This window comes from Chionomys nivalis, chromosome 1, assembly GCF_950005125.1.
Source record: "Chionomys nivalis chromosome 1, mChiNiv1.1, whole genome shotgun sequence".
NCBI lineage: Eukaryota > Metazoa > Chordata > Mammalia > Rodentia > Cricetidae > Chionomys > Chionomys nivalis.
This window is the reverse complement of record NC_080086.1, coordinates 66,887,672-66,989,969: the sequence shown is the minus strand read 5'-3', so window position 1 is coordinate 66,989,969 and position 102,298 is coordinate 66,887,672. Positions and strand designations below refer to the sequence as shown.

The window sequence follows — 102,298 nt, the reverse complement described above, 5'->3', positions numbered from 1 at the left end:
TCCTTCCCCTTATCAGCCTATGCCTTTCAGGTGGTGCCTCTCCGTGACCCTGGAATAACTGGCCAGCCAGGCGGGTTACAAACCCTAGACAGAGTAACCCGTCGAGGCGGCCACAGTGGCGCCCGAACCAGTGACTCGGAGCACGGTTAACTTTCCGGACGACGACGCGCAGTCCCGGGACAACAAGAAATAGAAGATTCTGCAGCTGTAGAACTCGGACAGATCTGCAGGATGAGGTAGGCGCAGGTTCGCTGTCGTCCCATAAGACATAGGCCAGTCGCTCTCAAGGAAAGAGAAATTCATAAAGGAATTTCAGCAATCACTCAGGGTAAGAGGAGTAAGAGTAAAAAAAAAGAGATTTAGTTGTATTTTTTTGTTTTATAGATGAAATATGCCCCTGGTTAGTTTTAACAGGCCCAGAAATACACCCTATTCTCCGCGTCTTCCTTAGTTTCCAAAAAGGACTCCGCAGCCACTGCCCTATGCTCTGACGGCTCCGGCTCCTGATAGCATGCCTTTGATTCAGGAATTGTTCAATACAAAGCCGCCCTTAAGGCCCAAATAGGAGGTCTCAAACAAGTTCTTACATTGCAGCATGAACTCTCAGACCTTTCCTCTCAGATTCGGGACTTACAATTCACTATGGAAAAAGGCAGGATTTTAGACAAACGGGCAAACGGAGCTAGACAAGCAAAAGACACCCTAGGGCTAGAGAGCCTGTGTCTTAGCCTCCTGCCATGTGGAGCTGAGGCAGCCAGACAGGTTGGCTGTAAGGAGGTCTGGACTCAGAAAGTTACAGCTTCAGGACAATAAAAGGAGATAAATGTGCTTCTTTTCCATTCTAAAATTTTGCTTCTTGGTCAAAAATCTTTAGTTTGTAGGCATATAAATTTATATCTAAGGTAGATTAATTTCAGTACTGTGGTTCTGTAGAAAAGTTTTAAAATCAAAGACTGTGATACATTCAGAGGATTTTTAAAATTGTTTAGGATATCTTGAATTTTTATTTCTTTCTTATAAAGTTGAGGATTGTCCTTTCGAGTTCTGTGAAAAGTTTTGCTATAATTTTAATGTACATTTGCATTAATTTTGTATGTGAGTTTTGTGAGGAATGTTGCTATAATTTTTAATGAACATTTACACTGAATCTGTAGACTGCTTTCAGTGAAATTGTCATTTTTGCTATGTTTTCTTCTACTTTCCCCAAAAAAGAAAATAGGAGATCTTTATTTTCTAATGTCTTAAATTTTTTCTTAAAAGAGTTAAAGTTTTTATCATACAAGTTTTTTCATTTGTACGCCCACTCTTGGGTGGGAGTCGTATTGTCTCAGCTTGTGTTCCTTTCCTGCTGCCAGGTGTTACTTGAGGGTAGACTGCTGAGACTCAGGCCTCTCACTAAATTTATCGAGGGCCAGAGTTATACTCTAACAAGTGATAATGGTTAAAAATAAAAAAATATTTTCGCCTTCACAAGCAGAGGTAATAAGACCCAAAAACTTCTGTCCTGCTTGCTTGGAGTTACTCCAAGATATTTTGTGGTATTCATGGATATTTAAAAGGATGATGTCTCTTTTATCCTAGGTGTAAAAGAGATACACTTGGGTTATTTTCAGATTCTGGCTATGATAAAGTAGTTCTGCTGTATGCATAGCTGAGCACATGTTTTTATGGTCAAAAAACTTTTATATTTAGGCCCAACAGGGGTATTGATAAGTTTTAAGGTAAATATTTGCCTAATTTTGAAAAATGGCCGTAATGAGGGACTCCCAATGCTGGGGAGACTCTCACTCAGGTCTCGGGAGGGCACAGCCCCCCCAGTGACTTGCAGGAGACTGTCCTTGCTGCAATCGCACGAGGCTTTGGTTAAGGAGATGGTATGGGGGCCCGATACACTGGGGATGAAGCTCATGACCCACGTGGGGGAAGAGTTTGGCCTCTAGTGACCTGTAGAGGAAATTTTTAGAAAAAAGACCACAGCCCTGTGGTCCAGGAGGGTCATAAAAATTCCAAAAATCCAGTGATGGTCGCAGGGGGACAGCTCCCTGCCTCTCGGGACCACTCCCAGGTTCCTAGAGCAGTGTGATGACAATCACAGGAGAAAAACTCCCTGTTTCGGGATTGTTATCAGGGTTTTGTCTTCAGCTGGTTCTTAGGGCAGGGTCGCTGAACAGGCTAGCCCTAGATTTTTGATTCTTCTCTTCCTACTGGAGAAGTCTGGATTTATCCAGGTCTTTCAATACTGTGTATGATCCGAAAGTGACTGCCAGTTTACACCTCCAATGCCAGTATGCACTTCCAGCAATGAAGTTTTTTCTTTACCCACATTTTTTTAAGCATAAATTGTTAATAATAATTTTTAATCTTGGTCATTTTTACAAGGATAAAATAAAATCTCAAGAGTTTTAATTTACACTTCTCTGATGGCTAAAGGATATTATGTTTAAACATTTTTTTAAACTGTCTCTCAGTTTGTCTGTTGAGAGTTTTCAGTTTAGGTTTGTAACAAATGTTTTTATTGGATTAAATTTTTTAATAACTAATTTTCTGAGTTCTTCATATATTTTTAAAATGGGTTTATGATAAGTAAGAATCTTTTCCCACTCTGTAGTCTTGTTATACAAAAGTTTCTCAATTCAGGAGATAGAATTTATGGTTTCTCCAAATGTTTGTGCCACTGAGGCTGTGTTTAAGATGTGGCAAAGTGTACTTCAAAAATTTTTTCTCTGTGAGGTTCAACAAAATATTTATATGCTGAGGCCTTTGGCTCATTTGAACTTAAGTTTTATACATGGAGATGGATATGGATTTATTTTTATTCTTCTACATGGTGGTGTCTAATGAGGCCAACATCATTAGTTAAAATGCTTCTTTTTCCATTTTCCTATCTGCGGGACAGACTTGAAACTTAAGAGAATAGCTTATAAGCTTTTTATTAGATATTCAATGGTTAAAGCTCTAGTTATAATATTCTTATAGGAGACCTTGAGCCGCTAGGTAAAATTCTTACAAAAAAGTTTCCAATAGAGAGCTTAGAAAGCTGCCAAGCAGGTACTCAAACAGGTAAAATATAAACCAACAGGTACAGTATATTAATTATAATACAGCTATGGCAAGTGTGTATATTAAATGTAAAACTTGTTCTACAACAGTTTTATAAAAAAATGCTGTTTGTGACTAAACCTTCTCAATTTTGCCAGTTAAGATATTAAATTCTTAATTTAGAACAGTAGCCTGTCTGATACAAAAGGGCAGGATAAAATCTGGGAGATGGTTTAACAGAATATTGACTATGATCAATGATTCTTATACTAAACAATAGATTCATTGATAATTTTAAGATTGATTCCTGGACAATTGCCTTTGCTCAATTCAAAGGCCAAAACAAAAATCTTTTCCCAGATGATCATTGCTACGATTCACACACCTGTATTTTGCTAATGTTATAGCTAAAAATCCCTTAAAGGATTTTATGCTAAATTTTACAAATGGCTCTTCCAAGGAAGAACTGCACATATGGCTAATAATTAATAAAAAGAAAATATGGAGCGTACCAAGGCTCCTTGAAAGCAACTTATAACGGTTGCACACAGCAACTTATAACAGTTGCACACAGATCCTGATGAAAACGGATCTAGCAAGATGACACCAAGCTAACCTTTACTAAGGCAAGGTAAAAAGGCCCTTGCAATGCATTATAAAAAAACCCGACCTATATATATTTGGGGTCGAGGAGATGTTTATGCTTTTTTCACAGAAAGAAAATATAAAAGCTAAACCTGATGTCGTGGCTGCAGACACCCCACAGAGGACTTCCCGGAGGAGATTGGAGAGGAATGCTTGGTCCGGTCGGTCTTCTCTGCCCCCAAGGAGGAGTGCCTGATAACAGAACCTGCTACGCCACTCTGCAGGACATCATGCTGCCTTTAGAGAGTCCAGGGAGACGGCTGAGATAATTGCCAGGATGTGCTTCAGATAGCTGACTACAGCTCACCTCACCCAGGAAGCCCACCTGCCCTGAAGCACAAACGTTGAGCTGCTTCTGCAGTCTGCATTCTGTTTGCTTTGGAGCCGAGGTGTAGTCTAAACATCTGACTGTTTTAAACTTTGGGACACAGAACTCATTTTAATTAAAATACTAACCCCTCTTTACTTAAGAAGGGGGAAGATTGGGGTTTTGACTGTTGCTCAGAGACTGGAGCTGGTGGTATTTGATAACAACAATGTCTGTCATTGTATGTATGTAATCTTACTGGAATTGACCTAATGATATTTGTAACTGCTTATAGATGTTGGGAAAAGTTTGACACACATTGTAAAATGTTTGGGTTTAATGCATATGTTAAAAATTTTAGATTTTGATCCCTTTACACTGCCCTAATTTTTGGCAGGCAGCACTCGTAATCTTATTGTGGAGTAGGCATTTAGGAAGGAGGATATACCTTAGGCCAGACTAAAGGTGAATACTGGGTTTGGAAAACGCCCTTTCTTCTTGTCTGGAAGATGGAGCTATTGGTGCCAAAAGTATATCATTATATCTTTTATTTGAGGAGCTCCTCGTAGACTTTTCATTAATGATAGATACAGGGGCCCAATGACGGGAGTTAGTGTGGACCCTCGCCTGAACAGCACACCATACAGAGGTTGTAAAAACCGGCTCAACATGGCATGGTGCCAGGCACGAGGATCGCCCTCCACATGGCCTAAGACAGGGTGCCCTGTGGTCAAAGACCTGCTTACTTTAGGTCTTGCTAGATACCTTTTATTTGAGGACCTCCAAGGAACTAATGCTACTTATAAGGCACCCCTCTGTTCCCAGGAGAGGTAAATTGCTCCACCATCCGGGAGGAGGGTCCCTTCCTTGTCCCAGTCCCTTCTCACTTAGATCTGACACCAGGGTTAGACTCTGACCTGGTGCCCTCCACTTGATAGATGCCTGCTTTTATAAAAGGAAGGGGGATATGTCAGGAGCCGTGTCCCCCCAAAATTTACAGGAAGCACCGCCGTGAGGAGTTTTTACAGAGGGCTTCACTTTCCAATTGTATTGAGAATAGTTTTATTGACCAAGCCTATCCCACACCCAAATTAACTGTTAATAGAGAGCCTCTGTTAAGGGAACCTGCCTCACATTCCAAACTATCTAGACAACTAGGTGGGGTCACCTTGTGACTTCCCGACCAAGGAATCATGACCTGACCCATCGTAACCTCTTGGTTTACGTAACGGGCGTGGACCACGTGGCAAGACCCCATGCCCCAGCCCCCAAGCTCCCCATTCAGGGGCTATATAAGCTGTAACCATGACTCTAATAAACGGAGGCTTCGACAAATCTGCCTAGCCTCCTTCCCCTTATCAGCCTATGCCTTTCAGGTGGTGCCTCTCCGTGACCCTGGAATAACTGGCCAGCCAGGCGGGTTACAAACCCTAGACAGAGTAACCCGTCGAGGCGGCTACATTCTGTCCTCTGAGCTCCATGTATGTGCTGTGGCATGCACATGTATAACAAATGTAATAAAGATTTTTTTGTTTGTTTGTTTTTTGAGACAAGGTTTCTCTGTAGCTTGTCCTGGAACTTGCTCTTGTAGACCAGGCTGGCCTTGAACTCACAGAGATTTGCCTGCCTCTGCCTCCTAAGTGCCAGAATTAAAGGCATGCACCACCACCACCACCCGGCAATAAGGATTATTTTTAAATTAAAGGTCCCTCATTACCCTAAATTTGTCCAGCTCTGCAGCTGATCCCAGCTTCTCTTTTCTGGCCCTTCCACGCCCTATTCTCTAGCCATGAGGAACTTTTTCAGCACCTTGAATTTAACTTCTTTGTCCTTGTCTCTGATTTTTTTCCACACTGTATCTTTTGCCTCCCACGCTCTCCCCTTCAAACTTTCTCCTCTCCTTGGGTCACTTTTACCAACCTCTGGTCTCAGTTCAAGTATCAGCCCCTTAGGGAACCATCCCTGAGTATCCTGACTGGACAACCAGGACCTGCCTCCCAGGATCTCAAGCCAGGCTGTTCTGCCGCTGTCGTGGGCATCACAATTTTCCAGAGTAAGTCAATGAACTGGCTGAAAAGTTAAGTATTCAAGAAGTATTTAGATGATGGATCAATGAATGAAGGAGAGAAAATTGGAAGATAGTGATGAAATCAAGATATGATGCTCAATTCTACCAACTCCACTTAAGGTGCCAAGAAAGCTGGGTACGGTGGCACACATCTTTAATCGGGAAGCAGAGGCAGATGGATCTCTGTTGAGTTTAAGGGCAGCTTGGTCTACATTGTTAGTTTCAGGCTAGCTAGGAATAAATACATAATGAGACCTTGTCTCAGCAACAACAAACAGTCAGAAAACAGAACACAGGGCTATCCACTGTTTCTTTCTTCTTTTAAAAGTGTGTGTGTGTGTTATCTGTGTGTACGTATATGCAGTGTCCACCAAGCTAAAAGAGGTAAACTGACATTCTGGAGCTGGAGCTAAAGAGGGTTGTGAGCTGCCTACTGTGGGTACTGGGAACTGAACTCCTCACCTCGGCAAGTGCTCTCGGCAGCTAAGCCATCTTTCCAGCCCCAGAAAACCTTTTTTTAGCCAGCTCGATTGTTTCTCACATTGCCTCTTGTTTTTTTTCCTTGCTGTATCAAGTCCTTGGGCTTCAACTAGTACTTTTGTTCATTCTAACTTATTTTTTTATTTCCATTTTGTTTTGCTTTTGTGGTTGTTGTTTTGAGATAATATCTCATGTAGCCAAGGTTAACCTGGAATTCCCAATGTAGCCAAGGCTGGCCTAGAACTAATTTTCCTACCTCAACCTCCTATGTGCTGAAATTATGGGTATGGGCCACTGTCTTAAGGTTTCTATTGCTGTGAAGAGATACTATGAGCATGGCAACTCTGATAAAGGAACACATTGCATTGGGGTGGCTTACAGTTTCAGAGGTTTAGTCCATTACCATTGTGGCAGGACATGGAGGCGTGCAGGCAGACATGGCGCTGGAGAAGAAACTCAGGGTTCTACATCTTGATCTACAGGGAGCAGAAGGAGATTGTGTAGCTTGAGCATATATGAGACCTCAAAGCCCGCCCCCCACAGTGACACACTTCCTCCAACAAGGCCACACCTCCTAATAGTGCCACTCCCTATGGGCCAAGCATTCCAACACATGAGTCTGTGGGGGCCATACCTCTTCAAACCACCAGAGCCACCTCACCTGGTACGTGTGGTGCAGGCGATCAAACCCAGAACTGTGTGCGTGTCAGGAAGCACTCTGCGAATGTTGCTGCACTATGTCCCCAGCTGGGTTTTGTTTTGTACACAGGTCTCACTATGTAGTCCTGGATAGAAGTCTTGAGTGTTGACTACATTCCAGACTTGTGACACCATGCCTAGCCTTTATTGTGAGTGCAGGTAAGCAGAACAAGCCCCATTTCATTGGTAAGGAAGCACAGGAGAGCTTAGCCACATGTTCAAGGTCACAGGACAAATGAGTGGCAGAGTGGGGTTAACTCACTTCCCCTGACTCCCAGCTTGATGCCTTCCCTCCTCCACTGCAGAACATGAATCCCTAAGAAAGGGAGGGGTCACTGGCTTAGCTTTTGTGGGAACTGGTGTTTGAAGTCGTCTTGGGAGTTCTTTCTTCTCCTGAGCTACCCTGTTCCAGAAACCCACTGTATAGCATTGAGCAAGCAAGCAGCTCTGTTCTCAGCTCCTGCTCGCTGCTGCCTGGGAGGTGACCACAGGCCCTCTTCTTGTGCCTTGACTGAACAGAAGTTCCTGCTGGTGCGCGGCATGACTATGTGGAACCCACTGGTTGCCAAGCCAAATGTAGCTCCAGATTATTCTAGGAAACAAATAAGTTGTTTTGCTCTGGATTGCGGGAATTTCTAATTGGGGATTTTTTATTTTGGGCAGTGTTCCTTGGAGCTGGCAGACAGATGGAGGAGGTGACTTGCTCCAGGGACATGTTAAGCAAAGGGAACTACTGATCTGCCCTGGAGTGTGAGAGGATGCCAAGAACTGTGGTGGCCCAACTCCTGCCTTCAGTGGCTGAGGCCGAGGCCTCTTGGAGGCCTTCCTGGTTCACAGTGGAATCCTCTTCTAGAATGGCCCTGAAAACCAGCGCAAGAATTAGCAATGCTATCAGCCATGTACTACCGTGCCCAACAGGCAGAGTACCACCTTAGGAAGCAGGGTAGGTCTTTCCTGAGACTCCCTGCCTAAGATTCAGAAAGCCTTCATTTACCTCAGCAGCACACAAATCTGCTAATGGCCAAGTTTTCAGTCACCGGTGAGAGTAACAAGGAAGACCTGAGAGCATTCTAGAAACTCTCAACCTCTGGTTCCTGACTCAGCCATGCCCCCAGACTCCCTCACAAGTTGATTGGTTATTTGTTCAAGGTCATGGAATAAGCAAATGGCAAACATGGCTGAACCCACTGTCCCTGATTCCTAGATATAAGGTCTCTGCACCATCCCTGGGTCTCTATGGTCCCTAAATTTAAGTACTCCCTTGACTGATAAACTCCTTTCCCCCTCTAAGGCATTCAGATTGGATTTCTGCTCCTTAAAACTAGAAGCCCAGCTTGGTGGTGGACAGGAATCAGGGATGCAGACAGAATGCCCAGACTCCAGATTCATGGAGTCTACTGTGGACTGGTCACCCGGTATTTTAGAGTCACGGTACAATGACCAATCTATTTCAAACAGGAAAATGAGTAAAAGCTGGGGATGGTGGTAGGGGTGGTCCTGCCAGCAAAGAGCTCGTCCTGCAAACATGAGGCTCGCGGAGTCCACATGGAAACGCTGGACTTGGTGGCATGCAGTTGTCTGTGCTGGGGAGGCAGGTGGAAGGACACCAAGTTCAAGGTCATCTACAACCACATACTAAGGTCATACATACAACTACAGTCCTCAAAAATTTAAAAAGAAAAAAAGATGAAGGAGGGGAGAAGGTGAAAAGATAAAAAGATGAGAGGAAGTGGGAGAACACCAGAAAAGAAGAAACTCTTGGGCGTAGGGTGTAGCAGGCTTGACTGGAACATCTCCGCTCAGTTCTAGAACCCCAGACTTGCCAGCCTGCTCCAGCGGCCTCCTCTTTGCCTGTTCAACCCATGAACTGAAAATCAGCATCCTTAACACTCTCAGCTAATAAATGCAGGGCTGGAAAGATGACTTAGTGGGTAAAAGTGCCTGCCACCAAAAAAAGTGACAGTCAGTGCTCAATTCCAGAGAGCCCAGATTCCAGTCCCAGCATCCGCATGGCAGCTCACGCCATCTGCAAGTTCAGTTCCAGGGAACCTGACACCCCTCTTCTATGTGAGACCCTTGGGAGCCCACAGCCTCCCCAACTGTCCCAGTTTGATTTCTTTGCTGGGATAAAATATCCTGACAGAGACGACTTAGGGAGAACAGGCTTACTTCTGCTCAGAGCACGAGATTACAGTCCATCACCTCAGGAAAGTCACGGCACACACACGGCTGTACACAGATATCCATGCAGGCAACACACACACATAAAGTAAAAATCAATACATCTTTTTTTTTTCTTTGAAAATAAAATAATCTAGTGTGGTGGCCCACATCTTTAATTCCAGACAATGAAGCTAGATCAGACAGAAAAGTCAGATGCTTCCCTGGGTTTATTGTCACCGCACTCACAAAACTGAAGTTCAGAGAGGGAGGGAGTGGGGAAGGGTGGTGACCCAGGCCTTTAGTCCCAGCCCTCAGAAGGCAGAGGCAGGCAGTTCTCTGTAAATTTGAGGCCAGCCTGGTTTACAAAGCGAGTGCCAGGACAGTCATGGCTATGTAGAGAGACCCTGTCTCTAAATAACCAAAACATACAAGAAATCCATTGTTGGCTTCAAAGGAGGACCAAGTTTAGATACATTGGGATAGTAGGAGACTGACTCCAGCTTTCAGGGTTGGAGAGGAGACACATTAGGTCACCCCCAGCCCACGCTACCCGCCTCAGATCTATCTATGATTCATCTTAGCCATGCCTCTTCTGTGATTATCCACCCCTCAACTCTGTCCACTGTTTACTCTGGGGGGGGGGCAGGAGATGCTGTGTGAGTTTTCTTAGAGACAAAGAAACCAGGTAGAGGGCTGCACCAATGGACCAAATAATGGTTCTTTCCAAGTCCAGTTTGGGTTTAATTACAAAAATATGGGAAAGCCAAAGGCGGCTAAACCATTAGGAAGTCTCAACCCAGTCAACTGTTCACCTTTTATATAATCTTTGGGAAAGGAGAAGCCTCCTAAGAGCCTTAGTATTATAGTCAGCTTTGACTTTCATCTTGATGCAGCCTTGAATTCCGTGGGAAAAGTCTCAATGAGTCTTCATTAGCTAAGCTGACCTTTGGGTGACTCTTGATTACACTAACTGAAATGGGAAAGCCCAGCACCATTCCCTAGGCAGGCGGGTCTTAGTCTGTGTAAGAGTAGAGAGAATCAGCTAAGCACTGGAGGAGGCAGGGGCACCTTAATTTTCTCTCTGCTTTTGACTATAGATATGACTCGCTGCTTCAAGTTCCTACTGTCTATGACTTCTCTGCTATGATGGACTGTAACCTAGAAATTTGAGCTAATCCTTTCCCATAAAACTTGGTTTTGTCAGGGTATTTTATCACAGAAACTGAAACGGAAGCAGGACACGTGAGGAGGCTCTGGTCCCTTGAGGTCCCATGTGGGCAGCCACTGACGTTATACTTCGACACGGCCACAACAGGAGCCAACCTGGAGGAAAGGGCTGCAGGAGAGGAGGGTGCAGAGTGGAAGGCAGGAGAAAGGCTTACCTCCCTCACAGTGGGAGACTAGATTCTAGGAAGCCATCTTGTTTTCCTTCTCTCCAAATCCCCCATCAGCCAAAATAGACCAAAAGTAAAGAGACTGTTCCCCCATATTCCAGTCTAGACCTTAGCCAAGCCTATAGCAGAGCCTCACCTTCAGCAACCACCATGCCTGCATAAGGATGCTTCCACTCGTGCCTGGGTAATGGGAAAAGACACCCCAAGTCCCTGTGCAAGGATGCCCATCCTTACTGATGTTTACAATTGCAACTGGGATTCCTTGGTCAGCTAGCCACTGGCTCCCCCATGCCTCTGCCTGACCTAGAAACAGAAGTCTTTTTGGTGTTGTTGTGTTGCTGTTGTTGGTTTTTCAAGACAGGGTTTCTCTGTAGCTTTGGAGCCTGTCCTGGAACTAGCTCTTATAAGCCAGGCTGGCCTCAAACTCACAGAGATCCACCTGCCTTTGCCTCCCGAGTGCTGGGATTAAAGGCATGCACCACTACTGCCTGGCTGGAAGTCATTTTTTGCAAGGAAGGCTTGGCAGTATTTATGTGAAGTGTTTCTGTCTTTGACCTAGACATCTAGTTACCATTTATTACCCTTTATAAGCCTGGGGAAGCTAACAGCTCCATGTCTTGGTTCCCTCACCCGGAGAATAGAGGTAGTAATAGTACCCTGAACTTGGAGAAGTTAATGATGTTGTTGTGTGTGAGACTCTCGATGCCCAGTAGTATCCATAGTGAATGGTATGTAAACACCAGCTAGCATACTAATGTGTCAATATTCCACCACTACACCAAATATAAACAAAAGGCCAGAAGTGGCTGGATTCCTTTTCATCAGTTTTGAGTCAGGGTCTCACTATGGAGCTCAAGATGGCCTTGGACTTATAATCCTCCCATCTTAGCCTCCTGTGTACTAGGACACATAGATAGAGATTGTGCTTTTGTTTCCTGGCCACTCAGACCCTAATAATCACACAGAAACTTTATTAATTACAACACTATTTGGCCAACAGCTTAGGTATATTCCAAGCTAGCTCTTACATCTTAAATTAACCCATTTATACTAATCTATGTATCACCATGAGGCTATGGCCTACCAGTAAGGCTTGGGCATCTTTCTCTTTCCGCAGCTACATGGCATCTTTTTGACCCTGCCTACTCTCTCTCTCTCTCTCTCTCTCTCTCTCTCTCTCTCTCCCTCTCTCTCTCTCTCTCTCTGTGTGTGTGTGTGTGTGTGTGTGTGTGTGTATATATATATATATATATACACACACACACACATACATGTTCAGATTTCCTACCTAGCTTTACTCTGCTAAGCCACTGGTCAAAATAGCTTTATTCATCAACCAATAAAAGCAACATTCCACAGAAAGACATCCCACATCATAGACATGTCCACTATACCTGGCTCCTGTTTTGAGGTTTTTTCTTAGATTTTATTTTTCATTATGTGTGTGTCTCTGCATGTGTGTTTATGCACATGTGAGTGCAGATGTCTGAGGAATCCTGAAAACGACCTCAGATCCCCTGGAGTTGGAGTTACAGGTGGTTGTGAGCGGTCCAGTGTGGATGCTGGAAACCAAATTTGGGTCCTATACAGGAGCAAATTTGCTATTAACCATGGAGGCATCTCTAAAGCCTTTTGTTTTAGTGTCTTGTGTTTGTTTGTTTGTTTTGGAGATAGGGTTTTGTTGTATAGCCTTGGTTGTTCTGGAATTCAGCCTGTAGACCAGCTGGCCTCAAACCCAGATCCACCTGCCTCTGCCTCCCAGGTGCTGGGATGCATAGATCCACCTGCCTCTGCCTCCCAGGTGCTGGGATGCATAGATCCACCTGCCTCTGCCTCCCAGGTGCTGGGATGCGTACACTACCTGTTTGACCATGTTTTTGTGTTTCTTAAAAAGTTGTTTTTAGATTTATTTTACTTTATGTATATGGATGTTTTGCCTTTGTGCATATATGTGCACCGTATGAGTGTCTGCTGGGTCCCCTGGAACTGGAGTTGGATGGTTGTGAGTCACCACGTGGGTGCTAGGAATCGAACCCTGCACCTCTGCAAGAGCAAAAAATTCTCTTAAGCACTGAACCACTTCTCTTTTTGGAGGGGGTTCAAGATAGGGTTTCTCTGTTTAATAGCCCTGGCTGTCCTGGAACTGGTTCTTATAGACCACGCTGGCCTTGAACTCACAGAGATCTGCCTGCCTCTGCCTCTGAAGTGCTGGGATTAAAGGTGTGAGCCACCTGGCACTAAGCCACTTCTTTAGCCCCAATTTTGTTTTGTTTGGCACAGAGTCTCACTATGTTGTCTTGAACTCTTTATGACACAGTGACTATGTAGCCCAGGCTGGCCATGAACTCTTGGTTCTACTCCTCCACCTCCCAAGTACTGGGACTAATTCAAAACATAAACCACTGTGCCCAATGATTCTTTCCTTTTTTTCTCATTAGTTACCATACAAAATACCCAGATTATTTTAGTAATCAGTAAACTTGAGTTTCAAACATACAGATGGTGCTGAGAATGTCACTTGGTTGTTAAGAGCACTTGCCAGCATGCACAAAGCCCTGGGTTTGATCTCCAGCGCTGTATAAACCAGGCAAGGAGGCGTACAGCTGTAATTCCAACTCTTTGGAGACCAGGGTAGGAAAATTAGTACTTCAAGGTTATCTTCTGCTACACAGCAAAGTCAAAGCTAGTCTGGGATGTGTGAGACAATCTCAAACAACAACACAAAACCAGTATGTATGCATGATGAAAAAGCATGTGTCCAACATAGCATGGGGATCTGGATTTCAGCCCCATCGTGAGATGGAGAAGAAAGAGGAGGAGGAAATGGAGGAGGAAGAAGAAGAAAATAAAAATGACTATTTTGCAGGGATGAGGGGTCAGAGGTCCCTTGCTCCATCTACAGACACCTGCCACAGTGGTCATGGAAATCTGGAGAGCTCTGCATGAGATGATGAAGTTAAGTACGCTGTGGACAATTGCTTCGTCCCTGATGCAGCCTTGTTGGCCTTCTGCCTCGTCAATCTGGTAGCCCCACCCTGCTTCGGTCTCTGTTTTAAAGTAAATCCTTCAGGAAGAGGAAAAGGGAAGGGGCAGGCAAGGAGGGAAGAAGAGAAGAAAGAATGGAAGAGGGGAGAAGCAGAATGAAAAGAGGAGCAAAAAAGGGATGCAGCATCCCTGCATCCTCATAGCCCCAGGAAGTGGGGCAGGGAACTGTTCTTCAGCTGACAGGAGTCGCCATGGCGACGGAGCACTGGTCTCTTCATGATTAATACTCCCAGGCAGCTGTCTTCTTGGAGTCTTTTAAAATCCACACAGTATTATTTGAACACAATGATATTTAGAGCAGAAAGATCAAGGTGGGGTGTGGGGGAAGAGAGCGGTCCTGTTCCCAGAGCTGTGGCAGGGGCTGGGTTCCCTCCCTCCCCAGAGGAGGTAGAAAGTAGGCTGCCTTCCCTGCCATCCCCTCCTGGCTCAGCTTGCTCTCTGGATGCAGAGCTTCTCCTGCCAGGTGCTGCAGCAGCATCACCATCTGAAGGGCCCTTGCAGCACCTGCCATCAGGCGGTGTTCAGTGAACACTTAGTGAATGAAATCGTTCATTCATCCATCCATCCACCCATTCATTCATTCATTCAGCGTCGTCTTGTTCCTTGTTTATCTAAAACTAAATTCCACTTCACCTGTTCTCATGGGAATATGAAACCTTTTCCTCTCCTCAAGGACACACACACACACACACACCTTACCACCACCACCACCAGCAGCAGCTTCTACAATAGGCATCTGTGTTCCCTAACTTGTAAAGCTAGAGGAAGACCTTCCACCCACAGATGCCTTTGTGTCAATCAGTCCGTAAAGTAATGTTTTCCTAAGTAATCTTGTGGAGTGGTCTAACCTGGGTTCACCGCTCAGAATTTGCCCTGGGCCAGCTCTTACAACTTCTCCAGTGTTTCCTCATTGAGAATGGGAGTGTGCAGATCTTTACTCCAAGAAGATAAGAAAATGATACAGTGTTTAGGAAGCCTGGGTGGGCATTATTTCCCTTCTGAACTTGCATGTTTTTCTATCTGAAGTGTAATTGACCAGAACTCAGAGAGCCCAGCTCCCTTATCTTCTATGCCTCCCCAAGACCTTTATTCCCTCTGGACCCAGACTCTTTATAAGCTGCTAAAAGTTGGGAGAGAAGGTTAAGGAGATGGCACAATTGGTAAAGTTCTTATCCCACAAGCATGAGAACACAATTTGACTTCTAGAACACAATTTAAAAAAAGAAGCAAGTCAGGTATGGTGACATATGCCTGTAATCCTAGTTCTGGGTAGACAGGTCCTCGGAGTTTCAACCTGTCAAGTCAGCTTGTCTTGCAGAATCTATGCGCTCCGGGATCAGAGACACTGCCTCAAAATAAGTGGGGAGCTAAGTTTCTATTGCTGTGATAAGCAGCAGGACCAAAAGAAACTTGGCAGGAATGGGTTTAGTTCGGCTTACAGTCATAGTCCACTATAAAGGGAAGTCGGGCAGGACCTCACTGCAGGAACCTAGAGGCAGAAACTGAAGTAGGGCCCGAGGAGGACCACTGCTGCCTGGATAGCTTCCCCATGGCTCGCTCAGCCGGCTTTCTTACACAACACAGCCCACAGTGAACTGGGCATACCCACATCAATCATTAACCAAGAAAATGCCCCCAAAGGAACACCTACAGGCCAATCTGGTGGGGGCATTGAGTTGAGGTTCCCTTTCCACAGACGACTCTACCTTGTGTCAAGTTGACAGAGAATTAGCCAGCACGAGAGTGGTTTAAAAAGACACCTGAGGGCTGGAGAGATGGCCCAGGGGTTAAGAACAATGGCTGCTCTTCTAGGGGACCCAGGTTCAATTCCCAGTACCCATATAGCAGCTCACAACTATCTGTAACTCCAGTTCCAGGGGACCTGACACCCTCACCCAGATATTCATGCAGGGCAAAAACATCGTTGCACACGAAATAAATAAGTCTTTTAAAAAAGAAGATACTTGACACTGTGGCCACCAAATGTACTAGCATGTATGTGCATGCACATGTGAACATGTACCACACACATGCGTGCACAAAGTTGGAGGAAAAAGGAGTCGAACTAGAAGGGGAATAGTCAGATGTCTCCCATTTACTCCTCGCTTGTCCACAGGGAATGGAATACAAATAGGTGCTCATTACCTTCCAGGAGCAGCAATTTTGAGTGTGTGGCTGAAGGTGTCTCCTGTGTAAGCACACGGAGGTGGGGATGTGCCAGCTCCGACTCAGACGTCTACTGTCTACTGTCTACTCTCCTAATCTTTCTCCTGCTCTCCAGCCCTGCCCCAGGTCTGGCCTCTAGCAAGAGCAAATTAAGGTGACTTGGATGTTTGTCCCAGCACAGTCCTAGCCCAACAGCCCTTGGCAGAAAGTAGCAGTGGCCTGGCACCTCACCACAGGACTAAGGGAATTATCCATGACTAAGAGGGAGGAGGGATACTGTGGCAGAGGAAGAACAGCAGAAGGGATAGGCAACCTGGGGCTGGCCAATCTGGCATGACGGGCCACCTGGGGAACCCTGGACATCTGCCCAGCCAAGCTTCTCTCTTCCCCTCCCCTTAGGCCACAAGATGCCAGAGTGTATGCGAGACACGTGTGCCCTTCCTGTCTGGTGAGGGCTCCCCTGGACTAGGTGATGCATTTGGATTGGAGTCAAGATCTGGGTTCGAAATAGAACAGAACAAAATGTGTGTGTATGTGCGTGCGCTTCTTATAGATGTGTTTCTTTTTTAGACAAGGTTTTATGCAGTTCAAGTCTGGCCTTGAACATCTAACCTCCTACCTCTACCTCCCTCCAGGGTGCTGGGATTACAACTGTGAACTACCACACCTAGTTTATGCAGGTATGTGTATGCTAAATCAGCATTCTACAACTGAGCTGTATCATCACCCCCATTTCTGTGTTGTCTATATGCACATCATGTATACTGATAACACAGAATTGGAACTATTACCATCATGGAGACAGGCATGACTATAAAGAGTCCTCTTCACCTGGCATGGATGCATGGACGCAGGGCAGGGCATTCTGCCGATGTGGCGTGGAGTTTACTCTGCGACCGCTTGGGGTGGAGAAATGAGTAGCTAAGGATGAAAGCAGGCCTCTCCAGTAAAAGCTGAAATCTACCATCTGAGCCCAAAGAAGCGCTCAGGGGACCAGCACTGAGTGCAGGGAGCTTTGCAATGCTGAGTTTGCACAGTAGGTAAAGTAAGGGACACAGTCTCCTGCAAAGGAGTAAGGGAAGGGAGACACACTGCCTGCTTCTCTGTAGCTTACACCCTGCAAGGAATTTGTTTCCAGTTTTAGGAGAGTGGAAGTGAAATGGGGACTTCAGACCTGCTCCCCCTGCCCCCCAGTGCCCGAAGTCCCAGAAATTGAAGGTCCTTATTTTTTAATCTTTATACTAAACTTAATCATTTAATCAATTTATTCCAGGCTGGAGAGGCAGCTCAGTAGTTAAGAGTACTTACTGCTCTTGCAGAGGACCCGAGTACTGTCTCCAGCACTCACTTCAGGTGACTCGCAACCACCAGGAGGATCCAGCAATTCTGGACTCCATGGGTGAAGGGACCCGCACACAGTGGGGTGCTCCCTCCCAGACCCTGGATTAGGTACAAACCACATACAAACACGTGTTTTCTTTTACAAAAGAAAGTGGCTGATTTCTGACCCAGGCAGAAAACAGCAGCAAATGGTCTTGTGTGATTTTTAAGAGGTAAAAAGAGGCTGGGTGTTGGTGGCCAAGTTTTTAATCCCAGCACTTGGCAGACACAGACAGGCAGATCTCAGTGAGTTCGAGGCCAGTGTGGTCTACAAAGCAATTTCTAGGCCAGCCAGGATTATTACACAGAGAAATCCTGTCTTGAAGACAAAACAAAACAAACAAACAAACAAACAAACAGAAAAAAAAAGGTGAAAGTAGGAGGTCTGTGTTAGAATGGGCTGCCATTTGGTGATTTTTTTTTTTTTTTTTTTTTTTTTTTTTTTTTTTTTGGTTTTTCGAGACAGGGTTTCTCTGTGGCTTTGGAGCCTGTCCTGGAACTAGCTCTGTAGACCAGGCTGGTCTCTAACTCACAGAGATCCGCCTGCCTCTACCTCCCGAGTGCTGGGATTAAAGGCGTGCCCACCATCGCCCGGCTGGTGGTATGTTTTGATTGGGCATGTTAATTAGGGCAGCCAAAAGGGATGGACTTCAATACTTTGATACCTTAGGAATGAGACCGGCATAAGAAAGTGTCCAAATAAGGATAGAGACCTTGGTGACCAGCTTTAGGGGTGCAATCTATGGGAGGAGGAGGAGGAAGGAGGGAGGGCAAGGCCTGCCAGAGTCATGCTTGCCATGCTAGGGCCTGCTAGAGCCCTTCAGTGGGCACCAGCACTCATATGCACATACCCATACACAGTGACACACATACTTAAAATAATAAAATATAACATATGCTATTCTAAGATGGGCATAGTGGCGTGCACCTTTAACCCAGGCACTCAAGAGACAGAAGAAGCAGAGTTCTGCGAATGTGTACCTAGTCTGGTCTACAGAGTGAGTTCCAGGACAGCAAGAAACACAGAGACCTGATCTCAAATAAATAAATAAATGTTATTCCACATACTGCTTTTTGTTTGTTTGGTTTTGGTTTTTTGAGACAGAGTTTCTCTGTGCAACAGTTCTGGAACTTATTCTGTAGACCAGGTTGGCTTCGAAGTCACTGAGATCCACCTGCCTCTGCCTCCAAGTGCTGGGATTAAAGGTGTGCCAGCACTGCCCGGCTCTGTATAAAGTCTAATCCATTTATTTTATTGGTTTCAGAAAAGAGTTGAGTGAGCTAAGATAAAACAGAGAACGAGATAGTAAGGAGAAGCGGAAACTATAGTAGGAGACAAGGAGGGGTCCTGGCTGGGGTGGATTCTTGGTGCATCTTCAGTTGGAAGACGAGCCTCCTTAAAGCTGAGGAACACAGACGCCTCCAGATGGGGATTCTCTGTGTCGCTGGAAACAACTCTTCACTTTTAATTAAAAGGTTTTGATTAGAGGCGAGGTTTGATACAGTCCTGCCCGGTCTTGAACATTTGATCTTTCCGCCTCTACCTCCTAGGTGCTAGGATTTCAGACATGCACTAAGGGCACCTAGAAAGGCTGAAAAGCTGCCTACAGAAGCACCGTGTCCCCTGCAGGTGACAAGCAGGAACTGCCACCTCTTTGGAGAACAATCTCTTGAAACATGAATGTCTTGTAGCTTACTTAGGTAGGAATTGATAAGAGTTTATCCTGGACATGTTCATATTTATATAGGTAAGGACAATGATGCCAACAACATTAGTAGAAAAGTTGGAAGGCACCCAGGTGTGCATGAATAGGAACTAACCAGTAGTTAATTCATGTTCTTCCTATACAATGGAGAACTAACTACTCGGCATTAGATAACACCAAACCAGGTCTTTGTCTTGAGACATGATGCAATCTGTTAGTTTAAGTGAAAAAAATTGCAAAACAGTTTAAATGTTTGCATAAGTGAAAACATTTTGCCAAAAACTACTCAAGAAACTTCAACATGGCTGCCACAAGAAATAGAAATAAAAGTGAGATAAGAGAAGCCTTTAACTTTTAGTTAAGTATGTACTCTTAGCCCAGCATGGCAATACACAGTAATTTAGGACTCAGAAGGCTTAGAGGCAGAGGCAGGTGGACCTCTGTAAGTTCGAGGCCACCCTGGTCTACACAGTGAGCTCTAGGTTATCTAGAGCTGCATAGTGAAACCTTGTCTCAAAAATAACACAGGAATACTCTTGTGTGCTGTTCCCACCCACTACCATTATCAAATTTTGCATTATGGCAATTTTTATATAAATAAGCTATTTTCAAAGCACAACATTAGAAGTTTAAACAGGAGCAAACACACACACACACACACACACACACACACTCGTCAATAAAGGCAATCTTTCAGGGTGTGCCTGTCTCAGACCCCCAATGCAGTCCTGTCTGGCTTTTTCTGTGGGCGCTAGGGTTTCAAACTCAGATCCTCACACTTGCAGCTCAAGTGCTCTTACCCATTTCAGGGTTACTGAGTGTATCCGGGGAATCATATTATCTGACTCGATTTCTCTCCTTAGCCAAGCTCACAGGTGAAGGAATTGGCGTTAGGCGGGAAGCAAACGTTGTAAGTAGGAAAGGGTGGATCCGAACCCGTAATTCTACAGACGGACAGGCAACGCGCATTCCGGGCTTTCACACCGCGCCGAGCCCCTGCGGGGCGCACCCGTGCCCAGCGCGCACGAGGCTCCACGCTCAGGGGACTCGCGCGCGCGCACGCAGCGGCGCGGCCCCGGCAGCGACGTCACAAGCCGAGCTTTCCTTTTCGGGAGTCCCCGGCATACATCCTGTGTCCATGTTTGGTCATTTACGTCACGGCGCCAGGGCCGGGGCCTCCCGAAATGGCAGTGGCCCGGGGAGTCGGAAGCCCGGAGCCAGCACCGCCTCGCCTATATAAGTGGGGGGACTGTGGGCTGGGGGAGCCCGGGTGCGCTTTGGAGAGAACAGGAGCCGCTGCCCGAGGCCGGTACGGGCGAGCCAGGGCGTCGCGGTTCCCCAACTCGCGTCCCTGAACCAAGTCAAGAGTCGGGAGCTCGGAGCTAGGGCGCCGGGCTTCCCCGCCAGCCGCGCGCGCCCCAGCCCAGCGAGGCCTCGAGCGCCCCGCCGCCACCGCGCCATGCTCCACCTGAGCGACTTCTCCGGCTCCGACGCGCACCTCGCCAAGGCCACCGAAGGCTGCGTCCACGCCAGCCCCGAGGTGCCCCGGCTGCCCGCCCGGGACGCTCCCTCGTCCGCCACCTATCCTGCAGGTAAGGAGAGGGACTAGGGGCGCGCAGACTGCGACCGCGGCGAGGGGTGGTGGAAGAGGCGCGGGGGGTGGGGAGGTGTCCCAAAGCGCGCGGTACCGTTCCCACCCCCCAACAAGGCCGCAGGCTCCCGTGCGGGAGCCCGTGAATGTTTGCGTCCCGGGGCGTCCGTGGGGGTACCCCCCGCTGCGGCTCGGAAGTGCACGAGGCGCTCGGCTGATTGCTTGCGCTCCGGAGGGTCGGGTGGAATTGGTCGCAGCTGCAGGATCGGGGGGCACGCCCTTTGAGATGAGCGGGGGGGCTGATGCGTGGTCCCTCCCTTGGCAGGCGACTTCTTGAGCTGGGCTCTGAGCGGCTGCGGCGCCGGGGGGGACTTAGCCGACTCCTGCTTCCTGGAAGGCCCCGCACCCACGCCCCCTCCGGGCCTCAGCTACAGCGGCAGCTTCTTTATCCAGGCGGTCCCCGAACATCCGCACGACCCGGAGGCCCTCTTCAACCTCATGTCGGGCATCTTGGGCCTGGCACCCTTTCCCAGCCCCGAGGCGGCCGCGTCTCGGTCCCCGCTGGATGCCCCGTTCCCCGCGGGCCCCGATGCCTTGTTGCCGGACCTTTACTCCCCGGACCTGAGTTCAGCCGCCTTCCCGGAGGCGTTTTGGGAGGCCGCGCCCTCGGCGGGAGCCCCCTCACAGTGCCTGTTCGAGCCCCAGCTCTCCCCGCCCGACGTCAAGCCGGGGCTGCGGGCACCTCCCGCTTCGCCGGCGCTGGACGCTGCTGCCTCGGCCTTCAAAGGGCCGTATGCCCCCTGGGAGCTGCTGTCTGCGGGGGCCCCGGGGAATGGTGGGTCACAGGGAAGCTTCCAGGTCACTCCCGAGGCCCGTTTCCCCGCGGTAGGGACCAAAGTTGAGGACCTGCTGTCCATCAGCTGCCCCGCCGAGCTGCCGGGCCAGGCCACCAGACTCTTCCCGGCAGGGGCTTACGACGCTTTCTCGCTGGCCCCGGGTGACTTAGGGGAGGGGACCGAGGGCCTCCCGGAGTTGCTGACCCCTCCTGGCGGGGTGGGAGGGAGCGGTGGCGAAGGCGGTGAGTTCCTGGCCACCTCGCAGGCGCAGCTGTCCCCGCTGGGCCTGCGCAGCGCCGCCACGGTGGACTTCCCCAAACCCCTGGTGGCCGACCTCCCGGGGGGCAGCAGCGGAGTGGCCCCGTCGGTGTCGCCCGCCGCCGCCGCCTTTCCCGCGGCCAAGGGCCGGCGCAAGGGACGGCGGGGTGGCAAGTGCAGCGCGCGCTGCTTCTGCCCGCGGCCGCACGTCAAGGCCTTCGCCTGCCCGGTGGAGAGCTGCGTGCGGAGCTTCGCCCGCTCCGACGAGCTCAATCGTCACCTGCGCATCCACACGGGTCACAAGCCCTTCCAGTGCCGCATCTGCCTGCGCAACTTCAGCCGCAGCGACCACCTCACCACGCACGTGCGCACCCACACCGGCGAGAAGCCCTTCGCCTGCGACGTGTGTGGTCGCCGCTTCGCGCGCAGCGACGAGAAGAAACGGCACAGCAAGGTGCATCTGAAGCAGAAGGCGCGCGCCGAGGAGAGGCTCAAGGGTCTGGGCTTCTACTCGCTGGGCCTCTCCTTCGCCGCGCTCTGAGCTAGAGCTGGTCCTGTAGGTTGGGGACGCCGCCGCTCGGCGCACGCGGCAAGGTCTGCCCGGTTCCTCGCTCCCGCTACCCTTCCTGCCTCTTCCACGCACGTCCGGGGCCACCCGCAGTCCAGCTCCAGATCCCCCGAAGTGCCCGCCGCACACGCCCTTTCAGCACGGGCTCCATGGACAGCGCCTGCTGTCCTAGAGCCGCCTTCCTCCTAACCAGCGGCTCTTGTGACGTCCTCTTCGGCCACCCACAGAGCAGACACTCCCTTTGGGACTGAAGAGGTTTTTTTGTAACTGGTATATGCCCCATGCCCTCCTCTTTATCCTTCCCCAGAGACAAAGCTGGGGAAATGTCGAGCCGGTCTCTCGAGAACTTTGTATAGCGATGTCCAGCAAGCCTTTGGATGTGACGTTTTTGCTTTGGGGTTATTTCGTTTTTGTTGTCGTTCATTTTTGTAAAGCAGACGCTACTCTCAAGCACTTGACAAAACTGTTTATTTTTGCAATTAAAATTATTGTGCTAAAAGCTTACTGAATCTGCCTTGTAAACTCCTAGCCCTTCCTAATTTCCCTTCCAGGACAGTACATGCCAGGAGACAGGAAATACACCCATTGGTGAGATGCAGGCCTCTGACACGTTACTCCTACAGGATACTGACATACGTCAGGCAGTTCATAAATGTATAGAGAATGAATTGATGTTTTTATTTACAACTGATTTAGAGGTTAGTTATGTTTCTGGAACCAAACGTAAAAGGCGTAGGTAGTAAACATGATTGGTATGATTTTTCTCTGAGCCTCAGTTTCTAGTACAATTTCAAAACAGAATTCAGTCGATATAAGTTGCTTGCTGCAAGTATTCAAGTAGAAACAACAAGGGTCAGGTATATCTAACTCCAGCCTCAGTGGCTTGTTTCCCAGCCCAGGAGAGAGAACCATTTGGAAAAGGCTTTCAAACAGGTAACAAGAAAGCTTCGGCACTAGAGGGCGCCCTGGGCAGCAGAGGCTGCCAAATTAGAGTGGGGTTTATGAATGCTCAGTGTTTGCTATCACAGATACATCTGCTCAAGAGTCATACGCTGTGGTCCGGGTTCACCTAGGCCACGCCTGAGTCTGGTGAGGGCGGAGCCAGAGGCTCCTGGTCCCTTTAGTGGCTCTGCAACCGAAGGACCCTGTCCAGGAGACAGTAGTCCATTTACTGAACAGCCAGACTCCTACCACAATCACAGGCCTTTCAGAACTCTACTTCCAAATGAACCCTTCATGGTTTTTGGGTACAGGCAGGAGGGTAGTGAGAAAAGCATGATCCTGTAATAGGGAAGATGAGTCACCCCTTCATTCTCTGATCGTCCTCCTCAAAGCTTTCTCAATGTTGGGCAGTATAAAAAGCCTACCGTGTGCCACACTGTACCTCTCTATGCTAAGGCAAGGAGAGCGCCTATATCTGATGACTTTGTTCCTTTCTGCTTCAAGCTAAGCTGCTCTGTGTGTGTGTGTGTGTGTGTGTGTGTGTGTGTGTGTGTGTAGTGTTTAGAGGTCAACTTTATCATTCCTCAGGAGCCACCTACTTAGTGCTTTTTGGTTGTCTCTCTGTATGCGTGTATAAGTCTGTGCACGTGTGTTTGCACGTGCACACCTATGCGAAGGCCAAGGGAGGATGTCAAGTGCCCTCTATCACACTACACCATGTTTTTTAGCTTTACTTACTTTGGGTGCATAAATGTGTTGCCTGATGTGCACCACATTGTGACTCTGATGTCAGAAAACAGTATCAGATCCCTGGGAACTGGAGTTCCAGATGGTTATGAGCCACTCTATGGGTTGTAGGAACTAAACCCTCTGTCCTCTCTAAGAGTAACACATTTCTTAACCACCAGACCATCTCCTCAGCCTCCTTCTGCTGTTTGGGGGATTTTTTGGTTTTGGTTTTTGATTTTGTGTTTGGTTTGGTTTGTTTTTGAGATGGTCTCGCACCTAACCTTGGTTTGGTTTGGTTTTTGAGATGGTCTCGCACTAACCTTGGTTTGGTTTGGTTTTGAGATGGTCTCGCACTAACCTTGGTTTGGTTTTTGAGATGGTCTCGCACTAACCTAACTTACCTACAGTTTCGTCAAGGCTCACCAGCCAGTACATCTCCTCGATGCACCTGTCTCCGCCCACCCTGGGTCACAGCACCTACAAGCAGTCATGCTGTACTGGTTACCAAATCACAGACCCTCAGCCGGGTGGTGGTGGCGCACGCCTTTAATCCCAGCACTCGGGAGGCAGAGGCAGGCGGATCTCTGTGAGTTCGAGGCCAACCTGGTCTACAAGAGCTAGTTCCAGGACAGCCAGGTCTACACAGAGAAATCCTGTCTCAAAAAAACAAAAAGAAAAACAACAACAACAAAAAAAATCAGACCCATCAGACCCGCTTGCAAGCGCAGCCAAAGAGCTTACTTCCTGATCCGTATCCCCAGCCATCTAGGCTTTTGTTTTGCAAGACAGGGTTTCTTTGTGTAATTCTAGCTGTCCTGGAACTCACATTGTAGACCAGGCTGGCCTTGAACTCCAGGATCTAACAGCCTCGGCCTCCTAAGTGCTGGAATTAAAGGTGTGCACCACCACCCTGGGCCACAGCCATCTATCTTGCTTAGCTTTTATTTTGCTGAAGAAACATAGCTTTACTGAGGAAAAATAAGAAAAAAAAATAACTCCCCAGAGTGGGAAGTGGATTTGGACATGAGGTCTCTGTCACTGGTCTAGGCTGATGGAACTGCCAGCGAAGCCCAGGGATCCTCCTATTTCTGACTCCCCAGAACAGGCATTATAACCTGCCCAAGATTTTTTTTTTAACATGGATTCTGTGGCTGGAATGTAAGTCCTCATGCTTGCAAGGCAAGCGCCTGACCAACCGAGTGCTCTCTCAGCCCCCAGCTGCTCTTGAACCAGGAAGGCCCGCAGCCAGATGAGGGGTTTGGGACTCTGGCTTCTTCTCTCAGATATGCTTGCCTTCTGCTGTCACACACCTGCGACAGTTTCCTCTGAGATTAAGGGGAGTTCCGTAAGCAGAGAGGTACACAACAACAACAGAGCTTTAAGAACTCCCTAAAACTGACCGGACTCACTAAGCCCCTCCCTCAAAGGCTAAGCAGAGCCCAGCTGCAAAGAAAACTCAGATGAGCTGAGCTGCCAAGAAGCCTGAGAGGAGACTGCAAAGAGGACTCTGAGACTAGACAAGGTGCCTGGAAATTTCAGAACCCAGGGGAGCTGCCTGGAAGAGGTTTAGAACAGCTGGGGCAGGGGACACTCACCCACCCGCTGCCTGTGGGCTGTGTGGTGTGCCCCACATTTCCCAGCTTGTAAGAGCTGTGCCACCCATGCTAGGGTGGGCCGTGGTGCAGCGGCTGTCTTTGAGTCATTTCTGTCCCTATAAGTAAAACTGTGCCAGTAGAACTCGGTCACCAAGTTGACTTTGGTGGTATACATATTTTGCACTGCCACAGGTTCTCTATCTGGGGTGAGTAGATGAGTGTGTTTCATCTCCCCAGGAAATGTTTGTTACCCAGTGCAATCCCGACAGCTGACAGAGACAAAATGATCTAGTTGGAGATGTCTAGCCTTTTCCCTCCCCAGGTATTAAGTGTCCTCTCAAGACTGATAGCTTCTGTCAAATAAACTAATTGTGACAAATAATTTGATACTGCCTCTTCCAAGAGAACTGGCATTTTAGGGGAATGGTCTGCAGAGGGCAATCTTTAACCCTTTGGAGCTCCAGTGATGGATTGCCAGACACTGAGAGATGAGTCGTGGATTCAGGAGACCTGAGATAAAAGGGGAACCTCAGTGTCTTACTAGTTAATTGACTACACCTTCATTCACAGGCATGAACCCCAGATTTTTATCTAGATGCAAAGTAGGGCAAGGAAGAGCATAAAGGCCTATATTTTAAGCAGCACCAAACCACACCACCTGAACGAGAAATGGACATACAGACAGGCCATCAGCAAGATGGTAGTGTTGGTCTCTGAACAAGAACATTTGTTTGCTTCTGCTGGGTCCATCACTGTGGTCAGCTCTGTCCCTTCCCAGATTGTCCTTAATGTTAAGCTTAGCATGATAAGAAAAGGGAACTCAGGCTGGAGAGATGGGTCAGCAGTTAAGAGCACTGACTGCTCTTTCAGAGGACCCGAGTTCAATTCCCAGGACCCACATGGCAGCTCACAACTGTCTGTAACTCCAGTTCCACGGTATCCAACACCCTCATACAGACATACATGTAGCCAAACACCAGTGCACATAAAATTTAAAGGGGTGGGGGAACTCCAGAGCAGTGACTTTGTAGTGACCCTGGTGCTGGTCCTGGGACTTTAAGCCAGGAAGTCCTCTTAAGTCCCCCTTTAGTGGAGATTCCACTAGGACTTTGAAGGAAGAGAATGTTAGGCCAGAGATGGAGAAAATTAAAATCAATTAGAAAATCCAAACCTAGAGCCCCAAACATATCAAGGGCTGTCAATTCATTTTCATTTGGCTTATCTTTTATTGTTTTGGATTTTTTTTTACTACTTTAAATTTTATTTTATCATTATTTACTTAGTTTAGTTTTTTATAATTTATTTTTATTTTTGTGCATTGGTGCTTTTCCTGCATGCATGTTGCTGTGAGAGTGTCAGATACCCTGGAACTGGAACAGAACTGTAAAAACAGTTGTAACCTGTCATGTGGGTCCTGGGAATTGAACCTGTGTCCTCTGCAAGAGCAACCAGTGCTCTTAACCACTGAACCATCTTCCCAGCCCCTTGTTTGTTTGAGACAAGAGCTCTCTGGCCCTGGTTGTCCTGGAACTCGACATGTGTAGACCAGACTGGCTTTTAACTTACAGAGATCCTCCTGCTTCTGCCTCCAGAGTCCTGGGATTAAAGGCATGTGCCACCATACCCCCACATCTTTAATTGTTTTTATTGTTTGTATGGTTTGTTTTGCCTTCAAATATTCCTGTGTACCACATGAACGCAGTTCCCAGAAAGGCCAGAACAGGGAGCCAGCTCCCCTGGAACTGGAGCTCAGGGTGGTTTTAAGTTGCCTGATGTGGTTGCCTGGAGCCAAACTCTGGTCATCTGCAAGAACAGTATACGCTTAACCACTGAGCCCTCTCTCCAGTTTCTGGTTTGGATTTTTCTTGTCATTAGTTTTTGGGGTTTTTGTTTGTTTATTGAGACAGACACTGACTGAGTCTGGCCTTGAATTTATGGTGATTCTCCTGTATCAGACTCTAGGGCTGGGATCCAGGTACAAGCCACCACACTTGGCAGAAAGATATCTTTTAATAAATGTGCTTACTGGGCGGGGGGGAGGGGGGGGCGGAGAGAAACAGATAAACAAATCCTCTCATGTACTCCTCAAAGTGAGGGCATTTCCTCAGACTCAGTTCTTTTTCTTTTTACCCCGACTTGGAATTGAACTTAGGCCCCCAGGCATGCTGGCCAAATCTACTGCTGGCCGTCCGTCCAGACCTAGTTCTTAGCTCTTCTTTCTCACGCTTCTTGTGTTTGGAGAGCACATTCACTTCCAGATTTCACTGACCCTACTAAATTCCTTCTAAGTTGGCCATTTGAATGGTGATTTGTGACCTTCTCCATTTGAGTGTCCCACCATCATCCCAAATATAATCTACATAAAATCAACTCATCTTTCCATAGTCTCAATGCTTGTTAATAATGACAAACCTTTGTTGGGTTCTCTAGACTCAGCTAAGTAGTTACAGTTCCCTGTCAGTCACCATTGCTCTCCCCGTATCCATGTCCAGACTGTTGCTTATACCCAGTGGATCTTATTGGCCTTCTTTTTATTTTATTTGTTTGTTTATGTTTTGTTTTTTCGAGACAGGGTTTCTCTGTAGCTTTGGAGCCTTTCCTGGAACTCGCTCTGTAGACCAGGCTGGCTTCTAACTCACAAAGATCCTTCTGCCTCTGTCTCCCCAAGTGCTGGGATTAAAGGTGTGTGCCACCACCGCCTGGCAACTGGCAACATTCTTTTTTTTTTTTTTTTTGAAATATTTACTTACTTTGTTTTATGTGTGCGCCTGCGTGTATGTCTGCGCACCATGTGTATGCAGCAGCCTGAGGATGTCAAAAGAGCACCACTGCTCTGGAACTCCACTGGCCTGGACAACGGCACTGTGTGGCAGAGGTTGAAGGTGTGCTTCCCTGACCGGGAACTCTCGGGGTGTGAGCCCCAGTGGTGACCAGTCTTTGGTTTGTTGTTCTTTTCAGACAGGGTCTCATGTAGCTCACTGTGTAGCCTCTGTGTCCCCCATGCTGACATTGCAGACATCCCACACTGCACCCACTGAGTCTTTTGACATATTTTTTTTTACTTGGAGTTCCTGTTCCAAGCAGATAAAGTAGTTATAATTTCTCAGAGGCAGCTTCTCCTTCTCCAAAAGATCTACAGGCAGTAGGTTCCCTTCCTAGGTCTTCTAGGGGTTCGTGCTTTTGTGTTGACATTTTCCTCTCTCAATTTCATTCCCTTTATAAAAGTTTGCATTTACCTGTCTACCTCTATCTGTGGAGCTAACCCAAGGCCTCTTGCGTGCTATGCAAGCACTCTCCCACTGAGCTACATCTTCAGGCCCAGAAATAAGAATTTTGATGAGACATGATCTAGAAGAACTAGATGAAGCGACCTAGAACATTTGTTCTGTCCCTTCCTTTCATCCCGACCAACTTGTTCCCTGTTTGAAATAAGATCAGTATAACGAGTTTGAACTACCTAACTGTTCCTGTTGTTTCCCTGAGTGATGCTATCTCCTTCCATTCCCATTCCCTAGCACTAGTGGTAGAAACTCCTTAAAAGATCATTCGTGAATAGTGCCAAACTGACAAAGACATCTAACCTTGTACCAAAATACATAGATGGCTGAGGGCAGGGAGTGCTACTAGCCACACAAGCCTGATGACCTGAGTTTATTGCCCCAAACCCACTTAAAAGCCAGACACAAATCTGTAATCCTAGCACTTCTCCCATAAGATAGGAGTTGGAGACAAGAAAATCATAGGAGAATTGCCTGGAAGTTCACGGGCAGCTAGCACGGAGTCTGCAAGGCAGAGAAGTAGAGCAAGAGAGACCCCGCCTTAACAAAATGGGGGGAGAAAAATTACTCCAGAGCTGGAGAGATGGCTCAGAGGTTAAGAGCACTAGGTGCTCTTCCAGAGGTCCTGAGTTCAATTCCAGCAACCACATAGTGGCTCACAGCCATTTATAATGAGATTTGGTACTCTCTTCTGACAGGCATACATGGAGGCAGAATGCTGTATACATAATAAATAAATCTTAAAAAGAAAAAAAGGAAAAATTACTCCAGAAAGTTGCCCTCTAACCTCCACATAAAAGCCATGACGCACATGAGCCCACACTCACATACATGTATACACACTAATATTTTAAAATCACATACACTTGGGGCATGGTGACATGCTTTTAATCTTAGCGTTCAGAAGGCGAAGGCAGAGGCAAAGTGGATCTCTGTGAGTCTGAGGCCAGCCTGTTCTACCATGGTGAGTCCAGGACAGCCAGAGCTGTGGCTGCCCAGAGAGAGACCTTATCTCAGAAACCAAACTACATACATGAAGACTAGAGTGATGACTCAGTAGTTAACAGCACTTGTTACTATTGGAGTAGAACCCGCGTGGCAGCTCGTAATCACCTGTAACTCCAGCTCCAGGAGAGCTCGTGCTCTCTTCCGGCCACTGAGCACACCTACACACATGTGCTCACACAAACATACATGTAACCAAAAAACCATAAACACTGTGAGGGTAGAACCTTTTGTATCCGAATTCATCATCCTCCCTTATCTCTTTATCCTCTCCTTTTGCAATCTAATACCCAAATAATCCCACCTCTGACCTCGCTCTAGGGTGGAAACCTTGTTTGATCCACACATGCAACCCCCGTCTCACCAAGTCGACCTAGTTCACTTGAAGACTGATCCACTGTTCTGACCATTTCACAGAAGAAGAGGAGGTAAGAAGATAGCCAGAGACCATGACACTAGGAAAGGTGGGAGGCAGGGAAAGGTCCTGACACAATGGTGGCATCCTGAGTGTAGGGCTATACCCCTGACAGTTGGGACTGCCTGCTTCTGAATTCACGATTCCCTGCCTTAGCCTTGGGAGCCCTAGATGTGTTTGTCACTGAGCCCTCTCTCTTTTGCTTTCTCTGGCCCACATGGAGTGGGATTCACATTTTTAGAACAGTGGTTCCCATAACAACCAAGCAGGAACTGTTGTCTGTGAAAAATAGCATGGTCACACATGCGCACATGCATATATGTGTGCACGTGTGGGAACACATGTGTGTACTTACGTGCATAAGGACAGCACACCCACTTTCACATACACATATGTACATTCACATGCATATACAGCCATGTACTCACAAATACATACATGCATCTATATATACCTGCATAGCCACAGGTGTATCCCTCCATATGCATACAAATCCACGTGTATACATACACAAAACACATACAAGCATGCAGCATGCTGTCAATTGTTTTTTATATATAAAAAGCAGAGTAAGGGCACTATCAACAACAAAGATGGTACCAGGATGGTACGGAGATACTTTTGGCTAGCCACAAAGACAGGTGAAAGAGTCAAGTCTGCATTTGGAGGGGAGCAGGTTCGGGAGCTGCACTGTAGCAAAGAGACGGCATGAGGATGCTGTGGCTTGATCAGAGGATGGATTGGGTATTGTGCATTCAAATTCTGGCCCTGCCAGTCATTGAACTCTTAACTTTAGCTCCTCCCTCTGCAGAAGTGGGTGCCTTTCATCATTTCTGTGGCAGAAATCCTGAGACGAGCAACTTAAGTCAGGAAAAGATGGCTTTGACTCACCATTGATGGACACAGTCCAGCATGTCCAGGAAAGCATGGCTGTGGGAGTATCTGGGCACATTGCAGCCCCAGTGGGGAAGCAGACAACAGTGCCTTACTCACGCCCTCCTTTTTATTCAGTTTGGGACCTCAGGACATGAGACGGTGCTGCTCCCAAGGGAAGGTCTTCTCAATTAAATCTCTCTCTAAACTCCCTTTCACACAGACCCACAGGTGATTAAACACAGTCAGGTTGACAGAATATGAACCATCACAGTGGGGGTAAATAGTTTCTGGGGCTGGAGAGATGGCTCAGTGCTTAGGAGCACTGGCTGCTCTTGTGGAGGACTGGGGTTCAATTCCCAGCACCCACATGACTGCTCACAACTGTCTGTAACTCTAGTTCCAGGATACCTGACACCCTCATACAGACGTGTCTGCAGGCAAAACACCAATGTGCATAAATAAGAAAAAAAAAATGAATACTTTCTGCTAGGTTACTCTATTGGAAAGTGAATGATGTGTAGTAAAATGATTAGCATGATTGTGATGTCTGCTTCTTGATTGACAGGAATTTATTTGATTTCCCTTATCAGTCTAAGAAGACTTCCTGAAGGTGGAATGACATCAGAGCTTCAGGAAGGAAAAAAGAGGGTGCTTCACCTGTTTGGCCGCTGAACAATTCTTGTTGGATTTATCCTTCCCCCAAACCACCTGACAGGTCTACAGACCCCTCTCCCATACTCCGTGTCTGGGGCCTCTGCCCTCAGAGGAGTGGGATGGGGGTCAGTGGGCGTCACTGAAGCCTCCTATGTACTAGAAAGTCCTGGAGCTATGCTGGCTTTTTGCTCTGCTGCAGGGCCTGGTGCAGCCTGTCTGAAGCACCGTGTGTGGTAGGAGTATCATCTCCCTTTTCCTCATCCTAAACTCAGTTCATCCCTGGCTTGTTCTGGAACCCCAAGCGTTTTGTTGTTGTTGTTATTGTTGTATTTGTTTATTCCTTTCCCAGCTCAACGTCAGCCCTGAGGACTTCCTCTAGCATAGGATTTTTTATGGCATGGAGTGTGCAGACCTACCTCAGCAGCTAGGTAGGCCTGAAGCCAAGGGTGAGGGGCCATCTAGATGCTTCAGGTTCGGAATCTTGGGGCGTATTGTATGCAAGTGGTAGGTTTGTCTGGAGCAAGCCAATGCATATTCCTTGCTTCTTTCCATTTGTAGGTCTAGAAGAGGATGGGGTGACACCTAAAAGTGCAACATTAGATCTGGGAACACCACACAGTGTGGCTCAGCTGCAGCCTGATCTACCCAAAGACCACACCACTGACCTGAAGTCACAGAGTGCACGGCCCGTACTTGGCACATGCCCGTACTTGGGCTCACAGCCCAAGAGGCCGCTAAAGAACTGTGGTGTATGTCGTGGCGCGTGCCAACCTTTTTTTAGTCCTCAGAACCACCCATCCAAGATGTGCTCCCACTGAGAGCAGGCCAAGCCCTCTAGGGTGGGCTAGGGTGGATAGGCCCTGATTAAAGGTGGGCAGCAGAGGCCACAGCTGGAAGCTCCGAGGCACAGGATGCCTGGGTGGTGGTCCCTGGAGTGGGGAAGGCTGCACTCCCCACATCCCGGCGGCACCCATCCCCCACCCAAGCCACCAGCTTCTGCGGAAAACGTGGGGTCCAGGCGCAGCCGCTCCTGGCTGCATCTGCCGCTCCCCGCTTGCTGGAGAGCCCGCCCCGGAGGAGGGGCCGGCTCCGCCCCACCTCCCCGCCGCCTCCCTCCCTGTCTCCTGGCTGCGCCCGGCCGAGCGCCCCCTCCTCTCTTGCCCTCCTCCCTGCGTACCCCGCCCGTGATTGCAACGCAAACCCCTCCCAGCTGCGCGGGTCTAGGGGACTCGGCCGCCCCCGCCCCAACTGGGAGGCGGCGGCGGCCACCGTAGGCTGCAGTGGGGACCGAGATCCGAGGCCCGGTGGCGGCCCTGCGTCTGGACCCGGCACGCGGGGTCTGTGCCTCTGCGCCCCCAGCCCAGGGCCGCGGTGCTTTGCCTTGCCGAGGGCTAGAGGAGGTAAGGGCAAGTCTGGGGCGCGCTGCGGGACTGCTCTTGGAGAGGCTAGGCAGGGAAAACCACAGCCGCTGCACCCTCCTCCCCTGCCTTCTTTCCTGCTGCCCTCCTGAGGCCGCGAGGCCGCCAGAACAGGGAGGGATTCTGGGCAGGCCAGGCTCTGGGTAGCCAAGGGGTTAATTTAAGGAATTAAAATCAGAACGGGTTTGAGACCAGGCTTCCCCTCCCCCTCCCGCCTGTCGCTGCCCTAGCCTTGTTGGGGGGCGGGGGCGGGCTCCAGAAAAAAACCCACTGGGACTCTGGACTTTGGAGAGGGAGAAGGGGGAGTGCCCTGAAACCCCAATTCTTTCCACCTGCTGGTGATGGAATGGGGGAGGGTCTTGGTCCCGAGGCCTGGCTGGGCACCTGTACGGTTGTCGGTGCGTGCCAGTGTGCACGTGTGATCGTCTGGAGGTGTTCATATGTGTGCACGCATGTTTCAGCCTCCCCACACCCCAGTGTCTGTGCGGGTGACTGTGCCTACAGTATCTCTGGAGGTGTGGGCTCCACTCCATCGCCTTGCATGTTGTGTGATCCTGTGCCTGTGTGCACTGCCTACAGCCTGCCTGGAGAACTGTGAGGCCTGTCCCCTCCCTGTGGTTGAGCCTGCGGTGAGGGGCTCATATGGTTTTCCGGGTGTGGGATCTAGGTGCTGGAACCTGTGTGTGTGACCTTGGGAGGCGTGTGCCTGTTTGCAGGACCACGAGAGGTGATGCTCAGAACAGAAAGGCAGTGTGGGGGGTGACCAGGAAGCAGAAGACCGACTGTGTTGACTGTTGTGGGTCCTTACCAGGCTGGGGAACTGTTCTGCAGGCACCTGGTTTGGGGTTATAGCTGCAGAGCCCAGGCTCAGGCTTCTTGGAGGGTTGGAGGGAGTTAGACAGGCAGGGCATTCCTTTATTCTCCACCTACTGGGGCATAATGAGGGCTATAATGTGGACACTTCCAGCTGCCTCTTCATCCTCAGAGCCTCCACCTGCTGGCAGAGGCCTTCTGAAAACACCTAGTTTAGAGCTCTTTAGGCTTCTAAGCCCATCTAGCAGCACCCAAACCGTCCTCCCTCGTTTGACTTCCAGCTTCTCTGCCTCTTTTCTTGTGTGTGGGCTTTACCTGGAAAAGAGGAGGGAAGTGCTCTTGGGCCAAGTGGGAGGAAGAGAATATGCCATGGGTAGGTCAGGCAGGAAGTTGGGGGCCAGATGGGGAAACCACACCAAACTATGCTAGCTTTTCGATTTTGCCTGCTTTGAATGTAACTGTTGGGATAGGGGACAGAGAGCTGTGGCAGGGACACATCTGTCCTGCACTCTGTGTGCCTAGCTGTTAGGGAGGGAGGATTGGTAAAGAGTAGTGAGGGTCGTCAGACGTAGTAGTGCTCTTGCTTCTGTGTCCCTAGATCTTCCTTCCTCTGTGTGAATTCAACAAATAGTCAACAAATACTCACCGAGTGCCACTGTGGGCCCATCTTCCCTCAAACATCCCACTCTCAGCCAGAAGGAACGCAGCACAAAATATGAGTCAGTCAGGAAGTGTTGTGTTCAAGTCCTTGTTTGTCAGTGTTTTAGTTACTCACTGCTGTGTAACAAACACCCCCAGAATTTAGAAACTTTGAATAGCAATTATTTATTTGTTTATTTCAGTGCTGAGAATTGAACTTGGGACTTTGCACATACTACACAGATGATCTACCATTGGGCTTAAAGTTGCAATCTGCCTGTCTCCCAATTAGGTGGGGTTCCAGGCATGTCAACACTAGCCATGCCACTATTTCCCATGGTCAGTGACTCGCCTGTGGCTGTGGTTATGGGATCTGAGGATCTCACCTGAAATCACATACACAGTCCCTCAAGGTGTCCTCTTATCTGACTTCTGCTTGCACGGAGCTTGCTGATGTCCATCTGGCCATGCCGTGAGTCAGTGTGGGAGAGGACCACATAAGGGTGACACTAGAGGCCTTGAGTCATCAGCATCAATTTGTTAGATGTCTTTATGGCCATGGGCAAGCGATTTAACCAATCTGAGCCTTAGCTTCCTCATTCCAGCATTGAAGCATTCCACCTCCTTGGTAGCATTGTTATGAGCATGATGATGTACCAGAAATAATTAGTGGATAGACATAGGTTCACTATGTTATTAAAACTACAGGGACCTGTGGGCCTTGGGCTTGACTCTGACATTTTGCACTGGGCACATGACATAAAGTCGGTGATCGCAAAACCTCAGAGCTCAACTAGAGCAAACCATGGAGATAAGAAGACATAGTGAGTTCTGAGCTCCTAGTAAGGGACTAGGGAGCCATCATGCTTTACAAGTTCATTCTTGAGTTTATTTAACCAGTTTGCCTAGTTACATGATGGTAAGTGTTGGTAATTGCTCTGGTTGGGCACTGGTGAGGTGGCTCAGCAGTTGAGAGCTCTTGTTACTCTTGCAGAGGACCTTGGTTCTGTTCCCAGCACCCATATGATGACTCACAACTGTTTGAAACTCCAGTCCCAAGAGATTCAGTGTCCTCTTCTAAGCAGAAATGCACTTACATGCATGCAAAGCACACCTCGAACAAAAATCTCCTCTAAAAATTCACTTTAGAAAATCACTCTGGCTACATGAAATTTATCTGATTTGGTGATTCCTCTAATAGTGAACTAGTGTACACTCTGTGGAGATGGCCATTTGTAGTGTTTCTGCTGTAGTGTATAAGTAATGAGGGATCAGTGTACGTGTGGGTCATTGATCCCCATCTGTGGGAGCTACTGTCTTCTCCTGAGAGTCTATAATGAGGAAGGACTTGTGTGTGATGGGATTGAGGTGGAGGAGGGTGTCAGGGAAAGGCTTTATGGAAAAGGTGGCATTTGAGCTGGGTCTACAAAAGTCATCTCGAGCCTAGACTTCAGGATGTGACAGTCCCCTGTGCTTTCCCGTGGAGCAGAGCCCTCATGGGGCTCACTGAGAGTTTGTATGGAACAAGAGCAGAGACAAAAGCTGGCGCTGGCAAAGCTGAGAGCTGGTCAGATGGCGCCACCCGTAAAGTCAGGAGTGGCAGGTGTACTTCGCCTCTGAGCAGCTGGGCTGGGGATCTATCTGTTGAATGCTTGCCTAGCATGCACCAAGCCTTGAGAATATTGCTAGTACTATCCCAGCATGCAGGAGATGGGAGCAGGAAGATCAGAAGTTCAAGATCATCCTCAGCTACACAGCAAGTTTGAGACAAGTCTGGGCTACCTAAGAACCTATCTCAAAGGAGGAGGAGGACAAGGTCATTCATTCTTCAGAGATTATTTATTTGGATGGTTCTTTGTGTGTATGTTTGTTTGTGAGATATATATACATATATATATGTTTATGTGTACATGTTAGATGTTGTCTTCCTTTTTTTTTTTTTTTGCAAACAAGGTCTCTTACTGAACCTAGAGCTCATTAGCTTGGCCAGGCTGGAAGGCCACTGATTAACAGCGATCCTTTTGTCTTTGCCTTTCCAGGTCTGATATTGTAGTTGCACACTGCCACACTGAGCTTTTTGTACGAAGATCTGAATTCAGGTCTTTGAGCTTCTGCAGCAAGCACTTCTTTCTCCACAGCCCCTATTTTACATTGTAAGTGACAGAAATGGTTGAGTTGATGGTTGACGAAGTCTTCAGAAGTCATGAGGATTGTCAGATGAGTGAGTTAGAGCCCACACAGATGAGGTCAGAGGTCTGCAGCGGTGCCCATAGGAAAAGGAAGTAACCATTCAGTAGGTGCTGTGGTACAGGGTGGAGCGTGAACAGAGCCCAGAGGTGAGTCGCTGTCCAGGGTGCTGAGGAGATGCGGCGGCCGTAGGTTGAGAATTGTAAGAAGGGCGGGTTTTGGGGTATGTACGTTGGTTTTGTGAGTTTAGTGTTAGCCACTTTAAGCTTTTGGCTGCCAACACCGAAATGGAACCCAATTCATTCTCTATTGATTTCTTCTAAATTTACTTTGAGTTTAAAAAAAAAAAAAAAGGAGGGGAGGGGAGGAGGAAGTAAGGGTTCTTTAGCTTGGTTTCAGGCCCAAGGCCTTATTTGTATCTGACTTGTGGAAGTAGGTTATGTTTAAGGTGTTGATTCTCTCCGATCTTAAAAGATGCTCCTGGATTCTCCCACACTTCTCCTTCCCAGCACAGAGAGCTCGTGTCCACTCAGTGCCCTGCATAGTCACACCTCAGGCCACAGCAGCCAGGCTCATTAGAGCAGCCACCTTAGCAGCCCCCAGTGGGCCCTCGCCAGCTCCAGTCCTATGTGAGCTTGCCCCCGCTCCTTCCAGATTACAACTGCACCTTTCCAAGTTCCTGCCTGAGTTCCTGTTTTTGCTGTTTGTTCTTGAGAATTCCTTGGCTCTTCTCTCTCCTCTCCATGTCCTTATTTTCTTTGTCTATACTGCCACCCTGGGCTTGCTTTTCTAGTATTATTTTTTAAAATGTGTAAGCTTGGGACTGGCTAAATGGTTAAGAGTGCTTGCTGCTGGCAGAGCGCAGCCATCCGTAGCTACAGTTCCGGGGATCTTGTGCTTTCTTCGGGCCTGCAAGGACACTGCATACACACGGTGCACTGACATATATTCAGGCAAAACACTCATACACATAAAATACAAATAAGTAAGCTAACTTTTTCTTCTTGTTTTTTTTTTTTTTTTTTTTTTTTTTTTTTTTTTTTTTTTTTTTTTTTTTTTTCCAAGACATGGTTTTTCTGTGTACCCCTGGCTATCCTGGAACTTGCACTGTAGACCATCTTGGCTTTAAACTTAAGAGATTCACTTATCTCTGCCTTCCAAGTGCTGGAATTAAAGGCGTTCATCACCAATGCCCGGTTTAAGCCAGTTTTTAAAAAATACTTAATTTAAATAAAATGTTGAGGCATGTTTTAATGTAGCTTCAGCTGGCTTCAAACCTGCTATGTAGCTGTCAATGACTTTAAACTCATGATTCTCCTGCCTCTGCCTTGAAATTGCTATAGTTACAGGCACTGGCACTATGTCTACCCAGTAATGTATTTTTTTTTAAAAAAATTGCACTCATTTGTGTGTGGGTGCATGCTGATGGATGTTCATACGGACAACTTGTGGAAGGCCATTTTCTCTTTCCTGGTAACTAGAGTTACCAGGACTGGAGCAGGTGCCTTTACCCACTCACCCTTACTATCTCCAATAATGTATTTTTGGCAGCATAAACTGCAAAGTAGGTACAAATGGCTTTATGTTTGCTTTGCATTACTATTATTATCATTAAGTATATGCATGTTTTGCCTGCACATATGTCTGTATGTATGCACTACATGTGTCTGTGGAGGCCAAAAGCAAGCTTCAGATCCCTTGGACCTGAAGTTACAGATGGTTGTGAGCCTCCATGTGGGTGCTGGGACTCAAACTCGGGTCTTCTGGAAGAGCAGCAAATGCTCCTAACTACCGAGTCATTTCTTCCTCCTCCACCCCCATTGTTGTTTGCTTGGCTTTTGTTTTATTTTGAGACAGGATCTCACTCTATAGCCCTGGCTAGCCTAGACCTTGCTTTGTACATCAGACTCTCCTTCTCTCTCCCAACTTGAAGACCTGTGCCCCCATTTTAATTCTGTAGATGTGGGGTTTACATTCGCTCTCAGGTCAGAAGAGCCCATCAGAGCCCTGGAATCATCGTTCGATGTGGCTATGAGCTCCTGGAAGTGGGCACTGGGGACTGAACTCAGGTCCTCTGCAAGAGCAGTGTGTGCTCTTAACCACATCTCCCATACTGTTTTGATCCTATCACCTTCTACCCAAGTTTGCCTCAGGAGATCACCAGCTACTTGGAGGAAAGGACCGAATCTTGTTCATCTGTGTAACCTGCATATGCCTAGCACAACACCCGTGTAGTGCTTGGCACTGAACTCAGTAAGTGTATACAGAATGAATCCATATTTAACTACAGCTTAGGTAAGAAGTTCAGACTTTGATTGATTAGGGGAAAAGAGGTTTTTTTTTTTAATTTTTTATTTATTTACATTTTATGTATGAGTGCCCTGCATGTACACCTGCAGGCCAGAAGAGGGCATCAGATCCTATTACAGATGGTTGTGAGTCACCATGTGGTTGCAGGGAATTGAACCCAAGTCCTCTGGAAGAACAGTCAGGGGGGCTGGAGAGATGGCTCAGTGGTTAAGAGCATTGCCTGCTCTTCCAAAGGTCCTGAGTTCAATTCCCAGCAACCACATGGTGGCTCACAACCATCTGTAATGAGGTCTGGTGCCCTCTTCTGGCCTGCAGGCATATACACAGACAGAATATTGTACTCATAATAAATAAATAAATAAATAAATATTTAAAAAAAAAAAAAAAGAACAGTCAGTGCTCCTAACCCTTGAGCCATCTCTCTAGCCCCAGGGGGTTTTATTATAAGTGGCAAATTTAATGTTATTTATTTTAAATTACATTATTTGTGTGTGTGTGTGTGTGTGTGTGCGTGTATGCGTGTACTACGGCCCTAGAAGAGAGGTCAGAGAATGACTTAGAGGAGTCAGTTCTCTCCTTCCATATGTGGAGTCAAACTCAGGTGATCAGGCTTGGTGACAGGAACCTTTATCTGCTGTGCCATCTCACCAGCCCCCAGTTTTATTTTAAACAATAAAAATATCATAACACTTCCTGTAACTATGGAGAGGGGAGACGAATGGGCTTTTGGCATAACTGCATCCAGGTTCTCAGGCAAGTGGGGATGACTCTCCAGCTCCTGGCTCTGGTTCCTCAGGCATTTTCTTGTTTTCCCTCTGTGCACGGACTTTCTTCTCTGTGTGGTCAGTCAGTCTGAGCCATCAACTTCCTTTTCTCATCCATAGTTCAGGGGAGATTGCAGTCTCTTAGAGTGCTTCATTCTTGCACGATCCCTAAAGGAAAGGGGGGACCCCCCCAATCTCTCAGTGACAAACTTCAGTGGCTCAGTTTGAGGAATGCACGTACTCATTCCTGGTCAGTTGTGGTAACAAAGGATGTGGGACTAGAGCATGTCTCTACGTACAAGGAACGGAGTAGAGGAGCACATGGGGGACGAAGGGCAGCTCACCAAAGAGAAGCTGAGATGTTGCCATAACCACAGTGAGCAGCAGGGGCCATAGAGTGAGACCATCTATGGTTTCCGCAGGACCAACAGGTGAGATTGTTCGGAGGCACGGCTCAGATGAGCCTGAAAGCTTAAGCATAATAAATAAATAATAAATGAGTAAAATCCATCCAGTGAGTTCAGTCTGTAGAACCCTAGCCAAAGAAAACCTTAAGCTGGGCTAGCAAAGAGAGGCGCCCTGAGATCGGTGCTTGGATGAGAGCAGCAGTCTGGCGAAAGGCAAGGAGGCAGAGCCAGGCAGAACTGGGGTCGGGTCTCAGGGCTGCAGCAGTTGTGTCTGAACTAGAACACAGAAGAGAATCTGACAGTTGTCCTCCAGTGCTCAGAATCTGAGTAGACAATAAAACTTGTGTTTGTCATTTTTTTTCTTCTCATCCCATACTACCTTCCATCACTTTGTTTTCCCTTTCGTGTGTGCATATGTGTGTGCATATAGATATTTGTGTGTGTGGCACTCACAGACGCCTGAGTACGCCCACACGTGATGGTCCAAGGTTAGTTGATAAGAGCCCTCCCCTATCACACTCTTCCACCTTAGACCCTGAGGCAGAGTTTCTCAAACAAACCTGGAGCTCTCTGATGTCTTGCAATCCAGCTTTCTCTGGGGGTCCCGTGTGTCTGCCTTCTGATGCTGGAATTACAAGCAGGCAGCCATGCCCACCAGGCATTTCTGTGCGTTTCTAGTTCTGAACTCTGGGCTTCATTCTGGCCCGGCTAGCGTTTAACTGCTGAGCTTTCTTTCCAACCCTGTCACCTTCTTGCTTGCATTCAGGGAAAGCTTCACACTCATGCGTAGGTGTCCAAGACTAGACAAGAATATTCTCAATAACAATAGTCATTCTCGGGGCAGTAGGTGGAGGGCAGCTCCCGAGGTATGTGCTGGGGTAAGGAGCTATTGGAATATCAGTACCCCTCTTTTCATCCACCGTAGTGCTCACCCACAGGCCTGCCATCCCCAGGTTTCTCCCTTTCCTTGATTTCTTGGAGCCTGGATAGTAGGGTGCTATGAAGGCAAAAAAAAAAAAAAATGTTTTTCAAGAGTGGGAAGGGACAGGGAGAGTCAGAAGCGCACCTAGGAGTCAGCTGCCCTCAGCTGGGCAGGCAGGTATACAAGTCAGAACCGGCTGCTCCCCACCAGCTGGGTATGTGAACTTGGAATCTCCAGGCCCACTGTTGCCTGACAAAACTTTTCTTGGGGAGAGGCTACACACCCCTGATAGGGAGTCAACAACAGATCAAACTATGGATACCACCAAAGTCCAACTTGGTGAATGAATGGGACTTATTGGCGTTACTTACAGAAATACGGATGAAGGATCACTTACAGGAGCACAAATGACTCCAAGAGAGCTGCATTACCAAAGCCCACCCTAGCATGGGTGACAGCTCACAAAGCTGGGGACCTGGAGCTCACGCACAGCCTGCAGCAGCCCAACAGGTTGGAGAGGGTCCTTTCCAAGTGACTCAATCCATCTACACTTCTTCCGGGCAGCTGGTGGGGTCTCAGGTCTTTTAACTCCCTAGTCTGAGTGTGACTCAGCAGTTTCTGTTGTTTATTCTTGGGAGGGCGGAGCCTAATGAATCTGGTCAGTTTCAGAACTTACTAGAGCTATTTTGAGCTGTTTACCTTCTTGTTTAAAGCCTCACCCCCACGCCACAGGATAGAATGTTTCAATTTCAGAGGAACCTGCTCCACAATGGCCAGCTTCATCTGTCTTGCCTATTTGAGTTTATTCCTCTCTCTCTCTCTCTCTCTCTCTCTCTCTCTCTCTCTCTCTCTCTCTCTCTCTCTCTCTGCTGGGATTTAGACGTGTTACTATACCCTGTTTAAGGTCTTCTCTTTCTCCTTGAGTCCGTCTGAAGTTTACTATTTTCCTAGAAAAGCCCTCAGCTCATTCACATTTTCAAGATTTAGAGCCAAGAGTTGTACCTTGTAGTGTTTTCATAATTGGAAAAGAATTATCTGCATGCAAGTCACACCCCTCTTCTCATAGTGTTCTTGTTCTCTCTCTGTCTCTCTCTGTCTCTGTGTTTTCTAGAACGCCATTTTTTAATTACTTCTGTTGACTAGTCTTTAGATTTTAGTGTACCTAAAGGAAGGACAGTGATGGTGGCACAATTAATTGTATTTAATGGCCTTAGATTAATTGTGTGATGCTGGGAATTGAATCCAGGCCTTATGTGAGACATGTACTTTACCGACTGAGCTATTCGCCAACATTAATTACCAAATATTTGTTTAAAATGAAAGAAGGCGGTTAGCGGTTAAGTTGGGTATGACGTAGAAGTCCTGTTGTCTTAGCACCTTAGAGATGGAGGCGAGGACGTCAGGAATTGAAGGCCAGTCTTGGCTACATAAAACCCTATCTTAAAAGAGAAAAGGGGGTACAGAGATGACCCATCAATTGAGAATGTTCACTGACCTTCCAGAGGAGCAGAGTTTGGTTCCTAGCACTCATGTTGGGCAGCTCATAATCACCTTTAATTCCAGCTTCAAAGAATCTGGTTTCCCAGGCACCTGGACTCTCATGCTTATTCCTACACACAGACACAAACATAAGATAAAATAAATCTTTTTTTTTTTTAAGGAAACAGAAGAAAAAAATCCTCTTGATGGATCTAAGTGTGGGGAAAAAATCTAAATGTGGATCTAAACGTGAAAGAGGGACACATTCAGCCTGGTGCATCTGCACAGTTCCTGGTTTTTGTCAGATGTGGTAGCAGGGTTAGCTGATTAAAACCCTTATTTAAGCTGGGTGATGGTAGTCCACTCTTTTAACCCCAGCACTGGAGAGGCAGAGGCAGGCGGATCTCCGATTTTGAGACTAGCTTGATCTACAGAGTGAGATCCAGGATAGCCAGGTCTACACAGAGAAACTCAGAAAAAATTTAAATAAAACCCCTATTTAAAATATATTCTGGGGGCTACCACGATGGTTTAGTGATTAAGAGCACTTACTGTTCTTCCAAAGGCCCTAGGTTTCATTGTCAGTACCCACAGAGTGGGCCACATCTGTGTCCAGTTCTGGGAGAATCACCCTCTTCTGGCCTTTGTAGGCACCAGGGACATAGGTAGTGCAGAACCATAAATGCAGACAAAACACTCATACACATAAAATAATTTTTTATTTAAAATTTTCTCATTTTACATATCAACCACAGTCATGAAATAAAAATTTTAAAAATTTAAATAGTCTACAAAAAATAAAGTCTGGAGTATTAAAAGAACACATGCATAATTGGTTATAGCCCTTGGCGGGAACAGACTCCCTAAGCATAACAACAAGAGCAGAAATCATTCAAATTTTACTGAGGTGTACTTTCAACATATCAATAAAAAACAAAGTAAAAGCCAATCAACATACTTGAGAAAAATATTCGCAGTACAAGAGATCAATACTATAAAAAAGCCTTTGCAAATCAATAAAGAAATATGAATGTTCAATGTAAAAATGAGCAAAATTGGTCTGGGCATGACAGGCAGTACCTGTAGTCTCAGCGCTTCTCACACTGAAGCAAGAGAACTATGGCTAGTGCGAGGCCAGCCTGGTCTACACAGCAAGTTCCAGGACAGCCAGATGCTGTTACACAGAGAAACCCTGTCTCAGAAACAAACAAACAACCCTAGATCATCAAGATTGTCAGTAGGCAACAGCATGCGCTGCTAGCCCTACATTCTGAGTTTAGTCTCCATAACCCACATGGAAGGTAAGAACCATCTCCTACAAGTTGTTCCTCTGACCTCCATGTATTTATGGCAGAGATGCACCCCTTCCAGCATATACACACACAATAGATAAAAGTAAATATAGTTTAATCCCCCAATAGCACAGTATATAGTCATATCACTAAAGACACGCAGATGATTGAAAAAAAGCAAGGAAGTGTCCAAACCCTGCAATCCAAGAAACTCAGGTGAAGAAACCAGGTCAGTTTTTACTTTCAAATTGCAAGAGCACATAGAGGCCAGACAGGACCTGAATTTGGCTGTGGCGGTCAAGGCAGGCAGTTGTGGAGTTGTGGAGAGAAGTCATCTGCTGTAAGACAGGTCTGAAGCTAGTGTGGAGGCAAATGCCTGTAACTCCAGCACTCCAGACAGTGATGCCAGAGGAGCCCAGGTAGCGGGCCAGCTTAGCCTGGGCTAGCGTGAGAGACCATCAAGGAAAGGAAAGGGAGGGCCATGTCCTTGCAGAGGATGACAGAGAGCTGTGAGACTAGGCTAGCCCAGCAGCACAGGTGTGAGCAGGCCTTGGCCTGGAAGAGCACATAGCATGGGAGGATGTTGGGGCAGAAAGCATCCTAAGGAGAGAAGCCAAGATGCCCAGTGTTGTAACTGGGAGAAGCGGGGCAACATTAAAGGAGACCTGGCTGCTAGGAGCCATAGTTAAGAATCTGTGATTGACACTAAGAGCAGTGGTTCTCAGCCTTCCTAATGCTGGACCCTTTAATAGATCGTTCCTCCTGTTGTGGTTACCCCACACACACACCATAAAATTATTTCATTGCTACTTCGTAAGTGTAATTTTGCTACTGTTATAAATTGTAATGTAAATATTTGTGTTTTCTGATGGTTTTAGGCAACCCTCGTGAAAGGGTCATTTGATCTCCAAGGGGTCTCGACCCACAGGCTGGAAACCACTGATTTTGTGTCATTGCTAGAGATTGGCAACAGGTTCAAATGAGTCCATTGAAAAACAAGACCAAAAACATCGTAGTGGGAGAGGCGAGCCGCTTCCTGCCACCGGCTAGCTTTACCCGGAAATAATTACACGGAAACTGTATTCTTTTAAACACTGCCTGGCCCATTAGTTCCAGCCTCTTATTGGCTAGCTCTTACATATTGATCTAACCCAGTTCTAATAGTCTTTGTAGCACCACTAGCTGGCTTACCAGGGAAGATCTTAACCTGCGTCTGTCTGGAGTGGGGGAATCATGGCAACTGCCTGACTCGGCTTCTTTCTCCCAGCATTCTGTTCTGTCTACTCCGCCCACCTAAGGGTTGGCCTATCAAATGGGCCAAGGCAGTTTCTTTATTAATTAACCAATGAAAGCAACAGATTAGAAAGAAATCACTCCCACATCAAACACACAAGCTGGAGAGATGGCTGGGTGGGTGCAAGCCCTTTGCAGGTAAACCTGAGAATCTGAGTCAGTGCAGGGTGCCATTGTACTCGTCGGTAATCCCAGCCTTCTTACCACAAAGTGGGAGGTGGAGACGGCGAACTGTCCAGGAGACCAGCTAGCCTGACTTACACAGCCACAAAAAACAAGGAGTAAACCTGCCTTAAAATAAGGTAGAAGGCGGGGAGACGGCTCATGGTTAAAGTGCTTGCTACACAAATGTCAGGACTGACGTTTGGATCCCCCACATAAACGCTGGGTAGCCATGACTGTCTGCCTGTAATTCCAACCTCAGAAGGCAGAGCAGGCTGGCCAGCGAGACTAGGCATGTCCGTGAGTTCTGGGTTGGTCTGAGAACCCCTGCCTCAATGAATATGGTGGGAGATGGATGAAGGATGTTCTCATCATTAGCTTGGGGCCCCCATGTGCATGCAAAATAGAAAAGAAACTGGAAAGGCAAAGACCCACTCCTGAAAGTTGTCCTCTGCCCTGCGCACACATAGGCGCCTACAGTTACACACATGATCTGGCACCCAGGAGCCTGCAGTCACAGACACCATGCTGTCAGCAAGATCTGTGTACTGAGCAAAGGCTTTGGGCACATGTGGATGTCACTGTTCAAGTGACATCACAAGTCCTTCTGCCCCATAGAAAAGACTCTAAGGCCACCATAAGCCCCAGGTTCCTGTCCTGCCAACGGCACACAGGTCCTGAGGTGCCTGTGTTAACCAGAAGTGGGAAACGTGCTATTTCTATCCAGATAGCCAGGCCTCTTCTAAGAGAGTAAAACCACATGTGCCTCCCTGGAGCCAAGGGCTGAGGTCAGCTCCACCAACGCAGAGTTGGAGGGAAACAGTTCTCTAAGAGAAAATCGGGAGTCTAACCAAGAACTAGAGCAGAGGGGCAGAACAGTATAGCGGTTTATTAAACACACACGGCTTTCTGCTTAACTGCTGAATAATTTAGACCGTTTTCCCTGCTCGTCCCAAAGCAGTCATCCATCACAGACTTACGCGGTAGCTGTCCTGTCTCCAGAAGAAGCAAGCCCACATCCTCATCCCGAAACACATCCAGCCGCACACAGTATTGTGCTGTGTCTGATGAAGTTGTAATCTACTCCTCAGGGTCTTGGCATCCAGAATAGGATGGGGAAGAAAACCGGATAGCTGAAAGAACAAAGTCACTACCCAGCTGGAGAGGGGAAGGGAGGGAAAACACCTATCCACAGCCCACACTGTGGACAAGGATTTTCTGACCTCCCCAGCCAGTCTGCATCCTTAGTGCTCTGAGGCTATTTGTGAGCCAAGAACTGAAGCATGCTTGGGCACGGAGAGGGCACAGTCTTAGGGGTCCATCGTGTTTTCCAGGCTTTTCTAGTAATACACTGACCTTGATCCTCAGGAGGGCTCTCTATCAACTCCCCTTCTTTATCCCCAGTACTCAAGGCCAGAGACCTCACTGGAAGTTGTAATTCTAGAATGGATTCCCTGATGGTGGTGGGGAGGGGGAATGAGAGTTGTCTCTTAGCAACAGGCTGCACTGTTCCTCCCATCACAGGAGCCCAGGCTTGGAAGGAGGGCTCTAGCCAAGGCCTCTGCCAATGGGCAATGCAGGCCCCTAGCTCCTTGGCCCCTTCCTATTCAAGCTGCAGCCCCTACACACTCCAAAGATGGCTTATAATGGATGTTTCCATGGAGAGGACACAGGAGGGCCCAGGAGTCAAGAGCAGGCAGGCCCCAGGCCGCCCTCCCTCTGAGTTTCCCCGCTTCCCTCTTTGCTTGAGTTCACTGTAGTTTAAAACAGAGAACTGGCTCTTCATTATCTCTCAGCCATATTAGATTACTGGCCTCAAGCAGAAGGCCCTCTCCAGACAAGCTTTTTTCTCCTTCGGCTGTGAGCTCTGCCAAACCATAGTGGGTCTTGTTTGACTTTACTGAAAAGGCCCCAGGAAAGACCACAGCACCTAACAGTGTCCTAACAGTTGTCTGCTAATGTAACAGTTTTTGTAGGAACATGGCCTTACCTCCAGGGGCTGTGGATAATAGTTTAATCAGTGGATTTGCTGTTGGGACAGAGTTAGCCAACTTTTTGTTTCTTTGTATTTTGAGGCAAGGTCTTACTATGTATGTAGTGTTGGCTGGTCTGGAGCTCACTAGGTAGACCAGTTAGCCTCCAACTCAACAGAGATCTGTCTGCCTCTGCTCCTGAGTGCTGGAATTGAAGGTGTGCATCCACCAACTTTTGGCTGGGGAGTAAGGGAAGTGGTGCTGTTTTACACTCCCCTAGCTTGATTTCTTTCCTTGTTGCTATGACGAAACAACTGACGGCAGAGAGAGAACTGAAGTTCAAGGTGCTGTCCATCATGGTGGGGGAGTCAGGGAAGCAGGAGCCTGAAGCAGCTCTGCATTGCAGGATCAGGAAGCAGAGGGCATCGAGGGCAAGCTGCTGCTCAGTTCCTTTTCTGGGTATTCACCCGATCCCACAGAGAATGGTGCCAGCCATAGTGGGCAGTTCTTCTCACCCCAACAGCTGAAATCAAAACTCCCCAGAGGCCCATTTCCCAGATGATTCTGGATTCTGTGAAGGAGACAATACTAACCACCAGAGGGCCAGGGAGATGACTCAGTGGGGAAGGTGCTTAGCAGGTAAAGATATCACCACTCAGCCTGACAACCTAAGTTTGATTTTGGATCCCAGATGGTGGACAGAAAGAACTGACTCCCACAGGTTAACTTCTGGCCTCCAGATGTGTGCCACGGCACGATCATCCACCGTACACAAAATAAACGGATTAAACATAAAGGGGAAAAAGCCACTTAACTACCACAGGGTCTATTACCTGAAAAAGGAAATCATCTTTATCTCTTAATTTCCCAGAGTTCCTCTCCCCACCCCCGGGGTACAAAGAATGCAGATCCAGTAAAAGTGTGTAAAAGAGGAGTTGACCATATGCCCCAGTCCACAAAGGAGACTGAGGAAGTGGGAAAGGAAGGCAGACGCCCCAAGATCAAAGCAGCATGCTGATAGGAGGAGGCTAGGCACTGGGTGGCCATGGGCTGTATATCTATGAGGAAATGGCAGAAGGCAAGCAGAACTCCCTGGAGCCCATTAGGAAGGAGAGGTAGAGCTGAGAGCAGCCTCAAGGTGTGAGTCAGTGGGAACAGAGGGAGGCCATAAAGAGGCTGGAATCAATTAAGAACAGAAAGGCACAGAACCCTGAGGAAAATCCACCCTGGACAGTATAGCGGCAGCCTATGAAGATGGACCGGTTAAGCATCAGATGGCTGAGAAAGTGGGTGAAGTTCTGGATGACAACTGCATTGTCCTCAGAAGGTGCACGACGTCCGAATTCAGAGTCAGTTATAATAGGGAAGGCGGTGAGATACGTGAAGTCCCAGGAGGGGAAGCCACAGGTGGGAGGATAGGACAAGAGTTGAGAAGGATTCTGGGTATAAGAATGGGTGGGCTCCTTGCCGGGAAGGGTGTGAGAGGAAAGAAAGTAGGGCCCTTGCAGGGAAGAGCAGAACACTCAGTGGAGGAGGCAGTGCCTGGAATGGCGGGGATGGGAACTGTGCCTTCTACAGCATCATAGGTAGGTGAGCATCCTGGTCCCTACAACTGAGTTCTAGTGACTCTGCCTGCATGATGGATGTGGTCTTCAGAAGACGAAGATCAAACATCTGTTTGAGGATCTTCTAGGATGTCACATACATGAACTGGGGTACGTGGGACACCCCAAGGTTCATATACACGTCTTGATGATTGTATCCACGCAGGCATGTACAAACCCAACCCCCACAGAACACCCTCTACAGCACACAAGGTTCCTCCCCTCCCCTTCCCAATTCACTAGAGACATAAGCCTTTATTCTGACTTGCGTTGCTATCAGTTTTGTCTGTTCTTGCCTTCCAACTCTGGAATCTTGCAGTATGTTCTTTTTGGCTTCCTTCCCATAATACTAAACATATTCATCTGTTGTTATGGATACTGCTTCCTTTCTTACTACAGAGCAGCAGTCCATTATGAATATACAATCAATCCATTCTACTATTCTCTTGTTTGGGATCTTCTTAATTCTGCGACAATCCTCATTTGACAAATCACTTGCCTTGGCCTGCTGAGTGCAGGGATTACAGACATTATGTTACCAAACCTGAATCCCCGTCTGCTGTTGAAGAATGCTTGGGCACTTTTTTGTAGGTTGGGAATCATTGTAATTAAAATTATTTCTTGAAAGCCAGGCGGTGGTGGCACACGCCTCTAATCCCAGCACTCGGGAGGCAGAGACAGGCGGATCTCTATGAGTTCGAGACCAGCCTGGTCTACAAGAGCTAGTTCCAGGACAGGCTTCAAAGCTATAGAAAAAGCCTGTCTGGGGAAATTTTTAATTAATTAATTAATTTATTTTTGAGACAGAGTTTCTCTGTTGTCCTGACTGCCTCCCGAGTGGTGGGATTAAAGGCCTGTGTCACCACTGCCTGGCTCCTTTAATAATTTTTAAAAAAATAATCCCTTCAAGCCAGGTACAGTGGCTCATGCCTGTATTCCCAGCACTTGGAGAGGCTAAGAAAAGCGAATTCCTGTACCTCTCTATGTAGATGAGGATAATCCTGAAGGTCTCCTTCCCTCCCAAGTGCTGGGATTAGAAGCAACTGCTCCATTGACAAGCATTTTTTTTTAATCAAACATTTTTTAAAAATTTTAAAAAATGGTTTATTTTGTGTGTATGAGTGTTTTGCCTGCATGTGCATCATGTACTTGCCTGCTGCCAGGGAAACCAGAAGAAGGCAACAGATCCCCTGGAACTGGAATTACAATGGCTAGGAACTCTGGGAACCAAACCCAGGTACTCTACAAAAGCAGCAAGTGCTCTTAACTGCGAAGCCATCTCTCTCGTCTTCCAAAACAGTCTTAATTTAAAATAATAATAATAATAAAAATCTAGGCCTAGTAATCTCAGCACTTGGAAGGCAAGAGCTCAGCCTGGGCTATACCTGGAGTGCCATATAGTCCCTTCACTTGGGGGAGGTTACACTCTCATGCCTAGGTCCCAGAGCCCTCCACCCTAGCTATATCCATGGAACCAGGGTACAGGATTGCTGAACCTGGGAGTGGCGGGTGGGAGCGCGGCTAGCAGGCTGCTGAGCCTCACTTTTTCTCTTCTAGCCTCCCCAGGCCCTGGCTGTTGGTGACCAGAGCCGTCCTGATCCCGCAGGCCGGGCCGGGCCCATCCGCGGCCCCCCATGAGCGCGCCCGGCTGACCGGTGAGGCGGCCGCGGTGGAGCCGGCGCGCCCCGAGGGCGGCGGGGCCATGGCCTCGCTGGACCTACCGTACAGATGCCCGCGATGCGGGGAGCATAAGCGCTTCCGGAGCCTGTCGTCGCTGCGCGCGCACCTGGAATACAGCCACACCTACGAGACGCTCTACATTCTCTCCAAGACGAACAGTATCTGCGACGGCGCGGCCGCTGCAGCAGCAGCTGCTGCAGCAGCCTCCGGTTTCCCGCTGGCACCAGAGCCCGCTGCCCTGCTAGCGGTGCCCGGAGCCCGGCGCGAGGTCTTCGAGAGCACGTCCTTCCAGGGCAAGGAGCAGGCGGCAGGATCTGCGCCCGCGGGGCCGCACCTGCTGCACCATCACCACCACCACGCGCCGCTGGCTCACTTCCCCAGCGACCTGGTGCCCGCCAGCCTTCCCTGCGAGGAGCTGGCCGAGCCGGGGCTAGTGCCTGCCGCGCGCTATGCGCTACGCGAGATCGAAATCCCACTCGGTGAGCTGTTCGCGCGTAAGTCCGTGGCATCCTCGGCCTGTTCGACGCCGCCACCCGGGCCCGGCCCTGGTCCTTGTTCCGGGCCCGCCTCTGCATCGCCGGCGTCGCCTTCGCCTGCCGATGTAGCCTACGAGGAGGGCTTGGCACGCCTCAAGATCCGCGCGCTGGAGAAGCTGGAGGTGGACCGGAGATTGGAGCGGCTCAGCGAGGAGGTGGAGCAGAAGATCGCGGGCCAGGTGGGCCGGCTACAGGCCGAGCTGGAGCGCAAGGCCGCGGAGTTGGAGACTGCGCGACAGGAGAGTGCTCGGCTGGGACGCGAAAAGGAGGAACTGGAGGAGCGTGCCTCTGAGCTCTCGCGCCAGGTGGACGTGAGTGTGGAGCTGCTGGCCTCGCTTAAGCAGGACCTGGTGCATAAGGAACAGGAGCTGAGCCGCAAGCAGCAGTGAGTAGACTCTGGGGGTCCTGTGGGAAGGTGGATGTTACGTATTCCCGCACGTGTCTGGGGTGTCTCCATGGAGTCAAGCTTTGGAACATAAGTTCTGAGTCTGTAATGGTGGGTTCTGTGCCGGTGGGCTTGAGTGTGTTATGGTGATGATTTGGGACCCTAGAGTATGTGTGTTTCTTCACCTCCGATAGTCAGCCCAGGCAGCTCTTGCATTTTGGTACCAGAACTTAGTCTACTCTAAGAAGTGGTCTAGCTCTCCATGTCATTTTGTACATCGTCAAAGCATACAGACAGAGTTGCATCGCTCCCAGGTATCCTAAACCTGCTTCCTCTTAACCTTCCACCTCCTTGCTGTTGGCTTCTTGAAGGCCTTTGTTGTATTTCTGGTTCTCTCTTGAACCTTCACGCTGGGGTCAGGTTGCCACCTCCACGACTGTCATTGTGTCATTAGTAAGCTTCGTGTTCACAGTCCTGGATCCAGCTACACCGTATCTGGCATAGACTCTGGCTATGTAGCCTTTGAACTCATGATCCTCCTGCCTCAGCCTCAAGCATTCTGGTGTTATTGCATTGCGCCACATTTAGCTTTCCTCTACTCAGCCGTCTTTAGGGGCCACCTCTTTGCTTCTTTGCTCTGCAAATGGAGCCTTACAAACTCCGTGGAGTCAGATGTGGTGTTTGTCCTCATTGCCATGTAAGTTCTGTGCGGGCAGGGATTTCCTTTTTTGTTCAATAGTGTTTCCCCAGTATCTTGAACAGTGCCCAACACCTTGATTAACTGTTTAACGAATGCATGAATGTGGGTAACTGTGAGGGTGCTGTGTGTTTATGTACCCCTCAGATGCTGGGGCAAACTATAGGAATGTGTTGTGTTTCTCTCTGTGTTGATGTGACTCCATGCATTTTAATACTTCTGAGAGTACGTGCGTGTGTTCGATTGGGTAGGTAGGCTTGAGTCTCCATGCTTCTTAATGTATCTCAGAGTGTGCTGTGAGAGCGGAAATGATTGCGTACATAGGAACATGCCGGGGGCTATGTATTGGGCTGAGTGAGGACATGTGTTCACAGCTATGAGGCTCTCAGTTTGTGCCTGGATTTGTGTATTGAGACCACAGGGAACTGAGGATCTCTGCTTTTGCCTATGGTACTCTTCATGTGCCTGGAGTTGACTGTACAGGATGAGCCCTGCCCGTGGCTCTGTCTTCGGAGACCTGCTGTATTTAGTTACTTTCCTTGTTGCTGTGACAGAAGACCTGATGTAGATTAAAGGCCTGCCAGTTTGTTCCCTGGGTCCCGTAAGGAAGGAGGGAACCGACTCCTTCATGTCGTCCTCAGCCCCTGCACGTCTGTTGGAGCAGTTTTGGTTAAATTTTTGTTTTAGACTTACAGTATTTTTTATGTGTATGAGTATTGTGCTTGAATATGTGGCCTCTAGTGCCTACAGAAGTCGGAATAGGGTGTCGGATCCCCTGAAAATGGAGTGGTTGTGAGCCAGTAGATGGGTGCTGGGGACCAAACTCAGGTCTTGTGTGAGACTTAACAAGTGGCTGAGTGATCTCTCCTGCCACATGTATAAAATTACATTAAAAAAAAAAAAAGCAACTTGAAGGAAAGCAGGGCTTACTTCAGCTTGCCATTTGGGGAGACAGTCGTGGCAGGAAGGGTGTGGTACCCAAGTGCGGGGCAGCTGGACAAAGATTATTTATAGCCAGGAAACAGCGATGGAAGCTGCCGCCCAGCTTGCTTTCTGCTTTGTATTCAGTCTGGGACCCGGCCCATGGAAAGGTGGATCTTCGCACCTCAGTTAACCCAGTCTAGATGCGTCCTCACAGATGTGCCCAGAGGTTTGTCTCCTGGGTGATTCCAGATCCTGTCAAGTTGATGTCAGTATTAACAGGGGTATCCAGTTCGGTGTGTTCTGAGTGTGTGGAGACGTGTGTCTGTCTGTTTGTGTTGTGTGTGTGTGTGTGCCATTGTGTGGACCTGAGTGCTGGGCATTGTCCACGGGACCACGAGCAGGCAGACACTCTAGGCCACTGCCTGACTTTCCTCCGATGAGAGGTTTGAGGGCAGTCAAGCCAGGGGCCTGCTGGGTAAGAGACTGCTCCCGGCCCAGGGAGGTGGTGCAGATTGACCAGTTCCTGAAGGAGACAGCAGCTCGGGAGGCCAGTGCCAAGCTGCGGCTGCAGCAGTTCATTGAGGAGCTCCTGGAGCGCGCAGACAGGGCTGAGCGCCAGCTGCAAGTCATCAGCAGCAGCTGTGGCAGCACACCCAGTGCCAGCCTGGGCCGAGGAGGTGGGGGCAGCGCCTCAGGGCCTGGGGCGAGAGGCCCAGGCAGAACGGTGAGTGTGCACATGCCCTGCCTCTCACCTGCTCGTGTGGTCCCCACAGCCTTCCCCCACACCACCCCAACTTGCCTCCTTTGCCTGTCCCCCCAGGAGCCACCCCAGGCCTGAAGTGGGAGGGCGGTCCACCCTGACAGGGCGGGAGTGCCGGCTCTGAGGCCGCGGCAAGGCTGCTTCTATAGCCTCAGCCTTCAGAAGCCCCTCTCTGTACTTCTCTGTGAATGAGAGCCTAGGAGCCACAAGCTGGGCCCTAGGAGGCTGGGTGGGTGCATTGGGAGGGATTTGGGAGCCTGCCTGTCTGGACTGTCTGTCTGTCCATTCGTCCATCTTTCCCAACTTTATTCTTCTCTCTCCTCTCCTTCTTTTCTTCTCCATCTTCCTCTTTCTCCTGCTATCGCCTTCTTCTCTGGCCTCCTCTGCCCATCCTTCCTCTCCCTTCCACTCTGGGGGCTACAGCGAGAACACCATGCAGGCCCAGCTGTGCCAAGCACATACGCCGTATCTCGGCATGGCTCCTCTCCCAGCACAGGGTAAGCCTCGGGCTTGGCCCACCCCACACAGCCTCCCCTCACCCTGGAAGGTCTGCTGGCCCATCAGAGGCTCACCTCCTTCTGTGTCCACTCCCCTGGTGTCACCAGTCTGCCTTTCCATGCTCAGGGGACTTTTGGAAAGCAAAACAGTGGGCTCCCCTTGGCTGGTGGTGAGGAAAACGTTGGGAGTCGGGGAAGTCTTGTATCCCTCAGCCTTCACTGTGCACTCCCTACCCACCCCAGGGCCTCCAGCCGTGTGCCAGCTGCATCCCAGAGCTCAGGCTGCTATGACAGTGACAGTCTGGAGCTGCCCCGGACAGAGGAAGGGCCCTCGGAGGACAGTGGCCCTGGGGGCTTGGGTTCACGGGCCCAGGCTACCAACGGTGGTTCAGAGCGGTCCCAGCCCCCTCGTAGTTCAGGCCTGCGACGACAGGCCATCCAGAACTGGCAGCGTCGACCGCGCCGTCACAGCACCGAGGGGGAGGAGGGTGACGTCTCAGATGTGGGCTCCCGAACCACTGAGTCAGAGGCTGAGGGCCCCTCTGATGTTCCACGCCCTGGACCATCTCTGGCTGGGCCCTTGAACAGCTGCCGGCTCTCAGGTAAGACTGGGAAAGTGGGTAGAGAATCCAGCCTTCCAGGGTGCTGGGTTGTCTCAGGGGATACAGGATGGAAATGGTGACCCTTGGCTCTATACCTCCCTTACTCTTGTCTGCCTATAAAGTACTCTTCAAGCTTGGAGCGGGCCTGCAATGACCCAAGGATGCTCACTCAATGGGGTCTGTGTACACAGTGGGTTCCATCACAGGTAGAGGAGAAGAGCTGCTTATTTTAGGCTCTGAAGTGCCTGCCGCAGCAAGGGTTTGGGAAGTAGCCCTGTATTTGTGTGGAAGGCTTAGAGGGTTAGAGTCAGGGTGACCCTCCAAAGGAAAGTTTAGGGCTGGGGAGGTAGTTCAGTTAGGACAGTGCTTATCTAGACTCCATGGAGCCCTGGCTTTGATACCTAGCATCTCATACTGGATGTGGCGGTCCACATCCCCATCCTAGTCCGACAGCAGGTGCAGGATAATCAGGAGTGCCAGGTCCTCCTGGGCTACCTCGTGAGTTCAAGGCTAGGCTGAAATGCATGAGACCGTGTCTGAAAAGGGTTTTAGTGTGTGGCAAAGCAACAGATAACCCTTTTCCAATGAATAAAATTTGGGGGTACTGTAGCGAAGGGAAAAGCAGAGGCCCTGCTCTCCTCCCTAGGAGCTGGTCCCCAATGTGGGTCTCACACTCACTTCTCCTGCCAGCTCATGCACTGCCCCAGCTCCCCACCCCCAGCTCTGTACTGGCCTTTTACTCTCCTGTCTCCTTCGGCCCTGGTGTTCTGCAGCCCGCCCTGAGGGAGGCAGCGGACGGGGCAGGCGAGTGGAGAGAGGTAGCCCCTCACGCTCCAATGAGGTCATCAGTCCAGAAATCCTCAAGATGCGTGCTGCCCTCTTCTGTATCTTCACCTACCTGGATACCCGTACCCTGCTGCATGCTGCAGAGGTCTGCCGGGACTGGCGCTTCGTGGCTCGCCATCCTGCCGTCTGGACGAGGGTGCTGCTTGAGAATGCCCGAGTCTGTTCCAAGGTGCCTGCCCCTGCCCTCCAGCAGTAAAAGCCTAGTCCTTGAACCCTTCACTGCCCTGGTTGCCCCAAACGCTCTCATGGTGCCTCCTACTCAGGGCTAACCCACCACCTGGTAGTCAGGTCTATGTTCATATCGCTTGATCTTCCCCAGTTCCTGGCGATGTTGGCTCAGTGGTGCACCCAGGCCCACTCATTAACGTTACAGAACCTGAAGCCCCGACAGCGGGGAAAGAAGGAAAGCAAGGAGGAATATGCCCGCAGCACCCGGTGAGGCCTGCAGTGGGGGGTGGGGAGTGGGTGAGTGAGTGCTCCTGAGCTTTAAGGGGAGATGCTTCCCAGATGAGGAAGTGACCTCCAGCAGTGCCTTAACCTGTTTGCTCATCCTCAGGGGCTGTCTTGAAGCGGGGCTGGAGTCCCTGCTGAAGGCGGCCGGTGGGAATCTGCTGATCCTGCGCATCTCCCACTGTCCCAACATCCTCACCGACCGGTCACTCTGGCTGGCCAGCTGCTACTGCCGGGCTCTGCAGGCTGTCACCTACAGGTGGGTCTTCCCTTCCCGCAGCGCGGCTCACACCTTCTGGGCCTTGGTCCCGAGCTACCACGTGGTCCTGCCTCTTGGTGGGAACAGAGGCCGCTAAGATGGGTCACCAGCGCTTTGGCTTTTTCCCAGGAGTGCCACAGACCCCGTGGGCCATGAGGTGATCTGGGCCCTGGGTGCAGGCTGCAGAGAGATTGTCTCCCTCCAGGTGGCGCCACTTCATCCCTGGTAAGCCCCGGCAAGAGTGTGGTTTGAGAGGGGACAGCAGGGAACCCAGTCTGGGACCAAGAACTGAACAAGTCAGCTGTTGGGGACAGATTACACACAGTTGGTCAATGTGCTCATCATAAGGAGCAGGGCCATAATATGGGAGCTGGAGCCTCTCTCTGGCTTGCTGCCGGTGCCACTTCAGTATTTTTGTTAGATATTTGGGGTGGGAATTGGGTATCTGCATGGAGGTCAGGGGACAACTTAAAGGAGTCTTTCCTTCCACATGTGAGTCTCATATGTGGTAAACACCTTTAACCTCTGAGCCATCCTGGCAGCCCCACGTTGCCACTCAGACCTTAGTCTTGCAGCTTAGATTATGAGAGCCATGACTAGCTCACTGATGTCCTGTCCACGGAGACTGTAGAGTTCATGGTATATGTGCAGTCAACACTAGCCTGATGTAGGCTAAGCAGGTCGGGGAAGTCAGTAAATACGACATAGAGAAAGCTGGCTGTGGTGTCACACACCTGCCATCGGAGCTGCTCCAGAGCTGAGTCTGAGAAGCTGAGACCTGTGTGAGCGATGTAGCAGGATCCCATCTCAAAGCAAGAACAAATCGGTTGGTGGTGGTGACCCCAGGATATGTGTGAATCATCCCTTGTTCTACTCTGGACGTCCTCAGATTCCCAGGCTTCTCTGCCCTGCTCCTTACCCTCCCAGTGATCTCCCTCTATGCCAGCTCCTCCCAGGCTCTCTAGTGTGCTTTCTCTTATACCCTGGTGGAGTCTGTCATTGTGGTCCCCTACTTGGCCCCCACTGCCCCTTACCTTGACTGTAATATCCATTTCTACTTCAGGCTCCTGTACTAAACTTAGTTACCAGGGCAGAATCTACAAATGCCCATTTCTGTGTCCCTGCTACCACGAGCATATCAGATGACAGATAATATTGCCTGAATGGATGTTGAGGGATGAAGTTTGGTGTGAGTAGGGCAGGCAAGCCAGCAATGATGGAAAAGCAGGCTGGGAAACATTATGAAGGCGTTACTAAAAGATGCAGATTGATGCATCTTATCTAGAAAGTACTAAGAAGCTATTGGGGAGATTGTCAGTTCTAAGAAGGGTGTCTTGAGCCAGATATGGTGGTACACAGTCATCCCAGCTCTTGGGAAGTAGAAACAAGAGGATCAGGAGTTCAAGGTCATCCTCAGCTGCATCGTGAGTTTGAAATCACTCTAAACAAATGAACAACAACAACAAAAAAGGGTACCAGAAGTTAGGTGTGGTCTGCCACCTCAGCCCTTGGGAGGCTGAGGCAGGATTGCTACAAGTTCAAGGCTAGGTGGCAGGGGCAGATTAAAGTCAGAATACTAAATGTTGTATGTCATGGACTGTCTGTGCTTTGAGGGTGGGAGCTGTCTTCATTGTCACCCTGAACTCTAGGGCCTGGCTCAGTTCTCTCGGCTGTAAGAGACACTTGATTGCTGCCTGATGAGTATCTGGCACCAGGTTCAGGGTGCATGGAGACCGGGGTGGGACTCTGGTCTATGGCTCTTTCTGGGTGACTCCAGAATCCGAAGCTGTCAGGTGTGGTAAGAGGGGAAGGGGCAGAGTCAGAGATGAGCTGACTTCTGACTTGAACAGCTGGACTGTTAGCAAGGTACTTGCCTGAGCATGGATAGGGACCTCCGGGGATGATCACCTTTGGGACTGCAAAGCCTCCCTGACTGACCACTCTTCACTCTGTTCTTCAGCCAACAGCCCACTCGGTTCAGCAACCGTTGCCTGCAGATGATTGGACGTTGTTGGCCCCACCTCCGGGCCCTGGGTGTAGGTGGTGCCGGCTGTGGTGTACAGGGCCTGGCATCACTCGGTGAGTCTTTCCTTGGGGTTGGAGTAGGTAGGTAAGAAGCAGGCAAGGGTGAAATCCCACCAGAGTTAGGGGCTGCAGCCTGGGGGATGGTGAGGGACTGAGTACTGGGCAGGAGGTGGGCCAGAGAGTTTGTCACCAGGTTTCTCTTCTTCCTCTCCTAGCAAGAAACTGCATGCGGCTACAGGTCCTAGAACTGGACCACGTGTCAGAGATTACCCAGGAGGTGGCGGCTGAGGTGTGCCGGGAAGGCCTGAAGGGACTGGAGATGCTGGTGCTCACAGCCACCCCTGTTACCCCTAAGGCCTTGCTACATTTTAACAGTGAGCAATGGGAGTTTGGGGGTAGAGAGCAGGGTGTGGCTACAGCCTATCCTCGGACACTCCTTGAACATTTTGTAACATTGAGTGAACTTTTCCTGGAGACAAACAGTTGCCTGTTCCTCCCGGAGAGGGCACCTATGATGTACCAGAGTCCAACTTAGTGAACGTGGAGTTTATGACTTATTTACAGAGCATGGGTGAGGGTTACTTACAGAGTGCAGTTATTCCAAAGTAACGATACCACTTAAAAGTCTTAGCACAGAGACGGCTCCCTCATAGCTGCATAGGTGGAGCTCGCTCAGAGTCTAATGCTTCCAAGTGCAGCTGGGGCAAAATTGCACACATCTGGCAGAAACGGGGAGGAGGGAACGGCTGATAGCCCAGGTGAGGGTCTGTCTGGGGACTCTCCAATTCTTCTATGAGGGAAAACCAACAAGACCGGTCTTGAGGGTCCTCCGATGAAATGGTAAGGGCTGCTCCAGCCTCTTCTACAAGCAGGCAGTGTGTTTCCTGTTGCTCCAGCCAGCACGTGCTGGTGCTGAGGCAGACGGAGCAGCGTTCTCCCTGGCTCGTTCAGCATCCAAGGCAGGGATGGAACTCCAGGCCCAGCAGCGTTTAATGTCAACTGTTTAGCTACACAGGATAGCAGTTGTTTCATGCTGGCCCACAGTGGCACCGTGAGTTGTGTGTGTGGTGCCAGTAATTCCTGTGTGAGCCTCCCACCAGGGCAGAGGCAGAGAGCAGACAAGCAAAGAGCACCAAGGGTCTCTGTGCTGCTCTCCAGCGTGTTACTTTGCTTTGTGAATTCTGCAGTCTCATTTTTTGACCTTCTAGATGGTAAAGGACACAGTATGTTTAAGTCCTCAGGGACATTTCTTGGGGTAAGGACTTCAACCTGACTCCTCTGCTGTCCACATCATCCCATCTACTCGGTCATTCCTCTGTCTTCACTGTGAACCACCTCTCAGGACCACTGGCCTCTGGGAGGTCTCCATGCAGACTGATGGTTTCTTGTTTTCCCCCCCACCAGTACTGGGATTAAACCTAGTGCTTTAAATGCTGTACTGCAAAGAGGTGTGCCCCCCCCTCGACTTATGAGACAAGGTCTGTCTACAATGTCTTGGCTGGACTGGAACTCACTATGTAGATCAGGCTGGCCTTGAACTCATAGATATCTGCCTACCTTGTATCCCACTGCTGGGATTGAAGGCAAGCACCACTATGCCTGGACTTTTTTTCATTTTTATTTTGAGACAGTTTCAGTAAGATGTCCAGGCTGGCCTTGAACTTAATGGTCCCCTTGTCTCAGCTTCTTGAGTAGCTGGGCCACCATACCTGTTTCTTTGACCACATCACCGCCTGAGCCCTCCTGTTTACCTTCCTTCAGCCTCAGCCTCATCCACCAGAACTCACTACTCAGTCCCCCAGATCGTGCTTTCTAGGTCCCTTCTAGCCCCTGACCTTGTGCCACCTCTCCCTGATAGCATGGCCAATAATTGTTGAAGCCCTTGCTTCAGGAAGGCCTGATTGCCTCCACCCACCCACCCCCAGTCTCAGTTGAACAGCTGTCATTTGCAAGTGCCCTCTGCCAAAATTGCTAGCGCACTGAAGAACTTGTGCTCACACACGTGTCCCAAATGTCCTCCTGCCTTAAGATATCATCAGCTGCAGCCAGCACAGGTCTGATGCTCGTGCTCTTGTGGCAGCTGGTGTATGTTTCTCAGGGGCTCTGATTTCATTCATGAGAGGAAACTTGCAGCCCACTGCCCTTGCTGAGCACTATCCCGTTTGCCTTCACCCAGGCATCTGCCGGAACCTCAAATCCATTGTGGTGCAGATTGGGATTGCTGATTACTTCAAAGAGCCCAGCAGCCCCGAGGCCCAGAAGCTGTTTGAGGATATGGTAACAAAACTCCAGGTGAGAGGTGGGCTCTGAGGCCACAAAAGACCCCTTGGCTGGGGCTGGTGAAGGTGGCAGTGCTTTACCTGCCCAGCACCAAGGAAGAGCTAACCTAGGGCTCTATTTATAGGCTCTACGAAGGAGGCCTGGCTTCTCGAAGATTCTGCATGTCAAGGTGGAAGGTGGCTGCTAACCCGGGTGAGGGGCTGCAGGGCCCCTGCCAGCCCCACACCAAGGCACTCTTTGGACCTCTGGAGGGGCCCTGGCTTGGACTAGACCTTGGAAGGTCTAGAGTCACACCAGGTTCCAGACAGCGGTTGAGTACCCCATCCAATTCAAACAGCAAAGTGACAGGTGACCCAGCACCGCCTCCCCAGGGAAGGGCTTGGACAGAAGCTGCCCCGAGACTCCCATGACATCCCCAGCTGGAGCAGCCTTCTGGCACAGCCAGCAGGAGCTGGCATAGCAGCACCTGGTTGTCACCACCACTCAGAGGATCTGCAGTATCCACCCAGCAGCTCCTCAGCTGCTCAGGCAGGTCTCCTTCCTGAGGCCAGCTCCTCATCAGGAGCCTCTTGTCAGGCCACAGGCCAGAAGGAGCTTAAGGCAGCTCAGACATGGCTAAGAAGACACTTGGTCACTCCCTTCAGACAGCAGGCCCAGGTCCACATTCTCCAGTGATAACCCAGGCAAGCCTAGGAACCCAGGTTAGAGGAAAGTTGGGGCAGGGCCATAGGGATGAGTTTGAAAGGATAAAAAAAATGTCTACAACTCCCCAGGATGAGGCCCACATCTCCCTGGCAGGTAAAGGACTGGCCAGCTGGAGGAGACTACTGTAAGACAGAGTTCTCACTAACACACCCAGAACTAAGTTTAAAGCAGTCCCTATACCTGCCCCTCCCTGCTGAGGGACCACAGAGGGAGGAAGGGGGCTTGGGAGGAAGGGGGCTTGGGCCCCCTGCTGGGTTGGGGCTTGGGGGGAGGGGGGAAGGAGGCCTGATTTATATAACAGCTTACTTCAGGCCAGGAGTGAGGCACTGGTGCCAAGGCAGAGGAAAGAATTTCCACAGTCCATCTTCCTGAGTCTTTACAGTCCTGGGCCGAGACTACAGAGTACTTGGGGCAGGGTGTCCCAACCCTTGCACTATACCCAGAAGTCTTGGAGCATCCCCAAGCGAGTTCCTCCTCTCACAGTGGCTGAGGCTTGAGTCTTGGCAACCCTCATTAGGGCAGATCTTTCAAGTAACAGATGCCTGACCTCTTGTCCAAATCTTGGGGTTTTCTTTGCTCCTATACAAGGTTGGATCCTCTGGTCAGCTTTCTACAGCTGTGCCCCAGATCATGAACCCTGCCGTGGGTTGCCGCCTACCAAGTCCCTTCCATTGCTGTACACCCTCCTGCTCAGTGCTCCCAAATCTCACAGCTCTGCCTGTTTGTTATCACTGAGCTGTGGCTTGTTCTGTCGCTGTTCTTTGAAGACTGGAATGCCAAGGCTGTCATGCTGGATACTCAAGCCTAGTCCTCCTGCATGAAACCTTGGCTGTGTGGTATCTACACCCCTACCTCACAGCTGCCTCCCAACCCGTCCCCAGGAGTCACAGGCAACAGCACAACTTTCCTCGCCTCCATTGGCTCAGAAGGGAGGGGGAGGTGCCCTTGGGGCCTAGCTGCCTTTCGTAGGTCAGTTGTTTGCCAGCTGAATCCATATAGTCCCTGCTCCCTGTGACTCCAAGACCAGAGGTGCTGCTCTTCTGTCTCCTGGATAAAGCACAAAGCGATGTGGTAGTCGGCCAAGTCTGCCCCCAGGGGCTTCCATTCCTCAACCCCAGGATTAGGACATCTCCCTGAACAGGGGAGGCACTAGAGTGCCTGGTGTTGAGGGAAATAGGTCAGGGTGCAGTCATCAGGGTAGGAAGCAAGGTCAAGAGGATAGTTCCAGGCTCTACTACATCCACACCACATCCTGATCCACTGAGAGGGAAACATATGCCTTTTGTTGGTACAATTCTGCCCTCTGAAAAGCTGTTTCCAAGAAACCCCAAGAGGCCTCACCTGTGTTCTTGCTCTGAGCAAAGGTGGGCGAGTGAAAATTGTATACCTTCCAACCTAAGTGACAGGTCGCTGTCCTGGCTGAGTCTTGGGCATCAGTCTTCAGGCATGCCTTGAGAGCCAGCAGCTCTGCCCCCCACTTGTGGTTCCTTTGCTTTCTCCCCAGGGACCAACCCTGCTTCTGGATGCTGTGCTTATTTCCATCTTTAGCAGTCCAGAGCTGGGGATGGGCATCTGGCTTCCTGAGAAGCACCTTAGCCCATCTTCAGGCGCTTAAAGAGCCCTTTGTGTCCTATACTTAATAAGGTACAAAAACCATGTGAGGAAGCACAGGTCCATGGAGAGGGCTCCTCGGTGGCAGTCACCTGGCTTTTCTTCCACTCCTAAACCTGCCACACAGCCTGGCCCTAGCACCTGTGAGTGTAGCATGTTTGGCCTGAGTACTTCATGCTTATGCAGACTGCTTCTCCCCCACAGTATGGCAAAACTATAAAAATGTATGCACTCCTGCCCAGAACTCCTGCTTTCCACCCATCAAGAGAAAGCACCCTGAAATCAGGTTTTTTTTTAACCCTATGACAACAGAGGCCGAGCTGGTCTCTCAGGAGTTGCCTCAACTCTTAACAGGTCTCCTTCCCAAGACCTGCTGCTCCAAGGTTTGGATCCATCCTTTGCCTTTCCTGTCCCCAAGCCCTTATGTAGAAAGCTTCAGAACACAGGCAGTGAGCTGTCAACCCCAGTTTCTGTAAGGCGCTATGTTGAAGGAAAACTTCCCAGAGTGACAATTGGTGCCAAAGACATAGTTTCTGGTGAACTTGGAAGAAGTGTGACTGAGTGGGATATGGCCCAGTGCCCAGAGGAGTTAACCACTGATGAGGTCTACCCCCAGCCTGTCAGCCCAATGAACTGGCAGTCTTTCTGTCCTCGGTGGCCATACTTTGTCATCCAGCCTTGGCTCAGGCCAGCATCTCTGTATATATTACTGTGTAGTGTGTATATTTACTCCTGGACAAGGGAGCTCAGCTGTAGTCCTTGCCCAGGGACCAGGCTGAAGGTTGGGTGAAGAGCAGAATATTAATTAGGCTTTCCTCAACTTTTTGGGACCTTAGTCTAAGACTGCCCGACAATCAAGCAGGCACCCCACCATGAGGCCAACTCTGGGCCTCTGCCCTTACCACAGTCCTGGGGGGAAGGAGGCTTGGTCTGAACCCCCAGTCTCTACTCATCCTGTTGGGGGTCTCAGAGGGCACTAGTGGAACAACTGACTCCAAGGCCCTGCCTTCCCTGCACAGCCAGGCTGCACCCTGCCCCGGCACAGTAGGCAGAGGGGAGAACAGCAGCTTTTGAATTTACTGGTTTCTAAAGTGGTGCCTGTACCTCCAGCCCCCAGGGGGCCTTCCCTGGCCCCACCTTTCTGCCCCACCCAGGCATTGCCATCCCAGCACTTTGCTCCATGTCACCCAGATGCCCTTTGCCGAATGTATTGAGCATATGTATTTAAAAGGACTCATGGGCATCAGAGAATTTATGGTTCTGTATCCAATAAAAGATGAAACTGAAAAAAATTGTTTGGTCCACGGAAATATGTGGCATGCAGCTGTATTTTTTGTCAGACACCAAACCCCTACCCTTTGCTTCCAAGAATTTCACGTAGCCCAGCCTGGCCTCGACAGCCTTGAGCCTCTGTTCTTCCTATCTCCAGTTTTCTGGTACTAGGGAATACGTGTGTACATCGTGTCCAGTTTGTGTGATCCTGGTGATTGAACCCATGTTTCTAATGGTAGGCAAGGACCCAATCAACAAACATCCTCAGGCCTCATTCCAGCTTTTTCTGCAGTTTAGGTCACTAAGGCAGGAAGAAGTCTGTTAGCCCAGTCAATGGGGCAAATGAAGAATTTAGGCACCGTCCTTAAGGCTGCAGACAGTGCTGGAGAAAGGTCTGTGACTGCTCAAGCCTGCTTTGGTGTCCAAATACATCAAGCCTCCAAGGTAAACCTAAATAGGCAGAACATAAGCAGTAGGGACTGTCCACCCACAGCAGCTTAGTCTTACTTCAGGAGGCTCTGGCAATGATTTAGATGTACGAGAGACCAAATTGCCACCACGGCCTGGCCTTAATTGCCCCATTTTAGAAAATGGGCTTTTCATGATTTAATTAATAGCACCTAACCTGTTTAAATTTAAACACACACAATCAGGTGCCTAGCTTAAACTGCATACTGTACAAATAATCCTTGAGAGCTAGCTGTCCCAACCTGATCACAGGACGGATGTCACACTCCAGAGTGCACATCTGCCCAAAAATCCTATTCTGCTTTAAGACCATCTAACCATGAGTTCAAAGCTCAAATTTACTTCCCAGTTTTAGAAGCAAGAACTTCAATTACTCAACACAACCCAGCTCTAATAGCCACTAATTAGAGCTCTAGCTTGGGGCAGCTACCAGAACAGAGGCACTGGTAGACCCTGCCAGGCTTCTATGCCAAACAGTTAACTACCCCTCATTACAAGAAAGGGATGGTGGCACAAGCCAGTCATTCCAGCAGACAAAGCAGATGAAGGCCAGCTTAGGCAACTTAGTAAAACCTTAACAGTTCAAAGACTGATCAACGCAAAGTGAAATAGGACTGGAAACATAGCTCAGTAGTAAGTAATAGGACTGGGAACATAGCTCAGAGGCAAGTGCTTGTTTAGCAAACCTCATGAGGCCCTGGGTTCAATCCACCCTGACATTCTTCCCAGAGCCCTCACTTAAAATATTGTAAGAGGAAGCATGCCTAAGCTCAGAGAACATAGTCCACCTGCTGTGATGGAAGCAATGCTGCGTGTGTGCAGTGCATGAGCTAGGACTAAAGATGGCAACAGGAGAAAAGGAAGCCACCATACATCTTAGCTACTACTCAGAAGCACAACTACACTGAGACTTCAGCAGGCCAGAAGAATTATTTACTTCTACTTCAGCCAAGTATACACACAGCTCATTTTGAGAGGCAAGAGGATGTTTATGAAAAAAACTGACCAAATAATCTTAAGTTTTATTTAAATAACCTCCAGTGAGAACACAGCAGACTAGTCAACCATTTCCTCACCACGAATTCACCTCCCAGGGAGGTGTGCAAACCGCCTCTCAATGGAGGCGTCCTTGGCCTCGACCCCGGCCAGCCGGTGGGGGAGCATCCACAGTGGAGCGGGGGTTCTTGATAGTCTCATCCACGGATACAATCAGGCATGCAGCTTCAGAAGCTGCTGTCAGGGCGTTGATGCGCACCATGGCCGGCTCCCACACAAAGGCCTGGAAGTTGTCGGCGATGTCCTCATTGTTGACGTCTACCCCATACCACATGCCCCCCTGAAAGAGAGGGGAAGCACTTTGGAACTACTGTTACTTGTTCCTGCACACCTTCCGAAGGACTCAGCTGTCAGGAATTTTGAATTGGTGGCACTTTCCCGAAAGTAATGGCACTATTCCCCACCTGCTTCCAACTCTGGGCATGCTGGTCACAAGTACCCAAGCCCTCCCAGGAAGCTGCACTGTGCCAGGAGGGAGCTGTCCACTGTACCTGGCAGTGATTGCATTCCCAGAGAGCACATACCTAAGAGGCTACCCTCAACCATCCAATCCCTGGACTCCAAAGAGAGCAGAGAATCAATCACCTGTGCATGCCGAGCCCGCAGCTTGTTAAGGATGTTCGTGGCATCAAAGCCAGCATTGTCACATAGCTGTCGTGGAATTATTTCCAGGGCCTTGGCATATGCCCCAATTAACAGCTGCTGTTTCCCTGGAATGGTCCTTGAGTAATCCCGCAGATATTTGGAGAGCTCCATCTCAATGGCTCCACCACCAGCCACCACAGAGTCATTCTGCAGAAACCAAATAGCTTACAATGCAGTAGCCCAGCTCCAGGCTTCAAGTTGGGACACACAGCAAATCCTCCAGCCCAGGAAGTGGCCAAAAAATGAATACTGGCTTATATCCCCATTCCCAAACCCCAGGTGCCTTGACACAGTCAGCATCCAGCACATCCCAGTTTCAACTTTAGGGACTGAAAGGTCACTGCCAAGGTCAACCATAGTTTGGGCATGGCAACTTCAAGAGGACAGCTGAATAGATCAGCCCCACTTAACTAAATCATGGCCGATGCTAAGCAGTGGTGGCACATGCCTTAATTCCAGCATTCAGGAGGCAGAGGTGGACGGGTCTCTGTGAGTTTGATGTCAACCTGGTATATAGTGCAAGTTCCTGGACAGCCAGGACCACAAAGAATTCTGTCTTGAAAAACAACCAAAACAACCCCTCTCCCACCAACACAAACAAAAATAACCAAAAGCCAGCATGGCTTATATGTGAGGCTGAAGTTATTGCTCTATGATTCGTGGGACAAATGAAAACTTAGCCTCTCTTGTGGTTTGCAGGAGGAAATCAAAGCCCAAGATCTTATCAGCCCCAGTGTTACGGGCAAGAGGCGTCATCCAGTACCTTGATGGCCCTCCTCACGATCATGATAGCATCATGCAGGGACCGTTCTGTCTCTTCCATAAACTGCTCAGCGCCACCACGGAGGATGATGGTACATGTCTTGGCCTTAGGGCAGCCAGTGAAGAAATTATACCTATGTCCAGGATGCAATGGTGCACACATGAATTGCTGTCACCTTGCTATCTGATCTCCATGCCAAGTCCTCCAGAAGAGAGCAGTTGACTCAGGCTGTCAATCCTAACCTTGAAGGTATTTTTTGAGGCAGGACTGGAGTAGAAGCACCAACGCTTGTGGAATCAGATCTAGAATCTGACTATAACTACTTCCCTTCTCTAACACTACACCTGAGTTCTTTACCCACCCCTCCACCCAACAGCACCTTGAAAAAGGAACAGTACAGGTCATACCCCACCCCCAGAAAGAACTTGACAAAAAAAAAAAAAAAAAAGGGATGGGCAGACCCAAGCAGTTCTTGGGAGCTGAGCCCATAGGCTCACCTCTCGCCTCCAATTTGGGTCTCTTCAAACACCTGGCAGTGGCCCAGCACATCTGGCACCAAAGCATTCACACTGGTCTGGATTGAGCCTCCACAGGCCTGAGGAGCAAGAAAAATCCATGAGGGTAATTGGCCTCCTGTCACCATTCAACAAGTCTCTTCCCATGCTGAATCTGCCACAGAACCTTAGAGTTCACCATTAATTACCCTGACCTCTAGATGATCCCTACTCTCTTTCAAAGAGATGAAATCAAAACAGAGCCAGACACACAAAGGCAAAAGGGTCTATCTAGTGCAAAGAGACAGAGACCTGATGTCTAGTACTCTGGGTTCAACAACTCTACCCAGGAGCAGTTCTTTGGACGACAGCCTGCACCAAGAGGGAAAGTCCTGGCTGGAAGCAGTACCCACTGAGCCTGACCTGCTGAGCACAGTGCTGCTGCTATGTGGCACCTACTTCCCAACTGTCTTGGTCAGTGAATTCAAAGCAGTTTCTATTACTGGGTATACAGACACTGGGATGGATCATTTCTTGACAGCTAACACAGGGACAACCTGACAGTCTCGTACATCAGGGACAGCGGAAATAGTTCAGGGCCATGAAGGATAAGCAGTAGCCCATGAAGTTTTGCTTACCATCATTGTTCTCTTCAGATCCTCCTCAGGCACGCGGCCAGCACAGAACATGTCCCTATCAGCAAAGTACTGGGTGGCCACATCCCCAATGGGGAGTTTGGACAAGATGACTTTGGCTCCAGACTGATGGATCTTCTCTAACTTGTCATAGAGAATATTCCACTCAGCATCAACAATTGCCTGGTAATCCTAGAGACCACAAAAAAGATGAGGGTGTTTGGGGATGAAAGTGCATATGACAGTCTAAGGCTAACCTAACTCTCTCCCCCACAGAAAACATGCTGACCTGTCTGGGAATTAAGAGCGGACAACAGTTTAAACACATTAGGACCATTAAAAGAACCACTTAGAACACTTTCAAACAGAAACATAGGAGGGGGCTTTGCATAGGGATTTCCCAGTAAGACCTCCCCTACCAAAGAGGCCATTTTGTGCTGGAAAACACTGCTACCTAAAGGCAGCCTTGGGAACCACAATGGTAGGAACACACAGTTATGAAACTCAGTCTATAAGGAAAGGAGACCTGTCTAATCAAGGAGAATCACAGGCAAGCTTGTCATCCCAGCTACTCAGGATTGAGGTAGGAAGATTACAAATTCAAGGCCAGCCTGAGAGACTTAACAAGACTTGTCCAAAATAAAAATTTAAAAAACGTCAGGCAAATCTGGTGTAGTGGTACATACCTTCAATCCCAGTACTAGTGAGGGAGAGGCAGGCAATTACTGCGAGGCCAGCCTAAGTTCACATAGTGAACTACAGAGTGAGACCCTGTCCTCTTCAAAAAAAAAAAGGGGGGGGGGGGCTGGGGGTGGTGTCTACAAGACAGCCAGGGCCACACAGAGGAGCACTATCTTAGAAACAAAAGTTAAAGCCGGGCAGCGATGGTAGTGCACGCCTTTAATCCCAGCACTCAGGGAGGCAGAGGCAGGTGGATCTCTGTAAGTTTGAGGCCAGCCTGGTCTACAGAGTGAGTTCCAGGACAGCCAAGGAAACATAGAAGAACCCTGCTTTAAAAAACCACCACCACAAAAAAAAAAAAAAAAAAAAAAAAAAAAAGAAACAAAAGTTAAAAGGGGGCCAGGATTGAGGATGAGGCTCAGCAGCAGTGTCCTACTTAGTGCATGTGAGCCTTACTCTGAAGAAGAGTATAAACCAAAAAGTTTAGACAAGCTGGAGGGCCCATCTCTAAGAGGCAAAGCACAGCTGCTCAATAAGTTTTCAAATTATCTGAGGTGGAAGTCAAGGAAAACAAAGTGAGAAAATTAGTGGCCCATGTATGCAGACATGGACACAGAGGGAAGATAAGTGCCCACAGTCACCTGAGAAACAGAGCTGACCCTTACAACACAGAGAAAGGAGTCCCTCATCCAGAAAGTTGCTTGCCTCCTCACCCCTGCTGGGGAGCCTACCTCCACCGTGTGGACTCTGATTTCAGCATTATCTTTCTCTGCTTTCAACTCGAGCTCAACATTTAAGAGGGCAATCTTGGGGTTCTTATACTTTTTGGGCTGCATTTCAAACCCAGCATAAGAGAAAGTCTTCTTGAACGCAACACCAGCCACCAGCTGAGACTCCTGGTTAAAGACAGACAGTTCAATGGTTTCGTCAGTCAGAATTCCAATCAATCCATGAACCCAGAAGAGTGAACTCCACTTTCTATTGCTGGTCATCATCATAAAATCTGGGACAAACCCATCTTTCTTTAAGTGACACAACATATTTTAGTTGCCCCTTTAAGGTGAGGTATCATTCAATTGCTACAACAGTTCTAAATACAAAACCACGCTACAGAACACCAGTATGCATCAGACGCAACCAATGGCATTAGTATAGTGTGCATGTGCACAAAGTGTGCATAGAATTCTAGGCTACACTATGAGAACTAACAACAGCGGCTGCATAAGGGGCAAAGGTGGTTATGGGACAATTAACTTTAAGTCCCTTTTATGGTTTGAACTATATGTCACCTACTCAAGAGAAATTAATACAAGGAAGTTTGACAGTACACCCTTTGAAGAGTGGATTCATTACATCATTTTTACTTCCTGTCTGGTTTTCCCGCCTATATTTCCTGCCTGGCCAATCAGCGTTTATTTATATCATAATTGACAGAATACAGACAATTCTTCCGCACCACCGAATACCTCAGGATTTATCTTTGGAGAATTTACAAGTAATTTATCTGAACCAATCCTTCTATACACCTGAAACTAACAAAGAAACAGGATTCTGAATTAGCACAGGTTCACTTTCCCATCCAGATGGCAAGCAAACAGATCCAAAGACCAGAGACAGCATGAGAGAGTGGTCACATCAGCCTTCCTGCCTTGTCTGCATTCTCTCTTCACCTATACTGTGAACTCTGCTCCCACATGAAGCTGTCTGCTGTCTAGGGAGGCCACAACAGGCTCACCTCTAGGGCTCCACCCTGTACTTTCTTGATGCCAATCATTTTAAGCTGCAGCAACTCATCAAGCATCATCACAGCATCAACCACCATCTTGGCGAAGAAGAACTTCTGCTGAGCGATCAGCTTGGAGCTCAGGGCTGTCATTGCACACTTCTCCAGCATCTTCCTCTGCTCTCTGAAGCATAGGGCAGAATGGGCATTGAGCTTCTTACTGACTCGACTACAGTGTGGGAATGGTACATTCCACATAACACTCTATACACATTAACCATCAGACAGCGCAGCAGAAAACTCCTATTTGACAAAAGCAGTATCAACCTATCACCCCATTACTTTCCCTTTAACCCAAAATTCACCACCCACCCCCTCCACCTTTCACCTTCTCTATCTTTAAGGGTGGATTATCAGCAAAAGACAGCAGATGCAATCACCCCCACCCCACCCACCCCAGTGTCAGCTCTTTCATGTTGCATGGCCAAGGGTCTGACAAGAACCAAACAGCTTGCCCAGAGAGACTGCAACATGCTCACACATCCAGTTTGGTCACAAGGCATCAAAGCTCTGACAAAGTCCACTGGAAACTTACACTTTATCCTGCTTCTTCACAGTCACTGCAATCTCTTTGATTTTGTTAACAGCCTGCCAAAAACACAAGGTGAGTGAGTCTCATGCTAAACACAGAAAACGGTGAAGTGGATTCAACAGCACCAAGATCTTAAGCACATCTCCTGTGCCTTTATCTGCCTAGGAAAATTTAAAGCTCTGCCATCTTGAAAACTCTCGATAGAAAAATAGGGCAGGTACAGTGTTGAAGAATCACCAAGCACCTCCAGGGCTTGGCTCTGGGACTGCCAATTAACATGAGGACAATGAACCTGAAACAGACAGCCTGCTAGGTCAGGCCAAACCTCTGGCTCACAAGTGGGCAACTTCCAGCATAAGAGAAAGTATATATATATATACACACACACACACACAAGTCATAAATAATACATAAGCCAGTTTTTTAAACCAGTAAATCCCCTCCAAAGTATTCCTTACATATGACCTAATTTCAGGGTCAACACTGGCAACACAGCAAAGGAGAAAGTAAGACCTACAGGATTAAGTGATATCACAAGTCACTTCAAGCTATCATGAGTTATTCATAAAAAACAAAATTGTACCTTGTTTCAAAAAACAAAAACCAACAACAAAAAAGCATGCATGAAAACTGTCATGAGCCAGGTGCAGTGGAATACGCTTACAATCTTTCATGCAGATAGAGGTGAGAGAATCAAGCATATTCAAGCACTGTTTAGGCTACGTGAGAGGGAGGGAGGGAGGGAGAGAGAGAGAGGGAGAAAATTGGTTGTCCAGTGCCAAATGATCAGTCCTGAAAACATACAAATGACATTTTATATTATATGCACCCAACAGGTTATATTTAGGAACATATTAACACACACACACACACACACACATACATATATGCAATAACAAGAGGCCATGAATTTGAAGGAGAGTAGGGACTATATGAGAGGCTTGAAAGGGGAAAATGTAAGTAAAATATCTCAAAATTTTGAAAAAAGTAAAAGAAAAAATAAAAAGATTGTATTTAATAGACACATTAAGATGTCCCTATTTTGTGTACTCTTTGAATAATTAAAAAGAGTTCTCACTTATAAAGAGCCTATGCCTACAAAATAGTCTACCAGGCTGACATCTTACTGAAGGGTAGAACAGAGAAATGGCTGGAAATGCCCACGCAGGTCTACTCTGTGTCGTTCCTTCACACCCAGGAAAGGCACTATCCTCACTGACATAAGTATGAACGTGCCCAGGTGATACAGCTCATACCAACTGGGTGGCCGTGCGGAAAGCTCGGATGATGATCTGCGGGTGCAAACCTTCCTCCACGTAGGGCTTCACCTGCTTCAGGAACTCGGCGGCCAGCAGGGTCACTGAGGTGGTGCCATCACCAACCTAGAAGAGGATGGCAAGAATACATGTTTTCTGCTATTCGGGGAACGAAGCTCTGAAAATCGTTTTTATGCAACCTACACTTTAAATGGTGTCAAACTTTTTCCAGAAACCTATATATTTTGCAACAAAAATAGAAAAGAGTGTCCAGGGAATCAGTCTTTCTCAGATGGCTTTGAAATACAAAGTTAACTCCCCAGACAGCATCGTTCTCCAAAGGGTCCAGACAGTTCACTATCAGGACACAAACTTGAATACAACTCAGCAGAGACTTCACTGTCTTAGAGCTGCCACTGCTGAGATGAAATGCCATGACCAGGCGGCGGTGGTGGCGCACGCCTTTAACCCCAGCACTCGGGAGGCAGAGGCAGGCGGATCTCCGTGAGTTCGAGACCAGCCTGGTCTACAAGAGCTAGTTCCAGGACAGGAGCCAAAAGCTACAGAGAAACCCTGTCTCAAAAAAAAAAAAAAAAAAAAAAAAAAAAATCCAAAGAAACTCCATGACCAAAGAAACCTGGGGAGAAGAGTCTATTTGGATTACGTTTCTACTTGACAGTTGATCATCAAAGGAAGTTTGGATGGGTGCAGACCTGGAGGCAGGAGCTAAAGCAAAAGCCACAGAGTCACGAAGGAGTGATAATGGTTTGTTCCTCGTGGCAAGCTCAGCCTGCTTTCTTATAGAACCCAGGACTACCTGCTCAAGGGAAGTATCACCCACATAGGTTGGGCTCGCCCACATCAATCACTAATTAAGAAAGTGCCTTACAGGCCTGCTTATAGCCTGATCTTACTGAGGCTCCCCCCTTCTCCAGTGACTCTAGCTTGTATCAAGTGACATAAGACTAGTCAGTGGCCGGGCGGTGGTGGCGCACGCCTTTAATCCCAGCACTCAGGAGGCAGAGGCAGGCGGATCTCTGTGAGTTCGAGGCCAGCCTGGTCTACAAGAGCTAGTTCCAGGACAGGAACCAAAAGCTACGGAAAAACCCTGTCTCGAAAATCCAAAAAAAAAAAAACCTAGCCAGTGCACTTTTTATTATGTACAAAGTTAGTAAGAGATGCAGTTTCACGCTCGTATGACAAATAACCACAGTACCAAGGAGTGATAAACATTCCTTAAAAAGTTTTTTAATTTTAAATAGCTAAGTGGAGAAAGTACACACCTTTAATCCTAACACCTGGGAGGCACTGGCAGACAGATCTTTATGAATTTGAGGCCAGGCTGCTCTACAGAGATAGTTCTAGCACAGGAAGGAATACAGAGAAACTCTGCCTTAAAAAAATAAAAAAAATAATAAAAATTTTAATTATGTGTATGAGCATTTGAGCACGAGTACAGGTGCCCACAAAAAAACCAGGTGTCATATTCTCTGGAGCTAGATCAGGTAGCTGTAAGGCAGAAGTAAACAAAAAGCCAACTAGACTCCTAGAAGCAGTCAAGTTCAATATGCTCCAAACACTATTTGAAATAGTGTTTTCCTAGTCTGATAATCTTTCTCAGTGCTTATACGCTGCTGTCTAATATTTTTTAAATGTGTATGGGGTTTTGCCTGTATGCCTGTCTACCATCTGTGTCCTAGTGTCCACAGAGGCCAGAAGAGGCGTGAAAACCTCTGAGACTGAGTTAGATGCAGTTGTTAATCCATGAGGGCTGGTAACTAAATCTGGGTTTTTTGGAAGAACAGATTCTAAACTCTATTTTTAATGAGAGAAAAAGTAAGATCATTTACAGAAACTGGATAGCTTCTGACTGGGGATGAATTCCTTACTCACCTATGTCCCCTATGTAAAATAAGGAACACTCAATAGGAGAGGAAACACCTGGAGAAGAGACGAAGCTGCCAGACTTCTGACAACAACGAGGCGTTATTTCCTTGTTGAAGACACATCAACAGCCATATTCTGCAGCACTCCACAGTACAAAACTGACCCTAATGTTTACTACCAGACTATTGCATCAAACTGATGCTCACAAAGACAGACTGGTGGCTGACAGTAACGTGGACACTTTAAACTGGTTGGAAAGATAAATTATGTGTACTTTTCACACACAGCAAGATGGAAACCTTAGTGTTTCCAGTCTATTGTATAAACTGGTAAACAGTGACTTACAGGCCCAGTCTAAATTAGAGTGCTTAGACTCAATCTTCCAAACTTAGACCTGGAGACAGTTGCTATCCACAATGGATAAATGAATATAAAACAGGACATGTAGGATTATAGTTTTAAAGGTTATTAATCATAGATTCGGTGTCACATGCTAAATGGGAGGCAAAGGCAGGAGGATCTCTGTTCTGGTCTACATAGCCAGCTCTATGCTAGCCAAAATTACAAAGGTACCACTACCCTGTCTCAAAAAACAAAATTAATAATTTTTAAATTTTTTTAAAAATTTTAACTATTTTTAAGTATGAAGTACTTACACAATTACAATTTTCGACCTAAATAAAAAAATAAAGTCGTCAGTGAAAAGAGCGAAGCACTGAAGGAGACATTATGTTCCAGCCTCCACTTAAGTTTCTATGGCTGACTTCCTACCTCAGCATCTTGGGATTTGGCAATATCCACTAAAGTCTTTGCTGCAGGATGGACAACATCGAGGAGTTTCAGAATTGTGGCCCCATCATTTGAAATTGTTGCTTTACCTTAAGAGAGAAAACAGTTAACAGTTAAAAACCCTTTCTTAATTCTGTTTACTAGACCTAGACTCCACACACACTTTTTCTTGGGATTGGATCACAAGCTTTTAAATATTATTGGCTCTTTATTTTCTTTTGAGTCCAGGATAACTGAGCAGTCATGTTTTAAATAGCCAAGCACAATGGTGTACAAGTCATCCTAGGAGGATAAAGCAGAACATCCAGTTTGAGGCTAGCCTGGGCTACACTGCTAAAAAGTAGAGTAATCACTTAAGATATTTTGAACACAACTGACATTCTAGTATCTCACAATACAACTTAAAGGGCAATTTTTTTTCCTTCTATGTTAGCAACATGTTATAATGTGAGGGACCCTAGAAAACACCATTTTCTTTTCTTTTTAAAGAAAAGATCTCCAGTTTTAATTATGTATATACATGTGTATATGTATGTGTGTGTGCATGCGGGTGCCTTCAGAAGCCAGAGATGGCATCAGAACTCCAAGAATTGGGATTCCAGAGGCAGACATAGGTGCTAGGAGCTGGTCACCTGAAAATACAGCAAGCTCTCCTAACAACTGAGGCATCTTTCTCTCTGGCCCCCAGTTTGTTCTTTTTATGGCTCTGAGCCATACTTTCCAAAGGCAATAGACTCCTGAGCACAGGTTCTCCCACAGATCCCCACAAGGTTCTTCATTCAAGGTCGTGCACACAGATTCAGAAAGATTAATCCCTTAGAAGATCCTACAAGCAACGGATTTCTGATGGCAACCGTAAGTACCAAATAGCCCCTAGGCACCTCTTTTCCTACATGAAGCCCCAGGGAACCATGAAGACTTACCTCGACCATCCACAATAAGCTTGTCCATGCCACGGGGTCCCAGTGTGGTTCTTACAGCCTCAGCAATCACCTGGCAGGCACTGATGTTACTCACAAGCTGAGGAATGCCTTGGGAGCTATCAGTCCCCTCTTTCAATAGGATAACTGGTGTGGGCTGGAGAAGAGAGTGCAAATGACTGCTTTTAATCATCATCTGCTACTTGGTCAGGGAAAGGTGCCTCCAATTCCACCATGGCAGAGTAATCTGCACCCTTTTAAAGCACATTCCCCTGCTACCCAGAATGACTCCCCCAACCACATCTACCTCTAGAACCACTGTTGATATTGAAGTCTAAATAAATTATGCTTTCTGATGCCGATATGATCCAATATGGCCCTTTCAACTTTGATATTTTGCCCTGTGCTTCACAACTGGATCACAGCACACAGCACAAAAAGAGCAAGCCCTGCTTTGCACCCCTCCTCCCCCATAAAATACTCAATGGTTTTTGTTAAAGAAGCAGAGGGTAACTGGTATGGAAACCGAGACACTGTCCTGGAGATGACCAGAAAGGCAGCTTTACCAGAGACCTCAGCTGAAGTGCAGCAAGACAAAAAGCATGTTTATCTTACCTTACAAAGTAACACACTGACTTCACCTCTCATACCCACTCTAAAATGTTCTCATGTGACTCAGTGATTTTTGCCTTTCTCTTTAGTATTGGCCCAGAAGGGTCACTATTCCTGCATGAGCTTTCTCTGCACCACTCTAGAAACTATGAGAAGGCAAGAATGCAGGTAAAGCCTGGTTGGCTGCTGCATTAGTTAGTTCTTTGTTAACTAACACAAGCCAGGATCATGTGGGAAGAGAAATAGCAACTGAGAAAATGCCACCATCAGACTGGCCTCTAAATGTCTATGGGGCATTTTCTTAATTACAATTGATATAGAAGGGTCTAGGCTACTGGGAGTGGTGCTTAAGGAAGCAGGCTGAGCAAGTCACAAGACAGCCTGCAAAGTTCCTCCACATCCTCTGCTTCAGTGCCTTCCCAGTGGACTATAAGCTGGAAGACGAAATAAACCCTGTCCTCCCCACGTGCTTTCATCACTGTGGTGACTGAATGAGATGACCCATGGGCTCATGTCTGAATGCTTTGTCTCAGTTAGTGGAACTGTGGGGAAGGACTAGGAGATGTGTCACTGGCTTTGAGGTTTCAAAAGTTCACACCAAGCCCAGTGTCTCTCTCCCTACCTGCTGCCCGTACATCAGGATGTAGTTTTCAGCTACTTCTCCATCGCCTGCCTGCCGCCATACTCCTCACCATGATTACGGACCAACCCTCTGAAACTGTAAGTAAGCCCCCAATTAAATGCTTTCTTGTACAAGTTGCCTTGGCCATGGTGTCTTTTCACAGCAATGACACAGTGACTGAGACAGTCATGGTGTTTAATCACAGCAACAGAAACCTAACCAGGAGTGTCCGGTTAGGTTTCTCCCGTGTCCAGGAAGTAGCACAGACACTGGAGTAGCTGGCAAAACAGAGCTCCCTATAGCTAAACCTGAGTCTTGGGGGATTAGCGGTGAGCCAGGTCATCCTCTCAGTACTGGAAACCTCATTCTATGCAGACACTGTAGTGGGGGCTGTACTGTCGTCTGTCTTTCAACTCCAGTGGGTGTTAGATGTGGAAATGACCTTGGTCAAAGTCTCTGCTCCCAGTTTTCCTTTTTCTTCCTTAAAGGCTAGGCTTACAGAAATAGACCATATTTTTAAATGATTAATTTAATTTGAAGATACAAAGACTACTATTAGATTTCTTGTTAGGTTTTTTTATAACATTTTTTGAAGCACACTGCTTATTTGTCAAAATCCTCTGTGGTCAGCAGAGGGCAGTTACTGGTGGCAACGCAGATACATATGCTGCAGGGCAAAGGCAAGCATAAACACCACCTGAGAGTTGGTCAGAAACATGTATAGCTACATCCAAGGCCCACTGAAACAGGATCTGACCTTCACAAAGGACCCAAGGGGACTTACATGAACACTAAAGCTTGGAAACACTATAGTGCACATGTACAAAACCAAAAAGCCTGCAAATGAGTAGTCTTTAGCGAATGAAGACTGGTTATCAGAGTGCTGGTCTCAAAACTGTATTCACCAGTCACAGAAGCTATAAGACAGCCAATGAAAACCAATTTTTTTCTTCTCCCCACCTCACCCCCAAGTCAGGGTTTCACTGTGTAGCCCTGACTGTCCTGGATTTCACTCTGTAGACCAGACTGGCCTCAAACTCAGAGGTCCGCCTACCTCTGCCTCCTGAGTGCTGGAATTAAAGTGCCTGGTTCAAAGTAAAACAACCAGTTGTAGGCAAATACTTTCAAATGGAAGAAATAGTAAATGAAGTTGTATTGGTCTAAGAAAAGATATCAAGAGTGAAATGTAGCCAGGCCATGGCGGCACATGCCTTTAATTCCAGCACTCAGGAGACTGCAGCAGGAGTATCTCTGTGAATCTGAAGCCAATCTGGTTCTACAGAATGAGTCCCAAGATAGGTTCCAAAGTTACAAGAAACCCTGTCTCGAAAAACCAAAACCAAAACAAACAAACAAAAAAGAGTGGAACGTAAAAATAGATTTGAGACTGGAGAGATGGCTCAGCATTTAAGAAGCCTCTATTCTCCTTGAAGACAAGAGTTTGATTACCAATACCACAACCATTTCTAACTCCAGCTCCAAGAACAAATCCAATGCCATTTTCTGGCCTCTAGAGGTACCTTCAAGGATGTATACATGTGTCCAAATGAATGGAATACCCCCCCCCACACACACACACAAATCTAAAAATCAAACACAACCCACCAAAAGATGTGAAATACTTTAAAAAATATGCATCAGCCGGGCGATGCACACTTTAATCCCAGCACTCAGGAGGCAGAGGCAGATGGATTTCTGTGAGTTTGAGGCCAGCCTGGTAAACAAAGTAAGTTCCAGGATAGGCTCCAAAGCTACACAGAAAAACCCTGTCTTGAACACACACACAAACCAACACGCAGCAATCCATTAAGACTGGGTATATAAGAGGAAGAGCTGAAGGACAGTCAGGGATACACCCCCCAAAAAAATGCTCCAAAAAAAAGGGGGGTGGGATTATTTTAGCTTACAAATCCAGGTTACAGTCTGCTACTTGATGGGGGGTGAGAGCGTGGTGTTGTGGAACCTGAAGCAGCTGGTCAAGAACAGAGAAAACTGAATGTATAGCATGTTGCTCAATTGCTGGTGCTCAACTAGCTGTCTTCTTTTATAGAGTCCAGGACCCAAGCTCAGGGAATGGCACCACTCACAGTGCATTGGGTGTTTCCCTATCAATGAAAGCAACCCAGACAATTAATTCCCCACAGACCAACCTCATCTAGACAATCCCTCAGAGACTTTCTTCTCAGGTGTTTCTAGGTTGTGTCAAGCTGACAAAACTAATCACCATAGTGGGTTACACAGTGACTTCCAGACCAGCCTTGAGCTACAAAAGAGCCTGCTGTTAAAAACAAGTTTAAATAAGTCTTGAGGACTTAAGAAATGGCTCAGTGGTTAAGAACACTGGCTATTCTTCCAGAGGTCCTGAGTTCAATTCCCAGCAACCACATGGTGGCTCACAACCATCTACAATGGGATTCGATGCCCTCTTCTGACTTGCAGGTATACGTGGACAGAGCACTCATACCTAAAAAAATACATAAATACGTAAAATTTGGAGGGAAAAGCCTTGGGCTATAGCTAAGTGGTAGAACAATCAAATGAGGCCTTGGGTTCAATCCCCAGTACCCGAAAAAATAAAAACAAAGCCATTACCATTAGACTTGATGTTCTATAAAACAAGACCAGTGCTATATGAAAACGTACAATTTAATGCCAAAAAGACAATAGATGTATCAAAGATCAGGATTTCAGGGGACCCTCTTAACTCTCCTTTGAACAGAAGTCTTCTAGACTACCTGAGATCAGTGGGTTGACAGCATGGTGAACTCTCATTTTAAGGGAGATACCCAGCAGGGAAACAAGTCTATTGGATAGGGCAAAAATAATCAATTCAGGTAAAACCCAAAAGTAGTGGTCTGAGGCCTTTAGACAAAAGGTTTATTTCTCTGTGGACTGGATGAGCATGGATCTCAGGGCCCTGGACACACTATGCAAATGATGTACACGAGGTCACATTTGCAGCCCTGCTGTGTGCGTTACTGAGGAACATTAAGAGTTTTACTCCTGCTGGGCGGTGGTGGCACACGCCTTTAATCCCAGCACTCGGGAGGCAGAGGCAGGCGGATCTCTGTGAGTTCGAGACCAGCCTGGTCTACAAGAGCTAGTTCCAGGACAGGCTCCAAAACCACAGAGAAACCCTGTCTCGAAAAACCAAAAAAAAAAAAAGAGTTTTACTCCTCAGCTCTGGTCCTTGCCAACCAAATCAAGTTCAAGAAATAGTAATGCTGAAAAAACTCTGAAAAGGACAGTGCTGGGGGTTGGGGGTCAGAGAACATGGGGTCCTTCTACTGAGTAGGAGCTGCAACCAAAAAGCATTTAGCAGCAGGGAGGACTTTCCAGGTTATCAGACTCTGGGAACTGGGAGAAGCTGCAAAAGGCAGAAGGACTGACACTGAAAACCAAAAATTAACGCGTGGAACTGATGCCAAGTACACAGGATTCTGAAATTGACGTTGTTCATCAACAATTAAGTGTCTCACACACAAGAAAGTTATCTGCCGCTCTGTAAGAGAACAGATCGTGATGAAGGACAGCTACAGACAGACCTTTAAGAGACTCTCCTGCCTAAGGCACTCACGTCTTCCCATCTCTAATGCTGTGCACCTCAACTGCTGCCCCTTCCCAGCACGAAGCTGGGCTTGTACATTCAGGAGACATTAAGAGTGCACCTGCTGAAGGACTGCGCGAACGAACGGGTTCCAGCAGGAATGAAGGATTCTGTTTTCCCGCATGCGGGAACGCAAGTGACTACAGTGCCATGCTGGGCGTCACTCGGCCCAACCCAGAGATCCTCACGCCGCCTCTGAACGCTCTAGCTCCCGCCTTTACGTCTGCAACTCCCAGGGCGGCGAAGCAGTCTGAACCCGCACTCGGTTCCGAAAACCCAAGTTTTCAGGGGCTCACGGCCCTGAATCACCGTGGGACCCGTAAACCCCGGGCCCAGTAGAGTCGCGAGCCCCATCGGCTCTCGCCAACCGCTCCAGCTCCGGGCCGCGGCGTTCCACGGGCAGGGGGGCCGGAACGGGCGCTGCCGACTCCCCGGAGGGCGGGCCTGGGCCTCACGGCCGCGGATGGCAGCGGATGAGCGGGGAACCACTCACCATCATCTTGGAAGCGCTTCAGGGGCCCACAACTCGCCTCTTCTCCGCCTCGGAACCGCCCGCCCAAGACCACAATGCTCCGCGCCGACGTCCCCAGAAGCTTCTGGCTAGACGTAGGCCCGGGAGAGGAAGGGGACGGACCACTTCCGCCACTCTATGGTTGGCGACAGCCGAGGTGGCTGGCTAGAGTAGTCGGAGGCGCCCGCGGCCGCTCTAGGAACTGGCGTTGGCTATGGCGGGGTCAACGAGTTTCGATGTGCTTTGGCTCTGGGAGGACGCAGCCGGGTCCCGCTTCGGCCAGCGTCCCCGGATACCATGGAAGACAGGCGGTGAGACTGAACGGCGGTTGGGGAAAGCACCTTAGGTGAGTGTTCCCCACTGCACCCCCAGGGCTCCGTGGCGTCGGAGCTCTGTGCATTTCACAGGGAGCCGGGGAAGTTGAGGCGCCCTGGGTCACCGGTGCGCAGCCCGCGAGCGCGGGAAACTCGCCAGAGCTACTTCTGGCTCTGCAGCGCCTCCCGCCGGCCGAGGCACCGCCCCGCGGCACCGGCGCGCAGCCAGCCTCAGGCAGGGAGAGCAGCCGGGATCCCGCACCTCTCCGCGAGCCGCCCACCCTCGGCTCGGGAGTCGCATCTGTACTGAGGAGCGGGGGCGGGGCTGCGAACTGCGTTGCTATTAAGAGTTTTGGCCAATCCGCTGCAGGCTCCACTTCTCCTGGCCAATAGGAAGTAGCCTAGGGCGCAGAGGCGGAAAGTGCGGCCACACGAACAGGCTTGGCAGCCAATCGGCCGCCGACCTCGGTTCGGCGCTCCAACCCGCGCGGAGAGCGGGCCTGGGGGAGGCCGGGGCGGCTGTCAGGCTAAAGTCCGGCTGGCGGGCGCGGCGGGACGGCGGCGGCGGCGGCGGTGGGACGGGCCCTGGAGATGAGCCGTGGTGCCGCGGGCTGGTGCTGTCTCGTGCTCTGGCTGCCCGCGTGCGTCGCGGCCCACGGTGAGCGGCGGCGGCGGACGGGCGGGCGGGGCGGGCATCCAGCGTGTGCGCTGCTCGGGCCAGTGACCACGGGTCACCTTGGGGACCCCGGGAGTTTGGGCTGGTTAGGTTTTGGGGCCAGACGACTACAGTGGGTGGGTGCTGGTCCCCGGAGTCCGGAGTAGGCGCGGCCCGAGGCTCCCCACGTCGAAGCAAGATCCTCCAGCCCTCCTCCTCCCCAGGGCGACCCGGGTGACAGCTAGAGATCAAGAATAGAGCAGCGTGAGCGTTCATACAGGCAGGAACATGCACGTGGGCTCACACGCACAGGCACCCACTTACACAACTCGCACATAAATGTACACTCCTACGCCCTAAGTGAACACATGCATATACCCGAAGAGATAAGCACATCAAACGCCAGACAGGAGTGTGCTTGGGAAAAGGGTGCCGCATGTTAATCCAGAAGGCTTCCTTAGGGGTGTATCTATCTGATGGAGTGTACCTACACTCAGGACAACAAGCTGCAAGCTCCCTGAGCTCTGCCTGGGTGGTTGTGATCTGGGCCGTAGACAGGAACAGCTATAACCACAGCCTACACAGTGATAGCTTGGTTGTTGAATTGAATAACAGACCTGAGGCAAAAGCTTCCATCCATCAACATTCCCTCATCTCTCTGGGCTTAAGGAATCCAGGGACTCAAATCCCAGGAAAATATTAAACTTTGATGCTGAGAAAAGTTTCTATATCCTAGCAAAACCTGGTTGTTCTAGCAGCTCTCTTGTTCAGGACAACATAGCTGAGCAGCTGTCCATTCATTCAGTAACCTTTGCTGAGCAGCCACTGTACCCTAGGCACTAGGGATTCACCGAGTAAAGCCACAAACTCAGAATCATTGCTCTAAGAAACAGACATAGACTATTATAAATACACCGTAATTACTGAGGAAGTACTAGCTGGAAGAAAGTATGTTTTGAATGACTATAGGAAGGAACAGGGTACCATCTTTCTGAGAGATGACAGGGAAACTTTTAGGAAGACACAAGAAGATGAAAATACAAAGCCGGGCGGTGGTGGCGCACGCCTTTAATCCCAGCATTTGGGAGGCAGAGGCCTGCGGATCTCTGTGAGTTCGAGACCAGCCTGATCTACAAGAACTAGTTCCAGGACAGACTCCAAAACCACAGAGAAACCCTGTCTCGAAAAACCAAAAAAAAAAGAAAAGAAAAAAAAGAAAGAAAGAAACTGAAAATACAGAGAAGCCAGTACAGCTTGAACTTGGGAAAATGGCAGATCTGGAGCAGGAGTCGATCAAGCAGTGCCTTCTACACCACTGTGAGCAGTGGCACACATTTTAGTCAATGAAGGGGACACTGAGGCTCTGGCAGTGAGTGAGTGGCAGGAGGACCTTAAGGAGGACAATGGAGAGGGGGGACCATGAGATGGCTCAGTATTTGGAGTACTAGTTGTTCTTCCAGAGGGCCCACTCACAACTGCTTGTCCTTCCAGTTCTGGGAAGCTGATACCCTCGTTCTGGACTCCACAGGCACCAGGCACACACATGGCCTCATGGACATACATGCAGCCAAAGCGCACATATACATAAAATAAAATGTAAATTACAGAATGAAGGCAGATGGGAACCTGAGTCAGGATTGCTGGAGCCCAGATGTTGAAAACCAATCTGGGCAACTTAGCAAGACCCCTTATGAAAAAAAAGAGACATGGGAGCAAGACCAGTTAAGCTTGAACAGTCAGAAGAGATGACAGTGACTGGGCTAGGAGATGCCAATGAGACCAGAGCTAACTTAAAGATCTGGTTAGAAACTGGGGGCTTCTCTATCCACTCAGAAACTCTTAGGTCTTCAGAGCAGGGACGGCTGTTAACCCTAGAGCTCTGGGTCTTTGTGGCTCACCTGCTGTGTTAGGAGCAGCAGCAAATACAAATCTCTTATATCCAGTCTGTCTGTCCAGTATAGAAATCAGTTCTCAAGCTGGGCGTGGCAGTGCATGCCTGTAATCGTGTTCGGGAGGCAATCAGGAGGAAGGATTCAAGGCCCACCAAGGAAACAACTAATTCAAAGACAGCCTGGGCTGTGTGCGGCCATTTTTTAAGATTTCCAGGTGGTAGTACATACCTTTAATTCAGCACTAGTAGGGGTGGGAAGCAGAAGTGATCTCTGAGTCTGAGCGAGCCAGGGCTACATAGTGAAACCCTGCTTAATAAGATCTCATGCTCCCGGAGGATCCAGTCAGTTGACGCCAGGGTCTCTGAATCCAGACCACAGTCCATCCAGTGGAAGACATAGGAAACCCAACCAGCTTGTTCCTAAAAGGCTTTGCATTTGCACTTTTCCCTTTAGGCTTACGCATCCATGACTACTTATATTTCCAAGTGCTGAGTCCTGGGGACATTCGCTATATCTTCACAGCCACGCCTGCCAAGGACTTTGGTGGTGTATTTGTAAGTTGAAAGAAGCTCAGGTTTCTGACCCTCAGCAGCCTTGCTGCCATCAGTGAGCTATGGTGACCCTCATCCCACCTTTATGCTGGGACAGAGCAGGAAGCATAATCCAGCTATGTCCTCCAGGAGCTGCTGCACACTAAACCAGGGATACTCCCTTCATTGGTGGAAACTACCCAAGAAACCAAGGGCACCGGCTTTCTCTGTCAATTCCACCTGCTTCCCCCACCCCGGGTTATAACCAGCGCCCTCTCACAGAAAGTGGGGCGGGGGTTGCCTAGTCAGATGGATCTTGGTGAGAATGAAAGTGCTCGAGTGCCCAGCCACAGGGAGAGCACTCTGTTTCCTTCCTCCACTTGGTGCAAGGCGCCAGGGCCATGGATTGTTAGCTCGTTCCAAAGCCATGTTTTCTCACTCTTCCCTGTCCAACATTTTTCAGCACACACGGTATGAGCAGATTCACCTTGTCCCTGCCGAACCTCCAGAGGCCTGTGGGGAACTCAGCAACGGCTTCTTCATCCAGGACCAGATTGCTCTGGTGGAAAGGGGGTAAGGAGTGGGCAGGTATGACACACAGGGAGGGCAGATTCTGATCACAGCTCATGGTACTTTGAAATGTCGATTTTTAAATAATTCATCCTTTACAGGTCTTTAAGAAATGTCTTGACTACTTTCTGCTGTGTACTGATGACCCTCAATACAAGTTCTCTGTGGTCCTTCATCCTCCCAAAGAGAGGATGTGAGGGAGGGGCAGCTACCCTTTCCTTTGGTCTCATCACCAACCTCTTCCAGGGGCTGCTCCTTCCTCTCCAAGACCAGGGTGGTTCAGGAGCATGGTGGGCGGGCTGTGATCATCTCGGACAATGCAGTTGACAATGACAGTTTCTACGTGGAGATGATCCAGGATAGTACTCAACGCACAGCTGACATTCCTGCCCTCTTCCTGCTCGGCCGAGATGGGTGAGGGCTCTTTGCTTCGGGCTGTCCACACTAAATTGGGTGGTGTGATTTGGTGGGGTCAAAGGCAATCACCTTTCACAGGCCCTGTCTTGTCAAAGGGCAAAAAAGTTCTGATTCTGGAAACTCCCAGAGTAACAGGCAGAGGGCAGTGTTGGGGTGCTGAGAAAGTGACTGCTCTTCATGCCCTCCCAGCTACATGATCCGCCGCTCTCTGGAACAGCATGGGCTGCCATGGGCCATCATCTCTATCCCAGTCAATGTCACGAGTATCCCCACTTTTGAGCTGCTGCAACCTCCCTGGACTTTCTGGTAGAAAAGCTTACCCCAGGTTCCAGCCACAGGTGACTCACTGGGAAGAAAAAACCTAAGATTCTGCCGTTTGGAGATAGACTCTGAGGACAAGTAGAGCCAGGGATGGGACAGAGAAGCCACACTAGTGGCTTTCCCTTCCTTAGGGCCTGCAAGGACATATCATGCTCCAGTAAGAGCCAAGAACCAGGCCCAAGGCGTCTGGGCAGAATTTGGAACAAAAGGTGCTGAAGGCAGGCGGCCTTGTCCTCGGCCACCTGTCACACACCAGTTTTTCAGCCTCCCACAGCCCGGACTTCCTCACAGTGACTCTTGTAGCTCTTGCTGAAGTGGTTTAAGAAATAGTTATTCTGGGCTGAAGGATTCTCTACTCTTTAGCAATAAAGGTAAATAAAGCTCATCAGGTTTGTACCTGTGTCCTAAACTAAGAATGCGTGGGTGTGGAGGGACTCATTTATTTGGTCCCACATCATACTTACTGCTGCTTTTAGTGGAGCCTCACAGAAGGCCATGGCTTCTCAAGCCCATTAGGATTAACAGACTTCTAATTGTGGTTCAGCCCGCTGGGAAGAAGACTCCTTTATTTAGAGTCAGCAATTGAAATCCAGCCTCAGAGACCTTGTTGGCTTTAGGGATGTTAACACACCATGTGGCTGGCAGTATGAGCACTACTGAGAAACCTGGAGCATTCTGCTGCCACCCCCTGGTGTAACTTGTGCTCTGTGCACGCAGCCCACTCTCCACAAAGCACCCCCAGAGGCCTATCACCACTCACATTTTATTGAGACCAGAGGGAGAGGGGTGCTGGCTGTTGAGAAGGAGTGTGCCCAACAGGTAAGGGGGCCGGCCAATCAGGCACATTTCACCTGGCTCCACCTTAGAAAAAGCCTGTAGCATAGGCACTGGTCCTCCCTGGGAGCCCCTAGCAGGGCTATGTGCAGACCTTTCGGGGAAAGAATGGGGGGGTGGTAGCTGTCGTTCCATGATGTCCACCCCAAGAATGAGATGGTCATCTGTGGCAAGGAGGGAACAAAGTCATGGCTCATCTCCAAGCGTCTGCCCAGCTCCTTCAGGTTTCTGGAAGACTTCAGTGCTCCTCTATGGGTATCTTAAAAGTGGATGAGACTGTTTGCTGGACCATTTCAGCTGGTCGCAGGGAAGAGCGGAGCATCCTAAATTAAGGAGCGCAATCTGTCACCTGGCATTCTGCTAGAGTCCTGATGAAGATGAGCCTCTTCCACACCTAAAGGGCTAGCCACCTTGCCTGAGCGTAAGAGCAAGCAAGGCACAGGCGCAACCATCTGGAGTCTGGAGAGTAGGTTGATCTCCACCTCCCCAGTGTCCAATGGGAACAGCCCAGCGTCCCAGGCACAGAGTCTTTTGAAGTGTTGTGAAGGCCTAGACCTTTGTTTCTGCCTCTTGCTGCCAAGTGGCAGGCCATTACTTCAGCTGCAGCTGTGCAGGTGAGCAGTATGGAAGAGGTAAGGCATTACATCCCCTCTCAAGGAAACCAGTCTGCTTTCAGACTGGCCATTTTGTTGCTCCCCTCAAGTTAACAGCCAGTCAAGAGGGGCCAAGCCTCAGGTGGATGGGTGAGTATGGGCCAAGGAGCCCAGAGGAAGAAAACTGAGGACTGGAGCCTGTTCCAGTCTCACAGCTACGGTGGACCATGGTGAGGGAAGACCAGTTCTGAAAGGCTTGGTGATGGCACAGGGCCAATGCAGCTCAGCAGCAGTGCTCAGGGCATGAGGTCTGGTGAGGGGTGGGGCTCAGATCCAGCCTCTTTCCTTTCCTGACAGAATGCCAGGAAGGAGAAAGCAGGCAACGGGTACAAGGGGGAGGGGCTGTTCCTTCTGACCACATTTGTGGAGGGCGGGCCCCTTCAGGCAGGGTGACATCACACATCAGTCATCTCATCCCCTAGCTCTGCATCTTCAGGCTCTCCTTCCTCATCTTCCTCTTCTTCTTCTGAGGTCACATTAGGGTCATCGGCCTCTGCCAGGCATTTGGGACAGGAACAGATGAACAAGTAGTTCTCCCTTCAAAGGAAAGGGGTGATAAGTAAGTCAGTTGCTGGGATGGAAAAGCCCAGAGCCCAACCATGTCCCCAGCTGGCACCTGAGGATCTTGTGGCGGCTGTGGCGGCTGCGCTCCCGCTGACAGCAATCTAAGTAGCTGATACAGATTTCCTGTGGGGTAGAGGAGGATATGATTGCCTACGCCCTCCATCAGACTAAAAAAGAGCTTCCCCAGCCAGGTGGTGGCGGCCCACACCTTTAACCCCAGCACTCGGGAGGCAGATGGAGGTGGATCTCTGAGTTAGAGGTCAGCCTGGTCTACAGAATGAGTTCCAGGGCAGTTAAGGCTACACAGAAACTCTGTCTCAAAACAAACAACAACAAAAAAAGAACTTCCCTAACAGCTGCCATATCTACTGTCAACCACTGTTCCTTGCCTAGAAGTCAGGCCTTCAATACTCTTCAACACTGATCCATTCTCCTGCCTCCAGCAGGGTCTGGGATAGACAAATATGGAGGTTGGCCTCAGACCCAGGAAGACCAGTCAGTAGGCAAGCTCTGTACATGGGATCAGAGGTTAATCTTGGTATGATAACTTGTATAGGAGAAAATTTTGTCAGACTGTGACCACCAACCAGGACTCTCAATTCACACCAACCCCTGTGGCTCAAGCCACAAAGAAATCAAAAGGGTAGCTGGGGTCAGGGACCTGGGCACAGAGCTCTACTTCAATCTGAGACTTTCTGAGGATGTCTGAAGAACTTGAAGGGATCAAAGCATACTCATGGCAAAAAGACTCCAGCCCTCAGGCCTGTGGTGACTCACCACCAGCCCAACAAAGGGACTCCAGCTAGATCCTGCTGCTCTCTGGAGAGAAACTGCAAGGCCCTATGCCCACCCATGCTGCCCAGCCCTCTCACCTCGCCTGGTTTAATGTCCTCCAAAGCGGTAACATGCAAAAGGAAGTTGTTTTCTGGGAAGGAAGTCTCTGCATTGGGGACACAACTGTGGTTGCCTAGGTCACAAAAGACAGATAACGAGTGAAGTATGTCTGTGAAGAACCCAACACCTGGAACATACTAGGCAAGCATTCCATGACTGGTCTACATTCCCAGCCCTTAGTTTTGAATCAGGGTCAGGCTACCCTTGAACTTGTGATGCTTTTGCCTCTAACTCACAAGTACATCACTATGCCCAGCAATGCAAATTAGTTTTTTTAAATGGTAATTCTAGCTGGGCAGTGGTGGCACACACCTTTAACCCCAGCACTTGGAGCAGGGGGAGGAGGGCAAAGGCAAGCGGATCTCTGAGTTCAAGATCAGCCTAGTCTATAGTTCCAGGGCTATACAGAGAAACCCTAAGGGGAGGAGGGATGGCAAGGGACAGATGACAAGGACACAAAAACAAAAGTCAACAAAACAAATGTAATTCTAGGGGCAGGTAGATGACTCAGCAGATAAAGGTGCTTGTTGCAAGCCTGACAACCTCAGTATGATCCCTAGAACCCACTTAGTAGAAAGACTCGACTCTGACCTCCATCTGTGCACCATAGCCTGTGTGTGCATGTAAATAAATGTAAAAACAAAGCGGGGCAATGTGTGCTGGCACTCGCCTGTAATCAGTACTTGGGAGGCAGCGCAAGCAGATCTACATAAAATGTTCCAGGCCAGCCAGGGCCACATAGTGAGACCTTAACTAAAAAATACAACAAATATTAAAAAAATAAATAAAACTGAATTAATATTCTCAAGTCAAGTCTAGTGGCTCACACCTCTGATCTCAGCCCCCATGAGGCAGACAGGAGGATTTGCTGTGAGTCTGAGGCCCAACTGATGGCACAAGTGAGTTTCAGTCTAATCAGGACTCAAGAGACCCTGTCTCAAAAATACAAAGCAACTAAACAAAAAAAAAGCAGGGCATGGCATGCCTGTAGCTCAGCCAGGGCGATCAGGAGTTCAAAATCAATCAGCCTTGGCTACATAGTAAGTTCAAGGTCAATCTGGGCTACAGAAAACCCTGTCTCTAAACTTCAAAAAAGGCATTAATACTGAACCCTTGATCACTTTTGTGGTTAAATACTGCAAGGAAGGGCAGGTGTGAGACTCCATATCCTGTCCCAGTACCCACTGCTCTTTCCTGAAGACCGCAATGCTGATACAATGTGCCTTGCTGTATCACTGCTGGCTCTACCTTTACCCCACAAGACTGGCCATGTTCTCAGATGTGTCCCATTGTCTCACCAAAGGAGGTAAGAGGCTCTGAGGGCATCTACAACAGACATTTATTTGTGTCTGCTAACTTAGAACCCTTGACCACCCAGCCTGGGAGGAGAGGTTATTTAGTAGTGAGGAAAGCAGGAGGTAGGAAACTGGGATCTGGAAAAGGTAGAAGGTGCAAAGGAGACTCTTCCAGCCTGAGAACCCCCTTCAGGATCATATAGGCATCAGGCTCTCCCAGTGCTTCCTGACCACACCCCACAGGGCATGCCTCCCTTTCCAAGAAGCAGGGCTCTGTGCCTCCCCCTTAGGGGACATGGCCTACTATAACTGTCTACTAAAACACAAGCAGAAGGCTGGGGATGAATCCTTGGGTTTGGCTCCCAGTAACACGGCAAACAGGCAAAATGAATGAATGAATGAATGAATATGATAGAGCAATAATTTCCAAAGAAACACAGACCTAACACCACTTCTAGACTTGCCCTAGTCAGCCCAAACAGGGCAAACTGGGAAAGACGACCTGGTAAGGGCAGAACCATGTGGACTCATTGCTCCCCAGTGCCAAGACTCACAGCAGCTCTGAAGCACGAAGAGACCAGACCCTTCACAGTTCAGGAACTCGCCGGTTGCTGTAAGAAAGTAATGTGAAGACCTCAGTGGGAAAAGGAAGTTAAACTCACAAGAACAAGATACCAGCTCTGCTGTCCTGCCACTCAGGTTCTAGTATTGTACCTAAACTTGCTTCTCTGAGTCTGAGACAAACCTTGCTTTTCTGTCTGCACCACTGCCTATTTATCTGGTGCTCTCCCTCTTCTCAGCATGGAGCCCCTAGATAGATCTCAGGACCATTTCTTACCTGCACATCTTGTGGCTTGAGCTGAAGCGTTCCATGGGCGCACAGGGGTTCCCTTCCCCTACCATGAGCTTAGCCCTCCCTGGCAAGAACTGTGCCCACTATCTGACTAGGGTGGCTCTAAAAATGGGGGAAGCCACAGCCCCATCTTACCAACCTGCCTCGATGTCCTTGTACAACTGGTCAATGAAGGTGTCCAGCTGTTCCCGGTCCTGCGGCTTCAGCTCCAGAGCATCACAGGCATGCACCCACTGGCTGAGAGAGCTGCAAGCCCCAGGAGCCCACGGTTGGAAACAGCCCAGCTCACAAGGCTCTCTCCATGTCCAAGCATGGTAAGCCCAGGCAGAAGAGTCTCCCACCTACCCTGTTCTTTTTCTAAAGGACCCTATCTTCCCAAAAGAGCAGCAAATTCCCGTCTTATTCCTCCCGTCCAGGTCACCCAATCCCACCCATCTTGAAAGAATCTTCCTACATTAATCCCCCATCTGAACCCCAAGGGACTACTTAATAGGTCTAGAACATTCTCTCCTGACCTGGTTCCAATCCCTTGACCATTGGTCCCAACAAGAGCAAAGAGAGACCGGAATCCATCTGGTGTGAACCACTGTAGGGAGAGAGAGGTGAGCCTTGGGCTGCTCTTCCTAATCCAGCTCTACAGTGGAGGCTTCTGAGAGCTGGCCTCAACTCGGCTCCAGGCCTGGAGCACCGGAAAGAGAGACTTCAAGTCCCACCCTGCCACACTCACCTGGCTGAGGGTCTCCTCATAAAGGGCCTCTGTGAAAAGGCTACGCAGAAGTTCCAGCTGGCCCTGGTTTAGGGGAAACAGAGGGACACTTGCAGCCCAGGAAACTCCCCCTTAGTACCAGGTAGTAAGTTGAGAAAAAAAAATCAAGTGAAAGAGGGAAAAGGAATCAGATATGTGGCCTGAGCTTTCCCTGGGGACAGAGGCAGTACTTATTTCCAACTGTCTGAGGGATCCAAATATGGGTGTGAGCCCTAAACTTCTTCCTGTTTCTAGTACTTGTTCCAGCAAGGCTGAGGCAGCACCATCCTCACCCTCCCTTGGAGCTTCCCTGAGACTTGCTTGGCCTCTGACAAGCTTGACTTTCTCCTTCTTTATTCTTTTTGTTGTTGTTTGTTTGAGAAAGGGTTTCTCTGTATAACAGCCCTGGCTGTCCTAGAACTCGCTCTATAGACCAGGCTGGCTTTGAACTCACAAAATCTACCTGCCTCTGCCTCCCGAGTGCTGGGATTAAGACGTGCGTCACTGCCATCGGTTCTTATTTTTTCTAGATCTAGTAAGCAACACCCTGAGCTACTTCTTTCGCACAGCTGCATTCCCACCCTCTGTCTGCCTCCCTTGGACAGTCTCTACCCTTGGCAGCTCCAAAGGAAGGTTGAGGTCCTTGGTGTCTTATTCTCACAACTCTCCCTGACCTATGGACCCCAGCCCTCCACTCTCCAGGAAACCTGCCCTGCCTCCGCTGCCTTCCTCACGAGTCTTGCCTTCCACATGCCGTAACAAGTACGCTTGGGAAGGGCATGTAACCCCTCTTCCCTACTTCCAATTTTAGGTCTATATTTAGGTCACAAAGGTAAATGCGGCCAGGAATGCGCATTCTTTGGGGAGAGTTTTAGAACCAGGCTTTAACTCCTACTGTAGCTGAAAAGAGACCAAATGTGGAGTTAGTCCCCTAAAGGTAGCCACAGACACCACAGGCTACTTGAAGGGCAGGGGGAAGAGGCCATGGGAGAAAACCAACCTTGAATTTGTCCCCTAGGAGTTTGTGGACAATTTCCTCCTCCTCATTGGCTGTTTTGCTGCAGAACTGGGAAAAAAGTCTGACCCAGTGGTCCTTGTCCTTAGCCTGCAGGACAAAGACACATGAGGCCATGTGCCCATGTGGAACCAAGGGCTTATGTTTCTCAAGTCCCTTCCATTAGGGAACCACCATCCAAGAGCTTCTGCCCAGGTCTCCCTCCCCACTCTGCCCACACAGAAGGGCTTGCCAGCTCCAAACAGTGTGAAAATAGAAGGCCACTGAAGAAGAACAATACAGACATAGCACCTTTCATTTCATGTAAGAGATGCTGTCCTGGAACTCTGGCGCCTGTCAGTCAAATTCAGGAACTGCTGCTACATAAGACAGACATCTCATAGAAAAATTAAAACAGGCAAAACCAGAGCCACGGCCCATGCCTGTTTCTGGTGAACATGCACTGTTGGATCTACATAGCAAGCAGATATCTTTCAAGAAAACTCAGGAGCAAGGGCATCCAAACGAGGTCAGATAACTGAGCCCCAGGGTTGACTGGGGGTCAGTTTCTCTGGCTCACCTGTTTCACTGTGGCCACCATCCGAGCCATCAGCATTATACTTGCTGTCTCCGGAGGATAGTGAACACTCCTGGGAAAAGAGAAAGTGTAGCCTAGAAATTCCCTCCCTAGGGGCAGCCCATTCTGATAGCAGCAGAGACACTTCCTGCCCATCCATCAGTTATGGAAGGCGGTACTTAGGCAAATTTGTATCTTTAGGGTATCTCTCTGTGGGTCTGAAAAGGGCTGAAGACTAGGGCTGAAGACTAGGGCTGGCTGCTCAGATTAAAGGCAGGGTGCCAAAAACTGTGACTTCTGTTTAAGCCTAACATTGGAGAACACATCGTGGGGATGGAACTCCCAACAGCTCCCAACAGCTGTGGAGCCAAGACAGGAATGGAGGCATGGGTAAAGACAAGAAGAGACCTACCTCCATGCCTCCTGCAGCCTATTGAGGGGGTGCCGAGGGTCGTCCTGGGATGGGCCTGGGCACAGGATGCGGTGGTATTGCTCCGCAGCTGCCAGCCGACACTCTGCACTGCAGTACATCACCTGAGGTGGAGTGAACATTAGCCCCCAGGACCTGGGTACTCACCTCGTTCAAACACATTCTTTCTCTAACAGCCCCAGAACGAGAGCTCAGAGAGAGTAATACAGATGTTCTAGGGGCATGCACCTAACCTAACCTTGTTATACTACATGAAGGGAAGAGCTTTTCAGCTTCTGGCAGACTACCAAGAAAAAGGCATGTCCCGCCACACCTGCTTTCTGGATGATGGACACTGACCTTTTCACTGTCACACACTCGACTGTGATCCTTGAGGAACGGACCAAGTAGGTTCAAACTTTGTCTTGCCAGTGAAGACAAAGTCTTAACTAAAGTCTCCTTGGCCTTTTCCCTCTCCTGTGCATTCCCCAGGGGTGATCACCTGGCAGTGGGGGCAGTTCTGGTGGAGGTCCTTGCGCACACTGCACAGCTCTGGGTGTGGGAGAACCTGGCCTGGTTTCCCAGTCAGTCTCTGGGCATTCTCCTCTGCCTTCTCCAGTGCCCGAAGACAGTGGTCACAGGCTGCAAGGAAGCCAGACACAGTGAATGCCCTCTTTCAAGAACCCTTTTGCTCCTCCTGATCTCCTCCACTGTCTTTCCATCAGACTCAGTCATGGGGATCCCTGCCTCAGACTGGTGCTCCTTCCAGTTTGTCTCTAACTTAAGAAAAATATGGAAAGGCCTGTGGCTGGCAAAGCTAAGGATTCCACTTGCTCTGGCCCCTAACTCAGTCTTCCCTGAGCATGGGTTATGCGTGGCCTTTTAGTAGGGACGTCTAATTTGGCACAGAGCCCTTCAGCATGATATCCAGACACTTATATTATGGGAGCAGACTCTAAGTTTTGTCTAAGAGAGCATCCTCCCCAAGAACCATTTTGGAGGGACCCCCCCATTACAGGTACACAGTCCCAAACACAGAGGTAAGCAGATGTGGTTCTCAGGTTCTGTTCTCTAGGGAAAGACAGCATTTCCTCCCAGCACCCAGAGGGTTAGCCTGAAGATGTGTGAGGCTCTCTTCCATGCACAAAATGGCTGGACCTGGCCTCCACCTGAAGAAGGCAAGATGTACTCACCTCGATACCGATAAAGTGCATTCCAGAGAAACTGTGAAGCCACTAGGGGCCTTTCAATGAAGATGGTCTCTCCCTTCCGGATCAGCTGTGTGGCAAACAGCCCCTTTCCCTAAAAAGGCAGAGAACAGACAGGGTAAGAAATAGCTCCAAACCTGCCATAGAGCCCCATGCCTATAAGCCTAGCATATGGAAACAGGGGGATCAGTAGTTCAAGGCTAGCCTGGGCTACCCAAGTTTAGCTCCCAGCATTCACATCAAGCAGCTTACACTGAAGGCCTCCACTGACACTAAGCACTTGTAGGATACACTAAGGCAAATACACACATAAAAATAACTTTTAACAAAGACACAGTTCCAAGAGCTCTCAGGAGGCTGACCAGCTGCACCTCTGGGGAGAGCGGTCATCAGCCTCCTTAAATGCCCTACTCTAGAAGCTGACTGACCTACTGTCAGCTGCACCTCTCTCTGTCCACAGGACTCAAGTACCTGGTCAAGGAGGGAGCCACCTCAGCAGCCACCTAGATACCTGGAGAGAAACATTTCAGAATAGCTGGGAGCAAGGCCAAGATGCCTAGTAGGCTGGGGCCTCCTATACCAGCAGCGGCTATCAGGATGGCAACGTCCTCAGTTCCCCTAGAACCCTGCTGCTCAGGGTTACAGAGAAATCCTAGAACCCAGCAGAAGGCCGCCCAGTCCCGGAGAGAACTGATTTCTTCTTTGGTCAGGGCTCAGGGATGCACAAAGCACTAAATTAGTCCTCGAGCCAGCTCCCAACAACCCCATGGGACTTCCCATTGGAGAAGTGGGTAATCCAGTAATTCTGCCAGGCAGTTCCCGAGGTGTGGCGATACAGTGCACGTGAGCACCCTCATGAACTCTACCTTGTCACTAGCCAGCATTTAAACGGCAAATCTCAGGCCCTGCCCAGACCCGTAAATCAGAATCTGCATCTTTATGTTAGTGTGTGTGTCTATGTGTGATGCACATGCGTGAGTGCAGATGCTGTGTGGCAGTCAGATGACAACCCTCAGCAGTCGTGGGGTTCGGTTCTCTCCTGTCACTATGGGAACGGGAATGAACTCAAGTTGTCAGGCTTGCATGACAAGCACTTTTCCCATCTGAGCGATCTCATAGGCCAAAAATCTGCATCTTAATAGGATTCTGGAAATTTCTATGTATGCTAAAGGTTAAGAAGTATATTCTGAGTCAGACAATAGTGGTGTATGCCTTTAATCCTAACATTAGGGAGGCAGAGGCAGGCAGATTTCTTTTTGAGTTCAAAACCTAGACATAGTGCATTCCAGGACAGCCAGGACTATACAGAGAAACCCTGTCTTGAAAATAAAAAGCCTAACTTGGCACACCTTACACATCAGGACAAAGAGAGAGGAGACAGCCCTTAAACTATTCTCTAACACACACATACACACACACACGGAGGGAGGGACAAACGGACGGACAGACAGACACTGGCTTCAAACTTGTCCTCTGGAATGCTAAAGTTACAGGTATGAGCTACCACCTCTGGTTCCGCTGCTATCTTCTGAGCAAGCTTAAGAACTCACGAGAACTTGGAGCCTAGGCAGTTAATGGTTCTGCTGACACTTACTGCTTCAGCAAGTGATGGTGCCCCTGCCAACAGGAGCTGCCATTACAAAGGGGCAGAGAAAATGTCCTGTCACTGTGCTTGCCACAGCAGCTTCCTGTTTCCCTTCAGCACTGGCACTGGATACAGATGGGCCTTTGCCACCCTCAGAGCAAATCTCAACCTATGTGTAACCCAGATAACTTCTCTTTCTTTGAAGCTAGCCCTGAACGTGTGCTAGTTTTTCTAAAGGTAGGGATAACAGGTATGTGCCACTACCCCACTCCAGAAGCTAGTTATAGGCCAGAGAAGGAGAAATAAGGTGACAGCGAAGCCCACAACCCCCCTTGACTTCCTTTCTGGAAGCCTTGCCTCTACACTTTGTTGCCCCTGGGATCAACCAAGCAAAATGAAAACTCAGCCTTCCTGGATGGGACAAAGCAGCAAGAACAGAGAGACCCATGTGACCTCTGACAACTTCAAATCTTGAAACTGGGTAACTAACCAGACATAGTGATGCATGACTTTAATCCCAGTACCAAAGGTTAAGAAGTCTAGTGGCACACTTCGAACATCAGGATGAAAAGTGAGGGAAACAACCCTTGAACTATTCTTTCTCTCCCCCCCCCCTTACACAAACACACACACACCACAGGCTGACTTCAAACTCGTTTTATCCTCTGGACTGCAGAAGCAGGCAGATCTCTGGTGCAGAAGGAGAGGCCACACTGATCTACAGAATGACTTCCAGGACAGCCAAGCCTACACAGAGAAATCCTGTCTAGGGGGAAAAAAAGGATACCTATACATCTCCCTCTCCCTTAGGTCCTGGATGAGCAAACACAGAAAATATTTAGTCACTAAAGCAAAGGAAAGCCAGAGGAATGGTGATTGGTGTCTGTAACCCCAACAATTAGGAGGAAGGAGAATTAGGAGTTCAAGGTCACTCAAAAAACAATAGGGCTGTACAGATGGTTCTGCGGTTAGGAGCAGATTGCTCTTCCAGAGGAAGTGGGTTCTTTCCCAGTACCCACATGGCAGCTCACAACTGTCTGTAACTCCAGTTCCAGGGAATCTTACACCTTCACACCAATGCACATAAAATAAATTTAAAATAAAAAAACAGGGCTGGAGAGATGGCTCAGCAGTTAAGAGCACTGACTCTTCTTCCAGAGGTCCTGAGTTCAATTCCCAGCAACCACATGGTGGCTCACAACCATCTATAATGAGATCTGGTGCCTTCTTCTGAGGTGCAGGTACACATACAGGCAGAATACTGAAGACGTAATAAATAAATAAAATCTTTAAAAAAAAAAAAACAAACAAAAACAAGCAAGAAAGAATCAAGAGTTGTTCCTTTCTAATGTCACTCAGCCCTCAAACATACAAAAGTATTTCAAGAAAAAGAGCTCCAATGCAGATCAGGAAGCATGCAGGGTTGGGCACTGGAGCTCACACCTGCCTGGTGTCTCAGAATCTGGGAGGCTGATGCATGAGGACTACCTTAAATTAAAGGCTAACCCGAACGTAATGTGGTTCTCTGCCTTCCTCATGTGTGGCGACCCCAACCACAACCTTATTTTCGTTGCTACTTCATAACTGTAATTTTGTTACTGTTATGAATTGTAATTGAGCATCTGTCTTCTGATGGTCTTAGGTAACTCCTGTGAAACGGACTGTGACTCACAGGTTGAGAGAACCACTGACAAAATACACAGTAAGACCACATCAGAAGGAAGAAGAGGACAAGAGAAGGGAGGAGAAGAGGGAGGGAATACAAACTTTAAGAGATGATTATACAAAACTCTTAGAGCATACAGTATATGTAAGTCTTATTTATTATGGCAGCCAGGTGGTTCAGTGTTTGCTGCATCAAACTTGATGACCAAGTTCCATCTCCAGAGTTCACAGTGGAAACAGAGACCCAGCTACTTAAAGTTGTCTTCTGACCTCTAGAGGATGTGGCACACATGCATCCATGTCCAGATACACACACATACCATCCACACAAGCAATAAAACACTTTAAAGTGCACGAGATTCCATTAAAAAATATATAATCTTCCATAAGTGATTTTTTTAGAAAAATACAATAATCAAAATCATTCAAAAGAAAGCAAGCCCAAAATAGCGAGCCATGCTGGAACCTACCTAGTGTACACATTCCAACTGGCACCTACTGGACCTCAAGTTAGGTTTCTGTCCCCACTGATTTGTCTCTGGCATAACAATTCATAGATTATTCCTCCTAATTTCCACAGAAGCAGTACAAAGTGGCTAAAACTAACTAGCACTTGTCCCCTCCTGTCATGCTTCAGGGGACAGTTCTCTAAAACTTTCTACCCTAAGGCAGGTAACGACAGATGGCACAGCTGCCAGATGCCCACGATAAGCTTTGAGTCCACACGGGAAGCAATTCTCCCCAGCAGGAGGTTAGGGCTAAGCAGAGGAACAAAGGAATGTGACCAGTTGGAGTTCCTGTTTGTTTTTGAGGCAGAATTTTCCTCTGTACCCCAGGCTGACCTAGAACTCACAACAGTCCTCCTGCCTCAGTCTCCTGAGTGCTGGAGAACAGGCTAGGGCTAATCACCAGCTGGGGTCCCAAGAGAAGGCTAGGACAGAACTAGCAAGGAGATTGGCGGAAGTGAAAAATGAGCAGGAAGTGAAGAACGGAGAAGGCCAGGAGAGGGGAGAGGTAGTAAAGATGAAAGGTGATGGTTTCAGGATCTGAGACACCTCCAACTGTGGGACCTGAACAGCTAAGGACACACAGGATAGAGGAGCTGACTTTGCACCCAAGGAGAGGAGTGCTCCCAATGCCTACGGAACAGAGTTTGGGATGGGAACCTGTACCATCTGGAGATGCTGACAGCAGATGACTCCAGAGCTAACATCCTGAGCCAAGGACCAGGGGTATGCACATCATTATTACTATATTATTACTAATTCAACTCGACGTTTACCCTTAGGAATGCAAACGATAAACCACTTGCATATGTCAACTGGCAGAGGCATAGAGGAAAAAAGAGTGCTGGAAATAACCAAGTCTCTCTGCACTGAAACCCAGCAGTGAGACCTTTGCTCCCAGGGGTGATGAATAAGCTTTGACATAAAGGAGCCATAGTAAGGATTTGGCTGAGTGAAGTGTGGATCTCCCCTGAAATACATAAGTCAACTCTAACCAAACAGAAATGGACTCAAGGATATGGAAGATGTACTGAAAGAAAACAGGGGAGGGGGTGTTTCAGCCACTACCAGGCAGTAACCCAGCCCGCGGGAGGTTAGAGCAGGAAGATTAGTTCAAGGCCAGCCTGGACTACGTGAAGCCCTCATTTCAAACTAAAGAGGTAGCTTTTAAAGATGTAACTTTAATATACATACATGTGCACAAGTACAATACCAGGTGGTTTTTATCTTCATTTATGTGCATTTTATATTCTACAAGGAACTAATAAAACACTGCATAGTGTTACACGCCTTTAATCCCAGTACCGGAGAGGCAAAGGTCAGCCTGATCTACATACACAGTGAGTTCGAGGCCAGCCAGAGCTACACAATGAGACTCTGTCAGGAAATCATACCATTTTCTTATTTAAAACCCTTCAGATAAGCACTCGGTGTGTGGGTTCTGGTCCAAGCTCCCTAACTCTCCAAGCCTCCACCCATACCTCATTGAGAAGGGACGCTGGGGTGCCAGGGTGATTTACACCTCAGTTCCTTTGGCTAAGCACCCCCACCCACCGCCTTCTGATCAGCAAGCTAAGCCCCACACCTAGCTAAGCCCCACACCTAGCCAACAGCTCCCCAAACCTGGTCCAGGAGATTGTCCCAACCCCAGGACCACCCAGAGCCTCAACTCCACCCAGGACATCGCAGCACCGCCACGAGCCAGAGGGCCGTGTTCCGCCGGGAGGGGTGCGCACGCAGGCTCCAGGGTGAGCTTCCCCCGCGCGAAATCGCCACGAGCCTGGGAGCGAGGGCAGACCCTGCGCCCCGGGCCCGAGCAGGGGCCAGGCCGGCGCCGAACGGGCCGAATTCCAGGCTGTGGGCACGGGTCCCCGGGGCGTCTCCCCCGGCAGGATCCCGTCCAGCCTCACCTTGGCGCTGCTCACAAAACGGACCTCCACGGCGCCCCGGGCGCCGCCCGCCACGCCCACGCAGAAGGAGAACACGTCGCACATGGAGGCAGCCATCTTGGGCACGCCTCCGCCTTCTGACCCTTGACCCCGTCCCGGGAGGCCCCGCCCATCGAGCCGCCTAGCGCCCACCCTCCATCCGCACCCCGCCCCAGGACGTGCTGAGCCACGGTGCCGATTTTGCTCTGCAGCGAGTCAAGGTTTTAGATGGCTTGTCGCCTGCCTGTGTGCTTGCACTTCTGGTAGACTGCGTTTCAGACTCGGTGGCCAGTGTCGGAGTCCACTAATGACGGCTGACGAAGTAGTCCAGAGGGAGCCCCCTAGTCTTTCTCTAGCGCCACAAAAACAAAAACCCAGTCTTCTTTTTGCGCTGTCTGGTTTTTGAGACAGAGTCTCACTATGTACACCAGGCTGGCCACGAGCTTGCAGACACCCTCCTGCTTCAGAAACCTTTCACCATCCTCCCAACAATGAACAAAGCCTTTTTTAGACTGCGAGGTGTGTTACGGCAGAAGACTGGCTTACTCATTTTCTCTTTGACCCTCGTCCTGAAAGGAAGAAGCAGTTTAGTTGCTAGGGCTCACTCACAGTTTAAAAATTCCCCTGCCTCGGTTGGCAACATTTTTGCTCTAGAGTTGTTAGAGCGCTTGCCTTGCATGCAGGTAGAGAGTTTGAGCCCCAACAATGCTTAAACCCAACACGATGGCTATGCCTGATACCTGTGCACTGAGAGGACCAGAATTTCAACTACATAGTGAACACAAGGCCAGCCTGGAGTACGTGAAACCCTGTCTGAAAAAGAAAACTTAGGGGCTGCAGAGGTGATTGGCAGTTAGCACTTGTTGCTCTAGCAGAGGACCCAGGTTTGGTTCCCAACACTGGTTCACAACTATCTGTATGTAACTCCAGTTCCAGAGGGCTCTGATGCCATCTTTCTGCCTCCTTAGGCACCAGGCACACACATAGTACACATATA

The 102,298-nt window shown here is 48.8% G+C and overlaps 5 protein-coding genes across 6 annotated transcripts; 3 read left to right on the top strand and 2 right to left on the bottom strand.

Annotated features, from left to right (window-relative positions):
- Positions 1 to 20,303: 20,303 nt before the first annotated feature.
- Egr4 (early growth response 4) lies at positions 20,304 to 22,795 on the top strand. The gene is made up of 2 exons (XM_057782796.1): positions 20,304 to 20,684; positions 21,009 to 22,795. Exons 1-2 carry the CDS (start codon positions 20,552 to 20,554, stop codon positions 22,316 to 22,318), a joined length of 1,443 nt encoding a protein of 480 aa, XP_057638779.1. The 5' UTR covers positions 20,304 to 20,551; the 3' UTR covers positions 22,319 to 22,795.
- Positions 22,796 to 32,958: 10,163 nt separating this feature from the next.
- Fbxo41 (F-box protein 41) lies at positions 32,959 to 61,986 on the top strand. The gene is made up of 13 exons (XM_057787441.1): positions 32,959 to 33,239; positions 50,660 to 51,703; positions 53,823 to 54,048; positions 54,508 to 54,581; positions 54,825 to 55,183; positions 55,957 to 56,198; positions 56,349 to 56,464; positions 56,586 to 56,738; positions 56,868 to 56,963; positions 58,699 to 58,817; positions 58,979 to 59,137; positions 60,940 to 61,055; positions 61,168 to 61,986. Exons 2-13 carry the CDS (start codon positions 50,805 to 50,807, stop codon positions 61,228 to 61,230), a joined length of 2,622 nt encoding a protein of 873 aa, XP_057643424.1. The 5' UTR covers positions 32,959 to 33,239; positions 50,660 to 50,804; the 3' UTR covers positions 61,231 to 61,986.
- A 4,115-nt stretch (positions 61,987 to 66,101) lies between these two features.
- On the bottom strand, positions 66,102 to 82,011 carry Cct7 (chaperonin containing TCP1 subunit 7). Its single transcript, XM_057763997.1, has 12 exons — positions 81,875 to 82,011; positions 76,544 to 76,697; positions 75,603 to 75,709; positions 72,945 to 73,070; positions 71,692 to 71,744; positions 71,109 to 71,280; positions 70,105 to 70,269; positions 68,696 to 68,884; positions 68,061 to 68,158; positions 67,564 to 67,696; positions 66,741 to 66,947; positions 66,102 to 66,435 (listed from the first exon to the last, which is right to left on the bottom strand). Exons 1-12 carry the CDS (start codon positions 81,878 to 81,880, stop codon positions 66,214 to 66,216), a joined length of 1,632 nt encoding a protein of 543 aa, XP_057619980.1. The 5' UTR covers positions 81,881 to 82,011; the 3' UTR covers positions 66,102 to 66,213.
- A 33-nt stretch (positions 82,012 to 82,044) lies between these two features.
- On the top strand, positions 82,045 to 86,976 carry Pradc1 (protease associated domain containing 1). 2 transcript variants are annotated; one of them, XM_057764026.1, is made up of 6 exons: positions 82,045 to 82,238; positions 82,577 to 82,864; positions 85,207 to 85,307; positions 85,747 to 85,856; positions 86,100 to 86,267; positions 86,460 to 86,976. In XM_057764026.1, the coding sequence occupies exons 2-6, from the start codon at positions 82,798 to 82,800 to the stop codon at positions 86,578 to 86,580; spliced, it is 567 nt and encodes a 188-aa protein (XP_057620009.1). In that variant the 5' UTR covers positions 82,045 to 82,238; positions 82,577 to 82,797; the 3' UTR covers positions 86,581 to 86,976. The 2 variants fall into 2 exon arrangements, 1 of the variants encoding a protein (XP_057620009.1); XR_009056807.1 differs by lacking the exon at positions 82,045 to 82,238 and having other exon boundaries at positions 82,404 to 82,864; positions 85,955 to 86,267; positions 86,460 to 86,600.
- Positions 86,977 to 87,079: 103 nt separating this feature from the next.
- Positions 87,080 to 101,401, bottom strand: Smyd5 (SMYD family member 5). Its single transcript, XM_057764011.1, has 13 exons — positions 101,284 to 101,401; positions 95,603 to 95,711; positions 94,912 to 95,051; positions 94,413 to 94,534; positions 94,004 to 94,073; positions 93,430 to 93,534; positions 92,412 to 92,474; positions 92,200 to 92,270; positions 91,824 to 91,930; positions 91,386 to 91,442; positions 89,515 to 89,609; positions 88,695 to 88,765; positions 87,080 to 88,615 (listed from the first exon to the last, which is right to left on the bottom strand). The coding sequence occupies exons 1-13, from the start codon at positions 101,377 to 101,379 to the stop codon at positions 88,474 to 88,476; spliced, it is 1,248 nt and encodes a 415-aa protein (XP_057619994.1). The 5' UTR covers positions 101,380 to 101,401; the 3' UTR covers positions 87,080 to 88,473.
- Positions 101,402 to 102,298: the final 897 nt, after the last annotated feature.

Excerpts from the sequence above, each read along its gene's own strand:
- Cct7 (XM_057763997.1), bottom strand. Across the intron at positions 71,281-71,691 it reads GTGAAGAAGCAGGATAAAGT|AGAGCAGAGGAAGATGCTGG; the intron begins GTAAGTTTCCAG and ends CCTATGCTTCAG. Across the intron at positions 70,270-71,108 it reads TACAGGGTGGAGCCCTAGAG|GAGTCTCAGCTGGTGGCTGG; the intron begins GTGAGCCTGTTG and ends GTCTTTAACCAG.
- Smyd5 (XM_057764011.1), bottom strand. The coding sequence starts at position 101,379 with ATGGCTGCCTCCATGTGCGACGTGTTCTCCTTCTGCGTGGGCGTGGCG. Across the intron at positions 92,271-92,411 it reads ATGAGGAGACCCTCAGCCAG|TGGTTCACACCAGATGGATT; the intron begins GTGAGTGTGGCA and ends CTCTCCCTACAG. Across the intron at positions 89,610-91,385 it reads CTTCGTGCTTCAGAGCTGCT|GCAACCACAGTTGTGTCCCC; the intron begins GTGAGTCTTGGC and ends TTTGTGACCTAG.
- Pradc1 (XM_057764026.1), top strand. The coding sequence starts at position 82,798 with ATGAGCCGTGGTGCCGCGGGCTGGTGCTGTCTCGTGCTCTGGCTGCCC. Across the intron at positions 85,857-86,099 it reads ATTGCTCTGGTGGAAAGGGG|GGGCTGCTCCTTCCTCTCCA; the intron begins GTAAGGAGTGGG and ends AACCTCTTCCAG. Across the intron at positions 86,268-86,459 it reads TTCCTGCTCGGCCGAGATGG|CTACATGATCCGCCGCTCTC; the intron begins GTGAGGGCTCTT and ends ATGCCCTCCCAG.
- Fbxo41 (XM_057787441.1), top strand. The coding sequence starts at position 50,805 with ATGGCCTCGCTGGACCTACCGTACAGATGCCCGCGATGCGGGGAGCAT. Across the intron at positions 56,739-56,867 it reads CTGCAGGCTGTCACCTACAG|GAGTGCCACAGACCCCGTGG; the intron begins GTGGGTCTTCCC and ends GCTTTTTCCCAG. Across the intron at positions 58,818-58,978 it reads ACAGGGCCTGGCATCACTCG|CAAGAAACTGCATGCGGCTA; the intron begins GTGAGTCTTTCC and ends TTCCTCTCCTAG.
- Egr4 (XM_057782796.1), top strand. The coding sequence starts at position 20,552 with ATGCTCCACCTGAGCGACTTCTCCGGCTCCGACGCGCACCTCGCCAAG. Across the intron at positions 20,685-21,008 it reads GTCCGCCACCTATCCTGCAG|GCGACTTCTTGAGCTGGGCT; the intron begins GTAAGGAGAGGG and ends CTCCCTTGGCAG.